This window comes from Corylus avellana, chromosome 5 (genome assembly GCF_965113065.1).
Source record: "Corylus avellana chromosome 5, dhCorAvel1.hap1.2, whole genome shotgun sequence".
NCBI classification, from domain to species: domain Eukaryota; kingdom Viridiplantae; phylum Streptophyta; class Magnoliopsida; order Fagales; family Betulaceae; genus Corylus; species Corylus avellana.
The window spans coordinates 21,190,668-21,305,068 of NC_142494.1; the positions used below are offsets into that span (position 1 = coordinate 21,190,668).

The 114,401-nt window shown below is 35.9% G+C and overlaps 10 protein-coding genes and 8 pseudogenes across 10 annotated transcripts in view; 6 read left to right on the forward strand and 12 right to left on the reverse strand.

Moving 5' to 3' along the window:
* Positions 1-13,145: 13,145 nt before the first annotated feature.
* LOC132182000 (pectinesterase inhibitor 4 pseudogene) lies at positions 13,146-13,739 on the reverse strand (annotated as a pseudogene).
* A 5,450-nt stretch (positions 13,740-19,189) lies between these two features.
* On the forward strand, positions 19,190-21,405 carry LOC148585911 (uncharacterized; annotated as a pseudogene).
* Positions 21,406-23,154: 1,749 nt separating this feature from the next.
* LOC132182001 (pectinesterase inhibitor 4-like) lies at positions 23,155-23,715 on the reverse strand. Its single transcript, XM_059595215.2, has one exon. The coding sequence runs from the start codon at positions 23,713-23,715 to the stop codon at positions 23,155-23,157; it is 561 nt and encodes a 186-aa protein (XP_059451198.2).
* A 10,592-nt stretch (positions 23,716-34,307) lies between these two features.
* Positions 34,308-34,928, reverse strand: LOC132182005 (pectinesterase inhibitor 4 pseudogene; annotated as a pseudogene).
* Positions 34,929-39,897: 4,969 nt separating this feature from the next.
* LOC148585912 (pectinesterase inhibitor 4 pseudogene) lies at positions 39,898-40,520 on the reverse strand (annotated as a pseudogene).
* A 4,886-nt stretch (positions 40,521-45,406) lies between these two features.
* LOC132182004 (pectinesterase inhibitor 4 pseudogene) lies at positions 45,407-46,029 on the reverse strand (annotated as a pseudogene).
* Positions 46,030-51,626: 5,597 nt separating this feature from the next.
* Positions 51,627-52,488, forward strand: LOC132183182 (Plant invertase/pectin methylesterase inhibitor superfamily protein). Its single transcript, XM_059596589.2, has one exon. The coding sequence runs from the start codon at positions 51,698-51,700 to the stop codon at positions 52,283-52,285; it is 588 nt and encodes a 195-aa protein (XP_059452572.2). The 5' UTR covers positions 51,627-51,697; the 3' UTR covers positions 52,286-52,488.
* A 1,368-nt stretch (positions 52,489-53,856) lies between these two features.
* LOC132183183 (jagunal-like protein) lies at positions 53,857-58,687 on the reverse strand. The gene is made up of 6 exons (XM_059596590.2): positions 58,526-58,687; positions 58,165-58,220; positions 57,137-57,257; positions 56,937-57,043; positions 54,203-54,272; positions 53,857-54,110 (listed from the first exon to the last, which is right to left on the reverse strand). The coding sequence occupies exons 1-6, from the start codon at positions 58,605-58,607 to the stop codon at positions 54,031-54,033; spliced, it is 516 nt and encodes a 171-aa protein (XP_059452573.1). The 5' UTR covers positions 58,608-58,687; the 3' UTR covers positions 53,857-54,030.
* A 1,387-nt stretch (positions 58,688-60,074) lies between these two features.
* Positions 60,075-63,130, reverse strand: LOC132182008 (endoglucanase 8-like). Its single transcript, XM_059595221.2, has 6 exons — positions 62,723-63,130; positions 62,531-62,623; positions 62,054-62,251; positions 61,575-61,686; positions 61,128-61,291; positions 60,075-60,428 (listed from the first exon to the last, which is right to left on the reverse strand). The coding sequence occupies exons 1-6, from the start codon at positions 63,128-63,130 to the stop codon at positions 60,075-60,077; spliced, it is 1,329 nt and encodes a 442-aa protein (XP_059451204.2).
* Positions 63,131-66,067: 2,937 nt separating this feature from the next.
* LOC132182009 (endoglucanase 8-like) lies at positions 66,068-69,253 on the reverse strand (annotated as a pseudogene).
* A 7,734-nt stretch (positions 69,254-76,987) lies between these two features.
* LOC132182010 (L-ascorbate oxidase-like) lies at positions 76,988-79,258 on the reverse strand. Its single transcript, XM_059595223.2, has 5 exons — positions 78,968-79,258; positions 78,773-78,865; positions 78,453-78,665; positions 78,174-78,368; positions 76,988-78,075 (listed from the first exon to the last, which is right to left on the reverse strand). Exons 1-5 carry the CDS (start codon positions 79,256-79,258, stop codon positions 77,113-77,115), a joined length of 1,755 nt encoding a protein of 584 aa, XP_059451206.2. The 3' UTR covers positions 76,988-77,112.
* A 5,655-nt stretch (positions 79,259-84,913) lies between these two features.
* On the reverse strand, positions 84,914-87,278 carry LOC132182012 (L-ascorbate oxidase-like). Its single transcript, XM_088516823.1, has 5 exons — positions 86,937-87,278; positions 86,760-86,852; positions 86,455-86,667; positions 85,966-86,157; positions 84,914-85,870 (listed from the first exon to the last, which is right to left on the reverse strand). The coding sequence occupies exons 1-5, from the start codon at positions 87,276-87,278 to the stop codon at positions 84,914-84,916; spliced, it is 1,797 nt and encodes a 598-aa protein (XP_088372949.1).
* A 6,537-nt stretch (positions 87,279-93,815) lies between these two features.
* LOC132183181 (putative pectinesterase/pectinesterase inhibitor 59) lies at positions 93,816-95,529 on the forward strand. Its single transcript, XM_059596587.2, has 2 exons — positions 93,816-94,707; positions 94,835-95,529. Exons 1-2 carry the CDS (start codon positions 93,816-93,818, stop codon positions 95,527-95,529), a joined length of 1,587 nt encoding a protein of 528 aa, XP_059452570.2.
* A 4,383-nt stretch (positions 95,530-99,912) lies between these two features.
* Positions 99,913-102,986, forward strand: LOC132182380 (pectinesterase-like). The gene is made up of 2 exons (XM_059595610.2): positions 99,913-100,810; positions 102,295-102,986. Exons 1-2 carry the CDS (start codon positions 99,913-99,915, stop codon positions 102,984-102,986), a joined length of 1,590 nt encoding a protein of 529 aa, XP_059451593.2.
* Positions 102,987-103,192: 206 nt separating this feature from the next.
* Positions 103,193-104,062, reverse strand: LOC132180276 (carboxylesterase 1 pseudogene; annotated as a pseudogene).
* A 2,484-nt stretch (positions 104,063-106,546) lies between these two features.
* LOC132182318 (carboxylesterase 1 pseudogene) lies at positions 106,547-107,806 on the reverse strand (annotated as a pseudogene).
* Positions 107,807-110,857: 3,051 nt separating this feature from the next.
* On the forward strand, positions 110,858-111,409 carry LOC148585913 (uncharacterized). The gene has a single exon (XM_088516824.1). The coding sequence runs from the start codon at positions 110,858-110,860 to the stop codon at positions 111,407-111,409; it is 552 nt and encodes a 183-aa protein (XP_088372950.1).
* A 2,544-nt stretch (positions 111,410-113,953) lies between these two features.
* LOC148585914 (uncharacterized) overlaps positions 113,954-114,401 on the forward strand; it is a 1,030-nt gene continuing 582 nt past the window's right edge. The window contains exon 1 of the mRNA XM_088516825.1: positions 113,954-114,401. This exon is cut by the window's right edge and continues 81 nt beyond it. Within this exon, the coding sequence (XP_088372951.1) occupies positions 113,954-114,401 (448 nt within the window).

Here is a 114,401-nt window from a genome sequence, read left to right on the forward strand (position 1 = left end):
TTTTGAAGTTCACTCACTTAAAATGTATAATTTTATGTTGTTGAATTTGATTCATCACTATACAAAAAAAAAAAAGAAAAAAAATATTTAACAGGTTATATAATCTCTTATTCAAATTTGACATTATCTTACCATTTTTTTTGGAATTAATTGTATATATTTTGTTCTTGCTGTAGACAGCTGTTAGGCATTGGTTCCTACAGAGCGTCTAGCAAGAGTTATTAAAGTTCAAGATATCAACCTTTGAAGATATTATCTGTGCAACAACTTATTAATGAATGCAAGCCTAATGAATCAAATGTATATGCTTATAGTGTTTGATGCAGAACCGGCATTTTGGAGAAAAAAAATTATAAGGATGGCCGCTTTACATGAGAAAAAAAGAATCACATAGAATTGATAGACCAACGATCAGGTATATAAGAAATTAGGGTTTTGTGTTTTAGGACATGGTGTAATACCCGAAAATTTGTACCCTAGAGTAAACGCGATCTTAATATAGAGGATAAGAATAATTTGCAATTTTATTAAGATTTATATGGAGTTAGGTAAATAGACTTAACGTAAAAAATGCTGAACATTAGGGGTGGGTATCGGGGGAATCGGTGACGGTAGGGGGTTTTTCGCCTACCGTCTCGAGTTTGTCGGTGAAGTCGGTAATTTCACCGACTTCATCTCGACAAATTTCATTTCGACCGTTACCGTCACCGATTATTCGGTGACGGTAACGGTCGGTAAACTGTTAAGAGAGAGAGAGAGAGCTTCGTGGGGTGTAGGACTGTGCAGATCGGCCGCCTGCCGCCCACCAGCTGCATACCGTCCGTCACCGCACCGACGCCGACTCACGGGCTGACAGATCGCAATTTTCGCAAGAAGAAAGCTGGTTCTTCAAGAACCATTCTGTGTTTCTTCAGATCGCAAACAAAGAGTCAAGGACAAGCAAGATTTTAGCTGATAAACTAGAAGGAAGAACCGTTTTTGCTTGGAGCATAACCATTCTTGCTTGAAAATGGAAGCCTGAAAAAAGCAGATGACAAAGTGTGCAGCGTGCCCAACACAGCTAGAAGAAAGAAAAAGCAAAGAAAAAGTGTGCAGTGTTCAGCGTGCGTGGAAGTCTGGAAAAAGTAGAGAGAGAGAGAAGAGAGAAAGAAGGATAACCATTCAAAATGGTTTATGAGTTCCAAGAAAAAGTGTGCTGCATGTGACCATAATAAAACAAATATCTAAATAAAATATAAAAGAAAAAACAGGAAATATAATTCTAAAAAAACTGTTAAGGGTTGTGTTGTATTCCACGTAATAAAAATAAATGGGAATCACTTGCACTTAAAAAAAAGACTTATATGAGTTTTTTAACCCATGCAATCTCTTAAAAAAAAAATTAAACTTTAAGTCATAAACACATCACTTAAAGAAAATCACAAATATATTTTAAATAACATAACAACAATTAAACTTAACCTTATTATCCATACTTCACAAATCACAAAATACTTTAGTGTTAATATCATACTTCACTAAAACAATTAAATAAAGTGCAAATTATTAATTCACAACCCAACTTAGAATTTTTTTTTTTTTTTTTTTTTTTTTATAAAAAAAAAAAAAACTAAATAGTAAATAGCATCATTTGATTCATTCGATCAAAGAAACTCCATTCATCAGAGTCCATCCTTGAAGCCTCACTCCACGTCAAATGTGATGGAATTGGACATATATTCTACCACAATAAAAATTTGACAAAATTAGTAAAATCAAAACAACGAATAAGTTGAACAGTTACAAAATTATGAAATTTATTTTGCTAATATTACCTGACTCAAGCTTATAGCTTTCTTCATCTTCAACATTAGACAAGTATGACTCATGTGCACTAATGGGAGAAGATGTCAACCAATTTTGAGTACATACAAGAGCCTCTACTGTTTTCGCAGCCAAAGAACTCCGAAAAGGATCTATCACTCGACCTCCAGTGCTAAATGCTGACTCAGAAGCAACTGTGGTAATTGGAATTGACAATACATCTCGAGCTACCTCAGCGAGGATCGGAAACTTTCTTGAATTTACCTTCCACCACATTAAAATATCAAAGTTTTCACTTAGCGTCTCAACATCCTCAAAAAAATATTGTTCTATCTCTGTCTTACATTGCATCGAATTTCGAGACGCCCGAATTGAATGAAAATTCTGTATGAAAGTAGTTTTAGACTTAGAACTACCCACTGATGTTGTACCACTTCTCACCTCTTCATCATTTGACAATATAGACCCACTTCCAACATTTTTATAACCATTAAAATAATGCTCGCATAACCGACCCAATACCCATTTTAGTTGAGTGTCCATTCGGTCTGCTTTCTCAACCCCAAAACTAAGCCGAAACCAATATTCCAAAGCAATCATCTTGTAACGTGGATCAAGCAAAGAAGCCACAAACAACAATGGGTTAATCTTCTCGACATCTCCCCAATATTTATCATATTTTTCTTTCATTTTGTTCGCCATTGTACTCAACAAAGGATCATTACTTTCACAATACTCTGTCAAACATGAATGAACAGAACATAATATGTCGAAAAATAAGTTGGAAGTTGAATACATAGAACCAGATATTTTCACTGTGACATCATAAAATACTTGTAAGAACTTAATAAATTGACGGATATTGTGCCAATCATCATCAGTCAGAGTTCCCAACCCATTTTTTCCTACACCATCATCATACAAATAGTTCATAAAATGCCCATCTTCATCTAGCATAAGTTCAAAGGCCCTTTGGTACTTTTCTGCCACCTCCAACATGATATAAGTAGAGTTCCATCTAGTGGAAACATCAAGTTTCAATGAAGCATTACACTCAATGCTTTTTCTTTCCGCACAAGACTTAAAGAGAGCCAATCTTTGGGGGGAAGACTTCACATACTTCACCATATTTCGGATCTTTATGATTGAATTGTCAACATTCTTCAAACCCTCATGCACAATTATATTAAGAATATGTGCAGAACATCTCACATGAATAAACTCGTGACGACAAACAACTTCCTTATTGGATGTTGTTTTTTTTTTTTAAACCAATCAATTGCAGTTTCATTAGCACTTGCATTGTCAACTGATATTGTCAGCATCCTATGAATCCCCCATTCTACCAAACACTCTTCTAATTCTTTCGCAATTGTTTGCCCTTTATGATCCGACACTCGACGAAATGCTAATATTCGTTTATGATATGTCCAATTAGGATCAATGAAATGTCCAGTGATACACATGCAATTCATATTTTGAATTGAAGTCCACGTGTCGGTTGTCAAGCAAACTCTTTGACCAGTTGTCAAAAATGTATTCTTCAATGTGTTTTTATCCTTTATATATAGCTTGAGACAATCCTTCATCACTGTATAGCGAGAAGGAACATTAAATCGAGGCTCAAGAGCCTTGACAAAGTTTTGAAATCCCTTTCCCTCCACTGTCATAAACGGCATTTCATCAACAATAATCATTTCGCAAAGTCTTTCCCTAATAACCTTCTCAGAATAATTGGCAATCATGAGATTGTTACCAGTACCATCTTGCTTGGCTCCAAAAGTAAACTTAGATTGAGACCTATCTTGCTTAGCCTTTAGACTCTTGTACTTTTGGCATGAGCTCACATGATACAACATGGATGATGTGCCATTGTTTTTTGGATGACATTTATAGGAAGCTCCACAATAATTGCAATGTGCTACAGGATCATTATCGGGAGTACTTTTATCCCTAGTAAAATGGTCCCATGCTGTAGATTTGTTCGTCACATTTCTTTTTTTCCTAGGGAGTGGTGGTCGTCCACCACCACCACGACCATCAATTGGCATAGAACTAGCACCAGATATTTCTACATCTTCAATTTCTATGGGAGTCATTGGAGTGTCCATAGGGAAAGATGGATGACAATGAGCACTACCTGATAAATGTGTCATTTGAAGTGAATCCATCTTTAATTGATTAAGAACTAAAAATTAATAAATTTTTAACATTGATTCTTTTATAAGAATAAATAGATTCATCAACATTTAATATTGATTTTTTTATAAGAATAAATAAATTAAATTTGACAACTGATATCAAATTTAAACTTGACTAATTACTGTAGCAAATTTGACGTAAAGTTAATTTCTAAAGGCTGAAGCATTGAGCCAAGTACTTAACAAAAAAGAGGCATGCAACGGCAGAATTGTTTGATTATCTTCTCTTAAAGCCAACTCACATTTACTCTCCCCCTCTTTGTTATTTGTTATTTACTTTATCACCTACTGCATGCTATCACTAATGCACAAAACACACGCCAACTCACATTTACTCTCTCCCTCTGTATTATTTACTTTATCACCTATTGCATGCTATCACTGATGCACAAAACACACGCATCCTAATAAGTAAAAGTAGAAGTCTAAGTCCTGATACACACAAGCTCTGACTTGTCCTCAGAAAAAGAAAAAAAAAATTAAAGAAAAAGAAGAAAGAAGTAAGATAAGACATTACTTTAAGAAAAAGTGTGCAGAAAAAACAAATAATAATAAAGACACAAATACATGCTCGGACTTGTCCTCAGAAAAAGAAAAAAAAATTAAAGAAAAAGAAGAAAGAAGTAAGATAAGACATACACTTTAAGAAAAAGTGTGCAGAAAATAAATAATAATAAAGACACAAATAAGTGACTATTTTAAACTCACTTGGACAGAGAGACGAGAGAAACTCAGAAAGTGAGTTTTTGGAGCCGGAGAGACCGAGAGAATGTTGGCAACGGCAAGAAACCTTACTGCATTTTTTGAACGGCAACGACAATGACGAAAGAAAGTGGGTTTCAGCCTTTTTCCAGTTAAGTTAGGGTTTTATTTTGTGTTTTCAGTTAAGTTAGGGCTTTTTTTTTAAAAAAAAAAAAAAAAAAAAAAAAAAATAGATCTAGAATCGTTTGTTTGACACAAAACGGTGTCATTTTGTATATATTATATTTTTATACTTTAAAAAATTACAACTGATCGGTTCGGCTCGGTTCGAAAACCGAACCAAACAGTAGTATCTCGCCTACCGACCGACCTGATGTCGGTAGGGAGATTTCTTGCCGTTTACCGGCCGTCAGTTGTCGGTGGCGAGTCGGCGTCGGTGCGGTGACGGACGGTATGCGGCCGGTTGGCGGCAGGCGGCCGATCTGCACAGTCCTACTGAACATTGCCAGTTAGAAATATAGTGAGTTATTGAACGAAAAGTCACAATGATTTGGACACCGAAAATTCAATGAGTTACCTTAAATAAAACTGTTTTAAAACCTTATTGAATAATGAGAAAGGAAGATTTTAGAAGTAGTTTCATGATTTTTGGAACCTTGTGGGGGAGTTATAATTTTTAGAAATGCAAAGGTCAAAACAGAAATTTCTATCAAATAGAGCCACAGAATTTCGTGGGATTTTTAAGGTATGAAATATTTTTGGGTTGTTATGATTTTTTGATATGTCGTGAGCTTCTAGATGAAAAAAATTTCAAAATAAATTTCGTGTCATTCGAAGTTCAATTGAAGAAGTTATGATTTTTCTAATCTTGATAGGTCAAGCTTATATTGTTATTAATTGACTTTTCAGTCAATTAATAATATAATATTTTTTTGCTATTATGTTATTGCTCATTTTTGCACAGAAAAGTAATAAGGATGTTATATAATACTACAAAAAATTTTAATTTATCATTTTTTTGTTTTTTAGCTTGCTCACCTAAAATGTATAATTGTTAGGTGTTGAATTTGATTTATCAATATACAAAAAAGAAAAAGAAAAAAATATTTAACGAATTTTAAATCTCTTATTCAAATTTGACATTATCTTACCATTTTTTTGGAATTAATTATATATATTCTGTTGTTGTTGTAGACGGCTATTGGGCATTGGTTGATCCAACTCAACCTTTGAAGATTTTTTCTGCGCTACAGCTTATTGATGAATGCAAGCCTAATGGATCAGGCGTATATGCTTATAGTGTTGACACAGCTTTACTTTACATAGAACGAAACGTCATTTTGAAGAAAAACAATTATAAGGATGGCTGCTTTACAGGAGAAAAAAAGAATCTCATAGAACTGTCCAACGATCAGGTATATAAGAAATAAAATAATTTCAGTCTCTCAATTTTTTTTTCTTCGTTTTTTGTCTTTACGTACATCAATGTTTTTTAATTGATTTATTCAAAAAAAATTATTTCTTTAGAACGACATGAGATATATGAGGCGGGACTCGAGACAATATGCAAGTGTAATGAAGGATGAATGATGGGAATGATAGAGATGCTACCAATTTACGGTTGTGTGTATATGAACACTGACTTTAATGAATATGATGGAGTAAGTGTATAATTTCAGTTATATGTTTTTTAACAATTGTTGTTGTTGGGTAATGGATCAGCTACAAAAGCCCAACAGACCTTCAGCCCCGTTTATAAATGGAAGCCCACTAAAGATAGGCACAGGCTGAGATATAATGTTGGCCCACCGAGGGTACAATAGTCGTTCCACCGAGGGTACAATGGTCGTTCGACATGTGCAGGAAGCCCATGTTCACTAATGAACGTGGGATATTTCCAACGTCCAAGCAAAGTCCCACGTTCAACATAATGTGGTCCAACTGTCAGTGCCAAATGGAGCCACGTTTGCCCGAGAATAAATCGGGAGCCCACGTCCAAGGCAAACGTGGCCGAGCTACCCACTAACACACTCCACGATCTCATGATTGTGGAGTAACCCACAATCCACGATCCATGATCCACCTCGCCAGCATTACACACAATGGATCCTCGGGACCGTGGGGCCGAGAATTGAGAGACAACAACTGCTACCTGGTGCCTATAAAAGGGAAACTCCAATTCATTATTTGGTAATCACAAATCTCCCTCATGCTCATATTGCTTACTTGCTTTCCCTCTATCAAATCAGTTAGGCATCGGAGCTATCCTCTGCCAGCACACCTCGACATCTCTTATCCTAAATTTTCCTCTTTTGCAGATCAACGACTCCTCAAATTCCGTGCAAAGTCACTCCTCGGAATATTGTCATCAACAGTTTGGCACCATTTGTGAGATCTTTGATTTTCATCAATTTTTAATATACAAAATCTGATATGGTGACTATACGTTCGAGGGACCTCGAACCAAATGTTCAAGCTGGAAAACTAGGAACCTTAATTGATCCAAACGGTCGAATCGCTTCACTAGAAGATCATATGAAGCATATCTCGGAAACAATGGAGGCCCTTAAGAAGCAAAATGAAGATCTCGCTTCCTAACTCACTATGAGAGGGTATCAGGAATGTGAAGAAAAGCGTAAAGAGAAACGACCCGAAGATGATTGAGAAAGTTCTACTCGGGACGACCATGAAACAACCGTTCAAGGTGGTTCTCATCATGAGACCAATGTTAACGATGAAGTGAAAGATTTGAAGCTAAAGTATGCGGAGATGGCTCGACAAATGGCTCAAGGAGAGGACTGATAGATCTTGGAGGATTTGATGCAAAACACAAATTTGTCGTTCACTGATCGGGGTAATGAGGTTTTTTCTGCTCGACAAGTTTAAAGTCCCACGTGTCGACAGATATGATGGGAGTGAAGATCTGACCGATCATATGGAAATCTTCCGAGCTCATCTTGTTCTCTATGACACTCTCGACAAGATCGCATGCTGATCCTTCCCTTTAACCTTGAAGGGAGATGCTAGAGAATGGTTCGGGAAGCTACTTCCCAAGTCCGTAGACAACTTCGAGTTCCTCGGACGCTAGTTCTTTACTCGATTTCTGGCAATCCGAAAGAGGAAGAAGTCCCCTGCCTACTTGCTATCCTTCGTGCAAGGGAATAATGAGTCCTTGAAGGACTATATGATCAGGTTCAAGCGAGAAAAGTTTAGTGTAGAAAGCCCGAAGGAAGAAATTGTGCTATCAGCTTTAATGAATGGAATCAGAACTGAAGGGAAACTGATGGCTGAGTTAGCTTGAGGACCTATTTTAATGACTCTTCGTCAGTTTATGAACAAAGCTGAAGAGTTCATAAATCAAGAGAAAACCATCAGTGCCCTAATGAAGTCAAAGGGAGAAGGAGGTCAAGGTGAGGCTAGTAGTAGCAGGAAGATAGCCGGGGGGGTTTGGAAAGAAAATGGAGTTTCGGGAAACTGGCAATAGAAGCCCAAAGAGATCCTCGAAGAAAGCAGCGAACCCGTTTTATCAACGGGAACAAAAATTGACTCCACTGAATACAAGTGTGACCGAGGTATTTATGGACATCAAGAGATATCCAAACTTCTGATGGCCAGCAAGAATGCGGGCTCCACCTCAAAAGCGCAACAACCTAACGCTTTGGGACTACCACAATGACCATTGTCACACAACTGAGGGTTGCATATCCTTGCGGTTAGAAATTGAAAACTTCATAAAAAATGGAAGATTGGTGAGGCTTCTAGCCGAAGAAAGGGATAGGGGTAGAAACCCTTAGGAGAATCAGCCTCTGCAGATAGAAGCACACAATGAAGGTTCGAGGCGAGGATGCGATGCATAGAGGCGAAGGCGAGATGAGCCGAGGGGTGGTCGAGGTGACCAGCAAAACCCTCAAAGTCAAGACATGATTGCTGAGATCCACACGATCTCGGTTTGATTGGCTGGTGGAGGAGAACGAAACTTTGCTAGGAAGGCCCATGCCCGAAGAATAATGTCGACGAGATCCTTCTCCTTGAAAGGCCTTCGAAAGCCTTGAAGAAAGAGTCGTTGACTCTATCATTCTCCGAGGAGGATGAAGTAGGAATCTCCGTGCCCCACGATGACGGCCTAGTGGTGACAATGACGGTGGCCAACCACGGTATTCATCAGATCCTAGTGGACAACGGAAGCTTAGCCGATATTTTGTATTGGCCCGTATTCAAGTAGATGAACATTGATCGGGAAAGGATCAAGCCGTTTGGGTCACCACTGGTTGGCTTTGCTAGAGAGAAGTTTCAACCTATGGGGTTGATTTCCCTTCCAGTCACAGTAGGAACAACCCCCAAGTAAGCGACCATAATGGTGGACTTTCTGGTGGTCGATCGGCCATCTGCCTACAATGCCATCATGGGGTGTCCATCATTGAATAAGTTGAACGTTGCAACTTCAACTTACCACCTATGGAGAAGTTAAAGGTGATCAGGTGGCTGCAAGGAAGTGCTACAATACATCTCTGAAGAAACCCTTTGGGTCTGCTGATTTGACCATCGATAAAGTGTGTATCAAGATAGAAGGCGAATTGAAGGGTGAGCCAGCTGAAGAGCTGGTAGAAGTTCTAATGGGGGAAGGCAAAGTTGTGAAGATCGGCTCACAACTAACCCCTAAAATCCGAGAACGCTTGGTCAGTTTTCTTTGGGAAAACAAGGAGGTGTTCGCACGGACGCATGAAGATATGCCTCGGATCAACTCGAACAAAATTGTTCACCAGTTTAATGTGGATCCAGCTATGAAACCGATAAAGCGAAAGAGGAGAAAGTTAGCTCCCGAGCGAAACATGGCCATTGCAGAAGAGGTGGAAAAGTTGTTCAAAGCCGGGTTCATCGAAGATGTGTATTACCCCGAATGGTTATTATAATTGTTATTATATTAAAAATGGCTTCATTTTTGTGCTGTTTGTAGATGGATGAAACAATTCTTTCGGCAGTTATGGCCCCAGTTGTTGGTAAAGATATGGCGACAGAGAGTTTTGCAAAGTCTTTTACTGGTATAGAGCAGCATGATAACGTTCTTGATTCGGAACATGTAGATTTTGATTTTGATGATGCGTTATCAAAAGGAAAATATGATGCTTCCTCCGATTCAGGTTCAACTAAAAGGTCACGTAGGAAAAGAAGCCGTGGTGATAGTGAAGATAGTTATTGTGTGATATCTGAACAGTTGGGAGAGGTTTCAGTAGCGTTTAAAACTCTTAATAAGGGAGTCGACGCAGATCACCTTTATCAAGAAGTGATGAAGGTGAAAGGATATGATGAGTTTATGCTTGTATCTACATTCGACCATTTGATGGGAGATGAGAACGTTACAAGAGGATTTTTGGCAAATAATGCTAAGTTTAGAAAGTTTTGGTTTGACAACTTCTTCAAAAATCATGAAAATTAGAATTTGCATATTATCGATATGTAGTAAGATATTAATTAACTTGGATGGTAGTTCTTTGGTCAAAATATTGTAATATTTGTGGTTGAATTTTAGAATTCATGGTAATATTTATGATGTAACTTGTGTTGATAGTTTAAATGTATTTTTGGATGTTATTTATGCCTCAACTAAAATGAAATTCTATGACTATTGTAAGTCAATTTGCATATTTTAATCAAACATAATTTTTAATTCCATCTTTTAAATTATTTTATATTAATATTTTTTAAGTATATTAATATTTTTATAATGTGAATAAAAATTACATTTTATAGGTTAGAATAATTAAAAGAAAATATTTAAAAAAGGAATTTTGATTTTCCGTGTGCATACTAAATGCCGTAAAATGTTTTCGGTGGAAAACATTTTCAGGGAAATTGACTTTCCTGAAAATATTTTCCGACGAAAATCATTTTACGTCGAAAGAAACAGAGCCTAAATAAAAAACAGGTTTGATAAGGAATTTATAATTTTAATATAATAACAATCCAAAGAATGTGTATAACTTCTTTTTTTTTTTTTTTTTTTTGTTGGAAGAGATTGAAAGGAGAGTGAGAGTCGTGGAAGAAAAGAGGAAAAAGAAATAACAATAGATCTGAGTTGCAAATAAAATAGAATATTAAAGGTAAAAGTCTACTCTCTATAAGCGATTAAATGAACATTGAAAAAGTTACACGTTAAGTAATTAAGTTACCTTTATACGATGCCTTTCAAATCTGATCGAATGATGCCTCTTTTGATCTTCATTTAATACTATATATTAATTAGCAATTATAGATTTTTTTTCTTGATCTTCATTTAATTCAATATTCTTTTCTTTATTACAATATTACAGTTGTTTTTCTTTCTTTATTTACACCTTTTAAAAAGCAAATAGATAAAAGATATTTAAGGTATATGTTACACCTTAAAGAAAAAAAAATTAAAAAAAAAGAAGAAGAAAAAGATCTGAAAATTGTACTCCGTGCATGGGGTGAGATTTGAAATTGAGAAGCATGGCACATCACCAAAACACAGGCTTTGGTATCCGTCAGAATTTAATTATCTACTAAATCCGTCACTGTCAGCACCGCCATTTGCGTTTCTTGGTAGAGAGCGAAAAAAACACACAAACAAAAAATAAAAAGAAAAAAGAAAAAAAACAGCGTTATTCATAATTCATCCCAGGGGGTCGGTTTAATTATGGAGTGACTAGATTACTGCAAGGTTTAATGGGCCCAACCCAAAGATATAATGGCCTGGAAGTAAGCCTGGCCCTGACCAACGACCCGAACTCACCAAATGGGCATATACATATTTCATAATAAGATCACCTCTCTTCGGCTAAGGCCGCAAACACAAACAGTAATAAATCAAACAAGGAAGTTGAATCTGAAAATTGCACATGCATTTTTTTTTTTTTTTTTTTTTTTTTTTGGGTTTTCATTTTTCATTTAGGGTGCGTTTGAGATTGCGATTTTATAAAAATAATTTGCGATTTTAAAAGATATCATAAAACGTAAGACGTTTGACATTGCGATTTAAAAAGCACTTAATTTAAAATAAGAAAAAAATCGGCGATTTCAATAAGCAGACTAGAGGGTGCTTATTTGAAAAAGTGCGAATTTAAAACAAAATCACGATTTTTATTAAAAAGATATTTGGCGCAATAGTTATCTTTTTTAGAACGGGTATGAAAAAAAATACTAACAATACCCACCGAAAATATATTAAAACCCTTCTTTTCTCTCTTTTTTTTTTTCTTTATCCTCTCTGTCTTGTTCATCCTTATTAGTTATTTGATTATGAAACCGCAATTATATGCTAATGTTATCCAAACACTCAATTGATAAAAAAAGTACTTTTAAGTATGTTTTACCAAACGCCTGTGCGATTTTAAAAAGTACCGATTTTAAAAACGCAATTTTTAAAATCGCAATTTTTAAAATCGTACTTATTAAAATCGCACTTATTGAAATCGCATTCCCAAACGGGCCCTTAAACAAATATTTAATAAAAAAGTACTTTTTAACATATTTTACCAAACGCCTTTGCGATTTTAAAAAGTAGCGATTTCAAAAACGCTATTTTTAAAAACATTATTTTTAAAATCGCACTTATTGAAACCGCAATCCCTAACAACCCTTAATATTGTTAAAATTGATTGGTTGATTGATTTATTTTTATATATATTTTACCATGATAACATAAACAATATATATATATATATATATATATATATATTTTCTTCTTAATTTAGCAGTATCAAAATCTTTTATTTTTTATTTTTTATTTTTATAAAGTAGGAGACAAGCCGAATATATGTAAAATTGTATTTGAAGCAAGTGGAATACGGAAAGCTTTTTGCACATTTTAAGGAGCTTCAAATTAAAGGGTTATCTCTTTCTGGATGCAAATAATTTAGATGCCTAAGAGCATTCTTAACGAAGGAGCCAAATTTTGATGTAAAATGATTTTTCAAAATTTACTTTATCTAATTTAGTTAATAAATTTTTAAATGTCCCTTACATCTGATTAGCTATATAATATCAGTTAAATATTATTAATTTTTTAATTATTTTTTATAAGGACTGTATTTTTTCTAAATATCCTATTTTTCAATTTTTGAAAAAAAAAAAGAGATGTGAAGAGAGAAATAGTAGGAAAATTTTTTGAAAAAAAAGAGACGTGGAAGAGAAATAGAAGGAGATGCATTTTTAAGGGATTTAAAATGCATCCCTTAAAATAACATATATAAAAAGAGAACTTGCCCACAAGATGCATTTTTTTTTTTCTTTCTTAAAAATAACATATATAAAAAGAGAGATTTTAAGGGATATATAATTTGTAACTACTTTCTGATCAACATAACAAGGCATATAATTTCATGCAAAATTCTGTAACAAATTAACAATAAATAAAGTTATGAAAAATATTAATTATTTATCTTTCTAAAAATACACCAACACACATATATAACATAACAATTAGAACTTGAGTGTGTTGATGAGAGACAAAGCATTGCTAGTCAACCTAGCAATCTTCAATATAATATCGTTGATCCTGTTCTTCAATGTCTCGCTTACCTGACCTTGTCCATCGTCAAACCCATCCGTGCACGTATCGTCGTCCGTCAAGGCGGCGCTCACCCACGTCTTCATATTCTCCACCTGCGATTCCTTATCGGAGCCATTCAAATGGCGCGTGGCATTCAGTGATTGCTTGAGCTCATCAATGGAGTCTTTGGTGTTCGTGACGCAGTCCTCAAGGATTGAAGTTTCAAAACTCGTCAACCCCTTCTGCTTCAAAAGCTTTGAGATTGTGGAGGATGCATTGTGTGTGGCTTTTATGGCGATGGAGAGGGCGGCTTTGCAGAGTTTCTGGGGGTTTCCTTTGATTTTGGAGGCGTAGGGGGAGAGGGAGGAGTTGCATAATTCTGGATACGTGGTTGAGTTGCAAGCTTTTTCAATATATGTTTTGTAGGTTTGGCTTGAAGAAGTGGCGGCTATGGCTGCTGCTTGAAGCGTTGAGATGAATACAAGGGTGAAAATAATCATGAGAAACTCGTACGACGACGCCATCTCTAGCTATATCTTTCACTCTTTTCTTTTGCTTGCGTTGATCGATATTGGCGGCCAATATGTAGGAGATTGTGGAGTGCAATCATTAAACATCAATTTAAATTAGGAAAAAATCCAGGTGATCTGCACGTGCTTCTGCACAACAATAGAATAATATTAAAAAAATAACTTTCAATATAATATTCTGATTTTAAAGATTCTGTAATGGAAGTTGCTTCAATTCTCTGTCTATGTATTTTTTTATTTTTTTGTTTCAAAGTGTTTGGCGGGTGAGGGGGATATAAGAATAGAATTTATTCTGTTAACAGGGGGAAGGGTTGAAATTTTTAAGATCGAAAATTATAATAAGACAATATATATATATATATATATATATATATAAAAGATACGTGTTAAAGAATATATATTATATTATATTCTGTCAATATCGTTTAAATCTTTGTTTATACAACAAACGTTGTTTCTTGTAATGATTGTCTTTTTAAAATGCCTTTGCATTTTTGCCGTTATATATATATATATGAGACGAATTCGCAAATATTTCCTATATATAACTAAATATGTAGTTATATACGTAATACGTGACTGTTTAATCTAAGATTTAGTTCACTTTTGGTAATTGGTGGACAATAATAGGTTTAAGAATGGAATAATCATTTATGTCATTTGGTTTGTCTATTATATATTCTTAGAAACAAATATTTTGGTTAAGAGAATAATTTCTATACGAACTTAGCACAAATTAAGTTTTTTGTTTCTTTCATTTAAAAGATGAGATATCAGCATGTAACAACAAAAGTCTGCCATCTCAACAATAATTTCATAACCAATAATAATAATAATAATAACAAATTTAATTCTGGTTTGGAAAGTGAATTTCTTGTTTTAAATTTGATATTTTCGTTTTTTGGGAAAAATACAAGAATTAATTGTTGGGTGGTAGATTTTTCTCAGATTGTTTAGAATCTAATTTTTTATTTCATGGATTTTTTGGTTTTTTGAATTTTGTTATGAGAAAAAGATAAGTATTTAGTGTTTTTATAGCACTCAGTTTTGTTATTCTACATTGATGTGTCATTCTCTCAATAGAGGACATTTTTTTTTTTTTTTTTTTTGAGAAAAGAAATAAATTGGTCTACATGGGTGATCGACCACCGACATATATTATCTTTCTCTCTTTTTTTATTTGGCCTAAATATAATGATTTTTTTTGGGAAATCATTTTTAGTTGTCCATGCTTCTGTTTGCCGCTGTGTGACATTTCAAATACTTGCCGTTTGCTTTGATGGAAGTCATGATCATGCTTTAGTTATTGGGATAAATGCAAAATTGGTTTCTGTGGCTGGCTTAATTTACAAATCAATCTATGTGGTTTAAAAAATAATTTATAGATCCCTAGGATAGGCCAAAATAACAATTTACTCCTTGAACTCATTTTCCGTTAAATGACTTAACAGAAACCGTTTCATTGCCACCTCACACCAAATAAAACTAAGACACGTATTTTTTTATTTATGCTTTAAAAAAATGACAAACAAGCTTTTCCACGTCGTTTTGAGGCTCTAGCACACACTCCACGTCAAATTAAATAAACCTAATCTCTTTATATCCCCTTGTGCCGCAGTCGTCTTCATCTTCCCTACCGATTCTTGCATCCATCTCCAGGTGAGTGAGTGGGTGGGTTTCGTAGCACGACTGAAATCGCCGCCAGAGAATCACCCGAAATGTTAAGCCACATTGCTTTGGAGCTTTTTTACTTTTGCTTTTAAGATTTTAGCCATCTTTAATCTGTGAGTTACTCTGAGATTTTTGAACATCTACATTTTTGGAATAGTGCATTTTTGGGCATTCTTTCTATGGAAATTTGGATTTGTTTTTGGGCATTGAAACATCTTCAAAAATTGTTTCTGGGTATCGGAAACAATCTATCCCTCCCTATCTTTGTGTTGGTTTTTTTTTTTTTTTTTTTTTAATTTTTTTTTTTTATGGCAAGCATAATTGTGTTGTTTACTGGTAGGCACAATGATGAACATTAGATATCATTTTGGAGTAACATCAGGCACAAAGTACGAATTAATGATGAAGACGACGGCAGCACAAGGGGATATAAAAGGATTATGTTTATTTAATTTGACGTGGAATGTGTGCTGGAGCCTCAAAATAACATGAAAACGCTTATTTGTCATTTTTCAAAAGTATAAATAAAAAAGAACACGTGTCTTATTTTTGTTGGGTATGAGGTGGCAATGAAACAGTTTGTGTTAATTCATTTAACGAAAAACAGGGAGTGATTTGTAAATTAGGCCAACCATAGGGACCAATTTTGCATTTATCCCTTATTTCTTTATATATATATATATATATATATATATATATATATATATATTAGCAGTTTTGAAAAAAATCTAAAACCGCTAACCATAATTGCCTAGGCGATTAGCGATTTTTTCTAATCGCCTTCAAAAGCGGTTAGCGGATTATTAATTTTTTAGTACCCCTAGTTTTGGTCTTAAAAGAAGCATTCTTGGATGGCTTTTAAAGTCAAATGAAACTGTGTCTACTTAACAAATTCGATGTAAAAAAAAAGCACTCATATCTTCATATTCTAAAACCAAAGAAACTTACAAAGAAATTAAACATAACAATAGGTTCATACCAACAAAAAAACTTTAAAAAAAGAAAAAAGAAAAAAGAAAGACTCCTCTTGGTTCATGAGCATAACAAATCTTCACTTTCGAATTCTATGTGCATCGACAATAAATGAATCAAAAAAATGCAAATAATATATATTTTTTTAGTTTGTAGTAAATATTAGAAACAAACCAATTAAGTTGTTGACATGAAGCCATAAGGCTTGCTTTCAAGTAATTTGGACAACTTATGACGGAACGTCCCGTGACTTTCGTTCAAACATCTTAGAATCGAATCTAAAAGCTTCGCACAAATCCCCAGAAATGGCCAAGTGTGTCCACTTGTTCGTGAGAAAACTACAATTAAACAAAAAACAAAAAAGTTAACAATTAGTTGGATTGACAAAATTAAAATAGGTACTTGTCTAGACGACTCAGCGAAATGATGTTGTGCATTCCTAATAAAGTTATGAATGCACCCGACCTGCATATTTTGGAACTGCTTCTTACAAGAAATGGCTCGCAACATCATTCGACACAGAAAATGCCAATGAGGAAAATTGGCTTGCCAGGATGTTAACTTTATTAAAACTTATAATTTAGGGAAGAGAGACGAGAATAAGGAATAGAGATTCAGAGAATTAAGGTGGTTCGGCCTATGGCTTAGGTCTACACATCAAAGCCTTTTCATAACTACATTTTTTCTATACAATACTCTTATTTATAGAGAAAAAGTATGAACGTTACAAATCTTTTATACTTTTACATTAACAATAATAAAGTTAATTTATTATTTGTAACTCTTGTTTTTTCATTTCTTATTTCTTGAGTTATTGTAACTCTTAACTTTTAAGTTTTTTATCTCTTAAATTATTGTAACTCCTGTCTGCTTATACTCAGGATCATTCAAGCGAATGTCACGATCAAACATTTCTTCATCTTCCAATCTGTATTTTACAATTATGTGGATGAATCTGAACCTATTGAGGGAATCGAAGGTCGTTATAGGATGATATAGAATATAATAACTATGTTTGAGAACTATTGCAACATCCAGTGAGCACAACCCAACCAAAAAGATTTTCAAAAAGAATAATTGATAATCAATGGCGAGAGGTCGCCAGATAAGCTCAGATGAGGAATGAATAAGCGATGACACTAACAAACGAAATTGGCGGGAATCGATATTAATACCCCAAATGAGTTCGGTATTAGTATGTGCAATACATGGAAGAAAAGGAAATTGCACTGTTAAGTTAGGTACTTGGATATAGACCCTATCCAGGACATGGGAAGAATACATAGAATTTCAATGGAGTTCACGGAGATGATCTGTAATCGTTCGCATGATTCGCCTCCCTTTACATCCAAACCCAACAAAATTTCCATCCTGCTCGAATTCACACAAATATTCTTTTCCTCGGTAAGTCCACGCATGTGTTCTAGGTCATGTAGAAAATGCCGAAAAGTCTATTCAAGAATGAAAGAAAATACTCCAGTACTTATAATAATAAAAACAAAAAAAACAAAAAAGAGAAAGAGAAAGAATAAAGCACCTGTGGTTTGGTGGGGTGGCTAACTGACTGGTGCGGAAACATTTTTGATGGTAGTTCATCCACCAATTCTGAACAACCAATGTGTATAACATGACATGCAGAGTACATCTTGATGGATCTTGAATAAGAAAATATGGTGAGTTGGTAGAGACGCCGGCCGGCTGAAATCAAGTATGAATGAGGAGAGGGAAATGTGTGTTTAAGTTAGGAGATGAGAGGAGAGGCTAACTTATGGTAACAAAAAATGATAATAATAATAATAAAAAAAAATTACAAACAATTCAAGTTTTAGATATCAAGACTTTAGAAGAAAAGAAAAGGGAAAAATTAAACTTAGCCACTAGGTTTTCATTTTACTTGAATTTAATCATTGAGTTTTCAATTTCGAGAAAACATTTCTTAAGTTTTGCTCAAATTTAAAATAGGTTATTATATTACTTTATCATCAAAGTTAATAATTTGTCATTTGCCATGTCTTCTTTGACAAGTCATGAGTACCCAAATGCAATGCTAAGTCATTCGTAGAAGAAATAAAAAACAAAAGACCTACAAAAAATAATCGATCTAACATGTAAAACCTAGAGAACCACACACAACCTAAGATTACATAAAGAGTAAACCCTCGATAACAAAAGACTTTAGTTTCATTGATGTGGCATTACATTGAGGGTGTTCAAATTGATGTTCATGTGTCAAATGAAACACATGTAGTAAATGAGAAATTGTTAATTTTGCCGGTAAAATAATAGAGAGTCCTATTTTAAATTTGAATAAAATTGAAAGACCTTATTCTTGAAATTGAAAACCAAAAACTAAATCCAAATATGATGAAAACCTAAGAACTAAATATGATTTTTTTTCTAAATGAAAAATGGAAAGTCACATTAATTGCACCCATTAATTAACTCGTACATTCTCCCGAACTTAAAACCAACTAATTTTAGAATAAAGCAAATTTTGTTTTGCACAATTTAAATTCTCCAACTAATGTTAATTTCTACTTTTTGACGTAGCTAGTGTGGTTGTTATGTTTTAGTTTTACGAAATGAAATAGGAAGAAGAGAGAGATGAGTTTAGGTTGAAGGGAAAAACTAATCCAACTCAACCTCGTACCCTTTAACCGACATAAGCACCTTCTAAATTATATATTCCCACAAAATCACCCCGCTCCCCCTAACTCGATCGAAACAATCCTTAATTTTTGCAAATCCCTTCTTCCCAAATCTTAATCACCTTGCTTAATCACTTATTCACAAAGTATTCGATGGACGATTTCATCCCAGAAAAACCAGAAACGAAATACCCCGTGAAACAAGGCAACCCTTCATCCAAAGACGGACACCTCGGCGCGTCACCTTCTTCTGCTTGTTCTTACGACATCGTTTTTTGTGTGGATGAACAGGAGGCTCAGTTGGAGGATGATGGAATTATGTGGGTACCTACCAAGTGGTATATGATTAATGTTCACGCCGACGGTCCCGGTAAAGTTTACCTGAAACCGCTCTTTCCTTTTTGGAAAGGAAAAGTTCCCTCGCTCGGCTGCTTAGCCGTCCTAGGCTCCCACATTTACGGTTTTGGTGGGTTGAGCCATGCTGGGTCGCGAGTACTTGCGATTCACGACGTTTACAGATTGCGGGTTAGTCCTTATGCCGCTAAAGAATTTATCCCTATTTCTCCGATGCTCTCTTGGAGATATCAACCGTTAGCTTCGGTTCTAGGCAATAAGATTTATGTTCGTACGTAATGATGAATTTCAAACACCTCCTCTTCATTATCATTGGGGTGAGGTTTTTGATCCCGCCAATGGAAAATGGGAAACTCTCCCTAACCCTCCAAAATATCCAGTAAAATATCCGGAATGTATGGTCATTTCTGCAGTTCTTGAAAATCCAGAAAGGATTATTGTAGCTTAGTGTGCAGCGAATGATCACTCTTCTGCTATCTTCTATGTATATAACGTGCAGCATAGATCTTGGGGATTGCTTGTGCCGGCTAAGCGGAAGCTCCATCATATGTGTAAAGAGGATTGGGCAGGAAGAGCTGCAAGTGTAGGCAACACTTTATACTGGATTGAACGCGAGAACGTATTGAAAGATGATATACTATTCATTGCCTACGATTTGGGTTTGAATATGTGGGTAGAAGGGCGTCTAAAAGGTCACGGAATTTTCTTTTTCCAAGATTATGGAATCTTGGGCGGCGAGGCTAGATGTCCTGCCTTTCTCCATCTGGAGAAGCAGAGGCTTTGCCTCTTACAATGCGCGGATGATGATTATCTTCGTTGTGTTGTAGTTTGTTAGTTCTTGTATTGACTTAATTCAGTTCCAAAATGCAGATGTTACTGTTCACGGGCTCAAACACTGATATAGAATGCTCAGAATCCAATCTCCACCGTTCATAATGTAGATTCATGTGTTATGAACGTCCCTGCAAAATTTCAGCTCAATCGGACCACAAACGCCCATCGATCGGAGCTGTTGATCAAGACTGGACAGGCCGGGTCCGGACCGCAATTCCCCGGGTCCGGACCTCATTTCCAGAAACTAAAATCTTGCTCCGCAAAGCCGTGTCCGGACCGCCTATTAACATGTCCGGACACCCCGTAAGTTTTAGGCCCAAAAAGGTGATTTTAAGCGGGTTAGGTCTAGGGTTTTGTCGGAGGTATATATACATCTTTATAGAAGAGAGAAATACAAATTTTCACCCCTAGAAAGTTCGTTGGAGGCTGTGCTAAGAGAGATCATATGTGGTGAGCGTTAAATTAAATCTCTTAGAGTTTTAGTTATTCCTTTGATAAATCTACGGTTGAGAAGTCTATCGGAAGGATCCGGTAAAGGAGAATCACGTTGAAGAAGATTGTGAGCAAGGAAACGAGTTGTAGGCTTATCGATCTTACAGAGCCAAGGTCTTGCAAAGGGTTGTAAGTGTTCCTAGTATCTGTAATCTCTGGATAATCTTTTGATAGTAATTTCCTGGGTTTGGCTGCCCCGAATAGGTTTTACTTTTAGATCGGTTTCTAAAAGGTTTCCTCTTCGTCACCAAAATCTTTATGTGTGATTGTTCATATTTTGGTGAATGTTTGTTTTGATAAATATCTGTTAATTCCGCATAAAATTGTGATATTTATCTGTTTAGAGTTTTTTATAGTTGATGTTTCTCATACGCTACAAGAAAAGACTTTAAGCATATCGGTTGTGTGGGACCAGAATTATGCGATGGAACCAAAAATATGCCGTGGATTACCCACTGTAAGTTGCTTGTTTTAATTTCCATTTGATTTTAAATATTGAAAATCTATATTAGTACTATTGTTGCTGCCTTTCTTTTCTTTTCTTTTTTTTTTTTTACCCCATGGGATGTTAGATTTTTGTGTATTACCGTGGGTTTATGTCTTGTGTAAGTGGCAGACCTAAGAAGATAGATTCGGAGGAGAAATCAAGCAAGAAGGAAGTGCGTGAAGCAAATAATATTGTTTTTTGATGACAGCGGGTTGCTTTATGCTCTTATGCAACGCAAGCACTTTATTGAGAGAAGATCGCTATTCGCTACAATGTCCCGTGCAAGCACTTTACTTTTTGCTTCATGAACAAGTTGTAAAAACGTTAGGTTTAAGAATTATGCATGTTCATTTTTATTTTACTTTTTATTTGATTTGCACTTTGCTTAGAAATGATTTGAAAAGGGTTAATCCTGTTGCCATTTTGTTAACGTTAATATGGTTCTCACTGACCGGTACGTGTTTTTTAATATGCTTGTGAGTTGAATCTTGTTTAAAAATTTATCGGTAATGAAGCATATTTATAAAATGAAAAAAAAAAAGAAGCTAAAAATTAAAATTCTAAAGCCGTGCCTTCTAAGCATATCAAATAAGCATAATACATCAATTCAAAAAAAAAAAAAAAAAGAAGCATATTACACCATATTACTAATGGACTTTTTTCTTCATAAAAATGGTATGTGTATATATATATATATATATATAATGGTATTTTTCTTCATAAAAATGGTTATTATTATGAAGAAAAATGCCATTTTTTTTATAAAAAAAATATTAAATAAAAGAAGGACCACATAGAATATTATTATTGCTTCAGACTTTTATTTTTTAAAAAATTAAAAAAGAGGGGCAAAGTTGTGCCCAAGTTGAGCAAAATAGTTGGGTCTTTAACATTTCTCAAAATAAAATGGCTTCCTTTAAAAGTGTGTTTTTTTTTTTTTGTTAGCCTAATCAAATATCCATTTTTTTTTTTTTTTTTTAAGCTAATCCAATGTGGGAGTTTTCTTATAAATCTGATTAGCTATTTTAGATAAAGTACCATTTGGCTCATCTATTGGGAATGCTCTAAGCATATCAAATAAGCATATTACACCACATTAGTTGATATGATATGACAGTGCTTATTAACCCTTAATATATATATATATTTAAAACAAACGGAAACGGGGTGGTTATAATTGCCCCGCAACCGCTAATTGCGTAAAACTGCTAACCTCATAATTTCTTTGGTAGGCGGTTATAAAAAATCATTAATCGCCTAAGGCGGGGTGATTAACAGTTTTAGGGGTAGAAAAAAAGTGGTTAATAACTTTTAACCGTATACCCTTATATATAATAATATAATATATTAAAAATATAACATTAAAACAAGGATGTTTTGGTGTTTAACACCAAAATGGTGTAGTTTTAAATACGAGTTAGAGATAGGGTTTTATCATATTCATTATTTTTTGGAATACTTTGATAAAAAACTATTTAAAATAAATCTAAAAAATAAGACAAAAAGGGCCAAAACACCTTAAAAAGCCCATATATATATATATATATATATATATATATTATATATATAAAAACAATTATAAAACCGCTGATTATTAGTTTAAATAACTAATAATCGCTAGTTATAAAATAATCGTTAACCACCTAAGTAAAGCAGTTGTGGTTGTACACCCCTACCATAATGTTGGTTGTCATTTGTAATCTCTAAAGACGACTAAAGCCATACCTTCTAAACATAAAAATACAAACACTTTTGATTTGATCAAAATGGACATACAATTAATACACCATTTAAATTTCATGCAGAATAATTCCAAAGAATTCAAATCTTATTTCTCATTCAATTTGAAAAAATAAAAAAAGAAAAAGAAATTCCAACACATGCAAAACACCAATTAAAAATCAACAGACACCCAGCCAAGAAGACCAGGAGATCGATTTATATCATTTAGCTAGATTTTGAGTTTGTTGACGAGAGCCAAAGCATTACTAGTCAGCCTTGCAACTACCAATATACTATTCCTGATCTTATTCTTCACTGCCGCGCTTACTTTCTGCCCTTTCTCAAACCCATCCGTGCACGTGTTCTCATCCGTCAAGGCGGCACTAACCCACGTCTTTATGTTGCTCAGCTGGAACTCCTTATCCGAGCCGTTTAAATGGTCCATAGCCTGCAGGGATTGCTTGATCTCGTCAATGGAGTCTTTGACGTTCACAATGCAATCCTTGACAACTTGAGCCTCATAACTCGTCAATGTCTTCTGTTTCTGTAGGTTTGACACGGTGGTGGATGCATTGCTGGCGGCCTGCAGGGCTATGGAGAGGGCGGTTTTGCAAAGCTTCTTGGGGTCTCCTTTGATTTTGGAGGCATATGGGGAGAGGGAGTTGTAGCATAATTGCTGGTATAGAGTTGAATTGCATGATGTTTTGATATATGTTGTGTAGGTTTGGCTTGAAGAAGCCGTTGAGATGGGTAGAAGAGTGAGAAGAATTATAACGAGAAGCTGGCCCATCTCGATCTCTTGCTTTCTCTCTTTGATGGGTGCGTGGAGAAGGATCCCAATATAATGGAGCTTGTGGAATATTGGGTAGAGCCTGTACCAGATTCAAACTCGGCGATGAAAGATATATATAAATACCCAAAATAGTGGGGATGCTGTAGAAAGATAATATATAGTTAAATAGAAATGATCTGTATATAATTTTTATTTTATTTTTAATATGATGAGCATGCGTAGGGCTGTTGAGAGAGCAAGCCGCTCGTGAGTGAGCTCGGACTCAACTCGCATAAGCTCGGTTTGTGCTCGACTCGAATATTAAATGAAGCGTTTCGTAAACACGAATCCTGGCTTGAATATTAAACGAAGCTAGCTCGGTTCGACTCAGCTAAGCTCGTGAGCAGCTCGTATAAGGCTCGAATTAATAGTTATTCACATAATTCCTCATATTAATATTAAAAATTGATGATTTTTTTTTTCCTTCTTAATAGCATCATTTTATTATAAAAGGATGCATAGCCTTTCTCTTCGAAACCAAGTGCCTTCTTGTATTGACTTGAGCTCCATACATCGCTAGCTAGATTAAGCAAATGCTCATATGCAAGCTGGCTTTTTAAGCCGTTTAAGAATACTTGAAGTTTAAATTTATAATAATAAAAAATAAATAAATATAAGAGTCAGTTTGTAAACTGGCTTGGCTCGGCTCGATTTATTATGAGCTTGACCTCGATTTTTTTGGCTCGTCCTTAAGCTCGGCTCGAGTAAAATTTAAACAAGCTGAGTCTGAACAAGGGAAGCTCGCTCAAGCTTGACTCGTTTACACCCTTGAGCATGCGTAGTAAATTAATAACAAAGCAAACAGAACCATAGAAAAATAGACAAGATGGGACTGTTACGAGTAAATATATATGGCACATGATGATATAGACCTTTTATTTATTTATTTATTTATTTTTAATTTTTTTTTATATATATAAATTGCGGGTCGGCATATATGATGATTAGTTATGAAATACAATATTCGCAACGTGCTCCAGCTTAATATTACAATAATATTTGGATAATATTAAATTATAAAATATAAGCTTGCATAATTTAACAACTTCTTTTATTAAATATTTAAATTACTGGTTTGACGAGCATTGCTCGGCGCTATATATTGTAGTGATCACTTAATTTATTTTTTGCTTTATAATTATGCAAAAATGACACCTGGTGACAACCTAATTTAGTTTTTATATCAGTTGGATGCCAACGGTTTTGTTTTAGCCAATCATTTATGAGATGTGTGCAGTGTCATTTTTCTATGCATCCATCTGATCTTGTTCATTTTTATTTAATGGTGAATTTGCTAATCTCCTTCTATATATGGAGATGGACAAAAAAGTAAACAAAAAAATAAAAACCAAACATTTTTCATCATAATAAGGCAAGGAAAACTTATTATAGCGTTGAGCCGTTGATCGTATTAGATCGATATGGGATAGGAGGTGTTTATACTTCATGCAAAACTCAAAATTGAAGTTTAATTTGTAAACCTGTGTTTCGACATATATATAATGTTACATGTTAGGATAAGGGTTAACTTCTTTTCTGGTTTCAAACTCTCTTATGTTAGTAGATGTTTGGTTAACTTTTGGGGTTTTATGGTATATATAGAATCATGTTTAGCTGTTTGCTTTCGTTTTGTTCATGGTTTTTTCTGTTGTACTGTAGTTCGGGCTGGTCTATCTATGGAGTTGCCCTTAGTGTTTGTTTGTTTGGTTTTTTGTTTTTGTGGCCTTTTGTCTTGTGTGTACGTAGTTGCTCCTGCTGCAGGTGTTGTTAGCGGGATCAGCTTCTTGTTTGTATTGTTCCCTTGGATTTCTTCTCATATCATTTTTTATTCATAAGAAAATAGAGTTTCCAAAAGCCACCATAATGACCATATATTACGTCCGGAGGGGCTTCTTGTTTGTATTGTTCCCTTGGTTTTCTTCTTATATCATTTTTTATTCATATATATATATATATATATATAAGAAAATAAAAGTCTCCAAAAGGACAGCCACCATATAATTATTTTACTTCCAAAAGAAAGGAGTGAGAGGGAGGTACAAGATTCACCCACGTCAGTACTGCTAGAAGTAACTCATATTGCTCTAGAATCGGGGAGAAGCTATCTTGCTACGTAACCATCTAGTCACACTGAGTAATACTACAAGTCATTCTTAATTTTGTCCCTTCAAAGATTTAAGAATGATGTAGCTCTTAAATTATCATTTAGCTTGTGATTAATCATTATTGAATTTTGATCAAATGATCATTTTAAAAGTCACCTCATTTTTTAGGAAAATAAGAGTAACTTCTAGAATTATTCAATCACACCGACCCTCTCCCTTACTCATCTTCTGCTTTCCTCATTTTATATGTATTTGTTATAATTATTTTCTAGACATTGCAAATATTTGATGAACTATGCTGTTTCGAGCAATTATTCTTTTTGGTCATACCATTTAGTACTAGTGGCTCTCTCAGCCTCACAAGGTTCACTAAAGCCCAACAAAGCCCGTTACCCTTTGAGCTCATGAAGAAGGTCCATCACACTTGTCCTCGGTTTAATTCTAGAGATAAACTGGCCCCAAACTACCAATTGTGTTAATATCCTCATAAATTACCCAAAAATATCAATGTTTTCTAATGATAAAAATACCCTTCATAATTTTATTTTTTTTAAAAAAATTGTATATGAAAAAAATAAATAAAAAAAAATAAAACGAAAAAACAAGGGGTTTTTTAAAAATATTTTCATTTTCTAATTCTTTTTTTTTTTTTTTTGAATTTTAGGAGTCATTTTTATCCTTTTGTTTGCATTAGGTGGGAGCTAGATTGACATATTTTGGTAGTCTAAATTAAAGGAGGACATTAACACAATTGGTAATTTTTAGGGGGCTGATAGGGAGATCGGATGGCATATTTATGTTCGCTTTATTGGTTCAATCACACAAGCTATTAGCTAGTAATTATGTCCAATAGGCTATAATGATTAAGGAAAGGTGCCAAAGGACAATAAAAAAGGGGCTTGGCGTATAATTCTAGTATTAAATCCTCAATTACGAACATTTTATATCAATGCCAACCAAATATCTATTGGCATGCTTATTTCAAAATGTAAATATATATGAAATTCCAACCCCAAATTTCCTTGTTTGGGTCTCTCGCTCTCTCCCACAGAGCTCCCCCGAGAACCTCAGTTCTACTTTTGAAGACTACTATCTTGTTTCATCTCCCTCCCTTTAGTCTAATGGATCTCTCCCCTACTCGAATCCCTACCCTCAACCCCACTTCAAAATGACAACTTGCCCCTGGTAGGTCAACTCATCTCCCAGAAAACTCATAATAACCAATCGGTTAATACAACTCTTATTAAAGCTTGGGAATTTGCTGTCCCATTCTCTTTTGCCGTTCTTGGACCAAATAAATTTATACTAAAATTCTCCAACAAAGAGCATATAGAGAAAATTTTCAAGCAAGTTACGTGGAATGTAAATGGCTCCCTATTGGTCCTTCAAAAATGGTCTCCTACAGCCATGATGGGGGAATTAGTTCTAAAAAAATCGTCCTTCTGGATTCAAGTTCATGGCCTGCCGTTGATCAACATGACCATAAAAAATGCCATTGCCATAGGGAAGGGTCTGGGAAATTTCTTGAAGGTTGAAGATTCTAGTGCTTTAGGTGCTACTTTTAGAAGTTATCTCAGACTGCTAGTTAAGATTGATGTGAGTCTCCCTTTAAAATCGGGTTTCCTCTTCAATAGGGAAGGAGGTGATTGTACTTGAGTTTTTCTTAAATATGAGAGATTGGATGAATACTGCACCACCTGTGGCCTAACAGGTCATAAGAAATATGGCTGCAGATCCCCCCCAGAGCTTCATTGTCCAGACAAATACAAAGTATCCCTAAAAGTCACCATCTTCTCAAATCTCCTGCCTATGCCTTCAGGGGAGCTTCATTACACAGAAGGCGAGTCTTCACATTCTTTATCTTCGGCAAATCAGCTGCATAGAGGTGAGTTGATTTAACCCTTAGTTGGCATTGCAGGGGGCTTTCCCGTCCCGCTGCAATCCGAAGCTTACGGGTGCTAATTCAGAATGTTAGTTCGGATGTTATTTTTTTGTCAGAAACAAAATCTCTCTCTCTCTCTCCCCCCCCCCCCCCCTCCCTCAAGTCTCCTTTATTCTGAATAGGCTTGGTTTCTACTTGATGTCTTAAAGTATTGCTTCTGGTGCAAGCGGAGGTCTGGTATTGTGCTAGATTGTTTTGCTTCAAACAAAAATAGCATTGCTACTTGATGCACTTCTGATCCCCCCAACACTCCTTGGATGCTTTCATGTGTGTACGGCCCTCCGGATAGGAGATATAAGGCTGCTTTCTGGGACTCTTTTGCCTCTATTGGTGAAAATTTTGATGGTCCTTGGCTTTGTATAGGTGATCTTAATCATGTTTTGGATCAATCTAAAAAGATGGGAGGCAGGCCGGTTGCAACCTCTTCCAATTGCCCTTTCAAAATGTTTATTGATCTTCTTGGTATGGTTGATTTGGGTTTTGCTGGATATCCTTTTACTTGGTGCAATAATAGAAGTGGTTTGGCTACTATAAAGGAGAGACTAGACATGGGCTTAGCCTCTCATCATTGGGTTCACCTTCACTCGGAATACTCTCTTATTCACATTCCAGCCTTCTCATCTGATCATAACCCCATTTTCCTGAATACTTCAAGTTCTTCTTTGTTCCTCCCTAGACCTTTTAGGTTCAAGGAATTTTGGACCAAGGGTCCTACTTGTGAGCATGTGATTGCAGCAGCCTGGAAACTCATAGTCTCTAGCAGCCCTACTCTTTGCCTAGTTAGGAGGCTCAAACATACTGAAGTAGCCCTAAGGAGATGGAACTCTCTTCATTTCAGTAATATTCAGAATAAGATTAAGTCTACTATGATCCGTATTGATTAGGTTCAATGTTATCCCCCTTCTCCTTGCTCTTTTGAATGTGAAGCTAGTTTGAAATCCAATCTTGAAGACTTGCTACTGAAAGAAGAAATTCTCTGGCAATCGAAATCCAAACAATCTTGGCTGACGTGTAAGGACCTCAACACGAAATATTTTCACACTTCTACTCTCATAAAAAGAAGGTCAAATGCAGTGGATTTCTTGAAACCGGATTATGGAGCATGGCTTTTGGATAGACAAGCCATCAGAGGTACTTCTGTTTCCCATTTCTCTTCCATTTTTACCTCTTCCCCCCCCCCCCCCCCCATTTTAGAAGATGAGTTGTTAGACCTATTTCAACCTACCATCACTGAAGAGGAAAATCTGGTTTTATGCTTCATTCCCTCTGAATTGGAGGTATTCCATGCCCTTTTCTAGTATTGGTTCTACCAAGGCTCTGGGGCCAGATGGGTTTACTGCTCTTTTTTTATAAGAAGTATTGGTCCACAATCAAGTTTGATGTTTTGGAATGTGTCTGAAATTTTTTCCAGAACAACCTTCTTTTGAAAGAACAGAATCATTCTTTTATTGCACTTGTTCCTAAACAGAGTGGTTCTCATATTGTGCATCAATTTTGGCCCATTAGCATTTGCAACATTGTTTATAAGCTTATCACTAAAATATTGGCTAATAGACTGAAACTTCTTCTACCAAAGATCATTTCTCCTTTCCAATCGGCCTTTATGCCCAACAAAAACATTCAAGACAATACCATCCTTGCCCATGAACTTCTTCACACTTTCAAGAATAAAAAAAGGCAAAGGTGGGTTTATGTTTCTCAAGCTAGACATGGAGAAAGCTTTTGATAAAATGGAATGGAAATATCTGTTGGCCATTATGGATAAACTAGGCTTTCATGCCATTTGGATTAATTGGATTTGTCTCTGTATCTCATCATCCTCCTTTTCCATTTTTGCTTAATGGTAGCCCTTTTGGCTTGTTTAGCACCGAGAGAGGGTTAAGGCAAGGGGATCCGCTCTCTCCTTTCCTCTTTATTCTTGGCCTGGAAGTACTCTCCAAGTTATTGTTCAAAGAAGAAAGAATGGGAAACTTGAAAGGTATTCAAATTGCTAGAAATTGTCTAGCCATTCACCATCTCCTTTTTGCGGATGACCTCTTGATCTTCGGCAAAGCTACAATTAAGGAGGCTTGCAGTATATCATCTTGCTTGGATAAGTATTGCAAGTGGTCTGGTAAATCTATTAATGGCAGTAAATCCTCCATCTGGTTTAGAAAAAATACCAATTCAAGCTCTGTTAACTCCATCTGCAATATTCTACCTTACCAAACCAATCCTCCAAACTCTATTTATCTTCGGCTTCCCATTTTGATGGGCAGCTCCAAGAGAGTAGCTTTTCAAGGGATTCTAGATAAGGTTCAAGGTAAAATTGAAGGATGGAGAGCAAAAACTCTTTCCTAAGCAGGCAAATTGGTACTTATTAAATTGGTTGCTGCTGCAATTCCCTTTTATGCCATGATTTCTTTTGTTCTCCCCTCAAGAATTTGTAGCAGCCTAGACAGATCTTTCAAGAACTTCTGGTGGGGTTTTCTTCCCAGCAAAGCTAGGAATTTATCCCTAAAGTTTTGGTATTCTATTTGTTTGCCTAAAGCTTTTGAAGGTTTGAGTCTTAGGAGGATGAAAGATGTCAACCTAGCCCTCATTGCCAAACTCGGATGGAAGTTTCACTCTTTCTCAGACTGTCTATGGGTCTCCCAAATGCGAGGTAAGTATCTTCATTCTGGAACTTTTCTCTCCCCCTCCTTCCGCTCTTCAGCCTCTTGGCTTTGGAAAGGCATTCTAAAATCTCAAAGCCTTATTGCCCAAGGAGCTTGTCACAGAATCCATTCTTCCTCTGTTTTATCTGTTTGAACAACTCCCTGGATTCCTTCATTTCCTGCTTTTACTCCTTCCCCCTATCAACTTAGTCATTTATCCAACCCTTTTCTCCCCAAGCATTAGAGAAATTCTGAAAATTTTGGAAGCTCCAACTCAATTATAGGCTGAAACTTTTTTTTATGGAAAATCGCTTGGGATATCATTCCCACAAAGACCATACTGAATTCTTTCCTTAGTTTCCCTCCTGCTGAGCTTATTTGCCCTCTGTGCAAATTTGAGGCTAATTACCTCCCACACCTCATTTTCCGTTGTGTTTTTTCTAGAATAGCATGGAGGTTTTCCCCCTGGCCCCTCGGCTCTCTTGTCTGGTCTAACCTCTCCATAGCCCAATGGGTAGAAGGCATCCTCTCCCCTCACTCTTCTTTTGGAATTCCCCTTGCTGAGTCTCACCTTTTTTAAATTTATGCAGCAGTCCTTAGTGATCTTACATGGTTCAATAGAAACAAAGCCTTCCATGATGGCTTAATTCCAGATGTGTTGGTTCTTGCAAAATCCATTAAAAAAAAAAAAAAAAAAAGCTCTGGAGCATCATTATGATTGGTCTTCGGTTTCCCTCCCAGTGAAAGGAAAATGGTCCCCACCGATTGCTAGCTTTTTCACAATCAACTTCGATATAGCCATAAGACACAATTTTCCAGCCCAAGCTGCTGTATCTAAGGACTCCAATGGTCTCATCATTAAGGTTGTATCTCAAATAAACCCTCCCTATGATCCAACTTATGGCGAGGCTCTAGCAGCCCATCTTGCCTCCTCTTTGGTGTCAGATTTGAAGCTTCATAAATTTTCTCTAGAAGGGGACTCTCTTGTAGTTATCATAGCACTACAACACCCCGTAATTGTTCAAGACTAGAAGATTGCAGACATTATCTCAAACTCCATCTCCATCATCCCAGCCACCTCCTCTTTGATGGCTTAGAATATACATAGAAGTGCAAACTTCTACGCTCACTATGTAGCTTATTGGGTTGCGGCTAGATCTCACTTTGGCAACATTTTCACCTACTTTTCTCCCCTCTCTTCTGTCCCCAATTGTAGTGGCAAAGATCCACCTCCCCCTAGTGTTTTGGTTCTCATGTTCCTGTTTTCTTCTTTGTTTTAATCGAAAGTGTTCTTACAATATAATAATAATAATTTTTGCATGTGTATATTAGGAGACAACTAATGCCAAGGCGTTGCCTCATAATAGGACTTTGCAACCATTGACTTCTTAGAAAATACATAACTGTAAAAAAATAACTTAAAAAATGTCTTTTAAGCAATTGACTTAATAGTAAATTTTAAAGTCCTTGACCAAAAAAAAAAAAACAAACAAAAAAACTATAACTCTATCAATGTTCAAGAATTATAGTATAACTTAATTAATAATTAGCATATATAAAAATGTGAACTCATTGACATGGACACAAATTGGTGGAACATTCCCCTAGTGTAGGAGGTTTTTAATGAGGAAGAGGCCACCTTAATTTGTAGTATGCCTATTTGCCCAAGAAATCAAAGTGATCGGAGAGTATGGGGCGATAACAAAAATGGAAACAACACCATTTGAAGTGCTTACCATCTAGCCAAGGAAATAATGTTGCGAGACACAAGAGGAGTTCTATGGCAAATTCCATGAACATTGTGTGGAAAAGGATATGGAAAATTCGTGGTCTAAGGATAGTGAAAACTTTCCTTTGGCAGGCTTGTAGCAACATCTTGCCCACGATGGAGAGCCGCCTCTGCATTCGTTGGGTCTGTTATATGAGGCTTCGTCATACACTTGGTCACCAACACCTCTCCAGCATGATTGCGTGCAACTATCCCCACCCCCATCATCCTACGCCTTGTGTCTAGGGCAGCATCTCGGTTAAGCTTCACCATCCCCAAACCCGGCACTTGCCATTTCTCTCGTGGTGTTTGTCTTATTGGAGCTGTGCTTGCCAGTATAACTATGTCAGCCTGCATCGCCACATCTAACTGATCATTTGCATGTTGGAGTATTACCTTCGATGTTAAAAGGTTCCCCTTAAAGACTAGCTTGTTTCTTCTCAACCAGAGTTGTCTAGCAACACAGGCTGCAAGGTCGAGTTCTTCATCCTTCAAGCGATTCGTCAACTTAGCAAAGATGTTTAGGAACGCATCTGATCATCACTAGTACTTTTTGGAAGCTTTTTGTCACATTCCAACCAAACGTCTCTTGTCGAGGGGAAATTCCAAACAACGTGGCCAGTTGTTTCCACCTCCATCTTTCAAATCGGGCATAGGGGATCCCCCGTAATTTTACACTTCCATAAAATGGCTTGGGTAACAGTTGAGCTGGTCAGGCAAATGAATTTCCAAAATATTATTCTTGAGGGGGACTCCGTAGTAGTCATTCAAGCTTTACAGAGTGAAGAGAGCATCATGTCACTACGGGCACCTGATGGAAGATGCGAAGATCATGCTAAACAGCTGCCAAACATGGAGGGTAAGTCACGTGAAGATAACTGCTAATGAGGCGGCACACAGAATAGCAAAATTGGCTTTGAATTTCACAAATTGTCATGTATGGGATGATTCTGTCCCCCCTGCATTCGGGAGGTTGTATTGGCCAAAAGGTCTCTTTAAGGAATGAAAGATTCGAGTACCAATTCAAAAAAAAAAAAAAAAAGAAAAAAAAAAGGTTCAAATGTACAAAATATTAATTGGACTTTACGCTCAGTTAGTAAATAAAAATCATTAATAGTTATATTTGTAATTAGGCCAATTCGTTTTAGTGTAAAATGGTTTTTTAATTTTAATTTTTTGTTTTTGAGTGTTTGGTGTGATATAAAATATTAGTCAACCCATATTATATTTTCAGTGTAAAATGGTAATTGTGAAAGAGCATCTTATGTGGCCTACCTGGCGCCCAAATGTGTCTTGAGTTTTATTTTTTATTTTTATTATTATTATTATTTTTTATGCCCACCCACTTGTCCGATTAGGTGGGTCCCACAAGGATCCTCTCATAATTGATTATCCAAATTGCAAACAATATGGTCATACAATTATATTGGATCTTAATCTCACTGATCACCAATCCTTTTATTCTCACACATCTTTATTCCGCAACTCCTCTTTGTTGTCTCCCCGACTCACTCTCTCTCTCTTCCTCACAACTCTTTAGATTATATGATAATATTATTATTATTATTAGTCAATTTGTATATATTTTAATTAAACATAATTTTTAGTTTGATTTTTTTAGTTGTTTTATATATATATATATTAATATTTTTATGTCGTGAATGAAGTTGATAGCTATCCATTAATATAATTGAATGAAAATATAAAAAATGTTTGTTGATTTTTGGTACGAGCCAAATACTGAAAAATGTTTTTTTAGCTAAATTCGTTTTCGTAAAAAATGATTTCTGTTGAAAAAACATTTTATGGAGCCTTAATCTTTCAATAATTTCCTTCAAAATGAAAAGTAAACAACCAAATAATTTGTAACAAAATTTCCTTTCATGTAATACTGAAGAATTGTTTTAACAATATTTGAAAATATGGACTAAATAATCATCATTTTTCTTTTGAACTAGTACTTCAGAGAGATCATGTATATATATATATATATATTAATCTCTCTTCCTTCTCTTCATCTCCGAGTCTAGAACATGATGGCTATCTAATTAAACTTCCACCTAAGATTAAGGAAGAGTATTAGCTAGCCAGGGTTGCATTTAACTTGTGCTTGAGATTGTTGTCCAGTCGATGAGAGACAAGGCATTGCTAGTTAGCCCCACAACTTTTAATATGCTGTTTTTGATCTCGTTCTTCATTGTCACGCTTATTACCTTTTTCCCTTCATCATCAAACCCATCCGTGCATGTATTCTCATTCGTTAAGGCGGCGCTCACCCATGTTTTTATGTCGTCCATCCGATCATCAGATTCCTTATCCGAACTGCTTAAATGGTCAATGGCATGCAGAGATTGCTTGAGCCCGTCGATGGAGTCTTTGATGTTCGTGACGCAGTCCTTAATGAGTGTAGCTTTGAAACGCGTTAATTTCTTTACTTTCAATAGCTTCAAGACTTGGGAGGATGCTTTGTGTGCGGCTTTTATGGTTATGGAGAGGGCGGTTTTGCTGAGTTTTTGAGGGCTTCGTTTGATTTTAGAGGCGTAGGGGGAGAGGGAGTTGTAGCAGATTTTTGGGTACGTGGTTGAATTGCATGCTATCTTGACATATGTTCTGTCGGTGGTGGCTGAGGCTGTGTGAAGCTTTGAGATGAATAGAAGAGTAAGAAGAATGGTGAGAACTTGGTACGACATTGGGCTTATAATGGTGTTGACAGTCGTCATCTCTCTCTCTCTCTGCCTTTTCCTTGCACTGATGGGTGTGTGGAGGAGATTAATGTGGAGTGGATATAATATTCTACACCAATTTAAAACTCTAAGCTACAAAACATGCACCCAAAATAAAAGATGGAAAGAGCAATATATAAGGAATAAAGGGGATGATATAGTACTCTGTGGCTAGCTAGCTGGTTGGATATATTGCTATGGATTTGGTTTTGTTGTTTCTGCATTTATATGGTTTGCTTGGTTAATTGCGGAAATGGTTGTTGGTTCTTTGTTTGTGTGGCTGTTAATTGATGTTTTGTTTGCTCGCTGTTTGGCTACTTGCTGGATTGTTGGCTGCTAGCTTGCATATGGATTTGGATTGGTTGTTGGTTCGGTTTTGTGTCGCTGAAAATAGATTGTTTAAGATTGCGTTTTTAAACTGTAGCGATTTAAAAATGCATATTTTATGCGTTTTTTAATTGCAAGCAAGATAGTACACTTTTAAAAACACAATTAAAAGCTAAACCGCAAATTTTTTTTTTGAACAAATTATCTCTTCATTGATATAACAATCAAATGGGGCAAAATGCTCCATATAATGCCAAAAATATAATTTGAAATCTTCAAAACTCAAACATTATCTATGATATACACAATAGCCTCTCGTGCTATTATAAGACAATATCTATGAAAAGTCATTGTCTCAAACAATTTTAGATCTATAGCAAATTTTGACGAATCGCGTCTCTATTTGATGTTAGGTTCTTCATTCACTCGCTTTTTTTTATTTTTTATTTTTTTATCTCCACTACTAGTGCTTTATTAATCGCAATCATCTTCACTGCTTTTACCATATTGACAATTCTTCTTCATACTTAATAACTCCTCTGTCATTGGTCTATGGTTGGCTCTCATAAAATGAACAATAAAAATACAAAAGACTGACCTGAAACCAATTCCGTTATACTTTAGTATTTGTAAAAACAAAACTTAAGAAAACAAATAAAATTTCACCCCATAGATCGTTACTAAAAGCAGATATAACGTGAATATATTAATTTCTTATTTAAAAACAACGAAAATACAATAACAAAATCCAGCAAACCCTCACACGTTCCACGCGCCATCGTCGGCCAGCCAAGCACCGCTAGAAAGCACCCAAGGACCATTGAAGGGCAAGGGAGAAGGAGAAAGGGGGCGGGAAGGAGGGAGTCGTAAGTCCCTCCCCCCACTTAAACTACAATTTTTAACGTATGTCAAACTGCGATTTTGTCAAACGCTTAATTGTATTTTTAAAAATTACTATTTCAAATCACACATTTAAAATAGTTATTTCTAAAGTTGTATTTTTAGAAATCTCGAACCCAATGGACCCTTATTAAAAGTTCAAAAACGAAATTAAACCATTTTAAAATTGAAGGAGCAAATTGAAATATATATGTCCTATATTTTAGAGACTTCAATTGTATTTAGCCTTTTAAAGACATGGCCATGACACTTTTAGAGATTAGGTTAGAGGAATTCATATAATCTAGTTAGAAAGAAATTTTGCAAAGGGTGCAAAAGCCCAAAGTCGATCGAAGAGAAATTTAACAGATTGTCTTCTCCCCCTCTCTCTGATCCTTTGTATTGCTAAGAGGAAAAAAAAAGAAAAAAAAAAAAAGCTTTTAGATGTGAAAGAGCAATGCAATACGGATGAATTAGTTATATAAATTGTGTTGAATAAAACCTTTATATTATTAATTAGCGTAGGAAAACAAAAAAAAAGGGCCTTATATTATCAAGTACTAAGATTTTGTAAAACCTATTGTAAAACTTAATAAACATTTCCTGTAAATTGAATGGACTTAAATTTTTTAGAAATTAGCTTTAAAAATTGACGTGTTCTTAACATATAAGCATCACATTTTTTTAGGGAAAAATCTATTTCACCCCCCGGAAGTTTCAAGGGTTTTTCAATTTGAACTTCAAAATTTAAAAATTGGCAATGTATCCCCCTAATGTTTCAAAAATTTTCAATTTAAACCTGTCGTTACTAATTTCCGTCAAATTGGACGAAAATCTCTAAAATTAAATAATTACACTCAGGCTTTTTATAAAAAAAATTCCTTCCAATTTAACGGAAATTAGTAACAGAATGTTTAAATTGAAAATTTTTGAAACATTGAAGGGGTACATTGCCAATTTTTAAACTTTGGGGTTCAAATTTAAAAACCCCTGAAACTTTAGGGGGGTAAAGTAAATTTTTCCCATTTTTTTAATAGCATACAATTCTCATATGCAAACTTTTGCGCTCACCATGTAGCTTATGGGTTGCGGCTAGATCTCACTCTGGCTACATTTCCACCTACTTTTCTCCCCTCTCTTCTGTCCCAATTTGTAGTGACAAAGATCCACCTCCCTCCTAGTGTTTTGGTTCTCATGTTCCTGTTTTCTTCTTTGTTTTAATCGAAAGTGTTCTTACAATAATAATAATAATAATAATAATAATAATTTTTGCATGTGTATATTAGGAAACAACTAAGGCCAAGGCGTTGCCTCATAATAAGACTTCGCAACCATTGACTTCTTAGAAAATACATAACTGTAAAAAATAACTTAAAAAAATGTCTTTTAAGCAATTCACTTAGTAGTAAATTTTAAAGTCCTTGACCAAAAAAAAAAAAAAAAAAAAAACTATAACTCTATCAATGTTCAAGAATTATAGTATAACTTAATTAATAATTAGCATATATAAAAATGTGATCTCATTGACATGGACACAAATTGGTGGAATATTCCCCTAGTGGAGGAGGTTTTTAAAGAGGAAGAGGCCACCTTAATTTGTTGTATGCCTATTTGCCTAAGAAATCAAAGTGATCGGAGAGTATGGGGCGATAACAAAAATGGAGACAACACCGTTTGAAGTGCTTACCATCTAGCCAAGGAAATAATGTTGTGGGACACGAGGGGAATTCGATGGCGAATTCCATTAACATTGTGTGGAAAAGGATATGGAAAATTCGTGGTCCAAGGACAGTGAAAACTTTCCTTTGGCAGGCTTGTAACAACATTTTGCCCACGATGGAGAATTTATGGAAGCGTAAAATTACGGGGGATCCCCTATGCCCGATTTGGAAGATGGAGGTGGAAACAATTGGCCATGTTGTTTGGAATTTCCCCTCGGCAAGAGACGTCTGGTTGGAATGTGACAAAAAGTTTCCAAAAAGTACTAGTGATGATTAGATGTGTTCCAAAACATCTTTGCTAAGTTAACGGATCGCTTGAACGATAAGGAACTCGATCTGGCAGCCTGTGTTGCTAGACAACTATGGTTAAGAAGAAACAAGCTGGTCTTTAAGGGGAACCTTTTTACCATCGAAGGTAATACTCCAACACGCAAATGATCAGTCAGATGTGGCGATGTAGGCTGACATACTTATATGGGCAAGCACAGCTCCAATGAGACAACCACCACGAGAGAAACGGCAAGCGCCGGGTTTGGGGATGGTGAAACATAACTGGGATGCTGCCTTAGACACAAGGCGTAGGATGATAGGGGTGGGGATAGATGCACGCGATCATGCTGGAGAGGTGTTGGTGACCAAGTGTATGACAAAGCCTCATATAACAGACCCAACAAATGCAGAGGTAGCGGCGGCTTGGGTAACAGTTGACCTGATTAGGCAAATGAATTTCCAAAATATTATTCTTGAGGGGGACTTCGTAGTAGTCATTCAAGCTTTACAGAGTGCAGAGAGCAGCATGTCACTATGGGCACCTGATGGAAGACGCGAAGATTATGCTGAACAGCTGCCAAACATGGAGGGTAAGTCACGTGAAGAGAACTGCTAATGAGGTGGCACACAGAATAGCAAAATTGGCTTTGAATCTCACAAATTGTCATGTATGGGATGATTCTGTCCCCCTTGCATTCGGGAGGTTATATTGGCCAAAAGGTCTCTTTAAGGAATGAAAGATTCGAGTACCAATTCAAAAAAAAAAAAAAAAAAAAAACAAGGTTCAAATGTACAAAATATCAATTGGACTTTACGCTCAGTTAGTAAATAAAAATCATTAATGGTTATTTTGTAATTAGGCCAATTTGTTTTAATGTAAAATGGTTTTTTGATTTTAATTTTTTGTTTTTGAGTGTTTTGTGTGATATAAAATGTTAGTCAACCCATATTATATTTTCAATGTAAAATGGTAATTGTGAGAGAACCTCCTATGTGGCCTACCTGGCGCCGAAATGTGTCTTGAGTTTTTTTTTTTTAAGCCCACCCACTTGTCTGATCAGGTGGGTCCCACAAGGATCCTCTCATAATTGATTATCCAAATTGCAAACAATATGGTCATACAATTATACTGGATCTTAATCTCACTGATCACCAACCCTTTTATTCTCACATATCTTTATTCCACAACTCCTCTTTGTTGTCTCCCCGACTCACTCTCTCTCTCTCTTCCTCACAACTCTTTAGATTATATGATATTATTATTATTATTATTATTAGTCAATTTGTATATATTTTAATTAAACATAATTTTTAGTTTGATTTTTTTAGTTGTTTTATATGTATTAATATTTTTATGTTGTGAATGAAGTTGATAGCTATCCATTAATATAATTGAATGAAAATATAAAAAATGTGTGTTGATTTTTGGTACGAGCCAAATACCGAAATATGTTTTTTAGCTAAATTCATGTTCGTAAAAAATGAATTATGTTGAAAAAACATTTTACAGAGCCTTAATCTTTCAATAATTTCCTTCAAAATGTAAAGTAAACAACCAAATAATTTGTAACAAAATTTCCTTTCATGTAATACTGAAGAATTGTTTTAACAATATTTGAAAATATGGACTAAATAATCATCATTTTTCTTTTGAACTAGTACTTCAGAGAGATCATGTATATATATATTAATCTCTCTTCCTTCTTTTCATCTTGTCTAGAACATGATGGCTATCTAATTAAACTTCCACCCAAGATTAAGGAAGAGTATTAGCTAGCCAGGGTTGCATTTAACTTGTGCTTGAGATTGTTGTCCTGTCGATGAGAGACAAGGCATTGCTAGTTAGCCCCACAACTTTTAATATACTGTTTTTGATCTCGTTCTTCACTGTCGCGCTTATTACCTTTTTCCCTTCATCATCAAACCCATCCATGCATGTATTCTCATTCGTTAAGGCGGCGCTCACCCATGTTTTTATGTCGTCCATCTGATCATCAGATTCCTTATCCGAACCGCTTAAATGGTCGATGGCATGCAGAGATTGCTTGAGCCCGTCGATGGAGTCTTTGATGTTCATGACGCAGTCCTTAATGAGTGTAGCTTCGAAACGCGTTAATTTCTTCACTTTCAATAGCTTCGAGACTTGGGAGGATGCTTTGTGTGCGGCTTTTATGGTTATGGAGAGGGCGGTTTTGCTGAGTTTTTGAGGGCTTCGTTTGATTTTAGAGGCGTAGGGGGAGAGGGAGTTGTAGCAGATTTTTGGGTACGTGGTTGAATTGCATGCTGTCTTGACATATGTTATGTTGGTGGTGGCTGAGGCTGTGTGAAGCTTTGAGATGAATAGAAGAGTAAGAAGAATGGTGAGAACCTGGTACGACATTGGCCTTATAATGGTGTTGACTGTCGTCATCTCTCTCTCTCTCTGCCTTTTCCTTGCACTGATGGGTGTGTGGAGGAGATTAATGTGGAGTGGATATAATATTCTACACCAATTTAAAACTCTAAGCTGCAAAACATGCACCCAAAATAAAAGATGGAAAGAGCAATATATAAGGAATAAAGGGGATGATATAGTACTCTGTGGCTAGCTAGCTGGTTGGATATATTGCTGTGGATTTGGTTTTGCTGTTTCTGCATTTATATGATTTGCTTGGTTAATTGCGGAAATGGTTGCTGGTTCTTTGTTTGTGTGGCTATTAATTGATATTTTGTTTGCTTGTTGTTCGGCTACTTGCTGGACTGTTGGCTGCTAGCTGGCATGTGGATTTGGATTGGTTGTTGGTTCGGTTTTGTGTCGCTGAGAATAGATTGTTTAAGATTGCGTTTTTAAACTATTGCGATTTAAAAATGCATATTTTATGCGTTTTTTAATTGCAAGCAAGATAGTACATTTTTAAAAACACAAAATTTTAAAACTAAACCACAATTTTTTTTTTTTTTTTTGAACAAATTATCTCTTCATTGATATAACAATCAAATGAGGTAAAATGCTCCATACAATGCCAAAAATATAATTCGACGAATCACGTCTCTTTTTGATGTCAGGTTCTTCATTCCCTGGCTTTTTTTATTTTTTATTTTTTATTTTTATCTCCACTACTAGTGCTTTATTAATCGCAATCATCTTCACTGCTTTTACCATAGTGACAATTCTTCTTTATGCTTGATAACTCCTCTGTCATTGGTCTATGGTTGGCTCTCATAAAATGAACCATAAGAAAACAAAAGACCGACCTGAAACCAATTTCGTTGTTCTTTAGTATTCATGAAAACAAAACTTAAGGAAACAAATAAAACTTCACCCCATAGATCGCTACTAGAAGCGGATCTAATGTGAATATTTTAATTTCTTTTTTGAAAACAACGAAAATACAATAACAAAACCCAGCAAACCCTCACACGTTCCACGCGCCACTGCCGGCCAGCCAAGCACCGCTAGAAAGCACTCGAGGACCATTGAAGGGCAAGGGAGAAGGAGAAAGGGTGCGGGAAGGAGAGAGTCGTAACTCCCTCCCCCCACTTAAACTACAATTTTTAATGTATGTCAAACTAGGATTTTGTCAAACGCTTAATTATATTTTTAAAAATTACTATTTCAAATCACACATTTAAAATAGTTATTTCTAAAATTGTATTTTTTGAAATCTCAAACCCAACGGACCCTTATGAAAAGTTCAAAAACGAAATTAAACCAATTTAAAATTGAATGAGCAAATTGAAATATATATGTCCCATATTTTAGAGACTTCAATTGTATTTAGCCTTTTAAAGACATGGCCATGACACTTTTAGAGATTAGGTTAGAGGAATTCATATAATCCAATTAGAAAGAAATTTTGCAAAGGGTGCAAAAGCCCAAAGCCGAACGAAGAGAAATTTAACAGATTGTCTTCTCCCCTTCTCTCTGATCCTTTGTATTGCTAAGAGGAAAAAAAAAATTAAGCTTTTAGATGTGAAATAGCAATGCAATACGGATGAATTAGTTATACAAATTGTGTTGAATGAAACCTTTATATTATTAATTAGCGTAGGAAAACAAAGAAAAGCCTTATATTATTAAGTACTAAGATTTTGTAAAACCTATTGTAAAACTTAATAAACATTTCCTGTAAATTGAATGGACATAAACTTTTTACGAATCAGCTTCGAAAATTGACGTGTCCTTAACATATACGCATCACATTTTTTTTTATGGAAAAATCCACTTCACCCCTTGAAGTTTCAAGGGTTTTTCAATTTGAACCTCAAAGTTTAAAAATTGGCAATGTACCCCCTTAATATTTCAAAAAATTTCAATTTAAACATTTCGTTACTAATTTTCGTCAAATTGGACGGAAATCTCTAAAATTACATAATTAACCTCAGGCCTTTTTAAAAAAATTTCAGTCCAATTTAACGGAAATTAATAACAGAAGGTTTAAATTGAAAATTTTTGAAACATTGAGGGGATGCCTACCAATTTTTAAACTTTAGGGTTCAAATTAAAAAACCCCTGAAACTTTAGGAGGTAAAGTTGATTTTCCCTTTTTTTTTAAAAAAAAAAGCATGCAATTCTCATATGCAAACTTCTGCGCTCACCGTGTAGCTTATTGGGTTGCGGCTAGCTCTCACTCTGGCTACATTTCCACCTACTTTTCTCCCCTCTCTTCTGTCCCCATTTGTAGTGGCAAATATCCACCTCCCCCCAAGTGTTTTGGTTCTCATGTTCCTGTTTTCTTCTTTGTTTTAATCGATAGTGTTCTTACAATATATATATAATAATAATAATTTTTGCATGTGTATATTAGGAAACAACTAAGGCCAAGGCGTTGCCTCATAATAGGACTTTGCAGCCATTAACTTCTTAGAAAATACATAACTGTAAAAAATAACTTAAAAAATGTCTTTTAAGCAATTGACTTAGTAGTAAATTTTAAAGTCCTTGACCAAAAAAAAAAAAAAAAAACTATAACTCTATCAATGTTCAAGAATTATAGTATAACTTAATTAATAATTAACATATATAAAAATGTGATCTCATTGACATGGACACAAATTGGTGGAATATTCCCCTATTGGTGGAGGTTTTTAATGAGGAAGAGGCCACCTTAATTTGTTGTATGCCTATTTGCCCAAGAAATCAAAGTGATCGGAGAGTATGGGGCGATAACAAAAATAGAGACAACACGGTTTGAAGTGCTTACCATCTAGCCAAGGAAATAATGTTGCGGGACACGAGGGGAGTTCTATGGCGAATTCCGTGAACATTGTGTGGAAAAGGATATGAAAAATTCGTGGTCCGAGGACAATGAAAACTTCCCTTTGGCAAGCTTATAACAACATCTTGCCCATGATGGAGAATTTATGGAAGTGTAAAATTACGGGGGATCCCCTATGCCCGATTTGCAAGATAGAGGTGGAAACAACTGGCCACGTTGTTTGGAATTTCCCCTCGGCAAGAGATGTCTGGTTGGAATGTGCCAAAAAGCTTCCAAAAAGTACTAGTGATGATTAGATGCGTTTCTAAACATCTTTGCTAAGTTGACAGATCGCTTGAAGGATGAGGAACTCGATCTGGCAGCCTGTGTTGCTAGACAACTCTAGTTGAGAAGAAACAAGCTGGTCTTTAAGGGGAACCTTTTTACCACCGAAGGTAATACTCCAACATGCAAATGATCAGTTAGATGCGGCGATGCAGGCTGACATAGTTATACGGGCAAGCACAGCTCCAATGATACAACCACCATGAGAGAAATGGCAAGCGCCGGGTTTGGGGATGGTGAAACTTAACTGGGATGCTGCCCTAGTCACAAGGCGTAGGATGATGGGGGTGGGGATAGTTGCATGCGATCATGCTGGAGAGGTGTTGGTGACCAAGTGTATGACGAAGCCTCATATAACAGACCCAACGAATGCAGAGGTGGCAGCGGCTTGGGTAATAGTTGAGCTGGTCAAGCAAATGAATTTCCAAAATATTATTCTTGAGGGGGACTCCGTAGTAGTCATTCAAGCTTTACAGAGTGAAGAGAGCAGCATGTCACTATGGGCACCTGATGGAAGGTGCGAAGATCATGCGGAACAGCTGCCAAACATGGAGGGTAAGTTACGTGAAGAGAACTGCTAATGAGGCGGCACACAGAATAGCAAAATTGGCTTTGAATCTCACAGATTGTCATGTATGGGATGATTATGTCCCCCCTGCATTCGGGAGGTTGTATTGGCCAAAAGGTCTCTTTAAGGAATGAAAGATTTGAGTACCAATTCAAAAAAAAAAAAAAAAAGGTTCAAATGTACAAAATATTAATTGGACTTGACGCTCAATTAGTAAATAAAAATCATTAATGGTTATATTTGTAATTAGGCCAATTTGTTTTAGTGTAAAATGGTTTTTTAATTTTAATTTTTTGTTTTTGACTGTTTGGTATGATATAAAATTTTAGTCAACCCATATTATATTTTCAGTGTAAAATGGTAATTGTGAGAGAGCCTCTTATGTGGCCTACCTGGCGCCCAAATGTGTCTTAAGTTTTTTTTTTTTTTTTAATTTTATTTTATTTTTAAGCCCACCCACTTGTCCGATCAGGTGGTTTCCCCACAAGGATCCTCTCATAATTGTTTGTCCAAATTGCAAACAATATGGTCATACAATTATACTGGATCTTAATCTCACTGATCACCAATCCTTTTATTCTCACACATCTTTATTCCGAAACTCCTCTTTGTTGTCTCCCCGACTCACTCTCTCTCTCTCTTCCTCACAACTCTTTAGATTATATGATAATATATTATTATTATTAGTCAATTTGTATATATTTTAATTAAACATAATTTTTAGTTTGATTTTTTTTAGTTGTTTTATATATATATATTAATATTTTTATGTTGTGAATGAAGTTGATAGCTATCCATTAATATAATTGAATGAAAATATAAAAAATGTGTGTTGATTTTTGGTACGAGCCAAATATCGAAAAATGTTTTTTAGCTAAATTCATTTTCGTAAAAAATGAATTCAGTTGAAAAAACATTTTATGGAGCCTTAATCTTTCAATAATTTCCTTCAAAATGTAAAGTAAACAACCAAATAATTTGTAACAAAATTTCTTTTCATGTAATATTGAAGAATTGTTTTAACAATATTTGAAAATATGGACTAAATAATCATTATTTTTCTTTTGAACTAGTACTTCAGAGAGATCATGTACATATATATTAATCTCTCTTCTTTCGCTTCATCTCCGAGTCTGGAACATGATGGCTATCTAATTATACTTCCACCCCCAAGATTAAGGAAGAATATTAGCTAGCCAGGGTTGCATTTAACTTGTGCTTGAGATTGTTGTCCTGTCGATGAGAGACAAGGCATTGCTAGTTAGCCCCACAACTTTTAATATACTGTTTTTGATTTCGTTCTTCACTGTCGCGCTTATTACCTTTTTCCCTTCATCATCAAACCCATCCGTGCATGTATTCTCATTTGTTAAGGCGGCGCTCACCCATGTTTTTATGTCGTCCATCTGATCATCAGATTCCTTATCCGAACCGCTTAAATGGTCAATGGCATGCAGAGATTGCTTGAGCCCGTCGATGGAGTCGTTGATGTTCATGACGCAGTCCTGAATGAGTGCAGCTTCGAAACTCGTTAATTTCTTCACTTTCAGTAGCTTTGAGACTTGGGAGGATGCTTTGTGTGCGGCTTTTATGGTTATGGAGAGGGCGGTTTTGCTGAGTTTTTGAGGGTTTCGTTTGATTTTAGAGGCGTAAAGGGAGAGGGAGTTGTAGCAGATTTTTGGGTACGTGGTTGAATTGCATGCTGTCTTGACATATGTTCTGTCGGTGGTGGCTGAGGCTGTGTGAAGCTTTGAGATGAATAGAAGAGTAAGAAGAATGGTGAGAACCTGGTACGACATTGGGCTTATAATGGTGTTGACTGTCGTCATCTCTCTCTCTCTCTATGCCTTTTCCTTGCACTGATGGGTGTGTGGAGGAGATTAATGTGGAGTTGATATAATATTTTACACCAATTTAAACTCTAAGCTACAAAACATGCACCCAAAATAAAAGATGGAAATAGCAATATATAAGGAATAACGGGGATGATATAGTACTCTGTGGCTAGCTGGCTGGTTGGATATATTGTTGTGGATTTGGTTTTGTTGTTTCTGCATTTATATGGTTTGCTTGGTTAATTGGGGAAATGGTTGCTGGTTCTCTATTTGTGTGGATGTTAATTGATATTTTGTTTGCTTGTTGTTCGGCTACTTGCTGGATTGTTGGCTGCTAGCTTGCATGTGGATTTGGATTGGTTGTTGGTTCGGTTTTGTGTCGCTGAAAATAAATTGTTTAAGATTGCGTTTTTAAACTGTTGTGATTTAAAAATGCATATTTTATGCGTTTTTTAATTGCAAGCAAGATGGAACATTTTTAAAAAGTCAAAATTTTAAAAGCGAAACCACAATTTTTTTTTTTTTTTTGAACAAATTATCTCTTCATTAATATAATAATCAAATTGGGCAAAATACTCCATACAATGCCAAAAATATAATTTGAAATCTTCACAAGTCAAACATTATCTATGATATACACAATAGCCTCTTGTGCTATTATAAGACAATATCTATGAAAAGTCATCGTCTCAAACAATTTCAGATCTATAGCAAATTTCGACGAATCACATCTCTATTTGATGTCAGGTTCTTCGTTCCCTGGTTTTTTTTTTTTTTTTTTTTAATTATTATTATTATTTTTTTATTTTATCTCCACTACTAGTGCTTTGTTAATTGCAATCATCTTCACTGTTTTTACCATAGTGACAATTCTTCTTTATGCTTGATAACTCCTCTGTCATTGGTCTATGGTTGGCTCTCATAAAATGAACCATAAGAAAACAAAAGACCAACCTGAAACCAATTTTGTTATTCTTTAGTATTCGCGAAAACAAAACTTAAGAAAACAAATAAAACTTCACCCCATAGATCGCTACTAAAAGCAAATCTAATGTGAATATATTAATTTCTAATTTGAAAATAACAAAACCCAACAAACCCTCACATGTTTCACGCCCCACCACCAACCAGCCAAGCATCGCAAGAAAGCACCCGAGGACCATTGGAGGGCAAGGGAGAAGGAGAAAGGGGGCGGGAAGGAGGGAGTTGTAACTCCCTCCCCCCACTTAAACTACAATTTTAATGTATGTCAAATTGCGATTTTGTCAAACACTTAATTGTATTTTTAAAGATTACTATTTCAAATCACACATTTAAAATAGTTATTTCTAAAGTTGTATTCTTTGAAATCTCAAACCCAATGGACCCTTATTAAAAGTTCAAAAACGAAATTGAACCATTTTAAAATTGAAGGAGCAAATTGAAATATATATGTCCCGTATTTTAGAGACTTCAATTGTATTTAGCCTTTTAAAGACATGGCCATGACACTTTTAGAGATTAGGTTAGAGGAATTCATATAATCAAGTTAGAAAGAAATTTTGCAAAGGGTGTAAAAGCCCAAAGCCGAACGAAGAGAAATTTAACAGATTGTCTTCTCCCCCTCTCTCTGATCCTTTGTATTGCTAAGAGGAAAAAAAAAAAAAAAAGCTTTTAGATGTGAAAGAGCAATGCAATACGGATGAATTAATTATACAAATTGTGTTGAATAAAACCTTTATATTATTAATTAGCGTAGGAAAATAAAAAAAGCCTTATATTATTAAGTACTAAGATTTTGTAAAACCTATTGTAAAACTTAATAAACATTTCTTGTAAATTGAATGGACATAAATTTTTTACAAATCAGCTTCAATCACTTATCAATATTTTGCCAATCACCATTTCCGTAACTCAAACCCGTGATGTAATGGTTGGTTTTGATACTAGATAATACAAACCTAACTCACCCTTAAAAATCAAATTATAAGAAATTGAATAGAAAACTCTCTATTTCATTTGAAATTGAGAGTATCTATTTAGTGTGAAATAGAGAATAATATTGTCCTAACATTAAAGTTGAAAAACAAAATTTACAATATTACCCTTTATTTACACTAAATAGATACTCTAAATTTCAAATCCACAAAAAACAAAAAACAAAAATAGTTTCCAAAAACTCATATACACAAAACGTGAGACATTATTTAGTACCTTTTGACATTATTTAGTACTAGTCTTTTCGGCTTCGAGCCACCCCAAATTCTCCCACTTTATGCTAGGCGTTGAACATATGGGCTTGATTGAAAGTTGGACCTCAAGAGGGAATGAATTCATTTATGTGGGCCACCAAAAACCTTCCCTACCTTCTACTTTTAACAACTAGATTTAGAAAATCTCTTTCTTTCTCTAATAAATTGAATTAGTTATACAAATTTTATTTATTTTATTATTTATTTTATATTTCTTTTTAAATTTTAAATATGATTTTATTATTAGTAGGATAGTAGGATGAACATTGGCCCTTAGATAGAAATGGACGGCCTTGATCTGAAATTTCTCTATGAGGATCCGGATCCCTTTAACACATTATATCTTGTTGGAAATTTCTCTTTTTTTTTTGGAATAAAGTTTTGTTAATATCAGAAAACGTGGGAATTCAATATATATCTTTAAGGTTATCCAATTCAATCGCCTCCAATTGCACAGAATTACCCTTTTTTGTCAGATTTTTTTTTTTTTTTTTTTTTTTTTTTTTAAAAAAAAAAATTGAATAAGGGAAAAAAGCTACAGGGAAACCCTTTTTTGTCAGCTTATTATAGATGTTTGTACCTTAATTCATGGGCTCCGAGGAACTTGATTCTTCAGCTTCAGATAATGTCACTTACCACTTTATTTAGGAAAAAAAAAATGTCACTTACGACTTTAGTATATTTTTCAACATAATTTTTTTTAAGAATAGTTTCTATAGGGACTTAGCATAAATTAAATCTTTTATACATTCCATTAAAAGAATGACATATCAGCATAAAACAACAAAAATAAATATTATAAAAATACTAAATTCAATAAAATTTAGGGAATACGCTAATGAAATTTTCCATTGATTGGAATTGATCCTACATTCCAAATGTTTAGTGCTTTATTCTCATAATCAATGTAATATAATATGTGAGGGCCCTACGGCTACCGTATGATAGGCCTAAATATGCGATATCCTATAAGGCACGAGCACGTGTTAACATATTGCCAACAGGCCGCTAGGAGCATCTCTAACAAATGTTTCAAAAATCTCTTTTAACATAAAGCCCTTTTTTTTTTTTTTTTTTTTTTTTTTAACCTCAAGTAAATTATCTTTTGCTATAGTAAAAAATTGCACTTTTTAGTTAGTTATTTTACATAATATTGCTAGAGCTAAGAATCACCGTCGAGGAAAAAAGTTGCAAGATAAGTGCAAGATTGGCATGAATCATTGATTTTTTGTTATTATTGGCGTAATAGCAATAGTTAAATCTAGTATATTCATATGATATTTGTTAAAAGAGGGAGTGTGAGAAGAGAGAAGAAAAGGAGGATATTTTCTTGGAGTTATTTGGAATTGAAAGACAACGTACAAGAGAAGCATACGAGGATGAAAAGCAATCGTCCTTGGATTTATAGTATAATAGCAATGATTATGTTTTTGGTTAACTTTATGTTTTGGTTAGCTTTATAGCATCCCAACATGTCTGCATGTGTGTTTTGATAAGAATACGAGGATGAAAAGTTTTTAACTTTTGTAGCTTTATAGTAGATAATGTTCTAAACTAACTCGTGACATTAAAGTTGAGTCCAAGGCTATGTGAGCTTTTTCATTGGAGCGAAAATGTCAATAATTGAATGACCATTATGGGCAAGACTAGCATGGCGGGCGGTTAAAGTATTCATTAAACGATTAAATTTATCTATTCTTATTAACTTAAATTTTTTAGACAAATTATTATTTAACATGATATTAGAGTAAAAAATCATGAGTTCAAACCCTAAACTCACACATGATGGAAAATAAATTATAATTTAACATGGTATCTATAAAATCAAAGATGATAAGTTCGAACCATGAACTCACACGGATTAAAAAATGTTAAAAATATTTATTAAATGATTAAATTCATATTAACCGATGGTAAGTTTTGGAATGTTAAGAGGCCACTTGTTGGATATGGATGTGACATGCGCATGCAAACAGAGTACAGCAACGTGGCCGAAAGGCTCCTTTGTAGGCTAGCTACAAGAACCAACAAATGCATTTAAAATGGAGCTCCTTCTCTTCTCTCTCATCTCCGTTCTCATCTCTTTTAGTCTTACTGGATTGGACCCCTAAATCTTCAAAAATATCTTCTGAAAATAAAAACTATCTATCTTCTAGCCACAACGTCAAGTACTTGCATGCAGTAAGTATGTACAAGTTGGCTAGCTGCACGCAATTGAATTATTTGATTATTTGGACCACATTATACATGAATTCGATCCAAAATGGCCAAATTGAATGCTGACGAATGATAGTAAGTAGCGTATGAAACATAAATCCAGACATGTTTCGGATATACTCCAAGGAACATGTGTTGATAACATATGTTAGCGAGTGTGAACTCCTACTATACGTACATGCATGCTCCTCATATGAATCCAAGTTGAGCAAATTGATTGACAACCCACTTGCCCAACTCATGAGATATTTAGCATAAATTGGGCGTCATGGTTAAAATTTGTTACGAGATTTGATAGTATGAGATAACGGTCATTGCGAGTAATATATAACTGACTTGGAGCAATAAAAATCCCGAATTTGTATTTGATCATATTAGACGTAGACCAATAAATAATAATGATATTTCGAAAGAGAATTTCAATAATTGAATGGCCATTTTGACCAAGATGACGACCGGCCGACGATGTAGTTTTGGCAGTAACTTGTATTAATGTTGATTTCAAAGTTTGGTCCGAGTTGGGAGTTATCACAAGCACATGTGCCATATGGATATGGCTGCGGCCTGCGTATGCTAACATTAACATTATCACAAGCAACTTGCCCAAAGGCCCCTGTCCTCATGACTCCTCAGGCCCCAGCCGCACACAACATGATATTTAACCTTGAAAAATATCTTCTGCAATTACGAAAAAGAACACAACATCTTCTGCGCGACTTGTTGGACCCATGTTGTTTTCATGTAAAAAAATTTGATTTGTAATTTTTAATAGGTGAGGCTCAGCACGTGGAATATTTAATTTAAATATGAGATGAATTGACAGAGTCAAGGGGCCTTTGGCCCCCTGTTAATTAAATTAGTACTTATCCCAAAAGTTTAAGCCGATATGAAGAGGTAAATTAATATATAGTTTATCAGTAATTTTTTTTCAAAATATTTAATATAAAAAATTATTGAGCCACGCGACCCTGAAACCAAGTTGAGCAAATTGAGAAGTACCCAATGGTCCAATTAAGATATTTAGCATAAACACGTGGCTTTAATTTTCTTGGACTCCCCCACAAAATGACTCCCCCACAAAATGATCAAGTCGGTTCTTTTAGGTGTATTGTGTATATATACTGCGAAAACTTCCCTCCTACTTTCATCACCCCCACATCCCCAACATCCCCCTCCATAGTATATACTTGAGAGAAATGGAAGGCTCTTCTTCTAAACTTTTTGTGACATCTCTTCTCATACTAGTTGCCACTAGCTCAAGCTTAGTGGCTATGGCGAGCCCATTGAGCACCGAGTTCATCAGAACGTCTTGCAGATCAACAACCTATCCAGGACTTTGCTTCAGCTCTCTCTCTATCCATGCAAATTTGATCCAAACAAGCCCTCGGATTCTGGCCAGCACGGCCCTCAACGTGACTCTTTTGTCGGTTCGCTCAACCTGTTCGGCGATGAAGGAGCTGTCGAAGAGCCAAGGAATGAGCCATAGAGTGCTTGGCGCCATGAAGGACTGTGTGGAGGTGTTTGGCGATGCGGTGGACCAGCTTCAGAGGTCTATAGGTCAGATGGGCAAGCTTAAGGGGTCTAATTTTCAGATGTTTATGAGTGATATACAAACTTGGGTTAGTGCTGTTTTGACGAATGAGGATACGTGCAGTGAAGGGTTTGCAGGGAATGCCATGAATGGGAAGGTGAAGACCATTGTTAGGGGCAGGATTGTGAAAGTTGCACAATTGACTAGCAATGCCTTGGCTTTGGTTAATCAATTTGCATCTCTTCATGGTTAATTAGATTCGTGAGGTCGTGAGGTTATATTATATTAGTTATTATGCATTATAGAAGAAAAAAAAAACGAACTTTTCTTGTTAATGCCTTTTATAGGGTGTGAAAATGTACTATGATGTGATATAAAGGTTAAGTTGTTTTTGTTTTTTTTTAAGAACTATGATGTGATATAAAATGTTAAGTTGTTTTTGTTTTTTTTTTAGAACCATGATGTGATAAAAAATGTTAAGTTGTTTTTGTTTAATTTAGAGTATTTTGTGTTTGTATTGTTTGTTAATATTTTTAATTTGAAAAGAGAAAATCAAAGGCAGAAAACAAGAATCAGGTGTTTGGCATATATAGCGTTAGTTATGATCCGTGCCGTTGCAGAGAAGATTTGTGGGTCTTTATAGGCAGGGGCTAAGCTCTTAAGATTATTGGTGTTGGAAAGTTGCATGTCTTAGGGACCTTTCTTTGTCTCTGCACAAGTTGCAAATTCAGCAAATGTATAATAGCCGAATTCATGCACTGGTGTTTCCTTTGTACAATCTACTTGGTTTAGTTTTTCTTTTTTAATTGTTTTCTAAGGCTTACATGGCTCAATCTAGGCTGTTCATTTTGAATGAACCTAAATCTTTGAAATTATAGGGACCTCAATCCTTCTTTGGGATATCTTTATATCACATGTTCTTTTAGTTAAAAAGAGATCAAGCATCACAATATCCAACTCTATATACCAAAGAATCCGGAACTCCTCCATTGAGAAAAATTCCCTGGCCTCCTACTCTTCCAAAAACACTCTACCAGCACCCAAAGAAAAATAATCACGCACCCAGCTCCTCAAGTCGAGAATTTTGCGCCAAGTCATATCATGTGTTAGTACAGTGAAGCCATGTGAAAAAGGGTAAAATTCTATCCACTCTATTGAACCAAAAGCCATTGATTTCTTCCACTTGTAATGTGGTAAATGCATTAGGAAAAAACTTTATCATTGAGAGAATTAAGTTATCAAGGAGTTTATCAGATTTGACTTTCTAGATGAGATCTCTAAATACTTAAACTGTCTTCTTAAGGCGGCATTTAGAACATGCCTTAAGAGGCACAACAAATCGAGGTTGGTTAGTTGCCTGCTTTGGCAGTCACCACCATGAATGTCTATTGGTCTATTACACAGGAATCTCAACGATGGAGCATGTGGACATGGTAAATCCTAACAGCTAGACGGCCACGACTGCATCTTTTTTTCCATTAAGCATTCAGGCCAGAAGCAAAACTGGAATCACAAATACAATGAAGAGAGTAATGCTATATATCACTCTCCTGCATCCCTCTCCCATCCTCCCAAAGCTTGCACGGTCCTCTATAGCATTTGGTGCAACAAGTACAACCAGGCACACACGGATACACACAGGTTTTCTGTACGACAATTGATTGTGCTTGTAACCTATCAAACACCCCCCCCCCCCCCCCCCCCCCACACACACACACACACAAAAAAAAAAAAAAACCCTCTAAATTATCACATCAAGCAGGGCTCATGAGCGTGTCATCACCTTGATGCCCAAAGATCATTACTTCAATTTAAGAAATGAAAGAAAGAAAACAGAGACACCTATATCTTCCACAGCTCAAATTCTTAGAAGGCAATTAACCAAAATTAAGGAATCTATCTTTTGTGAATCTATATAATTTATGAAGCACTCAAAAAAAAAAAAGAATTTCTTTTAGCTGTTGACACAGAGAGTGAGTTCTAGGCTACAAGAAGCAGTTAAGAGGCCCTTTTGGGAGGAGACATATTACCAATAAGAGAAATTGTTGTGCCAATTGCAAGTATATGTACCAGCAATCCTGTGAAAGTCAAAGATACGATTAAACCTCAATCTAAATGTAATATAACCATCCATTTTAGTATAAATCAGCATAAAAGATACACAACTCACCAAATAGAAAGCGGGCAGTCAACAGAAGTTCCAACTGCTTTGTTTCCCATCTATTTGGATCTTGGATAACCTACTCAGTAATTAAATACAACAATCAGGCAATTTCAATAGGAATAACAATTGAAGTAACAAGAGTAACTAATTAGTTTCCAGAACACATAAATATGTTGCAAGTGGCGACTTCCGTAAATGCCTGGACACACAAGAAACTTTTACCACAATATAGAAGTGATAAAAGACTAGTTTGATTACATTCCTTACAAGTTACCAGCATTTTGGCAACATGGCAACATGCAGCACGTCTCATATATAGATAGTACTAATACAATCATTAAAGTCAACTTTGAACAAAAAGTATAACTACTGCCATTTAGACATACTAACAGACATCAAGCGTAAAATTATGAGTGGCACATTTTAGACAGGCATCAAGCATCTGATATACGATAGGAAACGTAAAAAGTTCTATTAATTTATAATTATCAAACGTTCATCTAGTTACAAATGTTCATTAAGTTATAGAACTAGAATACAGCATGAATAAATTAATGATACTTCTTATCTTTTGAATTGTTCTGCCAAATCAATTGCTCAAGACCTTTGGTCTCTACCCGGACTGCATGAGAAAAATGAGATCACTTCTCATGGACTTGAGAAGGATTCTAATCTAGTTTTATAGCCTATTAGAACTAGAAAGAGCTTGGCTGGATCCTCATGGACAGAAAATGATAACCATCAGTTTGAAAATAATCAAGTGAACTGATTCCTTGGCCCGAACCAAGGACTCCCTTGGACATGATCAAATGGATCTTCCTATATTGTTAATTAGAGATTTCTCTCTAAATAATACGAAAAGGAGTTTGAAGAAAGGAAACGAGTCTCAACCTGCAAAAAATAGAGGATTTATTCAATCATGTGATATTGACATATAGGCAACATTCCTAACAAATTAGAGCCCTATGAACGTTGACATATATATTAGCAAGGTGATTATAACAAAATACTATTGGCATGCTACCATCTGCTGGCATAAAACTACAAGACCGATATATTTAAGGGCACGATATATATAGTTAAGTAGGGAAAGGAAAGTTGTTCTTTTGGGTTCGGGGTTTGATGCATCGCAATAGAGGAAAAGAGTGAGATCAGAAACCAAAAGAAATTATTCATGTCAGAAAAATAAGTGAATTGACCATCCACAATAAAATTTTCTGTCTGATGATCTGACGAAGCCAAGACAAACTAATTCATGGCTCGTTCTATTTCTACTCCAATATATTGACAGGTACGCTAATGACACCCTGCTGGTAAGTGCCTCTCTTAGAGTACTCAATTGGAAATGGTGAAATGAGTTGCAGCAGTTTCAATTTCTTGCATAAAGAATGTCAAACTTAGGGGAGAGGTTCAAAAGAAAAGAATTTCATTAAGGTAGGAGAGATTGGGCTTCCTCAAGTTATGGGGTTTATAAGGCACAATATGGAGCAGACAACTCTAAAAGATGACCAAGTGGGTAGCCACAGAGCGAGTAACTGGTTTCAGTTACACTAAGAGTGAGTTCAAAAGGGGCATTTGAATGTGAACCATCCCTTATTAGAATAGAGAATAAAATTATACTGTTTCAAAAAGGAAATTAAAAACCATGATTAAGAAGAAAAAAAAAATTACATAGCCATCTATAATCAATGACTTATTTGTTCTCCGAGACACATCATTTCCTGCTAGTTTACCTTAGACAGTCCAATATCAAGATGATTGTAGAAAAGTATAAAAATGTGGGTCCATGTGCCATCTAAATGGTAATTGATTCAAGTACCTTTATTTACCCCCAAAATTCAGAAAATGAAATGATTTACTAAGGATGGAAAAACAAACTTGTGATAAGACTTCAGCTCAAAGGTAACACTAAAGAAGAGAGTTCCTTTAATCTAATAGTATCAGTTAAAAGTTTTACAATTATGACACTACTTATTTTCGTAGTAAATCTTCCAAGTGAGTGTAGGAGACCTACACAGCAACACTAACACAGCTAAAATAAGGTCATGTTACAAATGCATTCTCCATTATATGGGCAAAGTGGCAGCTAAAAGTCGGCGATATCTGCATGTCTCAGCAAGTACCCAGTTGGGGGGTTCAGTTAGGGTTCTTCCAGCTCAATTAGAGTCAAGTCCATCGATGATTTACTTGCATTTCAATCCATCAAGGATATAGAGAAAAACAAAATCTGATATTAATGAAATATACACAGCAGATTGATCATTATTTTTTATAAGTACGTCATATACAGTGGATTCATTCTTGCAAAGGACTCAATTGTTGTTTATGTTCGCTTTTCAAACAATTTCATTGGGCTCGTTTGGCAACACTTTTTAGGACAACTCATTAACAAAAAAACTCGATAAACAAAACACTCAAAACTACTTTCACTTTTATGTCACATTACAAGCAAAAAACACTATAAATTTTTTTACCAAACAAATACAGATATGTATTACCAAATCCACTATGAACTTGGATATGTATGCAAGTGGCTATAGGACTTATTGACTTATTGAATTTTTTATATATTACTCAAAGTTTTGACTTAATAACTTCAACCGATCATCAAAACTGCTTCACAAGTTTTTCCAGGTTTTTCTATCTAATTTTTTTTAAACGTTCTTATTTATCTTCCTTGATTACTTCTTAAAGTGCTCAATGGTAATGAACATTGGGGAAAAAAAATTAACCTTCTTACCTCTAACATAAAATTGCTCTGAGCAACACGGGCAATCCAGAAAAGTATCGTGGCAGTAGATAAAACCATGTAGATTTTCAAGAAACTTGTTCGGCTACGTCTTCGACCTTTAATACAACAAGGATAAAGATCCAGTAATCAGAAACAGATGCATAAGCATGCAGTAACTTGAAAAAGATATATAGGATTTGGTCAGCCACCTAATTCCCCTATTATCAAAGAAACAAAACCAGCAGCAAAAGCTGAAATAGCAAGTCTATCAGGACCCTCCTTTGACTTTGACAGAACTGTGTATAAAGCTCCAAATAATTGAATGGCAGCCTGTAGTAAACAGTGCAAATCCAATCAATTGAAAACACAAAGACAGCCACTTGAGATAAAATCTGTTGGATAAAAAATGAATTCATGAAGGAAAATGATAAAAGTAATCACATTCATATAGAACCATTACACTACTACTACTATATTTTCTAATACCTAAGACTTGAAAGAAGGACCATAACATCTCAATTGAAATAACCCAGAAATCTCACCTAGCTAATTTGTAGGTTTTAAATGTTTCAATACCTATTCCACCTGAGCTAGTCTGGTCTATAGTCCCAACTCAAATTTAACTAGCCACCAGCAATAACGCCCAATTTGGAGACACTGTTCAGCTTGCTGTAGACCATATACTTTCTTTTCTTATGTAACAGTTTCTACGGTATAAATCCAATGACAAATCCATCTGTTGACCAAGATCAGACCTAAATCCGATTTCACTAATCAATGAGAAATGGTTATTAACGTGTTGCACTGCATCAATAAGGAAAGAAAGTAAAAAATAGTTTATAATAGGGTTTCTAAATTATGCAAGTGACGAACTAAGATACAGGAGTTCTACTTACAAAACAATCCACATTCAGACAAATGAAGCCAACAACACATAATAAAAAGAAAAATGTCCACAAAGCTGTGTTTTTGCATCTACTAATTAATAAAGCAGCCACACAATCAAAACAAAAAATATAAGTGCAAAGTTGTCCGAAATTTACTAGCCACTATCGACATGCATCATACATAGCCCTTAATGCATACAACAAATTAGTAGATTACCAATTATCAAAAATGGTAATTGATATAGGAAAAAAAAAAATGAGTGCATTATCAATTAATGCATACAACCAATTACTACATTATCAATTATCAAGTATCGACATGCATTACCCATGGAGAGAGAGTAATGTACCTGAGTTAAAATCAGAGCGTAGAGACGAGACTTCCCTGAAGCTACCTTTTGATACCCTAAAATCCAAGAAAAAAAAAATTCATGCTTGTTCCCTTTCTTAGATAGAGAAGCTAGATGAAGAACCCTAACGCTCTGTTTAGTTGCAGATAATGCGAAAGAAACCGCGAGAACAATTCAAAGTTTTCAATCTTGATAGCATTTAGATAAAATAAAATAAAAATAAAAAACTAATACCCGGCGCTCAAGTAACCGATTTCATATTATTTTCCTTCCCTTTGCTTTCTCGGGAACCAAACAGAGAATAGAAACAGAAAATTCAAACGGAAGGAACAAAAAGAAATTGAGTAGTGGCGAAGCTTACGTGAATCGACGACCATACGATAGGAGAAATCTGAGCCGTCCGTCCCAGAAGGTCTCCCAGATGCTGATTTTCTTTGCTGCATCTTCTACTTCTTCGATTTTCTGCTTGTGCTTTCAGATAGTCGAAGTTCCTGCTGTTCAAAGCTTCTGAAAATACATGGGTTCAAAGTTGAATTTTTCATAAAATGGAAGCGAAGAATTTCAAAATGGGCCCATCGGGTTTTACAAAAGTAGAAGGGCCGGGATCCGACTAAAGGTCCAGTATAATTACGAATATTTCTTTGAGGGGTCAAATATAATTATAAGAAGTTAAGTAACCTCTTGTATAATAAAATTAACATTAGATCGCAATTACAACTAAAATTAGTGAAATAAGTTGTAATTAATGATAATGTAGGACAAGTCTCATAAGATGACACATTGACACATGTCCTAGGCTCATTGGAGCAAGTTTTGGCTTTGAAAAATGATTCATTTAATTTTAGAGAAATGCTATAGTTCAATAAAAATACTATTTTTAGCCCATAAAAATCTTAGGTGGTAAAAGGTTACACGCCCCATTCGTAGTTGTTGTGGCTCCACCCACTAATGGGGCATGTGGCCACTTGCCACCTAGGACATTTATGGGCTAAAAATTGTCTTTTTATTGCACTATATTATATCTCTTTATTTTATGGTCCTTATTTCATTCTTCTACCTTTTTAAATTACTATTAAGTCTCCAAGAGGTAGTTTAATTGGCTGGAACCACGCCTAATGAAGCGGAGGTCACTAGTTCGAATCTTCCTCCCCCCTCTTATGCGGACATGTCAAAAAAAATAAAAAATAAAAAATTACTGTTAAATTTGTGGGCTCATGTGAGTTGTACACGTGGATCTCACAGATCCAATGATAATTTTGAAAAGTAGAAGAATGAAAGAAGGACCATAAAATGATGTATAACATGTCTTATTTATTTCCTTAAATCTTTTATCAAGCTATTAATTTCCCTTTTGAGATGGGCCAACTTGCCCTAGGATTTCATCTTTTGTAGCATGTGGCTAATACATGAACGGTAAGATTTGGACCCATACATTTGGCCAAGCGATAGTCATTAAGGAGAAGATTTGCGGTGTTTTGAGAGCAACAAAATCAGTTCTTCAATGTGCCAAGATCAAGGTAGGTGATTTATTACTTACTTGTGTCTTCAAGTTATGTTGATTTTTTTTTTTTTTTTTTTTTTAAATGTAATTCATGTTTAATGTTAGAATATATTCTGATTTTATATTATTGATTTATGTTTCATAGTATAGATTGATTTATGTTTCCTTGTATAAGTCGATTTAAGTTTACTTTTATAGGTCAACTTATACAACTATAAATAATGACGTATGTATTGTAAACAATAAAGTCAACGAGCACAATATAGAGTAGGTTGAAAGAAATTTTTTCTAACCCAGTTTAAAAGAAATCAAGAGTAATGTATGTATTCTATCATTACTCTAAAATGTGATATAATTAATAAAATAAAATTGTAATTTTCAGAATTAGCCTAAAATCAAATGTGAAAAGTTAGAAGAAGAAAAAAGTATTATATTTTGAAGAAGTAATTGCTGTGAAGTAAGCCAAGACGCCCACGAAAGGTGAATTCATGTACGTGGTTGGCTCCGATTGGGCAACATCATATCGAGAATCTTCAAAGGAATCGTCCTCATCAGGCCCTCCGACAAGAGCCCCGGTTAACAGGTTTATGTCATGCATCTGGCTTTTAAAGTATTTGTCTCCGTCACGGCACCTCATCCTCTGTGGGTATACATGAATCGAAGGCAACGTAGCTCCACGGTGATGAATCTTCCGAGGAAACTTTCGACCAAATCCCACCATGTAAGACATGCCCAATGGGTTGTTTCCTAGTATATAGTCTACCTACACGAATATTTAGAGTACATAATTAGGAAAATATTTTCCATACAAACTAATAATCTTAAACTCATTCCCATTTGGAACATGTTAGAAAATATTTTATATTCTCTTCATTTTCTTGTTCATCAAACTTTAATTTCTCTATAAATCAAGATCATTATAATATAGTTTCAATATTAATTCAATAATTCATTCTCTGTATGCTTCCATTCTCTCTTTCTCTTAAGGGAAAAAAAAAAACAAAATTAGTCCGTGTGGTTTCCTTGATTTACAATTAACTCCATGTGAAATCAAAATGAATTCAAAGGTACTTGAGGTATGCCAAAAAAATAATTTAGTCCCTAAAATTAAATTTCGTCCACTAATTTAACAGCTTTCATTAGTGTGACACTAACTTAAATCGGACAAGTATCACAATTTTATTGGTTCTAACGTTTCAGGCTATTAGAATCTGTTAAGTCGGTGAACGAAATTTAATTGTAAGGACTAAATTAGTTTTTTGGCATACCTCAAGGACCTTTGATCGAGTTCATTTTGATACCAAAGAGAATTAATTGCAAATCAAGTAAACTACGTGAACTGATTTTACATTTTTCCTTCTCTTAATATATATATTATATTATTTGTTTCTACGTAAAACAAAAGAAGCCTCATTTTTTGTTGACATTACATGCATGCATGATAGTCATGTAGTGATGATACCTGGCCTCTGGCGACATCGATCAGCCTAGTTGGGGTGGCAACAACATAATCACATCGAACTACTTTATTGGCAACTTCCATATGCTTGGCGTAAACAATGAGGAGGAAAGACAAAGCTGTTGCATGTTGCAAGTTACTTCCTCCGGGTTTGAATAGAAGCCCACCTAATCAACCAATTAAAGATATGGTTGGTCTGATATGACATATTATTAATTAATTGGACGATAAGTGAATAGAGGGACTTATTTAAAATCAAAATAAAACCGGTTGAAATTGAAAACCTGCTGGAGACTAAATTGAAATTGCATGAAAATCTAAGGATTGAATTTGAATTTAATTTTTTTTTAAAATTTCAGGAAAGTTGGAGGGTTTGGGATAGTTGAGCTTAATTTGCTATACTTATGAATTCGATATGCATATTTAGGTTGGTGAGAGCTAGAAATTTACCTGGAGAGTAACTGACTGATTTGGTAGGTGATTCAGGTAATATGGAGCATACAAACTTGTCCGCGTTGAGAATAAAAGGATCAGCATTAATGATGGAGTCCTTCATCACCCACTGCCAGCAAAGGAAAAGAAAAATTAAGGATTAATTAAGCAGGCTTTAATTTCCATTTTTTTTTTCCGTTGTTACTGATGTAAATTGTCTCCGCTCGTGTCATGTACGTACATTAACCAACATTAATAAGACATCGTTTCTAGAAAGTAGAAACACGACATGAACACTTAAATGACTCATCGTTTGGTTATCAAAGGGTAACTCAATTGACTGGAGACTACGCCTTATGAAGCAGATAGCACTAGTTCGAATCTTCCTCTCCTCTTTTCCTCTCCTTATACAGACATATAAAAAAAATGACGCATTGTTTGGAGTAGACGACTGGTTTTTCGCAGTGAGAATTGTTAGAAACAAGGTAATGACAAACCTGGGAAACAAGAACGTTAATGCCAGCATGCTTAGCATCCCATCCAAATTCAGCAAAGCTAGCACCAATAAATGGGTTCCCATTTATATTTCTTACAACAATGGACTCCAAGCTGTATATGTTCTTCTTTAGATAATTCCAATAACCATCCTCGTTTGTTGCCTTGTATAACCATGCTGCTCCCCAGAGCAATTCATCCTGCAAGACATAGTCACACAAAACTCTTAATTAACCATTCATTTTAATTAATTTCAATCTAAAAAAATGGGAATTATAAAATTTTTCTTCAAAAGGAGTGATCGTCTCAAATTTAACTTCTCAAAGTCACACTCTCTCTCTCTATATATATATGTATATATATGTGTGTTGATCAATCTATATGATCTAAAATAAAAGAATTATTTCGGACACCGATTTATACAGACCGATCAATTACTTATCCCATAAATTCTAAACCTTAAACCTTAATGTACGTACCACATAGCCGCTGAAATCACAGTAAAATGGACATGCTGCCTGCCCGATACTAGAATTGTAAGATCCCTGATACTTATCTGCAAAGTCAAAAACCTAATCCACATATAGAAAAGAATGATTATCATTTTATTTCTTCTAAATTAAAAAAAAAAAAAAAAAATGAAAAGGGGGTAATCAACCTCAATTAATTACCTGTTTAGCCCTTTGAAGAAGGGCTGAAGAATATTGATAATCAGAACCCTTAAACGCAATTGAAGAGGCTGCAAGTGCGGCTGCAATCTCAGCAGAAACTTCTGAACCCGGATGTGTTCGATTAATTGCATAAGAGGTTCTAGGAGTGTCCATGTCCTCAGGCCTCTCCCAGCAATCGTGATCACCAATGGGGTCAGCAACTTGGCCAATCACAACGTCAGTGACGCTGGTGGCTTTAAGCAAGTAGTCAGTTCCCCATCGGACGGCCTCCAACGCATGTTGTAGCTCCGGGCCCATTGATTCGCCAAATTCTATCACACTCCATGCCAGAGTCGTTACCGTGAATGCCATCGGAAAGTGAAACTTTACGTTGTCTCCGGCATCGTAGTAACCACCGACCAAATCCATCTGTGAATGAAATGCAAGTACTTTTATGAAATATTATGAAAACAATCGAAAATAATATATCCTTGAAGACTTACGCCAATGTCAGAGCCATCACGAAGAGCGGAATCACCCCTCCAAGTAATCCGTTGGGTAGAGGGTAACTTCCCTGACCTCTGGCCTTCAAAGAAGAGAATGCACTTTGACAAAGCGTCGGCATAGTCGGGTGAAGCTGCAGCCCTTGCACCTATTGCCATCATCATCGTTATTGTTCCCGCCAATACCAATAACCCTCGAAAGGCATTGCAATATTTCCCACCACCCATTCTTTCTTTTTTCTTTCTCTCTCTACCTAAACCCAATTCGTAGACAATAATGAGAAACCAGTATATACATCACGTGGACATAAATCAAGAGATGAAATTATGGAAGGTAAATGAATTATGGAAGAATTGAGCGCCGGTACGTAGAATCAAGGAAGTTAATGTGAAGAGTATAGATGTGGAAACTTTCGAATTATAGAGAAAATCAAAGAAAATATGAATAGATATAGGTTTCCATATATGCAGTTTCAATAGTTTCCATGTTTTCATGATTTTAAAGAAAAGAGTAGATATTTTTCTATCACTTGGAAAGAAGTATGGAGGCATGCATGCATAGTTATATACGCAAAGGCATGCAACCGTGCAAGGTGCAAAGTTCTAGTTTCATTAATGTAATTGGCTGCTAGCTTTAATATTTGTGGAAATATATATCTTCTTTGAAGCAGGTCAATTATTGCATACTGGGTTGATAAGATTAGTTGGTCCCAAAAACGAAGAATGCCAAAACGTGAAAGGCAACTCGTGATTGCTTGAGGGTTATGTACAAGTCACGTTTACATATGACAGGAATTAGGAAAGGTTTAATAATTCCTTTCAAAAAAAAAAAAAAGGAAGGGTTTAATAATTTCTTTTGGAAGGTGAGTAATTTTATAAAAATAAATAAATGTACATAAATGCACATGCATGGGCATACCTTCAGACAATATACAAAGTATGATAACTATCCCCCTCCCCTAAACAATATACAAAGTAAACAAAAGAAGAAAAAAAAAATGTCTACATTAATGGAAGGGCTGGGAAATCTCACACACTCACACACTATAAAAAGAGGAATTAATAAGGGGAAATGCTAAATACCCAACTTTTTTTTTTAATTTGGGCAGAAATTTTCCCTTCTTTTTTAATTTAAAAAAAAATACAAAATAAAAAAAGTTTCTGAAGCAATTGCAATCAATTTTGTCCTTCTTTTATTTGGTTTTTATTTTATTTGATTTTTATAAAAATACCAAATAAGATTTTTTTGTAAAATCATTGTGTGCTGTGTTTATTATGTTTCTAGATATATAGTGTATTTTGCTCCGATTATGTCTTTACTTTTTTTTCTCTTTTTATTTAAGTGCTTTAATTTTGTATTCTCACATTATGTCTTAAAAACTTGAACTCGTGATTACTTATAGTATTGACTCTCAATCCTGAGAGGTATGTGAACTCAAATGTAAAGTATATGACACTTTGATATATTTAGGGGTAGGTTATTTCATGGTCAAAATCTCACTATATTTGAATGATCACATTTAGCATTATGGGAACGCTACTCTTCAAGATTGAGTTCATAATCACTTTGGTTGGAATCAAAGAGATATAAAATATACATTTGAGATAGATTTAATGAGAATTGGTTATTCTAAGTTTTAGGTCCGAGCATTTTAATAAGAAGTTAATAAAATAAAATATACTCAATGGAATATAATTTCATGAGTCAAAGAATAATCAAAGATATTAAATCGAGGACTCAACGATAAAAAGATAGTGAAATAAAAGTTGCTGTAAATTTTAAATTGACTTTAATTTCACTATATATATTTCATGGAGTGGCCAAATGCTATTATATATAAGAAATCAAGGAAGCTCTTGTTTAATTAAAATAAATAGTATAGTGCAATCACAATTTTTTAATGGAATAAGTTGTAATTAATGGTAATCTAGAACAAGTCATGAGATAACAAATATCTTAAACCCATTGGGGTTAGTTTTAGTTCTGAGATAACAATTAATAAACATGAAATTTCGAGAGCTTTGATTACGCCACATGTAGTGTGACACTATTCACAAATGAATGAAAATGCTTTTGCATTTTGTTAAGATAACGAGATGGATGAGATTTTTAGTTATTTGGTTAGCCATTTTAGCTAAAAGGGGAAAATGACTTAAGCCATTAAAGTGGCCTTATAAAAACAGGCAACAATAGTACTAACACTACAAAAATGGTGATAATTTTTTACCAGGAGTTTTTGACGTGTCAATGGTATTGACACGTCAAAAACCTCTTTTGACGTGTAGTTTTTGACGTTTATCAACAGTCAAAAGGGTGGGTGTCAAAAATCCCAGATTTTTGACGTGTCTACAGTGACACGTCAAAAACTTTTGACGTGTCGGGAGTAACACGTCAAAAAAAATTACACTTAATTACACTCGTTCTCGAAATAATATTGTTCGTGTCATAGTCTAGTTGATAACCAAATAAAATTACACTTAATTCTTTAGAATAAGTTAATTATATGGATAGAGTTTTCCTCCGAACTAAGTTAGAAAAATTTCCTCAAACTTAATCTATAAAATTATCATGTGCCATTCTCACATGCTTTTTTAAACAAGGGTTCTCAAGCATTACTCTTTTTTAATAGCACATAAGAAGCATATACTTTTTAAATAGAATTTTCTCAAACTCTTCTAATGCTATTAAAAAAGTGTATACTTTCACATATACTCAAGAGACACATGACAATTGTCGATAAATTGTCCTTAACAACCGTAACTCCATGATCTTCCGTTTAAAAAATAAAAAACCAAAATCAATTATGAAAATTTCATGAATAAACAACAAATGATTTTTTTTTTCCCTAATTAAGAAAACAATCTACGAGTTTGAATGTAATTTGAAGTAAGCCAAGAGTCCCACAAGAGGAGCATTTATGTAGGTAGTTGGCTCCGATTGTACAAAATCAGCACGAGAATCAGAGAAGGAGTCCCTGATGTCAGGTCCTCCAACAACAGCCCCTATAAGCAAGTTTGGATTGGGATTGTTGCTGCTAAAGTACGTGCTTCCACCTTCGCAATCAATTCTCCCTGGATGTTCATCAATGGAAGGCAATGACGACCCACGATGGTGTATCCTCTGGGGAAACTTCTTGCCATATCCCACCATGTATGACATGTTCAGTGGGTACGTTGCTTCCTAGAATATAATCCACCTACACCAAATATCCCACCATCCATATAATATATATATATATATATATATATATATATATATATATATATATATATATATATATATATATATATATATATATCAACCATCATCAGATCGATCTCTTCAATCATGGAAACTGAAATGCATATATATATACCTGGCTTCTTGTGGCTTGGATGAGCCTAAATGGGGTGGCGACAACCTCACCACAATGAATCACTCTTTTTCCTTGACTCAAATAGCGAGCATAGACAATAAGAAGAAATGACAACGCTGTTGCATGTTGGAAGTTACTTCCTCCCGATTTAAATAAAACCCCACCTAATCAATTTCAATGATAATTAATATCAATAAAAGGAATTAAGTTAATTGCACTAAAATGGAACAACAACATGTTACATGTGTATTCTGTCGGATACATATTACTCCTTTATTTTATTCATTATTTCTTTTTACTACATTTGCGAGATATATATTACATGAAATCCTGATCCAACAAAGTGAACTTAAATGCAAAAAAAAAAAAAAAGTACCTGGAGAATATGAGACTGAAATGGTTGGTGATTCAGGCAATACACTACACACAAACTTGTCCGCATTAGAAATAAAGGGCTCAGAGTTGGAGTTTCCATTCATCACCAACTGCCAACTCAAAAAGGGCATAAACAGGGTAATTAAATAAATAAAATTTATATATATATAGTGATGAGCAGAGCTCAAGGTTCTCTGTGGAGGTCGAAGAAAGGGTGTTAATGGTGTTACCTTGGAAACAAGTATGTTAATACCGACGTGCTTTGTGTCCCAGCCGAATTCGGCATAGCCAACAGAGTTCGCCAGTATCATGTGCATATTCTCTACTACATATTCCCATATTTAGCCTCCTTTGTTGCCTTAAATAACCATGCACCTCCCCAAATCAATTCATCCTGTAAGAGATCATGCACCCATTTATATAATATTGATCACCAACTTTACCGGATCCAGATCCCCTCGAATCCTTAGAAAATTTGAGTTTCTCAAATTTCTAATTTTGGCCATTTAATATATCTAAGTGTGTAAAAATAAATAAAATTGGCGCGTTAGCACACCTGGTAGCCACTGTAATCACAATAGAATGGGCACACCCGCGGGCCAAGACTGTCATTATAAGATCCCCGATACGTATCGGCAAAGTCGAAGACCTAATTATACAGCCATAAAATAGCGTCACGTCAATCTTGTTAAATGAACATGAAATAGAATTATAGTATCTTGTATTTCTCTCGTTACCATTCTTGCCCTTTTAAGAAGCCTTGCCGAGTATTCAAGATCAATGGGCCTAAACGCCATGGAAGAGGCTGCAAGAGCTGCAGCAATCTCAGCCGAAACCTCTGAGCCCGGGAACTGTTTGCTGAGTGCATAGGGGGTTCTGGGGGTGTCCATGTCTTCAGGCCTCTCCCAACATTGGTGGTCGCCGTATGGTTCACCGACCTGAGCAAAGACAAGGCCAGGGATGCTTGTGGCCTTGAGAAAGTAGTCGGTGGCCCATCGAATGGTGTCCAGAGCATGAGAAAGGTCCGAACCCATGAATTTTCCAAACTCTAAACGCTCCAGGCAAGCATGGTTGTTGAGAATGCCATTGGGAAGTTGAACTTAACGTTGTCGCCGGCATCGTAGTAACCTCCAACCAAATCAACCTGAAATGATCACTTGAAAATGTTCCTCAATTTCATCCACAAATAATCAATTATGTAACATTCATGTAAACGTCGTAGTCCTTTAAGTTAAGTTAAATATGGTTTATGTGTATTAATGAGATTATTACTTATATAGAATATGTAAGTCATAATACCTCATGAGTCATGACTTATAAACCCTAGTTCATAGTCAATGACAAGATTAGGAATTTCATTTTATAAGACTAACATATCATTCATGATGAATTATTTTGATCATGGAAGTTGAGATTTCCGATTGATGTATCGGTGTGGTTACAATGCACTGATCGAACTACACCAACTAAGTTGTTATTCAATAAACTACTGTGAATTGAATAGCTTGAAGTCACGATTGCATATAACATTGACTCCCAATCTAAGAGGAATGTGAAGTGTATGGCTACTTTGATACACTTAGGAGCGAGATCATTCATGATCAAAAGCTCACTGTGTTTGACGAATGCATGTTGCATTATTACGGGAACACTACTCTTCAAGATTGAATCCATAATCACGTTTGGTTGGCACCAAAGACATGTAAAATATTCCCTTTAAATAAATTTAATTCAATTTGAGTATTTTAGTTATAAGGAGTTACAAAAACTAAATATACTGATCAATGACATATGATTTCAAGAGTATTATACGAATAATTAAAAGATTAAATCAGGAACACAAGGATTAAGATATAGCTAGTGAAATAAAGTGGCATTAAATTTATTTTGATTTTAATTTCACTATGAATATTTCTTGAAGGGGTCAAATGCAATTATAGCCGGTCAAAGAAGCCAATCTTGATTAATCAAAATAAATAGAGAAGTGCAATCACAACTTTTTAGTAGAATAAAATTGTAATTAATGATAACTTAGAACAAGTCATGAGAACCACTAGATCTTGTTTGGAACTTGTTTTGCTAATCTTCCATTTACAAAAGCTTTGATCAAATAGTAGTAATATTTTAAGGGGGGGAGATATACATATGAAGAGACTTACACCAATCCCAAAACCATCACGAAGAGCAGAATCCTTCCTCCAAGTCATCCTGTGGAGAGGGGGCAACTTCCCTGATCTCTGGCCTTCAAAGAACAATATGCTCTTCGACAATGCATCCCCATAATCATGTGAAGCCACCACCTTTATCACCATCCCCATTGCTATCATCCCCACCCAAACGGACAACCTTTGAACTTTACTCATCTATACCCTCTCTTTCTCTGCGCAAAACAACAAATGTTGAAGCCGCTCGTTAATTAATCTTAAACTTACGCCTATATATATGACAAGCTAGCAAGAGAGAGAGAATTCTGTTCATGCACCAATGGTGGAGTCCCTTCCGGTGAATGTTGGTTACAGTGTATTTGGATGATTGAGTTCGTGAATCGCAACGAGGACGGAGAACCTTTACGTAGTATCATGCTTCCGCTGCTCTTTTTCATTGACTAACGTACATTTATATCCTCATTTTTAATATATATATATATATCAATGTATTTCCTATGCCCCCAAAAGCTTTCTAAATTATTTAGAATATAATAAATTAAATCATTAAAATTTCATTATAGAGACTAGCTAGACCAATTGATTTCCCTTTTTTTTTTTCTGTTGAATAATTAGCGAATTAATGAGAGAAATTGGTGAGGCCATTAAGCATAATCCCGGCCGAGCACTCTTGAAAATGAGTAGTCCAATGTATTTCTTATTTTTCACTCAACGGATTGACATGCACCCAATGTATAGAATACTCAATATTCAATATTGAGTGTCGATCGATCCGTTGACTAGAAGCTGTTTGAATAATTAATATATGAATTTCACCAAATTAATTCCAAGTTAATGACCATCGATCTTTTAACTGTTTAAAAGTAATTTAATAAAATTAAGTTTATTTTATATAAACATATAATCGTTTTATATATTTGAAAGACAAAGACTTTTTTTTTTTTTTTTTTTTTTGAATAAACGACTCATCTCATTCAAAAATTATCTGGGGAAATACAACATCTAGAGCATAAAGCTCTAAATACCAAGAGCTAAAACAGCTCTAAACAATAAGAGCAGATTGCTCTAAAACAACTATATCATGGACAACCTCCGGGACTTCTTCCATCCAAATTCTATCAACCCCCGTAATTTCAGCTGCCCTTGCCAATCCATGAGCTGCTTCGTTGGCGGCACGGCGTACATGTTCCGTTCTCCAGCTCCTGAAACCCGGCAAAATAGCATGGATATCTTCAATAATTTGGCCAAAATTACACCAATTTGCCCCTCCTCTAATAGCTTGGACCACTGTTTTGGAGTCCCCTTCCAACATAATATTTTGGAGGCCCAAATCCCGACAAAATTCCACGGCGCAAAGAGCCCCCATCGCCTCCGCCACTGTAGGGTCCGGACGTCCTTCGAAGGCAAAACATGAGGCTGCACACACATGGCCCATGTAGTCCCGAACGATGATGCCCACTCCATACCTCCTGGAAACTGGTTTCACCGACACATCCCAGTTGGCCTTGTATGTGTCGTAAGCTGGCGCTGTCCACCGCAGGAAAGGAGCAGGCTCGTTGGGTGCTGTCTCGGCTTGGTCCTCCTGCTGCTCAACAGATTTTTCCCATAGCTGCCATTGTGTCTCTGCCTCTTGTGCCAACGCCTTTGGGTGCTTGAAAAGCCCACCATGTATGACGTCATTTCTTCTCTTCCATATATCCCGAGCAGTACAGGCAAATATTCCCATCTCTTCCGTGGTGCACCTGCAAGACAAAAACTCAAAGATTTCCAGAAATTCGTCCTCCATACAAGCACATTTCTGCAGTGACCTGCGGCTTGTGCTCCATACGTCCTGCGCTGCTGGGCAGACCCAGAGTGCATGGGAAACTGTCTCACTTGCTCTAGTGCAAAAGATACACGTAGCATCCTCCAACACCCTTCTAGCTTTAAGGTTTGCTTTTGTGGGGAGGATATTATTACATGCCCTCCATATGAACATCTTCGTAGCATTAGGCACCCTCAAATCCCATATAGTCTTCCAAATATTTTTGAGCCTCGATTGATTTGAGCCTCCACCACAATTTTCTGCCTTTCTATCGAGCTCCAAATAGTATGCACTTCTCACCGAAAATTCTCCAGAGCTGGTGAACTTCCAAATTAATCTGTCATGCTTGTTATATCTACTCAGTGGCAATCCACTAATTAACTCAGCTTCTTCTTCCCAAAATATCTCCTTGATCAGAGGAATATTCCACCTTGAAGATGACGGCTCAATCAATTCACACACCTTTGCTTCTCTTGAGAGGATTCGGCAAGGAGATTGAATAGAATAAGAAGATGGAGTGGGAATCCATTTGTCTCCCCAAATTGACACTGATTCTCCATTCCCAATACGCCAAATTAAGCCTGCAAAAAATAAATCCTTAGCCGCAAGCATGCTTCTCCAAGCCAAAGACGGTCTACTGCCCACTTTTGCCTCCTTAAGGGTACCATGTGGAAAATACTTGGCCTTTAGAATTTTGGAGGCCAAGCTGTCTGGCTGAGTTATTAATCTCCATAATTGTTTAGCAAGAAGTGCCTTGTTAAAAGCCTGGAGGTCACGGAAGCCTAACCCCCCTTGTGACTTTGCACGACCCATTTTTTCCCAGCTCATCCAATGTATTTTCTTCTCATTCTCCTTATTCCCCCACCAAAATTTCTGCATAATGCCATTGATCTCTTTACATAAGGCTTTTGGGAGCAAAAAGATGTTCATGCTATATGTGGGAATAGCTTGAACTACGGCTTTTAATAAGATCTCTTTTCCAGCTTGTGAGAGGAGCTTCACCGTCCAATCCGTAACCCGTCGCCTGACTCTCTCTGAAATGCTCTGAAATTCTCTAATTCGAGACTTTCCCACTAAAGCTGGAAGTCCCAAATATGTGTCATACCTTTGGGTGACTGGCACCCCTGCCAATCGAATAATAAGATCTTTAACCTCCCTTCGTGTATTCCGACTGAAAAAGATGGACGTTTTATCCCTATTCAGCCGTTGGCCCGAAGCCTCCTCATACCCTTCCAAAATTAATGACAGTCGTTGCCAATCCTGTGCTGTGGCTTTACAAAAAATTAGGCTGTCGTCCGCAAAAAATAGATGATTCAATCGTGGCCCTCTTGGTGATGTAGGAACTCCTCGGAGACATCCATTTTGTTCCGCATGCAATAGTTGAGTACTCAGGGCCTCAGCGCACAAAATAAATAGATATGGGGAGATGGGATCCCCTTGCCGAATACCCCGAGTTGGCTGGATGTTACCTTCTGGATTCCCATTAATGATAATGGAGTACCTCACCGAAGAAATGCACTTCATAATAAGGCCAATCCACTTCTCACCAAAACCCATTTTTCTCATGACCTCCTCCAAAAAACACCATTCTAACCGGTCGTACGCCTTGCTCATGTCTAATTTAAGAGCCATATATCCTACTTTCCCCCACATTCTGGAATGCATAGAATGCATAGTTTCATACGCCGCCAACACGTTATCCGAGATGAGCCTTCCCGGGATAAACGCACTTTGATAGGGAGAAATAATATCATTAAGAATCACCTTCAACCTGTTAGCCAATGTCTTTGAAATAATTTTATATAACACATTACAAAGACTAATAGGTCGAAATTCTGAAACCTTAGAAGGATTATTCTTTTTTGGAATCAGCACAATATGGGTAAGATTTACATCATAATTCAACGTACCCGACTCGAAAATTTTTTTAACAAGAATACATACCTCCTCCCCAACAGTGGGCCAATTGTCATGGTAAAAACAGGCAGGCAAACCATCCGGTCCCGGAGCTTTTTGACCCCCCATTTGATCGATAGCGCCGCAAATTTCCTCCCTTGTGACCTCCCGCTCTAGCTGTTCATTCATGCTTGGAGTAACCCTCCTTTCCAACCCATCAAGACACTCCCTTCGACCCCTTGGATTAGATGTAGAAAATAAATTCCGAAAATAATCCGTGAAGGCTTCGACAATATCCGCAGGTGTGGAGCATAAAATCCCCTCTTCATTTTCAATACGGAGAATTTTATTTTTTTGACGCCTCTGTTTCACACTGGCATGAAAAAATTTTGTGTTTTTATCTCCATTTTTCAACCAGTGTTCTTTTGCCCGTTGTCGCCACTGCAGCTCTTCCTTTTCAATTAATTCATTCACCTCTTGCTGCAACATATGAATTTTCTCTCCCTCCGGTTGAGACTCCACCATTTGTAGGTTCTTTAACTGCTCCGTTTTCTTCTGAATTTGCTGGTCAATCTGCCCTTTCTCTTTAACCTGCCACCGTTTAATTACCCTCTTGCACTTCTCCACTTTTATTGAGAATGATTGCCATGGATTTGGCCCTGGGCTGTTGACGCTCCATACGGACTTTATTAAGTTTTTATTGCTCGGCTGCTTTCCCCATCCAGCTTCATAAAAAAACCTCTTTTCTACTCTCCTTTGGCTACGCATTGCTACATGGAATTGTACAAAAATTGGGGCATGGTCTGAAGATCGATTTGCCAATACCTCCACTTCATAGTTCTGAAATGCTTGCATCCACTTTGGATTGGCTATAGCTCTGTCCAATCTCTCCATAATGAAGTGCCCCTCCTCCCTCTTGTTGCTCCAAGTGAACTTTGGGCCCACAAATCCCAAATCATAGAGTTGGCATGCCTCCATTGCTTGTTGGAAAGCCCTTATCTGCCACCTAGGCCTTTTATTAGCACCTACCTTCTCCGAGTCTGCGAGAATTTCATTGAAATCCCCCACACACATCCACTCATTACATGATAATGAGCGGAGATGCTGGAGGAGGTTCCAAGATTCTTTTCTTTTTGAAACGTCGGGATTGCCATAAAATCCAGTTAAGGTCCAAGGTTGTGCCCCATATTCACTCCTTATTGTAGCATTGATGTGACGGCGGCTGTAGTTTTGGATTTCCACCACTCCATCATCCTTCCAAAAGAGAGCTAGACCACCGCTCTTTCCCACACAGTCAACGACAAAAACGCTTCCAAATCCCAACTGAAATTTTAAACGTTCCACCCGAGAAGCTGTAAGTTTGGTTTCCATAAGGAAAACCAAACTGGGTTTCTTTTCCTTTACCAATCGGCAAAGGTCACGAACTGTCCGGAGGTTCCCAAGCCCCCGGCAGTTCCAACTAAGTATACTCATGGCTCTTGGCGGGGCTGAGCATCAGCCACCGCCATCAAAAATTCAGCATTGCGTTCCCCCTCCATAACCTTCTTTCCTTTTTTCCTTTCTTTTTCCCTTTTTTCTGGATTCCCATCGTCATCTGCATGCCTTTTCCCCAAGGTTAGTGTCCGATCAGCCCTTGCAGTACCATCTCCCTGTTTCTCTCGTGCTCGTTTTTTCCATGAGCGAATTGGCACACTCCTTGGGCCTACCAGCCCATTTTCCACTCTTGGTGAGAGATGGTCATCGCCCACGTGAGAATAAGGCCCAACATTCTCCTTTGTTGGTGAAGAAACTGCATTCCCATAAAAGTCTTCTGATGTGGCCTGATGGGTTTTATGTCCATAATTTCCGTCCGTGTCCAGCATTCCCTTCTCAGCTTGTCTGTTCTGCTCATTCAATCGCATCTTTTCTCCGCATTTCTCTCCCTTTTGCCCCACGTTCTTTCCACATTGAGAAGTAACGGATACATTCCGTAGATTCCCTTGATCACCGAGCGCTTCCTTCTCTGGAATATCTTGCATTAAATGATCACGCTGCCCACCAGGGAAATCACCAGCTACAGCTCCAGGAAAATTAGCGGAATTTAATGAAATCCCACCTTCTTCGCTCCGTGTTTCCTTCCTTTTCTGGCGTCCGTTACTGTCTGAGGTTGAAACTCTCGCCTGCCGGAAAATAGCTGGCCGTGACTCCGATGCAGAGCCATGAAAGCTGTCCTCTTCATGGAAAAACTCATCCTCGCCATAGTTGCCCCTTCTATTATCCGAACGCCTTTTGGGCGAGCCTGCTCGCAACCACGGCCCATACTCCGGTTCCTTTGGTTTTCCATGTTTCCAACGAAGTTCCTCATTCACGCATCCCCCAACTCCATGGCGGATAACCCCACAATGAAAACAAAACTTGGGTACCTTTTCATATTGGAAAGGGATCCACAAAGTTTTATTTTTCAGTTTAAGTATTCTCCCTCTCGGCAAAGGTTTTAGGACGTTCACTTGGACTTTCACACGAAGAAATTCGCCCCAGCCAATGCCATCATCATCTGTGTCGACATCTTCCACAACTCCGATAATTGCTCCCAGTTTAAATCCCATCTCTCTTCCCATACACGACAGTGGTAGCTTATACATACGAACCCAAAACGCCGCCGTGTCAAAATTCATCTCACTTGGTGGCGTGACACCATCATATTCTGCCACCGAAAAAAGTTGACCTTCAAAGATCCATGGACGACCCTCCATAACTCTAATCTTATCCCATTCATGCTCAAAGTCCATCAAAAACGTATTCTCTCCAAGCACCTTGAATTCCAGTGATCCAGTCGGCCTCCACCCTCTTATCAACTTAGCCCTGATGATTCTCTTTCCAATGAATCTGTCAGAGATAAGCTTTCCTACCAGACAATGAGACCCTTTGGCCGTGATCTCTTCCACGTCCTCCTCTGCCACCTCAAGCCCATCTTGTTCTTCTTCCGTCAAAGAAAATTTTCCCCATAAAGCCTCCAACTCCTCAGCCATGCCTCTAGATAGTGCCTCCAATCCCAATACAGACAATAGTGATCCGTAGAATAACCTTCCCACTCACAGACTAGATGAGTTTGTGGTGGAAGAAAATTTGCTTCTCCTCTAGGTTTTCGGAAGCCCTAGAGAGAAAAATCATTGAAAGACAAAGACTTAAGATAACTTTATAGGCATATTCCTGAATAATAAAATTTCAAGAATTGGATTTCCAAGAGATTGCAAGGCACGAAAATTGGCGAAGTCAGCTTTACCTGGTGTAGCAGACTAGAAGGTCCAATGGAAAATATGGGTCCTGTTTGGGGTTTGCTTTCCGGGGATTTGAAAAGTGCTTTCACCAAAGGGTACTGTCTACTTTTTTTAAGTTTGAAAGAAGGGTAGCCGACTAGCCGGCCTTCAAGGAACATTATACTCGTTGGTCAATGGAATTTTCTTTTTCTTTTTTCTATTATTTGTCTTTTCAATTAGACAATTAACTTTGAAGTTGTTGGACTCTAGTTTTTTTCCTTGTTAAAAATAATACAAAAAAACCTCTGATTTTATAAATTCGGGTTAATATATAAGAGAAAATCTCTCTCGCACACTTTGAAAGACATGAATTTTTAGTTTTTCTTTTACTTTTTTTTCCTACTTGGAGAAGCCTCTGTTAGGCCTCGCTCAACAGCCCTACTCGATCCACAGGTCTCTCTCTTTCTCTCGCTAATATTGCAACGGGTATATATGCTAAGCCCACAAACATAGAATATCAGCTTGAGAAAATTAACAATGTGTTATGGGCTCAGAAAAAAAAAAAAAAAAAAAAAGAAGAAGAAAAAAGTGTTATGGGCCAATGACACGCAAAACTAACAACTCGTCTTAAAACAAAGAACAATAAACAAATTTGAGACCAAAAAAAAAAATCCCAACATTTGAGTGTTTCTTATTGAAAACAAGCCATCCTAGCTAAGTGAGTTTATATAGAAAAAAAAACATGTCCAAACCTTACTAGGAAATCAAAATAAAACGAAAGCACCAAGTCGCGTTCGAACAGAAAAAAAAAAAAATCGCTTTCAAACGGAACCTTGCGATGAGAGTTTGCGATCGAATGAGTTTCGATTGACTATGGACCAAATGGCTATATTATCCTCTTATTACTTGATTGATGCTTACAATACAAATTATTCTTATTTATAGGGAAAATGTGGTAGGTGAATATATACAACATAAATAAGATAATAAAATCACAAGGATTTGATTACAATCACACATATACGGAGAATAATCTAATAAGGAAAATATAAACACCATATATATAGGAGAATAATCTAAGGCCTGATCAAGCGTTTAGTTTCACCACATCCCATAATAGATGTGGGCAACGTTCCCACCATCTCTACCCCAGCTTCAAACACAATTCCCATGCCCATGAACAAGTGAGGCTCAATATGGCAATGAAATATCCAGACGCCAGGATTATCTGCCTGAAACCTCAAAGCAGTCCATCCGTATGGATATAAAGGCACCGTATTCTTCATGATTGGATCTTTGAGGTTGTATGTTTCTGGATCTTTTTCCTTATCAAACTTATTCATTCCATAACCTAAAACCCAGAAATCATGGCCGTGCATATGCCAAGGATGTGTCTCGCTATGATTCGGGGTCATGGTGTTTGCATTTTGCAGTATAATATCCACTGTGGTATTGAAACTTATCCTATAAATGGCATTGCTAGATGTGGCATTTACATTGTCGGGACCGGGAGCACTAAATATATCATAATTATGAATGTCATAACTATCCGGAGGTGGGTTTTGATCAAAGGCATCGGTGAAATTTTCTTTTAGTGCAATGAGGTAGGGCGTGTGGGGAAGGACAAGAGATCTGTTATTCAAAGACCAACGGTAATAACCATCAATCAAATTTTGTGTGTTCAGAAGCACAATCACCCTATCTGATATGAGAGGCGGTTTGTGTACAAAGTCATGGTGGGCTTTGATGGCACGACTCTGAGCCAATTGTGAAGCCGTGTCGTTCCAGAGAGGGCCTGTGGTTGGAACCGTTGGAGGGTCTTTATCGGGAGGGTTTGGATAGTAATTGAAGATGGCCAGACCGGTTGGGGTTGAGGGTTCCCGGCTAACCACGTTTGTAGTGATCCAATAGTTTCTTGAAGAATCTTGGTCGGCTTTTACTAACACTGAGTATGTCTCACCAGAATTTATGTATAGATTTTTTGTTTCGAATGGCTCAACATAGTTCCCATCGGCTTCAACAACAGTCATATTATGGCCCTGCATGATAAGTTATATGATCATGAGATTAATTATGCAAAACACATCATAAATAAATAATTGGAGTTTGGGATATGGATCAGGAAATTCAATATTACTTCAATTTCGAAACTCAAAGCTGATAGAGAAGTCAAGCTGCCAATCCTCAGTCTAAAAGCTTCTCCGTAGTGTACGTTTAAACTATAGCGATCATAACATTCTGGATTTCTTTCATTACAAATGTTCGAATCTGAGGTTGGACTTTCATTGAGGAGAGAGCAGTTGAACCTTCCTCTTCCATTTATCAAAAGTGACTGCAAAAATTAATTAAGGAACATCATTAGCAACTTAGCATCAAACTCAATGTCTATGGTTTTGGCACTAATTGGATCTGTTACCTGTGGCTCTTCAACCCAACTGAAGGGTATGGAAGATAAGCCCGTGGCTTGCTCGTAAGTGCTATTATGGTACCAGTCTTTAAGAATGATACTTTCATCTTGCTGATACACAAAGGGCTCACGAACTCTATCAGGTACTGAAACAATAATGAATCCATACAGCCCTGCTGATATTTGCAGTCCATAATGCGCATGGTATAGATATGTTCCCGCCTATATTTTCAAAGTTTCAAAAAAAAAAAAAAAAAAAAAATCCCCAAATTATTAATATACTGAAAATCTGAATGGATCTTTTTGCATGCGTAATTTTAAGAACTTACTCTATCAACTACAAACGTGTATGTGAAGTTATCTCCTGGCATGATTGGACATTGAGTCACCCCTTCAGTTCCATCACTCCAAGGTGTTCCAATCTGCATGCACACACAGACAAACATTAAAACATTAAGAAGAATGGTTCAATGCTAAGTTGAAAAGGTGTACATTAATGGAACAAATGACACCATATTACGTACCTGTCGGATTCCAAGCCAATGGAGTGCAACATTCTCGGTAGGCAAACTGTTGGTAAGATTAACAACGACTGTATCCCCTTGTTGTGCATAGATGGTAGGCCCTGGAGATTTCCCATTGATTGTTATAGCTAGCTTCTTGAAGCAATCGGGAGACTTATAGGCATGCTTGACCTCCCATTCGAGAAAGTGATTTTTTGCCTCAAGGCCCTCAACCCTTTGGACAGTGATTAAAGAAAAGAGATAAAAGGCTAGCAAACACATACAATTTCTAAACTGTAGAGACTCTGCCATGTTTGGAATTCTACTAAATATAAAGCTCGTATGAAATTTCATTACAAGATAGCTCACCTATATATAGGAAGTACTGTATCGTCCAAATTTGAGTCTGGTACATATGAACGGGTAATAAAAATCTAATGCATCTGAGAAAAAGAAAAATGAAAGCTATTTGATCGTGATATGTCGACCACATCGTCATTTTGGCAGTGTGAAGGTATTAATATGAAGTAACCAACTCACATGCACTTTCTCAACACTAGATTTATTTAATATTTAGGTAGAATGTGAACTTTGCACTTGTGGATCACGTGTTAAGAGCATTTAAATTCCAACGGTTTTCATTTGATTTTTCTAAATTTAAGAAATATAACTTCTTTTTTTTATTTTTTTTCTTCTTTATCGAAATATATTCGCAATAGATTCTTTTACATTTCCCTATATCAATTAAATATTATTTTTTACAAAAATATAAATTCTTAATTACCCTCACATGCATTTTTTATGAAATTTCAACACAGTTCCAATACAATGAAAGACAGAGATGATAGAGTTGAGAGAAATATTTTGTATTAAAATAATGAGAAATTATATTTAGCATACTCTTATACGACTATCATACAACTATGATGATGTGGCAGTGAATATCAGTCATTTATTTTATTTTATTTTTTGGGAAAAGTACACTTTACCCCCCCCCCCCAAAAGTTTGGGGCGATTTTCAATTCGACCTCCAATGTTTCAATTTTTGCAATGCACCCTCCCAAACTTGCAAATTTTTTTTAATTCGACCAATTTCATCTCAAAATTCTTATATTGCCCCTAATTTATTATTTTTATTTTTTATAAAAAAAAAATTAAAAAAAAAATATTCGGGGTGGCCATAGCCACCCATTTGGCCATCTGGCCATTTTTGCACCCTCCAATTTTTTTATTTTTATTTTTTTAAATATAAAAGTAAAAAAAATTATGGGCAATATGAGAATTTTGGAATGAAATTGGTCGAATTGAAAAAAATTTCCAAGTTTGGGGGGGGGGGGGGGGGGGAGGGGAGTGTATTGCAAAAATTGAAACATTAGAGGTCGAATTAAAAATCGCCCCAAACTTTTGGGGGGGTAAAATATACTTTTCCCTTATTTTTTTACAAGCCCTTAGTGATTCAAAGGTTGATTTTTACTGGTACATCATCATAATTGTATAGCAATCATATATATGAGATTATATTAAATAGCACTAGTCTAAAACAATAGTTATGAAAATGATAGGAAAGCTCTTTTAATTTCTACACATTCGGTAGAATTATAGTACTATTTCCAATGCTTAGGAAAACAATAAGGCATATGTCGTGCATAAGTTTTTGTGATTTTTATTGACATTTTTCCTATATGAAGGGAAGCTAGGGGGTAATGTGTATTACACATGTTAATTTAATTCATAGAAGGAAATTTATTGGTGTAATGTTATTCTTAACACCAATCATTTCATATTAGTTGACATGACGTATTTGAAGAAGATGACACTTTTCTTCTTTTCCTTTTTAAATAGCTAACATGTCACGTCAACTAATATGAAAAGTAACATTACATTGTCATACCCTAATTATTGTTATATCAAAAACTTTCGTTACACTATTAAGGGTGATGGTTCAATAGCCAAAGGAAATTCTCAAGTGGTTAGGGCATATACTAGGGTGTGGGTTCGAATTTTCACAATGTAAAATCTTCACATATGCTCGATTAGTATTAGTCACCTTGGATTCTCATTGATGTCCTGGTGGGGCTGGGTCAGGCTATGGCTCAGTTAGACTTGAGAGAGCACATGCGGTTCCCAATGTCTACGCTCCTCTTGTGTGGCTCCCAGCAGGTAGATGCTCATATGGTCACGCCCAAATAAGATAGCCACAATTAGTCTCTCCAGCCTACCCTTTTTAATTATTAAAAAAAAAAAAAAAACAAAAAGACTTTCGTTACAATCTCGATCCATTCATGTTTTGATATATCATATATGATATTCACCAGATTTAACAATTTTTTACACACTTTTAGTCACATCAGTCGTTTTTTAATTAGTCATGGCCGTGAGACTGGGATCTTCTGCATCAAATACCTTTTGAGATCATGTTAGCTGATAACAACTCGGCCACCAATCAATTATAGGATCCAACAATTTACGATTTTTTTTTTTTTTTTTTTTTTTTTGATTGCCAAGACAAGTCATGTACCATTTGAAATTTTTATGAGTTAATGATAAACATCAAACAAAAATCATATAGGTAAGAGCTAGTAATATTTATCAAACAAAAACCATATAATAAACATTACTGATATATTGCACTATTCATAATATATATATTAAACAATATTATCTAATTTCACAAAGCCGTATGCAAGTATATTATATTATTGAATTTTGAAAATGATTCTTACATGTATAAGTACGTATAGAATCTATTAACATTATGGAATCAGTTTATGAATCAACCTTAAATTTCCTAAAACTCATGCCATTGAAGCAATGTCTGTTTCATATGAAATTTCAAGTTTGCAGGTGTATCGTCCAAATTTGAGTTAGGTACACGTATGAACGGCTAATAAAAATCTAATGCATCTGTGAAAAAACGAAAAAAATGATAGCTATTCGATCGTGATTAATTTGTCGATCCCACATCGTCATTTTGGCAGTGTGAAGGTAGTATTAATATGAAGAAGTTGGTTCCTAGGCTGACAGGTATACTCAACAATAGATTTATTTAATATTAAGGTCGAAGGGTGTTGAACTTTGAGCTTGTGGATCACATGTTACGTGTATTACGTGTGTTACTTCTAAGAAAGAAATTTATTGGATTATTGTTATTCTTTAACGCCCCATCGGCAAATCCAAACAACACCTAGAATCCAATCAACACCGAGTCCTGATTCACAGCACACGGCTGTGCAATTTTTTTAAAAAAAAATTAAAAAAAAAAAAAATTTGAGCATGCCGCTTGCTGTTTTGATTCACCAATCAACACCTAGAAGGAAGGTTAAATAGGTGAAATCACAATATAGTGCATGCGGAATTTAAAAATTAACAAACACAACCAAACTCAATTTTGCAGCATATTAGAGAATAAAAATTTCTGCAGCAGAGAAATAACACCAAACCACAAAATATCAATCACAACATAATCAATACACGTTACTAAATGTTTTAATAACATGCCACTTTACTATATTTGATAACGTGTCAAATTTAATACGTTACTAATTTGAAAAATGAAAAAATAAAATATAATATAATAAAAAAAATCAAAATTTGAAAACTGTAGTAATGTGTCAAATTTGACACGTTACTAAATGGTAACGTGTCAAATTTGATACGTTACTAATTCGAAAACTTAAAAAAAATAAAAATAAAAATAATAATAATAATAATTATTATTATAATTATAATTTAAAAAAATTAAAAATAAAAATTCAAAAACTTTAGCAGGTCAACTTTGACACATTACTAATTCAAAAACTTTTAAAAAAATAATAATAATAAAAATTAAAATATAAAAATTCGAAAACTTTAGTAATGTGTTAAAATTGACATATTACTAAATGGTAACATGTCACGCGCTGGTCCCTCTTTTTCTCTTTTTCTTTCTTCTTCCCTCTTTTTTCTTCCTCCCAGCTGCACTTTTTGTTTCTTCTTCTCTTTTCCTTCTAGTAGCTTAGCCATTTTCTCTCACGCTCTCCGTCATTTTCTCTCACGCCCTTTGGCCGTCACTCTCTCTCCCTAGGGTAGTACTCCAGCCGCCATACCTTCTGCATCTCCGTCGATCTCCTCTCCTCAGGTATACATATGCATTAATCTATTGATTATGTTGTTGATTTAATTGATCGATTTCTGTTATATTGACTGATTGTTGAGGAAAATTTATGGGTTAGTAACATAGTATGTATGAATGATTTTCAATTATACCCAGTTAATGATTTAGCCAAAATCCAAAAAAAAATTCAAAGCTTAAGCTGTAAACCGAAAAAAAATTTATCTATAGTATTTGGGTTGCTCCAAATTCGGTTTTAAATGCTACCCATGAGAATACAGTGCCCTTTTTGGGATACCCATTGTGGGGTGAATTTAAGAGTTATTTCCAATTAGTTTGCTTGGTTTGATGATGAAAGATGTGTATTTGACTATTTGTTTGATGGTGTTGGCTGGTGGCCGAGGACTTGGAAGTTTATAGGGAGAATATCCGTTGCGTGCATTATCATCCTCTTGAGTTTACACGTGGTGTGGATTCTTGAGTGAAGCTATGTGGTTGAGAACACGCATATATAGACCCAAACAACTCACAATTATGGCTGTTAAGTGTGCGAAGCGTCTCGCGAGCAAGCTCGGGCTCGGCTTGCATAAGCTCGGCTCATGTTCGACTCGAATATTAAATGAATTGTTTCGTGAATACGAATCTTGGCTTGAATATTAAATGAAGCTAGCTCGACTCGACTCGGCTAAGCTCGTGAGCAGCTCGTATAAGGCTCGAATTGGTAGTTATTCACATAATTCCTCATATTAATATTAAAAATTGATGATTTTTTTTTTTTTTTTTTATAATAGCATCATTTTATTATAAAATGATGTATATCATTTCTCTTCGAAACCAAGTGCCTTGTTGTATTGACTCGAGCTCCATACTTCGCTAGCCAGACTAAGCAAATGCTTATATGCAAGCTAGCTTCTTAAGCCGTTTAAGAGTACTTGAAGTTTAAATTTATAATAAAAAAATAAATTAATAAATTAAATATAAGAGCCAGCTCGTGAATTGGCTCGGCTCGGCTCGATTTATTATGAGTTCGAGTTCGAGCTCGATTTTTTGGCTCGTCCTTAAGCTCGGCTCGAGCTCGAGCTCAAGTAAAATTTAAACAAGCCGAGCCCAAACAAGGAAAGCTTGCTCAAGCTCAGCTCGTTTACACTCCTACTCACGATGGCTCATCCTTGATGGGCTAAAGCATTTTTGTTTGTTTATTTGTTATAGCCAAGTGAAAGCAAACAACACAAATTATTGGATTTGGACAAAGAAGAGGGGGCAGGAGAAGAAAAAAAAAATTAATTTTTTATACTTTAGTAATGTGTCAAACTTGACACGTTACTAAAGTTTTTTAACGTGTCAGAAATTGACACTAGTAACATTCAAATTAGTAATACACCGCACACATTACTAACATTTAGTAATGTGTCAAGCCTATTGACACATTACTAAAGCGTCATTACTAATCAAAAGGTATTTTGTAGTGCCTAGATCCTTGGACATAAATCTATGGTTCTTTAGTTTTGGATTGAAGTTTTGATTGCTTTATGAAGGATGGATGATTCTAAATTTTTTGTTCTCGATTAGGACAGTGTTAAGATGCATGTTAGGGCCATCGATTGTGGAAACAAAAGAATTTTAGAGTGGTTCAGTGTTATACACATGTATACGCTGACCAATAGGAATTGCCCTAAGGGCTATACTATCCTCTTATTACATGATTGGTGCTTACAATACAAATTATTCTTATTTATAAGGAAAATGTGGTAGGTGAATACAATATAAATAAGATAATAAAATCACAAGAATTTGATTACAATCACACATATATGGAGAATAATCTAATAAGGAAAATATAAACCCCATATATATAGGAAACATATTATAATTAGAATCTAAGGCTTGATCAAGCGTTTAGTTTCACCACATCCCATAATAGACGTGGGCAACGTTCCCACCATCTCTACCCCAGCTTCAAACACAATTCCCATGCCCATGAACAAGTGAGGCTCAATATGGCAATGAAATATCCAGACACCAGGATTATCCACCCGAAACCTCAAAGCAGTCCATCCGTATGGATATAAAGGCACCGTATTCTTCATGATTGGATCATCGAGGTTGTACGTTGCTGGATCTTTTTCCTTATCAAACTTATTCATTCCATAACCTAAAACCCAGAAATCATGGCCGTGCATATGCCAAGGATGTGTCTCGCTATGATTCGGGATCATGGTGTTTGCATTTTGCAGTATAATATCCACTGTGGTATTGAAACTTATCCTATAAATGGCATTGCTAGATGTGGCATTTACATTGTCGGGAACACTAAATATATCATAATTATGAATGTCATAACTATCCGGAGGTGGGTTTTGATCAAAGGCATCGATGAAATTTTCTTTTAGTGCAATGAGGTAGGGCGTGTGGGGAAGGACAAGAGATCTGTTATTCAAAGACCAACGGTGATAACCATCAATCAAATTTTGTGTGTTCAGAAGCACAATCACCCTATCCGATCTGGGCGGCGGTTTGTCTACAAAGTCGTGGTGGGCTTTGATGGCACGACTCTGAGCCAATTGTGAAGCTGTATCGTTCCAGAGAGGGCCTGTGGTTGGAACCGTTGGAGGGTCTTTATCGGGAGGGTTTGGATAGTAATTGAAGATGGCCAGACCGGTTGGGGTTGAGGGTTCCCGGCTAACCACGTTTGTAGTGATCCAATAGTTTCTTGAAGAATCTTGGTCGGCTTTTACTAACACTGAGTATGTCTCACCAGAATTTATGTATAGGTTTTTTGTTTCGAATGGCTCAACATAGTTCCCATCGGCTTCAACAACAGTCATATTATGGCCCTGCACGAGCAGTTATATGATCATGAGATTAATTATGCAAAACACATCATAATTAAATAATTGGAGTTTGTGATTTGGATCAAGAAATTCAATACTTCAATTTCAAAGCTTAGAGCTGATAGAGAAGTCAAGCTGCCGATTCTCAGTCTATAAGTTTGTCCATGGACTACTGTTAAATTATAAGGAGAACAGTCGGGATTTGTTCCATTGCAAGTATTCGAATCTAAGCTTGGTGTATTGAGGAGATCAGAGCAGTTGAACCTTCCTCTTCCATTTATCAAAAGTGACTGAAAAGAAAATTAAAGAACATTATTAGCATCAAACTCAATGTCTCGTTTTGCCCATAACAGTACTTTTGGCAATATGGTTTCGTAGACTAAAAGTGCAATTTTTTATAGTAAATTGCAGAAAATGTCTCGTTTGAAAGAGCGTTTTAAAAAAATTATAATTTGAAAATGAAGAAAAAGCATGTGATTTTATCAAAAACTAAGCTGCACATTTTAATATCAATATCGCTACTTTTTAAATTTCACTTTTTTAAATTGTAAATCCAACCCGTTATATATAAGCTGTGAATGACTTACTTGTGGCTCTCCAACCCAACGGTAGTCTATGGAAGATAAGCCCGTGGCTTGCTCGTAAGTGCTAGCATGGTACCAATCATTGAGAATGATGCTTCGATCATGATCATACACAAAGGGCTCAGGAACTCCATCAGGTACTGAAACAATAATGAATCCATACAGCCCTGCTGATATTTGCAGTCCATAATGCGCATGGTATAGATATGTTCCCGCCTATATTTTCGAAGTTGAAAAAAAAAATCCCCAAATTATTAATACTGAAAATCTGAATGGATCTTTTTGCATGCGTAATTTTAAGAACTTACCCTATCAACTACAAACTTGTATGTGAAGGTATCTCCTGGCATGATTGGACATTGAGTCACCCCTTCAGTTCCATCACTCCAAGGTGTTCCAATCTGCATGCCAACACAGACAAACATTAAAATAAGAAAATGGTTCAATGCTTAGTTGAACATTAACGGAACAAATGACACTATTACCCGTCGGATTCCATGCCAATGGAGTGCAACATTCTCGGTGGGCAAACTGTTGGTAAGATTAACAACGATTGTATCCCCTTGTTGTGCATAGATGGTAGGCCCTGGAGATTCCCCGTTGATTGTCATTGCTAGTTTCTTGAAGCAATCGGGAGACTTATAGGCATACTTGACCTCCCATTGGGAAAAGTTATTTTTTGCCGCACTGTCGGGAGATTTATACTTAAAGGTAGCAAACGTATAAGCATATGCATACTTATATGCATACAGACGGACAGTTATTAAGGAAATGAGAAAAAAGGCAAGCAAAAACATACAACTTCTAAATGGTAGAGTCTCTACCATGTTTGGAATTCTACAAAAGCTCGTATATATGATATTTCATTACAAGATTGCTCACCTATATATAGGAATTAGTACTGTGTAGTCATACTTTGAGTCTGGTACGTATGAACGTGTAATAAAAATCTAATGCATCTGAGAAAAAGAAAAATGAAAGCTATTCGATCGTGATATGCCGACCACATCGTTATTTTGGCAGTGTGAAGGTATTAATATGAAGTAGCCGACAGCTCCCATGCAGTTACTCAACACTAGATTTATTTAATATTGAACTTTGCATTTTTGACATTTTTCCTATATGTAGGGGATGAAAATGGGTTATAAGAAAGCTAGTGGGAATGCTCCACCGAAAGGAAGGGGTTATGGGTACTACATGTGTTAATTCATAGAAGGAAATTTATTGAACTAATGTTATTCTTAACACTTGTCATTTCACATTGGTTGATATGACACATTAATTGAAGTACCTGACACTTTTTTTTGGAATAAGATCATCTCCAGTCCAATGGACTAGAAAATATCCAATTCATAGCTAAGATTGATTTTTAAAAATTCTAAAGATACAAATAGGACACATATCTACTAATTAAAAATAGTAATAAAATATTATTTTCAATTTAAATAAAAATAAAATATTAAATATTAAGGGGTAGCCGGTCTCGGCCTCCCCCAGGCCCAACGGGGGTGGTCCGGCCACCCCCGAGGGCCAAACATAATTTTTTTTTTTTTTTTTTCTTTTTAGATTTGGCCATTGGGGGTGGCCGTACCACCCCCAAGGGCCATGGGGTGGCTTCGGCCACCCCAGCCCCAAACTGGGGTGGTCCGGTCACCCCAATTTTTTTCTAGTTTAACTAGCAGCTATAATAAAGCACCAAATAATGAACTCTCTAAATTATATATATTATTTTTTTCTAATACATATTATCATGTGGAGTACTATATTCATCAGATTTAACAGTTTTTTTTTTCACACTTTGAGTCTGAGAACATCTCAGCTAATAACAACTCGGACACCAATTATAGGATCCAACAATTTATGACATTTTTTGTTTTTTTTTGGTTTAGATTACCAAGACTAGACAAGTACGTACTATTTGAATTTTTTGTGCAACTTGATTCTCCGTTAATTTCTTTATGAGTTAATGATAAATATCAAACAAAAATCATATAGGTAAGAGTAATTATAAAGTTTTGAAGACCAATATAATAAACATTATATATATATATATATATAGCATTATTCATACTATAATAAACATTATTTGCTAATTTCACAAAGCTGTATGCAAGTATATATATTATATTGTTGAGTTTTGAAAATGATTCTTACATTTATAAGTACGTAGAATCTATTAACATTATGGAATCAGTTTATGAACCAAGCTTAAATTTCCTAAAACGCATGCCATTGAAGCAATATTGTCCGTTTCATATGAAATTTCAAGTTTGCAAGTGCATATTGTGTCGTCCAAATTTGAGTCAGGTACGTATGAACGGCTAATAAAAATCTAATGCATCTGTGAAAAAGAAAAATGAAAGCTATTCGATCGTAATTTGTCGATCCCACATCGTCATTTTGGCAGTGTGAAGGTATTAATATGAAGAAGTTGGCTCATAGGTGTACAGTTAACAGTAGATTTACTTAATATATATTAAGGTCTCGAAAAGGGTGTTGAACTTTGAGTGTACGTGGATCACATGTTACGTGTATTACGTACGTACGTGTCTCAATTCTAAGAAGGAAATTTATTGGATTAATGTTATTCTCTTAAAGTCAATTTCACATTGGCTGACCTAACATATTTAAAAATTATAGCCCAAAAATCCAAATAACACCTAAAGGGGGGTTAAATAGGTGAAATCACAATATAGTGCATACGGAATTTAAAAATTAACAAACACAACCAAACTCAATTCTGCAGCAAAAAAATAATGCCAAACCACAAAATATCAATCACAATACATTCAACACAAGAATCTGGGTGACAAAGTTGAAACTCTTTGAACACCTCAAAAGTAAAACCATTATATGTAGGGGCGGAACCACCCCTGGCCTTGGAGGGTCCCCAGCCCCCCTAAGCCAAGGGGTGGTCCCCCAAAAAAATAAATAAATAAATACTGTTAAAAATTGGCTTTTGACCCCCCACCCCCCAACCCCACAATTTTTTTTTTAATTTTTTTTTTTTAATTTTACCCTCAAAACTTAATATTCTAGTTCCTCCCTTGACTATATGGTAGCTAACCTAGAAAATCAACCCACTATAGAAGAGTAAAAATTAAATTACAAGATATTTATACTTACAAAACCTTTGTAAAAGACAATTCTTGTACTAAGCAAACGACTTGCTTGCTCGCTACCACAGTAATTCTCCTACAACCTCTGGACAATTCTTCTCCTTGATCTTCTTTATTGGAACTCCAATAGACTTCAATTGTCGTTAATGAACAGTTATAGTTTACAACAAAGATTCTAAGCGAGAAGCAATTGAAAGCACAAAAATATGAGTTTTCTCTATTAGCACATGAAGGAATAACCTCTCTCTTTTTGGATATACTCCCAAAAGTCATGCTCCAAAAGCCCTTAAATAGAAATGAGAAAGTAGCCCTAAAATCATAAACTCAGTTACACTAAAATTGCAGATTTCTAGTGCTCGTTCGTACGAGATTACAAACAAGCTATTCTGTCAAAAGCTCATCTGCTGCTCGTCTGGATGAGATTATGAGATTGAAAATGAGGCATTCTATGGAACACTCGTATGCAAACTCATCTAGATGAGTTTGCAGTCAAGCAATAATGTCCAGAACTTCAATCTTATTCTCACAGTCCAGTTTTACCCGGTAAACATTGAAATTGAATTTTTTTTTTTTATGAAATACAAAGTTGTCGCATTTTTAGTCATATTTCCAACGTTACCAAGTTTGCTTCAATCAGAGCTTGGAATAAAAAGTTATGAGCACTTTAGTCTGACTAGGTCAATATTGACAACATACACAGACTTGAATAAATTTGTGTTGCATCAACTTTTTCGGCGACTTAACCCTAGGCTAAAACTTACAACGAAATATGTTTTGATATGGAATTTGCCAACACTAAATGCTTAAAAATTCGTCTTTTGACAATTCGGTGACAAAACTCAATTACAACAAAATGCTCAAGTCAAAAACTAAAAAACCCAAAACCCAAAACCCAACATATATAAACATATTAAACCACAAATTAGGCTTAGATGAAGTTAAGAGTCTAACCTGTTCTCTAAAACATGAACAAACTATTAAACTTATAATTAATTAGATGAGTACAACACCTAAAATATTGCCCTGCATATCTTTCCTTAAAACTACCTCAACTATTATGTAAACTACTTATTATCCCATTTCAAATATTAAAAAAATAAAATAAACTAAAAAATAAAATAAAATAAAATAATAATAATAATAATAAATTAAAAAATTAAATAAAAAAATAAAAAATAAAAAAAGAAGAGAAAAGAAACTGCAATATAAATGCAGTTAATTCAATTCTGCTTACATGTGAAAACACACGCACAATTTGAAGAAATCTTATCCATGCCATCTCATCTATTATCCCTGGAAACTAGATAGTTGAGTTTGAGTGAATTAAACCACCTACACTCAAAACACAGGTTCTCTCTCATTTATCAAAACACACACACACACAAGTTCTCTCACTCACCAAAGCACACGTTCTCCTTCATTCAGCAAAACACACGCAACAGACATCAACTCACTGCATTCTCTTCCAAACTTCTCTCAAAAGAAAATCGTAGAGAACCAAATTTATTGATCAAAAGTAAGTATTCATGGAACTATTATTTCCTTTTGTTTCTTTTTGTTCTTTAGATCCATCAATTGATTTATTTACGAACATTTCTTTTAATTATCATAGAAGAGTAATTAATTGAATTGTACAAGAAACCTTGTTAAAGGCCGAAGCGTATAGTGTAGGGTTTCACTATAAGTATTTGGCTCATTAGCGTCCAGATTATTAGTGGCGATTCACACAAGTCACCGCTATAGATCATCATTAGTGTTTGCTCGCCGCTAATTAGCAAGATACTGATTTCATATGCTTAGGGTATACCAGATTTTAATTAAAGAGTTTAAGAGTGCAACATCAGATTTTGAAAATAAAAATATAAGATTAATAGGACACTCTTCATGAAGTTTTTGTTGAGAACCTAATGCATGCATTTAATGATGTTCTTATTTTAAATACTCATAAGAAATTATATGGATTACCTAGTTGATGAAATCATGTGTTGTGTTTGTATGAGGAAATTGTGGGTAACATTTTGTCAACTATATATTGTTGTTCATTTTTAAAAAGGAAATTTTGTCATGAAATTTGCAGAAACTTTTATGACATAATTAAATGCCATGTGCTAAATGGCCCTTTAACCTTTTGAATATTAAAAATCATTTAAAATAAAAATACTTTTTTATCTTAATTAAAATTAGCACTAATAATGGATTAAGTTAACTGTAAATTAATGCTCTTCTTTCTAAGAGGTATTTCGAGATAAACATGCGCAGAGAGGGCGAACAATAATGGAAGGGGAGTGAGGCTAATTAAAGTCAAAGTTTGTTCTGCTGTCATCATGAGTTTCAAACTCATCATTGGTATATATTCACCAGATTTAACAATTTTTTACACACTTTTAACAGCATCATGTCATTTTTTATTGGAATAGTAATAAGAAATTATTGATTTGAAATAAAAGTAAAATGAGATTTGATTTTTTTTGTGAGAAATTAAAGTTGTTTAGTAATAAAAAAATAAATAAAAAAAGTTGACGTGGGAAAGTTTAGCAGTCATTAATTTTTGTTTTCATTTTTTTTTTAAGAAAAAATACCAATTTAAAGTTTGTAAGATATTTTTATAAATGTAACAGTACTCTTAAATAAATATTTCTTGGTACGTAGGACACTTAAAGGGGCCCTTTGGTTTTCCTTTCCTACCATGCATTTTCAACCAACCAAAAGTGAGAAACACCATATCTTCCCTTCTTCCATCTTTTTCCTCCTTCCCACTTCCTTCCGGCCCACATGATTGTGTTGTAGTTGGGCAGTCATTATTGTAAAGCATTAGTGTGCCATCAATTCCAGTCATATATATTGTTGTAAAGCATTAGTGTGCCATCAATTCTATTAATAATACTATCCATTTGATTACTCCTTGACACTTCAATTTCCCATTCAGTTGATTAATGTAAAAACTATTTGATGATATTGTTTCTAGTGTTACCCATGCAGTAAGTAATTAGCTTTAATTTACATATATTTCATATATAATGGTCATACGCTTTTAATTTACTAATAAGTACTACTATATTTCTGATTTTTCTCGCTACAAAAAAAACCCTTAAAAAAAATCATTTGAATAGTGACGTTTGGCAAATATAAAAAAACATAGGGTCGAGATTTAGGAATAATGATGTTTACTGTTGAAACACCACTGATTGAAGGTTTTTTTTTATCTCTGCAGCACATCTTCCTATATATGATCAGTAGCCATCTTACAAGGAGAATAGTTTCGGTGCAAGTTGCTAATCCAAAGCTAAGTCAACCTCACCATGGATTAAGCTATACCCCTTGATCACATGCAAACTTCTCTTATACGCTTCATTTAGTATTGATCATTGTATATATAGATGTACCCAAGGAAAAGCTAGCTATAACAAACTTTCGATTTTCTTCAAAGATTTCACACATGGTTCAACAAAATCCTTCAAAGAGTTCACACATGCATGATTGATTGGAAAACTTCTATTTTTCTCTCAAGTTTATTTCATCATTGAAAATAAAGAGGATGGTTGCTTACTCTACGAACTAGAAAGCACATGGCCGGTTAATCCAAAGTTTAAGGTCATTATTTTAAAGATGTAGTTTGAGTGACTTCAACATCAACATGCATATATGATTGGTTCCTTTCAAGAAACTGTTACTTGGAATATAATCTAGAATCCACTCAACAAAAATGCCTAAATAACATATATATATATATGTTCCTTTTTTCAAATCTACTCAACCATTCTTTAACATCAAGGAAAAACTATTTGGAAAACTTTACTTTTGGTGTCCAGCCACATGTGCCACAAGCTAGGTTTATCTTCAACTAAACTCCCCCCATATTAATCACTGACCTAAAAATATATACTTTAACATGTTATGTAGCTCAAAACATGGTGCATCAAACTATTAATCCAGAAAGGCATATAATACATATATAATAACATGTTGGTGCATTCATTGACCTCACATTATGTACCTCTAACTCTATTCTGCAATATATGTATATAATCAATTCCTTTTCATTTGTTTCCTTTTGATCTTAATGTGTGATCATCAACTATTCACGCAAAGAAGGGTTTTACCGTATCTTACTATAATGTCTAGCTAGCTTGCACTTGCATTCATATACGTACTTGGTGTACGTTTTTCTTCATTATTCATCGATCCTCTACATATATAAAGAAACCCACCACAAAGATATGACCCTTGAATCCTCAATCCTCAATTATGGGGATGATCAGCACCAATCTATTCGTTATACTAATAGTCTTCTCTGCAACAACCTTCTCCACAGTCGTTTCGAAAAAATCCTCAACCGACATAACCTGGTGGTGCAAGAAAACCCCACATCCCGAACCATGCAACTACTTCATGGGGCACAGCCGCCACCGTTTTGCGCCGAAACACAGATCTGATTTCCGAAAAATGGCGGTGCAAGTGGCCATCGATCAAGCCCTAAATGCACAACGACATGCGCTGCAGCAAGGCAGAAATCTTGAGAACAAGTGCCAGAAAGCCGCGTTTTCAGATTGTTTGAAACTCTACGACAACACCATTAGCCAACTAAACCGCACCCTCCAAGGCCTAGGTGGCACCAAACGGAGCTGCACCGACTTTGATGCGCAAACGTGGCTCAGCACGGCCCTCACAAACATAGAGACATGCCGAGCGGGTTCCTTGGAATTAAATGTTTCGGACACTATAGTCCCGACCATGTCAAATAATGTATCCGAGCTTATTAGCAATGTTCTAGCCATTAATGGGGTATATCTAGACGAGCAAAGCAAAAATCATGAATATGGGTTCCCAAGCTGGGTGTCGAAGCAAGGAAGAAAGCTGCTGCAGTCTTCGTCGTCTTCGATTAAGGCAAATCTTGTGGTAGCAAAAGATGGTTCGGGGAATTATCGAACGGTCCAATCAGCTATTAATGCTGCGGCGAGGAGGAGGAGCATGACGAGGTTTATTATACACGTGAAGAGAGGGGTTTATAGGGAGAATATTGAGGTTGCCATCAATAACAACAATATTATCTTGGTTGGTGATGGCATGAGGAATACGATTATCACCAGCAGCCGGAGCGTTGGAGGAGGATTCACCACCTATAGCTCTGCCACTGCCGGTCAGAAATTAATAATTTATCCATAATTTTTTTCATATTTTTTTACAAATTTAACAAATCAATTATTTGATTTATATATGATGAGACAAAAAAAAATATTTAGACCAATTATTTCTCTTATATACAGGCATTGATGGGCTTCACTTCATGGCTCGTGACATTACATTCAGCAACATGGCCGGCCCGCAAAAGGGTCAGGCGGTCGCCCTCCGCTCCGCCTCGGACCTCTCGGTCTTCTACCGGTGCGCCTTCCAAGGCTACCAAGACACCCTGATGGTCCACTCCCAGCGCCAATTCTACAGAGAGTGCTACATCTACGGCACCGTGGACTTCATTTTCGGCAACGCCGCGGTGGTTTTCCAAAATTGCATTATATATGTGAGGAGGCCACTGAAGGGCCAAGTCAACGTGATCACGGCCCAAGGCAGAAATGACCCGTACCAAAACACCGGGATTTCGATCCACAATTCTCAAGTACGGGCCGCGCCCGACCTAAAGCCCGTGACCCGGGCATTCAAAACCTACTTGGGCCGGCCTTGGATGGAATATTCTCGAACAGTTTTTCTCCAAACTTATCTCGACAGCTTGGTGAGTCCGGTGGGCTGGCTGGCGTGGAACAGATCTAAATTTGCTCTTAGCACTTTGTATTACGGGGAGTACAAGAATTTTGGACCGGCTTCGTCTACCAAAAACAGAGTGAAATGGGCTGGATTTCATGCCATAACGAGCCCAAATGTGGCTTCGCCGTTCACCGTTGGGAGTCTTATTGCAGGGACCTCATGGTTGCCGGCCACCGGTGTGCCGTTCACGTCCGGCCTATGATCGTGTCCTATAATTAATGCCATTTATTTATTTGGAAGTTAAATATTTTTTTTTTTTTTTGTTTTAATATTGGATTTTTTGTAAATTATAATACATTCTTTGATAATTGTATTATTCCATAATTGTACAGACAGATGTGGTAAGAGCTACACCAACACAAGTATTAGATTGACTTTTTCAATGTCAACGCCCACATTACATATCACGACAGCTGCAAATCTTGTAGATCAAGAAAGGGGATAGTTTAACTTAAAAAAGAAAAAGAAAGAGGATAATTTATATTATAACTTAGTGAGCATTTAGCCATTACTTCAATAAATATATATAAAAATCAGTAATGAATTTCTCCAAAAAGAAAAGATACAAAGAAAAGCCAGCCGTAAGGTTCTCCAACATACCTATGACGTTCACATTGATATCATGTACATAATTAGATACACTAACTTTAAATCATGATCACAATGAAACAAATTATATATATATTATTTGAAATTGAGAGATTATATTCCAACAAAAACAGTAAAAGCACCCGGGCCGGTTAGTGATTGTGTTTGTATGGAATGTTGAGGCGGTGACAGCTGTCTTTTAGAGGGTGTAAAAGACTTTTATTGATGATTATTTTTTTCTTGGATATATGTCATTTTCTCAGCTTGGTGATCAGAAGAGATAAATAAACGAATTTTGTATAATTCTCCTCTGGATACCCAATAAGAATTAATAAGCATGAGCTTGTCCAGCAAATTAATCAGTTTAATTAGCTGTGGTCAAATACGTAGATTAGTCGTTTTCGTACATAATCTGGGTACCCATTAAAAAATTATGAGAAAAAGTAGAAGATATCACATCGTTAACTCAAACCCATAAGTTAAGCTAGATCTTAGGGGCTTTAACAAATTAATTAAAGGAACAACAAAGAAGAGTTGCCGCTTCATAAGTCAGTGTTTAATTTTATTTTCAATAAGACTAATGATAATGTCAAGCACTCAAGCTATTCAATAAGTAATCGGAACTCTCTCGCTCTTTTATTTTCTGGTCAACACGTACATCAAGCTTGAAATATCGGTGCATTCATTTAATTGCTTAAATTTAGACCACTTATTTAGAGTTAGTAATCATGATTTTTTATTATTATTATTATTAATTTATTCATGGAGAATCCAGTTCCACAATTGACATCATCAGTCACATCACTCCGAGCAAAATCTAAGGCTGGGTTTGGCAAAGGATTCGGCTAGATCTAAAATCTCAAAAAAAATTTCTCAAAATCAACTATAACATTCTTATTTTTAACATTATATCAATCACTTTTTATTACTATTCAAATAAAAAAATCACTACAAAACAAATTTTTTCACTTTTTTTATACAAAATATTCTTACTTTTTTCTCTCACATCAATCAAATCTGCTACAGTGTCGGTCCACTTCATTTTTCAAGCCCTTCGCCAAACACACCCAAGTGACTAGGAAATGCATTGATCATCAAGATACAAGTTGACGATTATCCTGAACGTTTGAAAGTACGGTTCTTGCCATCCTAAGGGCCCGTTTGGGAGTGTGATTTCAATAAGTGCAATTTTAAAAATTGTATTTTTAAAAATTACATTTTTGAAATTGCTACTTTTTAAAATCGTATAAGCGTTTGGTAAAACATGTTAAGAAGTTTTTTTTTTTTTTTTTATCAATTGAGTGTTTGGATAACATTAGCATATAATTGTAGTTTCATAGCCAAATAGGTAAATATTGCACCAAATATTGTTTTAAGCGAAATCGTAATTTTGGTTTAAATTCGCACTTTTTCAAATAAGCACCCCCTAGTCAGCTTATAAAAATTGTGAATTTTTTCACAATTTTAAAATTTGCGTTTTTAAAATTGCAATTCCAAACACTCCAAAATCGCAATTTGGTTTAAAAACGCAAATTATTTTTAAAAAAACACACTCCCAAACAAACCCTAATTATGGAGAAACCTTAGCCGCTCGTTTGGCAATGTCTTTGGCTTCCTCACGAGTTGGGTCGTTTCATTATTGAAGATAATTCACAAATTGTTATTATGGCTCTTCAATACCCTAGTATTCCTCAAGATTGGTGCATTGCATCGATTATTTATAATACCTTCTACTCTATCCCAAGCCGTAGCCTCTACCAATTGGAAATTCAGGAAGGTCAACAGAATTGCAAACATTTGTAGCCACGTAATGGCAAAATGAGCCTCAATAGATTCTTTTCTAGCAGCATTCCCATCTATCCTCCTCCCCCACCTCTTTTTCCTTTGTTAGTGGAAAGGATCCACCTCCCCCACTTGGCCTTCCTAGGGCTTTTTTTGTTTTGTTTTTGTTTTTTTCTTTGCTTATGTACCCACAAAAAAAAAAAAAAAAAAAAGAAAAAAAAAAAGCTTGATTTTGCAATGGATTTGCCCAAATTCTAAATTTTTCAAAAGAATTTAATTATTTATTATTTTTATTTTTATATCACATCAATATTTTTTTACTATTAATTAAATAAAAAAATTTATTACAAAGCAAAATATTTTCAATTTTTCATATGAAAAATTTAAAACTACTATCTACTTTATATTATATCAATTACTTTTAAATTAAAAATAGCTGGCCAAACAACCCAAGTTTTTGGCCTACTAGAACATTTTTTTTTTTTTTTTTGGTCAAATATCAATAACTCCAAGCGCGTTTTGGCACAGCTTTGAAAGTTCAAAGTCAACAACATTTTGAAGGATTACATAATTTAAATCTCAGACAAATCCTTCAGTTTTGCCCCTTCCAGCTAGATATATATGGAACATGTCACTTGCATCCATGGACCATCCATATATAATGTTGGTTTTCCATATCCAACTGGCCGGATTGAAACTTCCATTTATATATATATAGATGGGTCAGTAGAGGGCGGTTCATGGTTAAATAATTATAGGTCAATTATGCCAACGTCTAAAGCCCTAAACTTATAAAAAGCCCCCAAAAAAGTATTTTATATTAAATTTGTAATTTTTTTTTTAACCAAAAAAAAAGAAAGATAAAAGGGTCAAGAAAATTAAAATGAGAGGAGCTCATTTGACATTCTACGAGGGTTTAAAAATAAAATAAAATAAAACTAAAGCACGATCAACTTTCTTTTTGCATTTATTTTTTCTCTAATTCTCTTTCATCACTTCTAATCTTTTGCTTATTGGCTATACATTCTTTATTTATTTGATATTTTATGTGATATACTTACTATTAGACGCTTTAGTTGGCTGTTGTTATTAGTTCTGATTACACAACTATTTAAATCTTATTTACAATTTTTTATCTTTAACAAACAAAATGAAATAGATTAATTAGTAATCATATTACCTATTGAGTATTAACAAAAAAAAAATTGAATAGTAATTTTAGATCTCCAAAAGTTAGAAAAATAAATATTTAAGTATTAAATATAAAACTTTAATTACATTAGTACGTATGCTAAAATTAAAAGTACCCGTTTTAACTTTTTATCCACCACCCTAGGAACATGATCCTCTTTGGATTAGAAAATATCCAATTAATGTCAGGATTTCTTTAAAGAGATCCTGAGACAATAAATAGAATATTTGTCCCATTAATAAAAATAATAATAAAATATTATATATATTTTAAAAATAATTAAAAAATAAAATTATAAAACATTAAGGAGCAATGGGGTGGCCGGACCACCCCAGTTGGGCCTGGGGGTGGCTTTTGGCCACCCCAAACCGGCTAGTCTAGGATGGCCGAAGCCACCCCATGGCCCTTGGGGGTGGTCCGGTGGCCAAACAATTTTTTATTTTTAGTTTGGCCATGAGGTGGTCCGGCCACCCCTAGCCGGCCATTGGAGGTGGCTTGAGAGCCACCTCCAACTAAAATGGGGTGGTCCGGCCACCCCCTATGACTAAGATGGGGTGGCCAACCACCCTTTATTTTTTTATTATTTTTTTATTATTTTATTTATTATTTTTTTTAATATAAAATAATATTTTTTTATTATTTTTTGTTAGCAGAACTGGTGTTTTATTTGTGGCCTTAAAATTCAAAAATATAAATAAACATTAGTTTTACTCTTTAAAAAAAAAATTTAACCATGAACTGATTCACCGATCCATTTTAGAATGGAGAAAAATGGAGATCATCCTATTCCTTTTCGGTATTTATCTTCACCCCTCAGTGGTATATGTCTCTTCAAATGAAGATAATTAAAAGTTTGTTGGGTTAAATGGGTTTGAATGACGTGATGACGCATTTTCTACAGATGATCGCATTTTCTATTTCTTTTTACAATCACCTTCCTCCACGTCACCCTCATTTCCCCCTATATATACAACATGCATATATGCTTCTCTCACTCTCTCAACCTCCATATCTCAGCCATCAATGGAAAATCTGCTCCTCTTATTCGTATTATTACCACTTCTAACCTTCCTTTCCTTCCTTCCTCCCAGCCTGTCGAGCTCCAGCACCGCCTATAATGAAGTAGATTGGTGGTGCAGCAAAACCCCATACCCCAACACTTGCAGACACTACATGAGCCAGCAGAGCCATGATCACCATCATTTGCCTAAAGAAAACTCCCAGTTGGTCAAGAAAGCCGCCGTCCATGTCGCCTTGGAGCAGTCGCTCAAAGCTCAAAGCCACAACAAGTGGCTCGGCTCCAAATGCCGGAGCGCGAAGGAAAAGGCTGCATGGGCCGACTGTTTGATTCTCTACCAACAAACCATCGCCCTCCTCAACCAAACCCTCGACCCCACCACCAAGAGCACCAACTACGACGTCCAAACGTGGCTCAGCGCGGCTCTCACCAACCTAGAAACCTGCCGGACCGGCTTTGTCGAGCTGAATGTTTCGGCCCACGTGTTGCCACTCATGTCCAACAATGATGTTTCGCACCTCATAAGCAACGCTTTGTCTGTCCAAAACGGCTCGATCCCGCCACAGACGGAGAGGTACAGAGACGGCTTTCCGAGCTGGGTTTCGGGGGGTGACAGGAAGTTGTTGCAATCTTCATCACCCGCGGCCGATCTTGTAGTGGCCAAAGATGGGTCGGCTGATTTCAGGACTATCGAGGAGGCTTTGAAGGCGGCGGCCAATAGGAGTACTAGGAAGGCGGGGAGGTTTGTTGTACATGTGAAGAGGGGGGTTTACAAGGAGCAGCTTAACATTGGGAGTAAATTGAAGAATGTTATGTTAATTGGTGATGGGTTGAGGTATACAGTTGTTACGGGCAGCAGGAGTGTTGGAGGAGGTTCCACAACTTTCAACTCTGCAACTGTTGGTAAGATATCACTCCCTCCCCCCCTCCCTCTCTCTCTCTCTCTCTCTCTCTCTCTCTCTCTCTAGCTTTTTCGTTCATCACAGTCAAAGTAAATCATAATGATAAAAATAAAAATGTTATTATCTAATGCTAACTAGTCAATTTTAGGTGGACATAAAGGTAATTACGTCTATGGTTACTCCTAGATAATATACATACTGTTCCTAAGGGGTAACTCAATCGGCTGTAAACCACATCTCATGAAGGGATGGTCACTAGTTCGAATCTCTCATCCTCATTTTTTTGTGTGGACATGTCAAAAAAAAAAAAAAAAAAAAAAAGATATATAGTTAAGCAAGTCAAATTATTCAATTTGAAATGTTGGATAACGAGATATAGAAGGCCGGCCCAAAAGGTCAAAAAATGATGTGGCTTTTAAAATTACTATTGGTCTTATGATTGATTATTATTAAATTTTGATCAAATTGTGATTTTAAAAGCCACCTCATTCTTAGGGTCTGTTTGAGATTGCGTTAGAGGGGCTTAAAAGTGCTTTTAACAATCAAAAAGTCCGTTTGGAAAAAAAAAAATACTTATTTGGTAAAAAATGAAAAGCCCTTTTAAGGATTCAAAAAGCTTAAAAATAGCTAAAATGCACTTTTTGCAAAAGCTTAAAAATAAAGTTTTTATTAAAAAAATAAAAAAAAAAACATTTTTGATATAAAAGCTCTATTTCTTATACTCAATTCGAAACAAGCTTTTAAATGGACCAAAAGTGACTTTTAATATTACTTTAATTTGGCTTCTCAACTAATATTAGCTAGAGAATAGAAGGTTAAAGCAAAAAAATATATGAAGAAGAAGTTATGGGCAGTGTTCGACTAACTAGTTGGGCTTCCCAGTCTTTAGCCCGGCCCCAAAAGAAGTGTTTTTTTTTTTTTTTTTTGAACGAAGCCTCCAAAAGATTTGAAAAAAAAAAAAAAAAAAATGCTTTTTTGTTTTTGTATTTTCCAAATAATATCTTCCCAAAAAATCTCCTCCTTTTTGTGATTTTTTTTTTTTTTTTTTTGAGTTACCTGAGTTCTTTTTCAATTTTTTTTTGGTTTTTTGTTTTGTTTTGTTTTTTTGTTTTTTTTTTTTTGGTTTAAAAGGTGTTGCGTCTTAGAATTATTCATAATAAACAATGCTAATAAATTTTCGACAGAGAAAACTTTGTTTTTTAAGACTAAGATAACCACAATATTAATTGAAAATAAAACTATAGAAGGATGGGGGTGAGGATTCTAACAAATATCCAATTCAATCATAATAGTGCAAAAAAAATAAGAACAAAGTTTTCCTCTAAAATTGGGTTGAAAGGACTTCTTTCATTTCAATCTAATCTATAATAATGACATGTGTCTCATAATATCTATTTTTCATTAATTAGATATAATACATTTTGTCTTGAAAATTGCGTTTACTATGAAATATATCACTAATTCCTAAAATTTTATCACCATCAGCGGTGACTGCCGAAGGTTTCATTGCTCGTGGCATCACATTCCGTAATACTGCCGGACCACAAAACCATCAAGCAGTGGCACTCAGATCAGGCGCTGACCTCTCTGTCTTCTACCGATGCGGCTTTGAAGGATACCAAGACACTCTATACGCCCACTCACAACGACAATTTTACAAAGAATGCTACATTTATGGCACAGTGGATTTCATTTTTGGAAATGCAGCAGTAGTGTTACAAAACTGCATAATTTACGCAAGGAAACCCATGAGCGGACAAGAGAACACTGTCACAGCCCAAGGTAGAACCGACCCTAACCAAAACACAGGGATTGTAATCCAAAAGTCCCGAGTCATGGGTGCACTAGACCTTGTACCAAGGCTAAGCTCTGTGAAAACATACTTGGGTCGACCATGGAAGATGTACTCACGAACGATTTTTCTACAATGTTTTCTCGACACTTTGGTGGATCCAGCAGGCTGGTTGGAATGGGATGGTAATTTTGCGCTTAATACTTTGTATTATGGGGAGTACAAGAACACCGGCCCTCGTTCTTCAACCGGTCAGAGAGTGAAGTGGGAGGGTTATCATGTCATACCTAATGCAGGTGTAGCATCGCGATTCACCGTTGAAAATTTTATTGGGGGGCAGTCATGGTTGTTGGCGACTGGTGTGCCATTCTTGTCTAGCCTATGATAACATCTAATGTTGCAGTACGATTCTTTCGTTATTGTTTGATAAAATTAAGAAAGTTTCTTTTTTCGTAAAATAAATATATAATTGTACTGTATTTGTTAAATAATTATTTAATTAATATTTTAACATTTTTCTTCACCGCGAGTAAAATAAAATTTGGCAGCATAATTCAATCACCGACCATCATTATTCATTTCTTATGCATCCTAGCAAGATGATATAAAATCCTTGACAACTCTAAGCCATGCCTTGGCCTTCGTAGGGTCATCATATTCCACCCCATGAAAATCTCCATCGCCAAAATGACCCGCCACGTGTACACCCTTCTGCTCCAACATCTTCACCAACTCAACCTGGTGGTCAAACATTGGGTCCCCATCACAACCACTCACAAAATACCTCCATCCTAGCACCCTGATTTTCTCTAAGAGCTTGGACCCACCTCCCACCGTCGGATTGCAATACTCATGATCACGGTCAGCCCCAATGGGCAGGGACAACTCCCACATACGATCACTGACAGATGGTGGCAAAATAGCGCCATTAACAAGCCTCAGCTCTGACCCAGTCCTCTGGATCCCACCAAAAGCTGCTTGTTGCAATATCAGCCCTCGGATCTTCAACGGCTCTAGATGGCCAACTTCCTCAGCTGCACGTAGTCCTGCGTGGTAGGCTATGTTACCCCCAGCACTACCGCCCATGAGAAAACAACTAGAAAAGTCGGCATATTTTCGTAACCAATCATCATGGGCGGTGAGGCTGCACTGAATAGGATGAACCCTCCCCCATGGTAGAAAACTACAAGGGGTACCTTGGTGTGTGAGTTATCCAATGCGTCCCGCGGTAGAAACAGTCTGACCCAGGTGTTGTTTGATTGGTTGATGGGAATGTCTTTGGAGAGAACTGGAATGCCAAGGCTCGGATCGGATGCGGGTGGGGTCTCTGGAATTTTGCGTAGGCGAGTCATCGTACCGTCAGAGTTGTGGACGATCTGAATGTGCTGGTTGGGATCCATGGTTGGATTTGGAGATGCAGTTTGATCAGCTGACATTTTAGACCCTTCTGATGGCTTATAATCCGATGATTAACGTTGCTAATAATTACCAGAGAAGCCTTTCTAGAGCTACTTATAGATCCTCCAAGACATTGTATAATGAATAGAGATGTCTAATTTATTTGTTACCCGTCACGAGAAAGATGGTCTGAGGAAAAAACCAAAAAGAAGAAGACAAAGAATAGATAAAGAAAGATGGACGGAGACAAATTTGGTCTTTGAAATACTCATGTATTATTATTCAGGCTGGTCTTTTTATCGTTAATGTCTTGGTTTATATGATAAGATTGTAGTGCTAGCTTTGTTTTTCAGCAATTGGATACTTATTGTAATGATCGATCGGTTAGAATATATAAGTTAGTGAGCATTTATCCCACCATTTGATAAACCATTGCCGTTGAATCTTGTCATCAGTCAGTTGGTAATTCCATTTTAGAATCCATGGAATTTTGTATTTATTGACAAAATAAAGAATAGTTGGAAACTTGGCACCATAAGAATCAACTTTGTAGCTGTTCTTAAATAGTTGGAAAGCTTCAACTAGCTGGAGGGGGAGGATATCAGGAATCAAGCCAAATTGGTTCCACCATCTGGCAAACCAAAGGGGGAGGATACCGGTAAAATTCCTATCAAAATTAACAAACCAAGAATGGTCAAAAATAGTGGTTTGATAGAGCAAGAATTTAAACCAGGCATCAACATAGTCATAATAGGTACAAGGAATCGAGAATCCGTTAAGGGATCTCGTGACTGAAGGATGGTTGCCCCATTCCTTTTCAGAAATAATCCGTTTGAAATAGACACTATGATAAAGTATCTTATTTGGATTAAGCCTGTCAGGAATAGACTTGAAAGAAACAGAATCAGTCTAGTACAATCCGCTCTTAAATAGAAAATATTTGATATTAATTTAATATAAAATATACATAAAATATTATATATTTTTCATATGTTTCTAATATGATCAACTTTCTATGTTTTCTTTTTTAATATATATATATATATATATATATATATATATATATATATATATATTAATGACTCGGTTGTTCTCTTCATACATTTCCATGGATCCCTAACATGTTCGTTTTTGTTTTTTTGGAATTATGTGTCACGTTAATGAAAGAATCCTAGGAATTAGATTCAAGAGAACATGGTTAAGCATACTTATATAGGGCAATTGGCTACTTGATTTTAGGCATATCAAGATTGTTTTCAATTGATTTAATTTTCTTATTCAGCACACAATTTTGAGATTTTAAAGAGTCAATCAAGGCATGTGGATCAGACAATTTAACAATTAAAGACTCTTTTTCAAGCTAACAACATTAAGCTTTTTAAGAACAACCTTATTGAGTTTCTTCTATTTAACACTGTAACGCGTCCAAAATTAATTAACTATGATAATTAATTCAGAGTGTTACTCGTAGGATTCCCAATATAATTAATTGGTAATTAACTAGAAGTGATACCTATAACAGTAAATATCATAATACAATGCAAAGGAAAGTGAAATATTGATATAAGCTAAAAGACTAAATACTCTAGTGTTATTTTCTATCATCAATACAAACCAGAGCCTCCAAGTACAAATAGTAACAAGTATACAATACAATTTCAAGTACAATTATACACAAATTATATACATGAATCTGTGTCTACAAGCCTTCGCTCAGTGTCCCAAGCCTTGCGAATCGCCATAATCCGCACTCTTGGGGTAACCTCGTTGAACTATAAAACACATATTTTATAGGTGAAAAAGTAATTGTATAAGTCATCGACTTACACAATGTTATGAGCTTGATTTAGTTGGAAATAAGTATAAAGAAATGAGCTTTTTAGAAATCTTATGAGATTTGAGTAAATTATACCGGTAATTGTTATCTCCCTAATTACGTCATCAAGGAAAAATAGTATATTTGTAAATCAGTAGTTAGGGCATAATTCCGAGGGTAACACATAGCAGTTTAATGCAAAAGAATCATGTTGATAGAGTGTTCAATATAATATTCATAATCATTCATAGTCCATACACATTCCCACATGGCCTACTATACCCATACTCTTAACCTTTTAATCCTGAGGTTTGTGCGTCCCGTGAGACCTTCGGTACAATATTGATGACGTACAATAGTTAGCCACCCTTCGTGATCTGACGGATTTGACGTTAAGTGATCCACATCACTAGTGATGCTGCAGGGTGTGACCGCCATCCTTGGATGGTTAAGGGAGTCACTATAACCAATGAAGCCAAATCATCCTAAATCTATCAACTCCAAATCAAAGTGTCATATCTATATATTAGTGTGTACGTAGATTAGATTCTACGTCTCTTTTTACTATTATAAATAGTGCCAATCCTAGAACTGGAGTTCTTTTCCCATGAACCATGTGGATAATATATTAAGGTAAGCAACGTTGAAAATGCAGGTTGCTTCGAAAGAGTCGTTACCGCCTAATTTTCATCCAAGATGAAAATATATTTATTAAATGAAAGATTGCATCATTCAAGAAACAAAAGATTTTATTGAGAAACCCTTAAAAGATGGTAAAGGCTTACACGAAAAACAAGATTTAGTAAGTAAGATACTTGAGCCCTAAATAAGATTTAGCAGCACAATTCAATCACTGACCATCATTATTCATGTCGTAGTATATATGCATCCTAGCAAGATGATATAAAATCCTTGACAATTCTAAACCATGCCTTGGCCTTCGTAGGGTCATCATATTCCACCCCATGAAAACCTCCAACGCCAAAATGACCCGACACGTGTACACCCTTCTGCTCACACATCTTCACAAACTCAACCTGTCGGTCAAATAATGTGTCCCCATCACAACCACTCACAAAAATCCTCCATCCTACCGCCTTGATTTTCTCTAAGAGCTTGGATCCCCCGCCCACCATCGCATTGCAATACTCATGATCCCGGTCAACCCCTATTGGCAGGGACAACTCCCACATAAGGTCAGTGATACATGGTGGCAAAACAAGGTCATTAATATGAGTCAACTCTGACCCAGTCCTCGGGATCCCACCAAAAAATGGTTGTTGCAGTATCAGCCCTCGGATCTTCAAAGGGTTTAGATGGTCTGCGGAAGCAGCTGCACGTAGTCCTGCATGGTAGGCTATGCTACCCCCAGCACTAAAGCCCATGATAAAACAAGTAGAAAAATCAGCATACTTTCTTAACCAATCATCTTGGGCGGTTTTGATCCAGTGCATCGCTTCCACGGCATCATCATAAGCCGCTGGCAGGCGATGCTCCGGTGCAAGACGGTACTCGATCGATGCGATGATGACACGGAGTTCAGTCGCCATATTCACGCAAAAATCATGAAAAAGTGATGAGGCCGCACTGAACAGGATGAACCCTCCCCCATGGTAGTAAAGCACGAGAGGTAGCTTAGTGGGTGAGTTATCAAATGCTTCCCGTGGTAGGAACAGTCTGACCCAGGTGTTGTTTGATTGGTTGATGGGAATGTCTTTAGAGAGAACTGGGATACCAGGGCTCGGATCGGATGTGGGCGGGGTCTCTGGAGTTTTGAGGCGAGTCATCGTACCGTCAGGGTTGAGGACGATCTGAAGGCGCTGGTAGGGATCCTTGGTCATCGTACCGCCAGGGTTGAGGATCATCTGAAGTCGCTGGTGGGGATCCATGGTTGGATTTGGAGATGCAGTTTGATCACCGGACATTTTAGACCCTTCTGATGGCTTATAATTCGATGATTGTTATTGGTTCAAAAAAAAAAAATCGATGATTGTTACTGACACTTTCTAGTTTCTAGTGCTATTTATAAAAGATCCTTCAAGACATTGTATAATGTAGAGAGAGACAATTATTTGTGGACACAGTTGTCCTTTAAAATTGGATCTAATCTATAAAAGTGACATATGTCTTTTGATCATATAAAAATCACATAATTTTTTAATAAAAGAGACAGTTAAAATAAATTTTATTAAAAATTCATGTGCACCTCACATGTTATTAATAAAAATAAAAATGATTCTTAACTCTTGTAGAAGCTGAATGATTGGGAATCAAATGGATAGGATTTGGTTAGAAGAAATTTTAAACTGTATTTATGCAATTGTTGATTTAGAGCTTTCGACTCTTTCTATTTAGAGCTTTACATCTCTATATGTTTACTGTTTCTTTAATGAAATGAAGTTATAATTTTTCTCAAAAACAAAAGAAGCACATGTTATTTTTATAAACTTGATTAAATGAAATTCTTTCAATCTAGTTTAAAGAAAAACTTTTACTTTATTTGTTAGGCCGCGCAGTTTATAAAGACTTGGTAAACAAAGATGGAAGAGAAGAAGAAAAAGAGAAAAAGGAATAGATAAAAAAATTATGGAAGAGACAAATTTTAGTCTATGAAATACTTTTTATTATATTATAGAAGTCATTTTCGTTGGTCTTGTTTGTATTCTAATCTCATCTATAGAAAAATAAATAAAAAGTCCTTTTTCGCTGTTTTTTTTTTTTTTTTTTTTTTTTTTTTTTTGTTATGGTTAATGTCTTTGTTATTTTATTTTTAATATATTAATTCCTGGGCAACAAGCTAGATTACAGTAATCACAAGACAAGGGAATCGAGGAGTTACCCATCTCTATCTATCTATCCATATTTCTATGCTAGGTAAAAAAGACATTATTAATGGTGGTAAAGAGAAGAACCACAATGAACCACAATTTTCCAACTTATGGTTCAAGTCTTAAAATCATTCTATAAAAGGATTAGTGATAAAAAAAAAAAGTTGATAAACTCTAATTCCTAAAAACTCACTCCACCACTTGCATTAGTTTTTTTTTTTATTTATTTGATTATTTCCTGAATTATTGAATTTTCATATATGAGGAGTATAACTAATTATTCGCCTAGTATAAACATTAGATCAATATAACTACTAGCTTATTGTTTGATTAATATTTAAATAAAGAAAAAAATGCCCAATTTAATAGCGCCACCTTAGGCCTCTAAATTTATTGAGCCGACCTTATAGTTAAGCATATATTCGATCAACATTCTTCTTCTTAGGCTGCATTTAAAATTGCTGCCTTAGGCCTCTAAATTTACTGAGCTGGCCTTTAAAATTGCCCCATTTAGTTTACGATCAACATTTTTCTTCTTCTTTTTCTTTTCATATATGAGGAGTATAACTAATTATTTGCCTGGTATAAACATTAGATCAATATAACTAATTACTGTTTAATTAATATTTAAATAAAGAAAAATTACTGCCTTAGGCCTCTAAATTTATTAAGTTGGCCTTTAAAATTGCCCCATTTACAATCAACATTCTTCTTCTTTCTTCTTTTTAAATATTTTGGATCTATTAATATTGTTTCTACGTAGATAAAATGTCATGTTGGGATTCTGTGTATAAAACAGTGGAAGAATCCCAAGAATTAACATCAAGAGTTAATGGCAAGAAGCATAATTTTTAGACATATCAAGATTGTTTTAAATTCATTTAATCTTCTCATTCAGCACACAATTCTTAGATCTTAAAGAGTCAACCAAGGTATGTAAATAAGACAATTTAACAACCAATGACTCTTTTTCATGCTCAATATCATTAAGTTTTTTAAGGACAATCATATTAAACTTCTTCCATTTAACAGGACCCAGAATTAATTAACTATCGTAATTAACTTGAAGTTTACTTGTGGCACCCCCAATATAATTAATTGGTAATTAACTAAAATGTTATCTATAAACATTACGAAACCGCTTCCACGGGGACGTATGTTGAAGCTGAAGGATCGAGTTTTTTGGATTAAGTTTTAGTATGAGAAGATTCCAAATCTCTGCTATCATTTTGGAATCATTTGGCATGGGACAGGAGGATGCAAAAAACGAGATAAGGGCCGCAAAAATGGGGATGAAGTGGAGTATGGGCCATGGATGCGAGCAAGCTCTCCAAATCGGGGCACAGAGAGAAGATGAGGTCAATGGGGCGGGGAAAATAGATATCGGGAAGATTGGAATGGAACTAGTGCGGCGAGATTCCACTCACAGGAGTATCAACCCAACAACAATTACGCGTGCCCCTGCAGGGAGGAGACAAGTAGCGTCAAATATGGGGAATCCAGTCATGTATCGGCGCAAAATAAGGTAACGAAAATTCTAGTTACCATGGGAGGTGTTTCAGTCGCAAGGAAAGATTTGGGCATTAATGAGGGGGATTCAAATGGGGAAGGTCAGTGCACTGAGGAGGCTTCTAGCAATATTGGAAAGTCTTAAGTCAATAATGACAATGATTCTCACTCTTTTATGGAAAAGCCTGATAAGGAAAGGTTGGAGGAATGCATAGGGGGGTTACGTGCCACGAATCTGGGGATTAATAGTGTGATGGTGGAAAATCTGAATCAGCAGACAAGAGCCAAGACAACCCATGTGGGGGTGGGCCAAATCCAGAAAGAGGACCCTCTGGTGGGGGCCCAATTTAATTCTAGCCTAGAGAAGGATGGTGCCTATTCACTTGAGGCCCATCTAGCTAAGGATGATAGGAGTAAGGATTTTATACCTTGCTCTGAATCAGCTACTGGAGGTATGCGTCGGGAAAAAAACACCCTAACGTGGAACAGAAGGGCCAGGGCGGGGTCAAATGTACCTAGCTTATGGGCCAATGATGATCCAATGGGTAAAAGAAAGAAGGAGGTGACACCTATTTTGGCAGGGGGAACTGAGGGGGATTGTTGCAATGGGAGACGAAAGCAACCAAGGAACGCAGAGAAGGGATAGGGCTCCAAATCAAGTGGATCGAGAATAGCGGGTGCTGGTGTTCAGCCTCGCCGACCGTCATGAATATCCTCAGTTGGAACTGTCAAGGGCTTGAGAACCCTCGAACAGTTAACGAATTTTACCGGTTGGCAAAGACTAAGAAGCTCGGTTTGGTTTTCCTCATGGAAACTAAACTTTGTAGGAAGGAAAAAATGGAACGCATCCGAAATAAGTTGGGTTTTGCCAACATGTTTGTGGTGGATAGCGTTGGAAAAAGTGGGGGCTTGGCTCTTTTTTGGGGAAAGGAGGAACAAGTTGAGATTCAAAACTTTAGTCGACGACACATCAACGCAACTGTTGTCTATGGTGGAGATGGGAGTCCATGGAAACTTATGGGTTTTTACGGTCGCCCAGATCCTTCTAAACGGCATGAGGCGTGGGATTTACTTCGTCACATGGCAACCTTATCTCCGGTTCCTTGGGTGTGTATTGAGGATTTTAATGAAATCTTGGACTTGTCTGAAAAATATGGTAGTTGTAGTCGATCGAATTCTCAGATGAAAGCCTTCAAAAAAGTTTTGACCGAGTGCGAACTTTTTGATTTGGGTTTTCGGGGCCCCAAATACACGTGAAATAACTGTAGAGGGGAGGGAGATTTCACAAAGGAACGTCTTGACCGAGTTGTGGCCAATCATATGTGGTGCATGAATTTTCATGCAGTTGACGTCATGGTGGAGTCCATTCTATATTCTGACCATCTGCCTATTTTCATGGTCTTGCATGAAAGAAGAATGATGGAAGGAGTTAGAAGGGGTAGATTTTTCTACGACTCTAGCTGGAACCTACACAAAGGTTGTCAAACAATAATCCACTAGGTTTGGAGGAGAAAGTCCAATCAACGAGAGGTTTGGAAAAATCTCCAATTCAAATTGGAGGGATGCAAATCAGAGTTGATAAAATGGAAAAAATTTCTCTGGGCAAGACTGAAACAATCATTAAAGAGAAATACCAGCTACTAGGTGAATTGCAAGGGAAAAAGGAGCATCACAATGGGCAGCAAATCCGGTTGCTAAAATCAGAATTACAGAATCTATTGGATCAAGAAAATTTGCAATGGCATCAAAAATCAAAGCAAAATTAGTTCAAGCATGGAGATAGAAATACAAAGTATTTCCATGCTTGTGCAACTGAGAGGCAAAAATTTAATAATATTGCCTTGATTTTTGATGAGGGGCAGCAGTGGGACACTCAAGAGGATATTGGGTAGGCTTTCGTGAAGTACTATAAGGGGCTTTTCCAAACTGGACCGAGAGGTGATATGGCCAAGTGCTTGAGTTTCCTTCCTTCAAGAGTCTCGACAGAAATGAATAGGGGTCTTTTAAAACCATTCACGGTTGAAAAGGTGTGTGTGGCACTCAACCAGATTGCGCCTCTTAAAGCTATGGGACCGGATGGATACACAACAAGTTTTTACCAACATCATTGGGCGACAGTGGGGGAGGAGGTTAGCAAAAATGTTTTACATATTCTTAATTCTGGTTCTATGAATGATGATGTGAATTCCATCTATATTACTCTCATTCCTAAAACTAAAAATCCGAGATGTGTAAATGAAATTAGACCCATTAGTTTGTGCAATGTGATCTATAAACTTGTTTCAAAGGTCCTTGCCAACAGGCTTAAGGTGGTGCTTCCTAGCATTATTTTCATCAACCAAAGTGTGTTTCTCCCTGGACGACAGATAACGGACAATATTATCGCTGCTTATGAGACACTCCATACCATGCACTCACGTATGTGGAGTAAGAATGGCTTTATGGCGGTGAAACTTGATATGAGTAAGGCTTACGACCAAGTGGAGTGGCATTTTTTGGAGGTGGTGAAGAAGCTGGGTTTTGACCTGTGATGGATTAAGCTTATGATGATGTGTGTTTCTACAGCTCATTATGCCATCTTGGTTAATGGTATCCCCACTAGGAGAATTCGACCCAGTAGAGGAATTCGACAAGGGAATCCTATATCTCCTTACTTATTCCTTAAATGTGATAAAGCTCTTAGTCATTTATTGTCACGAGCAGACCGAAAAAATGGCAATTGGTTGGGGTGCCTACTTCTAGGACAGGCCCCCGGTTGAATCACCTAAATTTTTAGGATGAAAGTTTACTTTTTTGTAGGGCGGATGTTCGTCATTGGCATTGGTTGACCAAATTGCTCCAATGCTATGAAGCCGCATTAGGACAACGATTAAATAAGGAGAAAATTGCTATTTCTTTAGCAAAAATACGCCCCGGAATGAAGTGGAAAGGATTAGTGAGATTTCAGGAATACCTCCGACCCACAGATTTGATACTTATTTGGGCTTACCAGCCTTTGTGGGTAAGTCCCGTACCAGTGCCTTCAAAAGTATCAAAGATCGGGTTTGGAGAAGATTGCATGATTGGAATTTACATTTTCTGTCCCAAGCTAGAAAAGAAGCTTTGCTTAAAGTCGTAATACAAGTCATTCCAACTTATAGCATGAGTGTCTTTCTGCTCCCCAAAGGCCTATGTGCGGAAATTAATGGGTTGAAGCAAAGATTTTGGTGGGGTCACAAAGATGAAGATACTAGAATTCATTGGTTGAGTTGGGAGAAGTTGGGTTTTTCAAAGAAGAGAGGGGGAATGGGTTTTAAGGAGCTGTCCAGTTTCAATAAGGCTCTCCTAGCAAAACAACTTTGGAGGTTATGGAGCAATCCAAATTGCCTCACTGCAAAAATTTTGAAGGCTAAGTATTATCTGCGTAGTTCGATTTTGGACTCACAATTGGGTACTAAGCCTTCTTTTGTTTGGAGGAGTATCCATGGGGTGGGGGATCTAGTTAAGGAGGGTTTAGTATGGTGGGTTGGGAATGGTGATGGAATTAAAATTTGGGTGGATAAATGGTTGCCTTTTAAGTCTACCTTCTTGGTCCAAACAGCCCCCAACATCATTGCTATGGATTCCAAGGTGAGTGCCCTCATTGACCAAGATTTACATAATTGGAATTACATGATTCTTGAGGCTGTCCTTAGTCCGGAGGAGGTGGAAACTATAAAATCTATCCCCATAAGTTGCACGAACCAACCAGATGTATAGATCTGGTGTGGAACAGAGAAATGAGATTTTACGGTTAAAAGTGCTTATCACTTGCACAGAGAGATGGCTGCTCGAGGTAAAGCTGAAAGTTCTTCAATGGCGGGCAACAGTGAAGTGTGGAGTGCAATTTGGAAGATGAAGGCTCCAAATGCTATCAAGAATGTCATATGGCGGGCATGCCATAATTTATTACCTACGTGGGAGAACCTATTCAAAAAGAAGATCATTAGTGAGTCTCTTTGTTCCATTTGTGGGCTTGAGGTTGAGTCAATTTATCACATTCTTTGGCGATGTCCATCCGCTATGGATGTATGGGGCATGGGAAGCAGGATTTTCCAAAAGTGCAGTTTCTCTGGGATGGATTTTTTACACATGGTAGAAGGAATCCTGAGCAAATGTGATGAGGAGGAATTTATTTTGTTTGCACCTCTAGCACATCAATTGTGGTTCAGACGCAATGAGTATATCCACAATGAGATTTTCACTCATCCGAATCAAATACTTAAACAGG

Coding starts and splice junctions, on each gene's coding strand:
- LOC132183182 (XM_059596589.2), top strand. CDS start 51,698: ATGGAAGGCTCTTCTTCTAAACTTTTTGTGACATCTCTTCTCATACTA.
- LOC132182012 (XM_088516823.1), bottom strand. CDS start 87,278: ATGGTAGAGACTCTACCATTTAGAAGTTGTATGTTTTTGCTTGCCTTT. Junction 86,853..86,936: donor ATTGGCATGGAATCCGACGG/GTAATAGTGTCA, acceptor GTTGGCATGCAG/ATTGGAACACCTTGGAGTGA. Junction 86,158..86,454: donor GTTGGGTTGGAGAGCCACAA/GTAAGTCATTCA, acceptor TTTTCTTTTCAG/TCACTTTTGATAAATGGAAG.
- LOC148585913 (XM_088516824.1), top strand. CDS start 110,858: ATGAATATCCTCAGTTGGAACTGTCAAGGGCTTGAGAACCCTCGAACA.
- LOC132182008 (XM_059595221.2), bottom strand. CDS start 63,130: ATGGATTTGGTCGGTGGTTACTACGATGCCGGAGACAACGTAAAGTTT. Junction 61,687..62,053: donor TTAACGTTCTTGTTTCCCAG/GTTTGTCATTAC, acceptor CTTTGCTGGCAG/TGGGTGATGAAGGACTCCAT. Junction 61,292..61,574: donor ATCAGTCAGTTACTCTCCAG/GTAAATTTCTAG, acceptor TTGGTTGATTAG/GTGGGCTTCTATTCAAACCC.
- LOC132182010 (XM_059595223.2), bottom strand. CDS start 79,258: ATGGCAGAGTCTCTACAGTTTAGAAATTGTATGTGTTTGCTAGCCTTT. Junction 78,866..78,967: donor ATTGGCTTGGAATCCGACAG/GTACGTAATATG, acceptor GTGTGCATGCAG/ATTGGAACACCTTGGAGTGA. Junction 78,369..78,452: donor GTTGGGTTGAAGAGCCACAG/GTAACAGATCCA, acceptor TAATTTTTGCAG/TCACTTTTGATAAATGGAAG.
- LOC132183183 (XM_059596590.2), bottom strand. CDS start 58,607: ATGCAGCAAAGAAAATCAGCATCTGGGAGACCTTCTGGGACGGACGGC. Junction 58,221..58,525: donor TCGTATGGTCGTCGATTCAC/GTAAGCTTCGCC, acceptor CTTGGATTTTAG/GGTATCAAAAGGTAGCTTCA. Junction 54,111..54,202: donor GACTGCCCGCTTTCTATTTG/GTGAGTTGTGTA, acceptor TGACTTTCACAG/GATTGCTGGTACATATACTT.
- LOC132183181 (XM_059596587.2), top strand. CDS start 93,816: ATGGGGATGATCAGCACCAATCTATTCGTTATACTAATAGTCTTCTCT. Junction 94,708..94,834: donor CTATAGCTCTGCCACTGCCG/GTCAGAAATTAA, acceptor TCTTATATACAG/GCATTGATGGGCTTCACTTC.
- LOC132182380 (XM_059595610.2), top strand. CDS start 99,913: ATGGAAAATCTGCTCCTCTTATTCGTATTATTACCACTTCTAACCTTC. Junction 100,811..102,294: donor TTTCAACTCTGCAACTGTTG/GTAAGATATCAC, acceptor TATCACCATCAG/CGGTGACTGCCGAAGGTTTC.
- LOC132182001 (XM_059595215.2), bottom strand. CDS start 23,715: ATGGGCCAGCTTCTCGTTATAATTCTTCTCACTCTTCTACCCATCTCA.